Raw genomic sequence first — 130,533 nt, 5'->3', positions numbered from 1 at the left:
TGAGATCTTGCGTGGAGCCCCAGATCGAGGGAGATTATCAGTGGTCTTGTATGTCTTCCATTTCCTAATAATTGCTCCCACAGTTGATTTCTTCAAACCAAGCTGCTTACCTATTGCAGATTCAGTCTTCCCAGCCTGGTGCAGGTCTACAATTTTGTTTCTGGTGTCCTTTGACAGCTCTTTGGTCTTGGCCATAGTGGAGTTTGGAGTATGACTGTTTGAGGTTGTGGACAGGTGTCTTTTATACTGATAACAAGTTCAAACAGGTGCCATTAATACAGGTAGTGAGTGGAGAACAGAGGAGCCTCTTAAAGAAGTTACAGGTCTGTGAGAACTAGAAATCTTGCTAATTTGTAGGTGACCAAATACTTATTTTCCACCATAATTTGCAAATAAATTCATTAAAAATCCTACAATGTTTTTTCTCATTTTGTCTGTCATAGTTTAAGTGTACCTATGATGAAAATTACAGGCCTCTTATCTTTTTATGTGGGAGAACTTGCACAATTGGTGGCTGACTAAATACTTTTTTGCCCCACTGTATATCATCCTCGTCACACCCTGACCTAACCAAAATAATAAAGAAAACTAAGATCAGTAAGGTCAGGGCGTGACAGTACCCCCCCACACACCCCCCCAGAGGTGCGGACTCCCGGCTGCAAACCTAAACCTATATGGGAGGGTCTGGGTGGGCATCTAACTTTGGTGGCGGCTTAGGTTCTGGATGCCGCCCCCCTTCTTTACACTGAGGGCCGGGGACCCCGGGCTGGGGACCGTCGTGGAGGTTCCGGACTGTGGCCGTCGTTGGAGGTTCCGGTTTGTGGCCCGTCGTTGGAGGTTCCGTCCGGTCTGTGGCCCGTCGTTGGAGGTTCCGGTCTGTGGCCCGTCGCTGGACACTCTGGACTGGGTACTGTCGTCGGATGCTCTGGACTAGGTACTGTCGCCGGATGCTCTGGACTGGCGAGGCACACTGTAGGCCTGGTGCGTGGTGCCGGCACTGGTGGTACCGGGCTGGGGACATGCAACTCATGGAGGGTGCGAGGAGCAGGAACAGGGAGTACTGGACCCTGGAGGCGCACTGGAGGCCTGGTGTGTGGTGCCGGCACTGGTGTTCCCGGGCTGGGGACACGCACCTCAGGGCGAGTGCAGGGAGGAGGAACAGGGCGTACTGGGCTCTGGAGACACACAGGAAGCCTGGTGCGTGGTGTTGGCACTGGTGGTACTGGGCTGGGGCACGCACCTCAGGGCAAGTGCAGGGAGGAGGAACAGGGTGTACTGGGCTCTGGAGACACACAGGAAGCCTGGTGCGTGGTGTTGGCACTGGTGGTACTGGGCTGGGGCACGCACCTCAGGGCGAGTGCAGGGAGGAGGAACAGGGCGTACTGGGCTCTGGAGACACACAGGAAGCCTGGTGCGTGGTGTTGGCACTGGTGGTACTGGGCTGGGGCACGCACCTCAGGGCAAGTGCGGGGAGCAGGCACAGGATGTACTGGACTGTGGAGGCGCACTGGAGGTCTGGAGTGTAGAGCTGACACAACCCGTCCTGGCTGGATGTTTATTTTCGCCCTGCAGATGCATGGCACTGGCACAGGACGCACTGGGCTGTGCAGACTCACCGGAGACACAGTACGCAGAGCCGGCGCAGGATATCCTGGTCCAAGGAGGTATACTGGAGACCAGGAGCGCTAAGCCGGCACCCTCCTTCCTGGCTGGATGCCCATTCTAGCCCGGCCAATGCGAGGAGCTGGAATAGAACGCACCGGGCTAGAATAGCGCACTGGAGACACCATGCGCATCTCTGCATAACACTGTGCCTGACCAGTTTCACGCTCCCCAGGGTAAGCATGAGGAGTTGGCTCAGGTCTCCTACCTGACTCTGCTCCATCATACGCTGCTCCTCCTTTTCACGCTGCTTGGTCCTTTTTTGGTGGGTTATTCTGTCACGTTCGTTGTAACGAGGAGACCAAGGTGCAGCGTGATGAGAATACTCCTTATTAAAGGAAGAACACTTAAACTAACAAAACAACAAAACGAACGTGAAGCTATAAACACTGGTGCTGACATGCAACTATACATAGACAAAACAACAAAGACGCTATAAACACTGGTGCTGACACAGGCCCCTATACATAGACAATAACCCACGAAACACCCAAGGAATATGGCTACCTAAATAGGATCCCCAATCAGAGACAATGATAAACAGCTGCCTCTGATTGAGAACCAATCTAGGCAACCATAGACATAAAAACACCTAAACTAGATTCAACCCCATAAACATACAAAAACCCTAGACAGGAGAAAACACATATATCACCCTCGTCACACCCTGACCTAACCAAAACAATAAAGAAAAGTAAGAATACTAAGGTCAGGGCGTGACAGTGTATTTCGCATTTAACCCAACCCTTCTGAATCAGAGAGGTGCGATTACTCATAAAACGCTAAGGAGCACTAACAAGCAGCAGATCTCTCTGTTGCGTTTACAAGATGAAGAGGACCATCTTTGAAGTTTAGTGCATTATCAAATTGTACTGACATGTCAGGATACTGCTGAGCAAAGTGCTGCTCAGCACTTGCTGCTTTCTTCAGATGAGAAGGGATCACTCCTAAAGATTTATACCCTGGTCAATGTAGATCCCACATCATCCCTATACATGTCTGCCTGTACTGTGGCGCAAGGCACCAGCTCTTCCCCAGTCTATTAAGGACATCCTCATCCATACTCTGCCAAGTGATTGGGTATTCCTTTGCCTGCAAGATTGTGAGATGGTACACCAAAAAAGAAGCAATGTTAAGATAACTATTTGAAGTCAGCAAATTTAAGAGATAAAGAATATGGACAAATGACATATTTTTGTTCCAGATGTCACTAACACCTCATTTAACTAATTGTGGTTTAAATTGTAGGCCAAGAATAGTTGAACATGGTGTTTGTCCTGGGCAGCAATACAAATGTGCACAGAGTGCAGTTTCCTGGGACAGAAATCACCAACGTCTGTATTTTAGAATGAACTTCATATGTTACATTGAGCCGACAATTGTGCGTGATAGAGAATAACATGAGTGGACTGAAATGTATATATTTATACTGTATATATTAAAATGACAACAATATAATACAATGCAATATAAAGACAATACGAATGGCCACTCCACTGTGGGTGCTCTGGTCATTGGGTACGCTTGCCCCCACCCGCCCATAGACGCTGGCAGGGTGCCACCAGGACCAGCACACACAGTGCGAAACCAAAACACAAAACATAAATAACTAAACACAAAACATACAATAATCACATTCCCACCCTCACACCCGATTGGACGACCTCAAGCAGTTATACTGTGTATTTGTGGATGCATGTATTCCCACATTTATTCAATCAAACCTTCAGACAACCACTATCAACCCATATTTCCCAGTAAATCATCATTCTACCATTTCCCTCCAATATACTGTATCCCAATATATCCCTCCATTCTACCATTGTGTCTCACTAGGGACTTGAACCTCCCCATTTGCATTTCTGCTGCAATTGCCCCAAAAATAAACACTTTACCCAAGAGCACAATGATATTTCTTATTGAATGACTGTGGTCCTTCAAATCCCCCAACAATACAGTTTGCAGTCTCTCTCTCTCTCTCTCTCTCTCTCTCTCTCTCTCTCACAGAAGTTTACCGATATGCTCGTCTGTCCTATGAACCTTGTTTTGATGACCCCCCCCCACACACACACACACACTGTTGATTGCTTTTAATTATTTTCAACTGTGCTGAATTGTTTATGTCATATGTAAAATAAAGTTATAGATCTGTAAGCTGTCTAAAATGTTATGTTTTCAATGTTGCATGCTCTTCTCTTTGGTGTTTGTGTATGGAGGTGTATTACAGGTATATAAAATACATTCCATTACAAAAATAAAGAAAAATAAAACAGATCACTGCTAAAACGCGCAGCAGCACTAACTAGTAGCAGCTCTCTCTGTTGTGTTTACCAGATATCAGAGGGCATCATGAAGAGGACCATCTTTGTAGTTTAGTGCATTATCAAATAGTACTGACATGTACTGCTGAGCAATGTGCACTTGATCTGTTTAGTCAAATCAAATCAAATGTATTTATATAGTCCTTCGTACATCAGCTGATATCTCAAAGTGCTGTACAGAAACCCAGCCTAAAACACCAAACAGCACAAGCAATGCAGGTGTTGAAGCACGTTGGCGAGGAAAAACTCCCTTGAAAGGCAAAAACCTAGGAAGAAACCTAGAGAGGAACCAGGCTATGAGGGGTGGCCAGTCGTCTTCTGGCTGTGCCGGGTGGAGATTATAACAGAACATGGACAAGATGTTCAAATGTTCATAGATGACCAGCATGGTCAAATAATAGGTCTGGGACAGGTAGCACGTCCGGTGAACAGGTCAGGATTCCATAGCCGCAGGCAGAACAGTTGAAACTGGAGCAGCAGCACGGCCAGATGGACTGGGGACAGCAAGGAGTCATCATGCCAGGTAGTCCTGAGGCATGGTCCGAGGGCTCAGGTCCTACGAGAGAGAGAAAGAGAATTAGAGAGAGCATACTTAAATTCACACAGGACACCAGATAAGACAGGAGAAGTACTCCAGATATAACAAACTGACCCTAGCCCCCCGACACATAAACTATTGCAGCATAAATACTGTTTACTTCAGATGAGAAGGGATCGGTCCCAAAGATTGATACCCTGATCAACGTAGATCCCGCATCTTCCCTATACATGTCTGCCTGTACTGTGGCGCAATGCACCAACTCTTCCCCAGTCTTTTAAGGGCATCCTCATCCATACTCTGCCAAGTGATTGGATATTCCTTTGTCTGCAAGATTGTGAGATGGTACACCAAAAAAGAAGCAATGTTAAGATAACTATTTGAAGTCAGCAAATTTAAGAGATAAATGTAATTGTATTGTTCCAGCCATCACTAAAACCTCATTTAATTAACTAATTGTGGTTTAAATTGTAGGCCAAGAATAGTTGAACATGGTGTTTGTCCTGGGCAGCAATACAAATGTGCACAGAGTGCAGTTTCCTGGGAAGGAAATAACCTACTTCTGTATTTTAGAATGAACTTCATATGTTACAATGAGCTGACAATTATGTCATAGAGAATAACATGAGTGGATGGAAAATTATATATACTGTATATATATATATATATATATATATATATATATATATATATATATATATATATATATATATATATATATATATATATGTATATCATTTTAATTAAAACAACAATACAATACTAAGACAATACGAATGGCCGCTCCCCTCGGTGGGTGCTCTGGTCAGTGGGCGCCTTGTCCCCACCTGACCCATGATGCCGTCAGGGCGCCACCAGGACCAGCACACACAGTGCTCACAGCGTGAAACCAAAACACTAAATATAAATAACAAAACACAAAACATACAATAATCACATTCCCACCCTCACCCCTGATTGGAGGACCATATACTTTGTATATGCATTCATTCAGTCAAACCTTCAGACAGCCACATATCAACCCATCTTTCCCAGTAAATAATCATTCTACCGTTTCCTCTTAAAATACATCCCTCCATTCTATCATGTTGTCTCACTAGGGACTTGAACCTCCCAATCTGCAAGATTTCTGCCAAAATTGCCCCGCCAAAAAAACATGATATTTCCTATTGAAGGACTGTGGTCCCTCAAATCCCCCAACATTACAGTTTGCAGGTCTAAATGCGACCTGATATTATGACATAACAACCATTCCTGGACCTGACTCCAAAAACAAGCCACAGATTGACAGTACCATTCGAGATGCTCTTTTGATTCTGTTTCCGCGTGGTAGTCTGCACAGAGATGACAGTTGAATGCACCATATACTGAGCATTATTTTTGTAGTGCAAATGTTCTATAATATCTTAAATTGAAAAGCACTGATTGATGCGTCAAATGTTGTTTTGTATATCAGTTCATAAATCCTATGGGACGGTGTTGAGACTTCGACAATCTGTTCCCAACTATCTCGAATTTTATGCAAAATAGTTGTGAACCCTCTTGACAGTAGGTGACACTGATACATTCTACGATTTACATTGAGTGTACCAAACAGTAAGGGCACCTACTCTTTCCATGACATTGACTGACCAGGTGAATCCAGGTGAAAGCTATGATCCCTTACTGATGTCACATTTAATCTGTGTAGATGAAGGGGAGGAAACAAGTCAAATATTGATTTTTAAGCCTTGAGACAACTGAGACAGGGATTGTGAATGTGTGCCATTCAGATGGTGAATGGTCAAGACAAAATACTTAAGTGCCATTCAATGGGGTATGGTAGTAGGTGCCAGGTGCACCGGTTTGTGTGAAGAACTGGAACGCTGCTGATTTTTCCCACTCACAGTTTCCTGTGTGTAAAAAAAAATGATCCACCAACCGAAAGGACATTGAGACAATTTGACACAACTGTGGGAAGCAGTGGAGTCAACATGGGCCAGCATCCCTGTGGAATGCTTTCGGCTCCTAGAGTCCATGCCAAGACGAATTGAGGGTTTTCATAGGGCAAAAGGGTGTATGCAACTAAATATTAAGATGGTGTCCTTAATGTTTTGTACACTAAATTGGTCATTTTAAGCCATTATCATTTTTAATTGGTAACAGACAAACTAATTCATTGCTTTCTCTTTTCAGTCACCAGTTGAGTTGGTTATAATTTTGGAAAGAGCATACATTTCCTTCACCTTGATTAATTACTTGTGTGACAATTTCACCGTTTCATTTAAAAAGCAGGATACTTTAAACAGGGTTCCATTGTCAATCAACCAGAAATGGATAGTTTTAATCTGTATAACAGTAAAGAGCCCCCTTTTAAAAGTTGGATGTATTTAGATACAATTTCGGTATAATAGAAGCTTTAAGAGAGAGGTTTAATGTCTTAATATTTCATAGTTTTAGCCCTCCAAACTCGTATAAAAATATTCCCATATAACTTCATCTGGTTTGCCATTCCATATAAAATGAAATATTTTTTTGCTCACATTACTTGAAAAAAGAATGTCCTGGAGTCGGTAGAGCCATAAATAGATATGTAAACTGCAATATCACTAGACAATTAAGCAGGGTAATTTTCATATAGATGGACAGATTACATCAACTGCACCATCTGGACATTTAATCAGGAGACCACATAGCAATTGTGTGTCTCTACTTCTATTATACAGTAGTGATGTTGAACACTGCTGATCAAACTCCTGACTAAACTCCTGGGATAGGGTGATTTTCCTGCTGGACTGGAGGTGCCCAAGTTCTATATCTGTCTGGGTGATGGGTTGGGATGTGCTTCAACCTGAGAACTGAACAGAAACAAAAGGCCATATGGGGAGAAATAAAACTCACTGCTTCAATTTCAACTAAGCTATTGTTTTAAGAAGGTCATACCAAGGATCATTTTGCTATTTTATTTTATTTTGAATTTTTAAGACACCTTGAAGTATCTTGAAAAAATGTTTACATATTTTTTAAAGAAAAATGTAATTTGGCCTTACTGCTATTAGGCCATACAAACGCATTGAATAACAGATTCACTTCATGAAAAACAGATAGTCCTCCCCTAAAATGTAAAAGTTTTTTTCTGAAGTGTCTGTCTTATATCTGAGAGGTTTAAGAAACATCAACAAACATGAATATATATATATATATATATATATATATATATATATATATATATATATATATATATATATTTTACATGCATTTAACATCTTTTTTTTGGCACTAAACCGTCTCTATTTATCATTCCATAAATGTTTTCAACTGGTAGCGGGGGACATTCAGACAAGTCTTTTGGGGCCTGTGAGTATCTTAGAGCAAAACAACTGACACGTGCAGTACGTATACGTGGAAATCTCATCTTTCCACAGAGGGGTCATAATCGGGGTTGTACAGAAACTTTTGTGACAAGACCAATTCTCGGGATGTCTCTGGACTGACAAACATTGCTCTATCTCTGTCACCTGTCAGCTCAGATGCAGAAGTGCGACATGGGCAGATGCATCCAATGCAAAAAAAACATATCTAGCTTAATTAAACTGACATATTTTTATGGCGAATTGTTTATTGTGCTAATTAGATTTCAGCGGGGCGCGGACATCGACTTGTTTTTTATAGCGGATGTTGTTAAAATGTCTTACCTCCAAACCAGAAGGGCACAACGGTTTTGTCCTGCCAAGCCCAATGCAATGGAGTGAAATGAATGCACCAGTTGCCACCTGTCCCTGAAAAAAATATGCAGTACCAGTCAAAAATTTGGACACACCTATTCCATCCAGGATGTTTCTATATTTTCACTATTTACATCAAAACTATGTAATAACACATGCAGCAATCATGTAGTAACCAAAGAAGTGTCAAACAAATTAAAATACATTTTTATATTTGAGATTCTTCAAAATTAGCCATCCTTTGCCTTGATGACAGCTTTGCACAATCTTGGCATTCTCTCAACCAGCTTCACCTGAAATGCTTTTCTAACAGTCTTGAAGGAGTTCCCACATATCTTTTCTAGTCTGCATTTACAAAGGCAGTCCAATTTCGATATTTTTTTCAACTAAATGGTCTTTTGAAAAATCACATAAGATATTTTTAAATCAGATGTTTTTCAGATCTGATCTGATTTAGTGAACAACAATCAGAATTGGGCTGCCTATGTAAAGGCAGCTTATTTCGTCTACACCTGTCTGGAAATGTGGGCACAATCAGAATGTGGACAAGATCAGGACAAAGAATGTATGTTAGAGCCAGGTAGCCTATACACAGGGCATTTGTCTCCTTGGCGACCTAGGCAACTTTGACCTTCTACCCCAACAAAACAAACTTTTCTGTATTTATTTTGCTCTGGAGAAGAAATGCATCTTTCAAAACTGGATAAACAAAAATAACTCCATACAGCATTAGCACCAACTGATCATTGAATATATACACATGGAACAAATCACAATGTCAACAACCTTTCAAACACCGAGTACGTTCTGGAAAACATTACTAGCTAATCTGAATTTCATCGCCACCGAAACAATTCAACCCCTTCATGTAGGCTAATTTCACTCTCTCTCTCTCTCTCTCTCTCTCTCTCTCTCTCTCTCTCTCTCTCTCTCTCTCTCTCTCTCTCTCTCTCTCTCTCTCTCAGAAGTTTACCAATTTGCTCGTCTTTCCTAGGCAACTTGTTTTGATTACCCCCACCCCCCACTGTTGATTGCTTTTAATTATTTTCAACTGTGCTGAATTGTTTATGTCATATGTAAAATAAAGTTATAGATCTGTAAGCTGTCTAAAATGTTATGTTTTCAATGTCGCATGCTCTTCTCTTTGGTGTTTGTGTATGGAGGTGTATTACAGGTATATAAAATACATTCCAGAAAGAAAAAGAAAGAAAAAGAAAGAAAACAGATCACTTGTCACGTTCTGACCTTTATTTCCTTTGTTTTGTCTTTATTTAGTATGGTCAGGGCGTGAGTTGTGGTGGGCAGTCTATTTTTATGTTTCTATGTTTTTTCTATTTCTGTGTTCGGCCTGTTATGGTTCTCAATCAGGGGCAGCTGTTTATCGTTGTCCCTGATTGAGAACCATATTTAGGTAGCCTGGGTTTCACTGTTGGATTGTGGGTGTTTGTTTCCGTGTGTGTGTTTGTCGCCACACGGTACTGTTTCGGTTTGGTTTATTCCACGGTATCGTTTATTGATTTGTATTTCATAGTGTTCAGTGCTTTTCTTTTTAAAATCGTCATGAAAACTTGCCATCTTGGTCCGATCCTTACTCCTCTTCGGATGAGGAAATTTGCCGTTACATCACTGCTAAAACGCACAATGAAATCAAACACATCCGTATTTTAGAAAGAAATTCACACGTTACAATGAACTGACAATTCTGTGTGATGGAGAATAACATGAGTGGATGGAAAGTGACATATGTATATATATATATATATCATTTTAATTAGAACAACAGCAATACAATACGAAGACAATACGAATGGCCGCTCCCCTCGGTGGGTGCTCTGGTCAGTGGGTGCCTTGTCCCCACCTGACCCATGATGCCGTCAGGGCGCCACCAGGACCAGCACACACAGTGCTCACAGCGTGAAACCCAAACACAAAACATAAATAACTAAACACAAAACAAATCAATAATCACCACCCTCACCCCTGATTGGAGGACCATATACTTTGTATATGCATTCATTCAGTCAAACCTTCAGACAGCCACATATCAACCCATCTTTCCCAGTAAATAATCATTCTACCGTTTCCTCTTAAAATACATCCCTCCATTCTATCATGTTGTCTCACTAGGGACTTGAACCTCCCAATCTGCAACATTTATGCCGAAATTGCCCCACCAAAAAACATGATATTTCCTATTGAAGGACTGTGGTCCTTCAAATCCCCCAACATTATAGTTTGCAGGTCCAAGCGCGACCTGACATTATGACATAACAACCATTCCTGGACCTGACTCCAAAAACAAGCCACAGACTGACAGTACCAAAATAGATGCGCTTTTGATTCTGTTTCTGCATGGTAGTCTGCAAGAGATGGATGTCTATGTTTGGTTTCAAGTCAAGGCCAGTCAGGACTGGACTAAAAGTAAATCATAATCTAACTCAGTATGTGCTGTCCTTGAGTCATGGAAGAGTATATGATTAAAATGGAGAAGGAATGCATCCCAAATGGCTAGTTAAATAAAGGTTAAAATAAAATAAAAAGTGGATTTAACAAGTGACGTAAGTTAGGGGTCATAGCTTTAACCTGGATAGACCTGGTCAGTCTATATCAACTTTAAGGGTTCCTAATATTTTGTACACTCAGTGTAGATGTGGTGACACACAGCAATTCGTCATGCCTACGTTTTGCTTGACAAAATACATGGTCAGAGATAAGACGATCAGATAGAGTGGATATGGACACTGTGGCCCCATCTCATTGGCTGTCCAGGAATTATACTGTCTATTCATATCATATCACACAAAATCACATTAATGATGCTTTACCTTTGGGGCCATTGATACATTGTTAATGATATTCTCCAGACTTCTTGGCCAACATCTGAGTTGAATTTACAAAGCTGATCAAGAAGGGGAGTGGGACGATGAACTTTATTGACTTTGTGTACAAAAAAGTGTTTCACCAAATTATTCAGATATTAGTAATAACTATTAATTACTCACTATTAAATTGAAGATGCTGGTGCATTCCCAATTTACATAAAAGACAGCTGATTATAATAAAAGCCAACTCATGATTGACTGAGATTTCAGAGTGGAGGGATGCATTGTATGCTAAGGAGCGCTAATTAAGACTACACTTTGTGGTAATTTGATCAGTTTATGGTTAAACCCAAGAGGAGTGGCTAGAAGTTAGTGTCATATGGCTCAATGCAATGCAGTTAATCTGGGTGGAAGGGCAGAGGAAGGAAAAACAACACGTTGACCGCAGCACCTCTCTCTCTCTCTCTCTCTCTCTCTCTCTCTCTCTCTCTCTCTCTCTCTCTCTCTCTCTCTCTCTCTCTCTCTCTCTCTCTCTCTCTCTCTCACACACAATAGGATAATTGGATAATCAGGGAACAACAGGGGCCGAATGGACATATGTCTTCCTGTAATCCTTAGGTCAGAGGTCATGTGGAGTGTACTCAGTGGAGAGATGGAGTTGATGATGGGAGTCAGCTTGGGCAGGAAGCCCTGCTCATGAGGTACATGCTGCAGGCATTGGCGTCCATGGTGAAATCCCAGTCGGTATCCTCGGAGTCCAGTTTGGAGCCGAAATGGACGAACCTGGGAGAGGATGATGATGGGTGGTGGGCAATTTGATGATCCAAAATGGCAGTGTTCCAGGTTGTCATTTTTGCAGTTGCTCTGTGAATCTTAGATTGCTTTCATATTAATATGGTTCTTTAGGTGTGAAATATAACTGCATAGAAGGATGACATGGAGCCCCACCAAAGGCTTCTCATTCACCTTTTCCCATCTACCTGTTGACCTGTACCAGACATTGCACCACCAAATACTCATTCAAGTCAACCCTCTTCCACTTCCAGACCAGTATCAACGTTGAGGGAGACAAGAGTGGTTATTTACAGGGCCTGAGCAAGGTGCTGTGCAGATGAAAACATGTAAGCAGTTGTTGTTGCTGTAGGTTTACAATGATTAACACCAGTGCCATAGCTATTTAGGGACAGTGGGTGCAAATCAAATGCTGGAAATGAGCCCAAGCTAAAGTGTGGTGGCTCAATGCGTCTTGTTATTTCAATGTGTGAATTTTTTAAATTGCTTTAGTCCTTACACAAATAAATGAGTTGATGAGAGTGAAACAAGACCAGGAAAAAGCTCAACTTGAAACAACATTGAAGAATACCTCGACATGGTCAAACTCCACGGCCAGACCTTCCACTTGGCCCTTCTTGGTCACATCCTCCACTTTGGTCTCGATAGGCTATTTTAGATACACATCAGCCTGGTTAAACCAAACCAAACATGCTGGTGAGCACAGCGTTTAGTCTGGCTACATAAACATGTGATTAGCTTCAATAAGCCCAACCTAGTACAAGAAGATGTGTCGCAAGGGGATGTATTTGCAGGATTAACATTTGTGCCTAGATTAGTAGGTTTTGGGTAGAGGAGCGTGCACGGAAAAGAGCAGTAGGACCGTACTATCTGAGAGGAATATCTAGTCTATATATACGTTAGGCATGGTTATTGAATGACCATTGACCTATACGCTAGACAATCAGTATGGCTGTGGACTACAAACTACTATGATCATAGACCATGTCATAGACATACATCGAGCCAGAAATGTATGGTGGGAGGTTAGAAAGAGGTTAGCAAGAGATAAAGCCTTGAATTGTGTTTTTATGCAGCCTTTGAAAACACCAGTATTCTACTACCCCGAGAGGTAAGCATGAATCAGTTTAACTCTCTCAGTGTGTTAATGTGAGTCAATTGCTCTCAAATCATAGAATTGGTCAAGGTTAGAGATAGGTTAGGATTAGATTTAGTGTTAAGGGCCACGGTTAGGCATATAGTTAGTGGACCATCATTGGGAAGTTCTGGGAACCATTCAAATCGGTTTAATAAACATCATTTATATATGAACAAGGGGCACTCGTTCATTCTCAAGGTGCCCAGTAGATGGCAGTAGTAAACCATAAGAAACTACTGGGGAGGCTGTTGAGTTCCTTCAATCTACATGGATATCTGTTACTGTAGCTTGGGTTCACTATTTGACAAAGGCCTACAATGTATAAAGATAGACGATCATGATTTTCCACACAACATATCGGTAAAATGTTCAAATGAAAGCATATTATACCACACATCATGAATACGTGATGACGTAGATTGTACAACTCGTAGAGTGGATATCAAATGCACGATGACTGCATAAATGGTCCCTTTATCAAGACCAGAAAGAACAGTAAATACATCAACATTCAACCCTTTCTCATCCAAATCCATTCCCTTTTCAAATCCCTTCATCTCCTCGGCCTCAGCTGCATCATTAGCCATAAAGCAGACCATTTGAGAACAGTGTGTCCTGAAAAATACTTTACTTTTGTGTGATCTCTTCACTTTGTCAGTAGTAAGTGGCAGATGGAGACTGTACGTAGGTTTGTTCCTTCCCTCACTCTTCTCAGTGTGTTCAATGTAATGGCTTTTTACCTCTTCTGATCGGAAAGTGCTTGAATAGAGATCAGTGGCTCTTGCCCCACACACACACACACCACACACACACACACACACACACACACACACACACACACACACACACACACACACACACACACACACACACACACACACACACACACACACACACACACACACACACACACACACACACACACACACACACACACACACACACACACACACACACACACACACACACACACACCCCTCAAGAAGCATTGCTTCAAAGAACCCAATCAAGACATGGGCAATATGATCCAATCCCAGGAGTGATTACTAATTACCTATAAGCTAGGCCCTTCTTTTTTGGCAAGACATCGCACCACAGGAACTCTTGGATGAATGTAATTAATCATTAATGTGCAAGCAGAGTGTGGAGTCTGGAAAGAAGTGTTACAGGATATTATTTGGTAGCCAGATAATCTTTGTTCTGAAAATATACAGCTTTGTAGTTTGAGATCCCTGAAGAGGTAGCATGTCATGCTGCAAGGCCTTGGTTTCAATTGCCTTTATAATATTCCACAGAGGCTACAGCGCTACACTACGTGTGTTCAATAGCTGTAGGCTAAGTACCGGCTAAGCAAATTTTGGCTTTATTAGTCGTTGGGAACTTGACTCATTCCATAACTTTAGAAATAAGGACTTACATTTTTTTTGGACACTTCACTTTGCAGGACTATTGTAAACTCTAGTGCTTTGCATAACTTTGCTCATGTTTCTGGCTGATAGGAACCCTCACAAACAAACCTGTCGGTACTGGACACACAAACACACACACACACACTGCGGGGGCTTGGCGAGGGAGAGAGTGCACGTCAATGGAAAGAGAGTGCTCATCAATGGAAAAAGAGAGTGCACGTCAGGATAGTGGAGCCCATGTACAGAAATAATAATTCATTCACCAAAGTGACATATGCCTAACATTTATTTGAGTTAAGGCTGGTTTATAACTGTTCTAACAGTATGTCTGTAGACCACTAGAATATGTCTACAGGCAGTCGCTAGATCTAGTATACACCAGCCTTTACAACAGAAAGCTGTGTTGGTTCTACCATCCTGAACAAACCAGTTATCTATCTCCATATTTTCCCCGCGGAGAGGGTACAGTCATAGCAGGAATCAGCCTAAAGGGCCTAAATGTTCACAACAAGAACCAGGGAAGATGAATGAACATTATAAGCCAGAAAATATATCATCTATAAATAATTGTGTATGAAATGTGGTTGTGCAAATGGTAATACTGTGGATGAATAAAAACAACATTATTATTATTATTACTGTTAAAAAATCGCAGTCAGTATGGTGAAGTTGACGTTGTTGTTGTGGTAAAATAAAGGCTTGTTCTAAATTAACATGTAGCTTATTTTAACATAGTCTTCAGTCTAGACCTTGATTATATCAATCAGGTGTGTTCGTGCTGGGCTGGAACGAAAGCCTGAAAAGTAGCTCTCCAGGACCTTCCCTGTCATATGAGCAGATACTGGTAGATCTGCAAGCGATATAATACAGCCATCTGATCCTCTCCCTGTTGTAGTGTTATGCTTTATATGAAGAATCCGGAGGTGAACATCGCTTTGGTTGACTTCAATGAAACAATAAGTAGCATAACACAGGAGACTGTCTTCACTGGGCTTGTTACGATGGATGCACGCGGACCAACTTGCCCAATCATCTTTTACAGTATCTTTGGAAAGTATTCAGACCCATTGACTTTTTCCACATTCTGTTAGGTTCTACACACAATACCTCATCATGACAAAGCAAAAACAGTAAAAAAATTAATAAAAAAGTTTGCTAATTAAAAAAACAACTGATATATCACATTAACATAAGTATTCAGACCCTTTACACAGTACTTTGTTGAAGCGATTACAGCCTCGAGTCTTGCTGGGTATGACACTAAAAGCTTGGCCCACCTATATTTTGGGAGTTTATCCCATTCTTCTCTGCAGATCCTCTCAAGCTCTGTCAGGTTGGATGGGGAGCGATGCTACACAACTATTTTCAGGTCTCTCCAGAGATGTTCGATCGGGTTCAAGTCCGGGCTCTGGCTGGGCCACTCAAGGACATTCAGAGACTTGTCCCAAAGCCACTCCTGCTTTGTCTTGGCTGTGTGCTTAGGGTTGTTGTCCTGTTGGAAGGTGAACCTTCACCCCAGTCTGAAGTCCTGAGCAGGTTTTCATCAAGGATCTCTCTGTACTTTGCTGCATTCATCTTTCACTCAATGCTGACTATGCAACAGGCTGGCCACTGAAGTGCTATCATTCATGACAAAGTCACAACGAAGACATACCACATCAAAGTTCCATTTAATCTGTGAAGGGCTGGCTTACTGAATAAATGCTTTGACAACCCTTGAAGCCATATGTTTTCAGAAGCTCTCACCTCTTTTTACTCGCTAGCCTACCATGACATTTCCACACAGTTCTACTTCAAAACACTTTCAATTCTATTCACTTAAAAGTAAATAAGATCAAATGTTTTATTTCACTTATTCAGTTTGTCAAACTGTGACTGCAAGCAAAGGCATTATTTTGATCTGCAGTAAAGTGTGTGTAAGGAAGATAAATGGACATTTTCAATGAATGAATGTTTAACATTCATTTGCATGAATCATATACATCTAGACAGGCCTAAAATAACTTTGTAGGACTTGAAACAACTTACATAGGCTCTGCCAAGACACCAGACTTGACAAGTTTAATGTCAATGTCAGGATGTTGTAGGGTGAATTACGGCTAGATACTGATCTGGTGTCAGCTTACCCTGGGGAGAGGACGCTGATCCTAGATCTGTGCCTATGGAAGACTTCACCTATGAGCTGTCAGGTCAGGAGTTGCCTCAGAGGTAGTTGCCTGACCTGTTCCTTTTTCTACAATCCCATCAAATCCCTAGTTTGAAAACGATTGTTTTCTGGAATCTGTGTGGCACCATTTTCCCTACATTAACCCCTAGGTGGGCCAGCCCCCAGCAATTTGAGTTCCAGACAACGAGCTTCAGACCCTCGCTATCTGACTGAATGCAAGCATTTTCCCTACATTAACCCCTAGGTGGGCCAGCCCCCAGCAATTTGAGTTCCAGACAACGAGCTTCAGACCCTCGCTATCTGACTGAATGCAAGCAAGATGAAAACACGTCCGAGCGAAAGAAAGAGCACTGACGTGGTGCTCATATCTGCAAGTTTGGGATGTAGTACACAATTTTCAGGACCACTTTTGGCTTGTGGGGTTACTTTCAGAACTCCTGGTTAAAAGTATACAAAAGTGCCAGAGAATATCTTTAAAGAATTGAAAAGAATGGTGTTAATACAAATGGTGGTTTTCAACCTTCTCTGGTTTCAACATACTTTAACATTTTAAATGTCATATTATTCTTAAACAAACTCAAAATCACGTTAACAGATTAAACATGACAAACAGTTTAAACACATTTTTTTTTGTGATGAGGATATTTGGTGTATAGTTTGCTAGGACCAGACGTCATATCCACTTGTGTTATCATGGTCAAAATAGAGGAAGTACCAAAGTATATGCATTAAAAGGACAAAACTCCATCACAGAAGGAAATGGTTCATCTCCTGAACATGGTCAGTTACCTAAGTGCCCTCTTGAACTCAAGACTAAGTACACAAGACAGGCCTGTCATGCCTACGACGTCATAGGTGCACATTCATAGTCTTGAGCTCTGCAGAGCCCAATCAATTTTAGTGGCTCCCTAATAGGGGCCCTAATGAAACAGAGGCGCCAGTTGACATGCAACATCATTGGCCGTGACACAGGTGAATGACAGTGGTGAAAAACAGGGTATACCCTTCCGTTATCAAACCGATGAGTAGATGGCTTGACGCCATAGGCTACGGCCCTTGTCAAAAGTAGTGCACTATAAAGTGCCATTTGGGATGCATTCCCTTTTCATTCAAAGCAAGCTGACTGTCATGCCTTTCTACAAAGTAGATTGCTTGGATACAAACATGTTTTTACATTTATTCATTGCTGTTAGTGCAAGCCACAACATGCTGTGAGGTGGATGCAAAGAGAGAAGAAATTGAAAATCCATGGAGAACTGTTGGAGCAGCTGTTCCATCACGTCTGTAGAGAACTGTTGGAGCAGCTGTTCCATCACGTCTGTATAAGGGGACGGAGTATGAATTAATACGTGTCATTTTCATAATTGCTTCATTGAGAAAAAGCCCTGTGTTATTACTTGAGGGGGGCGGACCAAAAATCGATTACATTTCCGCAACAAAATGAATGTGTATTGCAACTGGTGTTTAAAAATGTTAAGGAAACACACACCCACACGTGCACACACCTATGTTTAACTTACAGAATACCCTCACCTTAACCAGCCACTACAGTTGAAACATCATTCCACACTGAGTGTCTGTTATCGGGGACATGAGTAAAAAGAAACACTTACTGTAATGACTTTGTTCTTCTTGCATTAATCACCCGTGCGTCAATCTAAGTAACATGATTTTTTTTAAATCCCTATAAAAACCCGTCGGTTTAAGCTAGAGTTATCAGGGGCTGTGTCTCAATCCACCGGATCCGCCGATGTCGGCCTTCCTGCATCTGCGGTGGACGGTGGACGAAGATCGGTCTTCTCACAAAAGCATTTGTATCGTCCGAACGATCGATGTGTCAACTTCTGGCTGTAGAAACAAGTCAAATCATCGCAACATTATCTCATAAAATCTGACCCATCACCACACGTCAACAAACTTAACAAATTGCTGTTGCAAAAGCAAGTATTTTTGCCCACAAATGTCACAAAAAATCCCTGTGAAATCCCAGAGGGACTGAATAGGCATTTCCGCCATTACATTTTTAAAAGGAAAAATAATCTATGTAATTAGCAGACAGGAGGTATAACAGCTTTATAGAAATGTCGATTGACGGAGAGAGGGCTTACAAAGCAATTCGGCGATTAGACCTTGTTATGTTCAATTATACAATGGATGGGTCTAATCCTGGATACTGATTGGTTAAAACCTCATTCCAGGCGGTGTGTATTCCACAAGTTACCACCGGTTAAATCTATGATGTTGAAAGGTCTATTTACTCTGTTCCATCTGACTGCGCAATCCCCTGTCTCATCAGCCCAGCCAGGCAATTTATAAACCAGACCCACACTGTAAAAAGCATCTAGACATTACATCCCATTTCTTTTAGGTTAGCATTTGTTTTTCAACAGTGGAGATTTGTAATAACCTTGCTGTCTGTCTCTCCGATATTTGCAACATTGTTTCAATATTGAAATTCAGTCTCCAGATGTCTTATGGTAATGAACATATCTGGAGTTGGAACAGAGAGATAGGCTGACAGCTTTTCTCCATTCAAAATCATGAATCAACATCATTTTTATGGATATATACAAAGAAATGTCAATAGAAAAACCCGAAATGCAGCTAGTTTGCTGTCATTCCAGCTTCAATTTGAAGGCATTGCGTTAGATGTGTAGTTTGCTATCTCTTCTGAACAGTGGCCTGGCGAGAGAGCAAATGTTTCATACAAGGCAAAAATCACACATAATTGGTTCATTGTTAGGGTTGTATCCAAAGAAAATCACTAGAAAACAGCTTAAACAAACGTAAATGCAACAACTTTGCTGTTATTATAGCTGCACTGTTTGACAAGACTGTTAATATATTAATATATTATATTAATATATTAATATATTATTAATATATTAATCAGAATAATGTTTTAAATGAAAATATATTAATCATTATTTGAATATGTCGGTAACCCGTTGTATAAAAGTGATAATGCCCTAGAAGCCGGTGTTTGGAGGATATATTGGCATGTCTCAGGCCTAACAACACTAGTGCCAATATATCCTCCAAATACCGGTTTCTTGGGCATTATCACATAAATAACTACTTGACATTGGAACAAATAGTGTCTATTCAAAGCCGCTGTCCATTAAATAATTCAGTGGGCATCTGGTCCCTTTTGTGTGACAATGTTTCAATTGCTGTTCAGAAGTTTCAATGCAGCTTTTAATCACAGAAAGAGCTCTGAACAGCAAGTTGGGATGGGGATGTTAAAGGTGTGTGTGTGCTCGCTTGTGTGTATGATGGTGTGGGTGTTATGATAGAATAGAAAGATGCATTGTCCGCCCTCTTTAATTAATCAGATCCCCTGCGATTGATTTAATTACACCTTGATTGGAACCCTGTGAGACATCTCTCATATTTCACAGGGACATAAGTAGCATGGATCACCCTCAAGTGCTATTATATTTATTTCTGCTATTATAACGATTTTCATTGGTGGAAGAAGGAGTAGACCAAAGCGCAGCGTGGTACGTGTTCATGATACCTTTAATAAACTGAACACGGAATACAAACGAACACGAGAATAAAGGACAACCGAAACAGTCCCGTATGGTGAAAACACTGAAACGGAAAATAACCACCCACAAACAAAAGTGGGAAAACAGGCTACCTATGTATGGTTCTCAATCAGAGACAACGATTGACAGCTGCCTCTGATTGGGAACCATACCAGGCCAAACACATAGAAATATAAACACAAGAACAAAACATAGAATGCCCACCCCAACTCACGCCTGACCAAACTTAAACAGAGACATAAACAAGAAACTAAGGTCAGGACGTGACACCCCTATTCATTGCATTCTAAACATGACACATTTTACTGAACTAGCATACAGTATCGAGATCGTAACACATGTCATCACTACACTCTTATAGTTGTATTGATTGATTCAGATGATAATAGGCTCAATTTAGTTCATTGTTCGTGTAAAAGTTAACTGTGAACAACAATAATGCGTTATATTGTATATTATTCCATCTCACAATTTGTATAAGAAGACGAGTGCTGGAGTTTAAATGATTCGAGTATTTCCTCCACTCAAACGGCAGTGTAGCTATAGACCTATCTTTTTAATGTTCTATTCCGAACCATATTTCAGAGGAGTTATTATGTACCCTGAGGGAGAGAAGCTCTAGTCCAGCTGGCCTCGGCCGAGCCTCTTAGTGTTGGCCCCTTGAACCACAGCCATGGAGATATGGTAAAGAGGGCTAGGTGGAATTCTAAGTTATGCTGTCATCTTTCCTTGTTGTGAGATAATTACATGGCTGTTGGGTCTTTATATATATATATATATACATATATATATATATATATATATATATATATATATATATATATATATATATATATATATATATATATAAAGGGAACACTACAATAATAACCCCCAATTTTCTCAATGGTGACAAGACTGGATAATGCTTTGAATTTGACCTAGAAAAGGTTTCAATGCCTAGGGACATTACTCGCCACACTGCAGTACAGTACGTTACCTTTACATTTTACGACGTTACAAAGTAATTGTATAATTAAGATATATTAAGATATTACGATGTTCCACTCAAAATGCATCCCAACTTACCTTGTCTGCAGTCGAGTGATAGAATCCTACACGTTCCATCCCTCAACTCCTCTGTCCCTGCTATCTATGTGCATTATGTGGCATGTCCTTTATGCTTTCACTGATACTGACAATATGTGGTGGAATAGCATGAACAAAATGCTGTATTCAACTGGATGGTTCGAGCCCTGATTGCTGATTAGCTGAAGCCGTGGTATATTTAAGAATTAATGCCCTAGAAGACAGTGTTTGTTGGATATATTAGCACGGCTGTTGTTAGGCAAACCGTGCCAATATATCCAACAAACACCGGCTTCAGGGGCATTATCACTTTTATACAACGGGTTACCAACATATTAAAATAATGATTGACATACACTACCGGTCAAAAGTTTGAGAACACCTACTCATTCCAGGTTTTTTATTTATTTTGGACTATTTTCTATGTTGTAGAATAATAGTGAAGACCTCAAAACTATGAAATAACACATATGGAATCATGTAGTAACCAAAAAAGTGTTAAACAAATCTAAATATATTTTATATTTGAGATTCTTTAAAGTATCCACCCTTTGCCTTGATGACAGCTTTGCACACTCTTGGCATTCTCTCAACCAGCTTCACCTGGAATGCTTTTCCAACCGAAGGAGTTCCCACATATGCTGAGCACTTGTTGGCTGCTTTCCTTCACTCTGTGGTCCGACTCATCCCAAACCATCTCAATTTGGTTGAGGTCGGGGGATTGTGGAGGCCAGGTCATCTGATGCAGCACTCCATCACTCTAATTCTTGGTCAAATAGCCCTTACACAGCCTGGAGGTGTGTTGGGTCATTGTCCTGTATAAAAACAAATGATAGTCCCACTAAGCCCAAACCAGATGGGATGGCATACCCCACACCATAACACCTCCTCCATGCTTTATGGTGGTAAATACACATGCGGAGATCATCCGTTCACCCACACAGCGTCTCACAAAGACTCAAACAAATGTTAACATATTTCCACTATTGTCCATTGTTCGTGATTCTTGGCCTAAGCAAGTTTCTTCTTATTATTGGTGTACAAGGGGGACCTGATCCTAGATCAGAACTCCTAGACCAGCCTGAGCTTAATACATTCTTCAGCCCAGACGCTGGCCATGTCCAGAGTTCACAAACACAAGCCAATGGGCACACCACATTTCAGCATAGATAATTGGGTAATATTTGGTTGATACATGAGATTGAGAGATTGTAGAGATTGTAACCTATATTCACCCACTCAAAAATACTTTACGCTATTTACTTTATTACAAAAGTACTATTGAATTGTGTTTGGTTGACAATGCAATGAAATATCAACATTTTATGTATCTACTGCTTGGATAGTTCCAGATGAGCCACTGACTTAATCCAATTTTTTTACTTGTATTTTTGGTTGAGTTGGAGACGTGAATCCAACATATAATTTCTTAACTTGTTGACAAGTTAGTAAGCCATTTATTGTATTTCAAAAGTGATATTGAATTGTGCTTGATTGTCACTGCAACCAAATATCAATATTCGAAGGAGATTTATCTTCTCAAATCAAATTAGAGTTTTCACATGGTTCGTAGACAACAGGTGTAGACTTACAGTGAAATGCTTACCTAGGGGTACATTTTCAACGATATAGAGTTAAAGATTTTTAAAAAGATAAAAGATCTAAATAGTGACACGAGGAAGAAATACACAGTGAATAACAAATAAACATAATGAGTAAAAATAACATGGCTGTATATATATATATATATATATATATATATATATATATAGGGAGTAAAAAATAACATGTCTACAGTATATACAGGGAGTGCAAGTACAGAGTTGATGTGTAGGGGTACGAAGTAATTGAGGTAGCTATGTACTGTACATACTCGATAGGTGCTTGTATAGTTCCAACTGTGCCACTGACTTAGTGAGTTTTCACACATAGTTTTGAGCTATAGTTTGAATCAGAGTTAGACTATTTCTTACATTGTATATATATATATATATATATATTTTATCTCTGGTTGGTTTCACATTGCCAAATGTCAAACAAACTAAAATTCCAAAACTAAACCATGTGTCCATGGAAGTCAATTATTTAGTGGACAAATATGCTCACGTTAAATCCATATCGTGAAGCATCACTCTGTGTCCCAATCTTCATGTTACTTTCGCTTTGGTCCTCCAATAACATGCAAGAGGAAACAGCTTTATTCACTAGCATATTTCCCCCGTCTCCCCTAATCTGCATTGGATGGGCTCATAAATGCCCTGCTACTCACAGTATGTTTCAAAGATCTCAAAATATTATGCTGCATGCATTTCATCAAATGCTCGCAGTCAAACTAGTTATTTTCTAGTTATTTTCCTGTGTTTCGTCCGGACTGCGAACCACAGTGCGTTGTTTAGTGCTCCCGAGTGCAGATAGTGTGTTCCCACCAGTCCAAACGAACCAAACTAAGGGGGTAAATGCACCAGATTTCGGGAAAAACCGCACCAAAACCACTTTGATGTGAAAGCCCCCTTAGTCTGGCTCTAATTCCAGTTTGTCTACAAATTAATAATTGATATGTTAGATTCACATCTCCACTGCAATCAAGAATCAAAGTGAAATTATATGACTAAATCAAATCAAACCTTACATGTCCACTAAATAAAGTTTGATTTGATTTAGTCCTATTCTTTAACCTTGATTTTTGGCTGAGAGGGAGACATGACTCCAACTTATCAAGTATTCATTTGTAGACGAACTGGAATTAAAGTCAGACTAAAGTCAGGGGCACAGATGGAGTTATCCAAGCAGAAGGCGCATCTCTTTCAAATGTTGATAATAAATTATATGCAGGCCTACATAGCATCATTGATGTTACATTTAATTTGCACTGTTAAACCTACTCTTTGGAATGACAACAGTGAATCTATTTCGTTTTTAAGTGGATCAATTCTCCAGTAGGAGGTGCTACCAAGCATTTTTTTTTCTTCTGATAGTGGATTTAATGTTGAAGATCTGACATTGTTTTAATTAAAGGTACAAATTCAACATATTTTATACCAGATTGGTCTATGTTGAAATGTGGCTACCATGATGACATAATCCTGTTGTTGAAATGTCACCCTCAACACGACAGTTTATCACTTTTTTTCAAGTCCAATGTATTTTCCATGTAGATTCCATGTCACAAAGCGTTGACAAATTACCTTGAAACAACGGGGATTCAACCAGTTTGTGCCCAGTAGGAAGGCTTTTTATGGATAACTACTTGAACATTGTGGAGAAAGAAACACACACATTACCCTCAAAACTAAAGTACAGTACATTACCATTACATTTTACTCCAAAGTTAGTAAATTAAAATCATTATGAAATGATTTGATAATTAAGATACTTGGAAAGAACAGTGGAGCTTTTTGGAATTAGGGGATAAGAGTAAGTGACTTATCTTGACCAAGACATTGAATTTAAATAAAGATCATGAGCTACGCATAATTGTGTACTTTAAAAAACTTGATGACTGACAGGGGACATTATTTTGGTCCTCTCCGGCTGCTCGGTTGCACATGCATGCTTTGCAACTCCTCTCGAGGGGTTGATAGAAAGATTGATCGTAGCCCTGGCTGTATAATAATGCATAACACATTGTCAATATCATGCTCTAACCACACGTTGCATTGTAAACAACTGGCTGATCAAGCACCTTATATACAGGTTTGACAATGGCCTGTTGCTGTTCTTATTGGAATACTAATAGGGACTGAGCACTGTTAGGTTAGTGAATTCATTCTAGGAAATAGGTGTTTGGAAGAAAAATTACTGTCAGGTTTCAGAAATCACAGTTGTGGGAGAGAAAGCAGCAATGCGGGAAGTTAAGTAGATTCATAACTTAGTTTGAAAGATTCTGTGTGTGTGTAAAAAACTTCATTCTGTTCCATTGTAATGGGACCTAGCCTAGTGTGTGTGAGTGAGTTAGTGAGAAACAAACAAACTAAATTAAAATGGATATTAGACTGTTGGCTAAAGATCAACAGTTCCATGACATCGCAGGCTTAATTCACATCTCTTTTTATTTGTATTTTTATTTAACTAGGCAAGTCAGTTAAGACCCAGAGTCTTATTTACCATGACAACCTATCCCAGACAACACTGGGCCTATTGGGCACCACCCTATGGGACTCCCAATCACAGCCAGGTGTGATACAGCCTGGATTTGAACCAGGGACTGTAGCAGCACCTCTTGCACTGAAATGCAGTGCCTTAGACTCGGGAGTCGAGTGGTATTTCACCCAAAAGAGGGAGTTTACCCAAAGGGCTTTGTAAATGAACACATACTAATGTAGCTTTCTGCACATATAAAGTGAGGTCCAACCTACCATTGGTACAAGGTGCAATGGTGGGTAAGTGACTTGGCATTTGTAATAAAGTGCAAGGATGCATGATAAACAGAGTCCAGTCTCTGTAAGACAGAGGAGGCTGCATGCATATACAACAAGTCACCATAATCAATTACAGAGAGAAAAGTGGCCCGAACAAGCTTTTTTCTAGCCATAAGAGGGAAGCAAGCCTTATTACGAAAATAAAAACCCAATTTCAATGTAAGTTTCCTCACAAGATTATCCATATGAACTTTAAAGGACAACTTTACCTAGGTATTTGTAGGATGACACTTTTTCAATGGATAAGCCACCAGATGTGACAATGCTAACCTTCTCTGGCAGAGTTTGAGCTCTGGTAAAGGTCATGAATTTTGTTTTTTTGTACATTCAAGACCAGTTTGAGACCATTAAGGGAGGCCTGCAGTGACTGAAAAGCAGTCTGGAACTCTTCAACAGCCTGAACCAGAGAAGGTATACATGAATATATGACTGTATCATCTGCATATAGATGTCTTTGCTGGTTGCATCCCATTTCCCAAGTCATTAATAGAAATTAAGAACAACACAGGAACTAAAATGGAACCCTGGGGCACACCTCTATTAATCTCAAGAAAGCTAGACTTGTGATTGTCAGTATATACACTATGTGTTCTGTCAGAAAGATAGTTTCTAAACCAATTTACTGCCCCTTCACTGAGACCAATGTTACTGAGTTTAGCGAGCAACAATTCATGGTCAACTGAATCAAAGGCCTTTGATAAATCCACAAACAGAGCAGCACAATGCTGCTCTGTTTTTATCAAGTGCATTAATGATGTAATTTGCCACGGCCATAGCTGCAGTTGTGGTGCTGTGCCCCGATCTTAAGCCAGACTGAACCCAGCTTAGTACGTTCTTTTCAATGAAGATGTTTTTTTAACTGTGGGTTCACTAGGGATTCATAGACTTTGGCCAGGATAGGGAGTTTAGAGATAGGACGATAGTTATTAGCATCTGAGGGATCTCCACCCTTTAGCAGTGGGAGGTCCGAAAATAAATAAGCAATATCATATAACATACCTGAACTCTGACAGAATTTTTATTTTACTTATTTATTTCACCTTTATTTAACCAGGTAGGCTAGTTTGAGAACAAGTTCTCATTTGCAACTGCGACCTGGCCAAGATAAAGCGTAGCAATTCGACACAGAGTTACACATGGAATAAACAAAACGTACAGTCAATAATACAGTAGAACAAAAGAAAACAAAAAGTCTATATACAGTGAGAGCAAATGAGGTAAGTTAAGGAAATAAATGGGCCATGGTGGCGAAGTAATTACAATATAGCAATTAAACACTGGAGTGGTAGATCGGCAGAAGATGAATGTGCAGGTAGAGATACTGGGGTGCAAAGGAGCAAAATAAATAAATAACAGTATGGTGATGAGGTAGGTAGATTGATGGGCTGTTTACAGATGGGCTATGTACAGGTGCAGTGATCTGTGAGCTGCTCTGACAGCTGGTGCTTAAAGCTAGTGAGGGAGATGTGAGTCTCCAGCTTCAGAAATTTTTGCAATTCGTTCCAGTCATGGGCAGCAGAGAACTGGAAGGAAAGACGACCAAAGGAGCAATTGGCTTAAGGGGGTGACCAGTGAGATATATTTGCTGGAGCGCGTGCTACGAGTGGGTGCTGCTATGGTGACAGTGAGCTGAGATAAGGCGGGGCTTTACCTAGCAGAGACTTGTAGATAACCTGTAGCCAGTGGGTTTGGCGACGAGTATGAAGCGAGGGCCAACCAACGAGAGCGTACAGGTCGCAATGATGGGTAGTGTATGGGGCTTTGGTGACAAAACGTATGGCACTGTGATAGACTGCATCCAGTTTGTTGAGTAGAGAATGCGATTAGTATTTCTTAACTGAAAACAAGCATCAGTCCACTAAAATCTCTTTGCTATCTCTCACTTAGAAAAACACATATAGATGTTGGATCTTCATTTCATTCCTGCTAAAGCAGGAAAAGAATCCTGCAGCAAAAGGAAATGTGAATTATTATGTGGATTAGAATGAATGGACATTTTTGTAGGGGTTCATACATTTTATGTTAGGGCAAAACAAATCTGACATTTTAAAGTGTAAATTACCAACTTTGGAAGCCTTTTAAAACCTTGAATACACTACTGCTGTGCAGGAAAATTCTAATCAACAAAAGAGTGATCAAATTAAGATCCTACATCTGTAGCATGTAGCCTACAGAAATGAGAAGGGAAGTGCACCCACTGAAGCAGAAGAGGGCACAGTAGTAGGCATGAAACAATGTGTACCCTATAAGTTGACATGTCATGCCATTTGACAACCTCAATCAAATTCAATTCATCAATGTTTGTACAGAGACACTCCATGAAAACACATACAAAATAAAGATAAAGATAGAAACAAGCTTTGCAAGCTGGATAATTCCATCAGGGAGGTCCAATCTCCCAATGTTTGATGGTATCTGTAGAATAGCCCATCTGTTTCCAGAAGATTGATTGTTTGCTTTCCCCTTGTTGCATCAGGCAGGTGGCTGCTTGTGGTGTACGGTCACATAGCAACAGATGATGGCACAAGACTAGGGCACATCACCCTGAGAGACATTTGGTGGCAGATTCCCTGAAATGCGAAAACATCCTAATCAAATGTTGATTCTTACCAAATGGATGCCACCTGGCCTGGAATGAAAAATGCACTGTAGGCTACTTCTTATGACGTAATATTTTGTTTTTTACATTTGTTCCATTCAAATATGCTTTCAATATAACTTCCTGGAATACATTTATTGAACTTCCTTTAATCTTGTACGTGCCATCCCTTAAAGGGATATTCCACTGAAAATACAACATAATTTACCTTGGCTGTAGTCAAATGCTATAGATAGAATAATCCTACATGTGCCATTCTTCAATTCCCATGTCCTTGCTATCTATATACTGTAGTAGCATGTCCAGTATGCTTTCACTGGTAGTGACACTATGTGGGGGAATAGGATGACCAAAATGTTGTTGTAGCCTGTTAGTTCTTCAACACATTCCCTTAATAGCCTACCTCAGTTGGACAGTTGAATTCCAACGCCAAGGGCACATTGGGTTGTTAGTGATGTGACACCTGCTAAGGACCAACACACTAAGATAATTCTTGTTTTTTTTACAGGGGGAAAGGCAAGCCGTTTCCATCCATCCAGTGTGCGTGTGTGTGTGTGTGTGTGTGTGTGTGTGTGTGTGTATGTGTGTGTGTGTGTGTATGTGTGTGTGTATGTGTGTGTGTGTGTGTGTGTGTGTGTGTGTGTGTGTGTGTGTGTGTGTGTGTGTGTGTGTGTGTGTGTGTGTGTGTGTGTGTGTGTGTCTGTGCCCCAGGGGGCACCGTTTTGCTAAGCACACTGCAAATTCCAGGGAGCACCATTTGAATATAGGTGAGAGAAAATGCACCTCCTCCTTGCTCCTTCACACTCCTCACTCACACATATCTGCAGTTGAGCTAGCTGGAATGATGCAGTCCTAATATGAAAACCAACAAAAAAACAATGTTACATGTTGTGGATAGATGTGGATGCAATGAACAGCATTGCATTTTACATTTACATTTTAGTAACTTAGCAAAATTATTGAAAGTACTACTTAAGTCGTTTTTTGGGGGTATCTGTACCTTACTTTGCTATTCATAATTTTGACAATTTTTACTTTTACTTCACTACATTCCTTAAGAAAATTATGTACTTTCTACTCAATACATTTTCCCTGACACCCAAAAGTATATTTTGAATGCTTAGCAGGACAGGAAAACGGTCTAATTCACACACTTATCAAGAGAACATTCCTGGTCATCCCTACTGCCTCTGATCTGACAGACTCACTAAACATATGCTTTGTTTGTAAATGATGTCTGAGTATTGGCGGTTGCCACTGGCTATCCATAACTTAAAAAATAAGAACATGGAGCCGTCTGGTTTGCTTAATATAAGGAATTTAAAAATGTATACACTACCAGTCAAAAGTTTTAGAACACCTACTCATTCAAGGGTTTTTCTTTATTTTTTTACTATTTTCTACATTGTAGAATAATAGTGAAGACATCAAAACTATGAAATATCACATATGGACTCATTTAGTAACCAAAAAAAGTGTTAAACATATGAAAATATATTTTATATTGGAGATTGTTCAAATAGCCACCCTTTGCCTTGATGACAGCTTTGCACACTCTTGGCATTCTCTCAACTAGATGCATGTGGTAGTTACCTGGAATGCATTTCAATAAACAGGTGTGCCTTCTTAAAAGTTAATTTGTGGAATTTCCTTCCTTCTTAATGCATTTACGCCAATCAGTTGTGTTGTGACAAGGTAGGGGAGGTATACAGAAGATAGCTGTCACGGATCCCGCCGGAACATTCATTACGCACACCTGTCCCCTATTCCCACTGATTATTACTTGTATAAGTGTGCCCTTTGGGTTCCATTGGGCTGTCGATTATTGTTACAATGTCTGTTGGTGCATGTGAGTACCTGTGCTGTGTATTTTGGCTTTCGTGCCATTGTGGATTGCGCAGATGATTACGGGTCTCATCCCGTGTATAAATCATCATGTGCTTGTGTTATTTATTTAAGGTACCCTTCGCTCTTTTGTTTGGGTTTCTACCCTGTGTTTTGTATAGTGTTTGTTTGGTCTTCGTCCCTGTGCCTTTACATGGCACGTTGTAATTTGGGTAAGAAATAAAATAAACTATTATGCATTCCTGTACCTGTCTCCCGAATCATTCATACCAGCGTGACAATAGCTCTATTTGGTAAAAGACCAAGTCCATATTATGGCAAGAACAGCTCAAATATGCAAAGAGAAACAGCAGTATATCATTACTTTAAGACATGAAGGTCAGTCAATACAAAACATTTCAAGAACTTTGAAAGTTTCTTCAAGTGCAGTCACAAAAATCTTCAAACTCTATGATGAAACTGGCTCTCGTGAGGACCGCCACAGGAATGGAAGATCCAGAGTTACCTTTGCTGCAGAGGATAAGTTAGAGTTACCAGCCTCAGAAATTGCAGCCCAAATAAATGCTTCACAGAGTTCAAGTAACAGACACATCTCAACATCAACTGTTTATAGTAGACTCTGTGAATCAAGCCTTCATGGTCGAATTGCTGCAAAGAAACCACTACTAAAGGACACTAATAAGAAGAAGGGAATTGCTTGGGCCAAGAAACACGAGCAATGGATACTAGACCGGTGGAAATTTGTTTGAGTCCAAATTTGAGATATTTGGTTCCAACCGCTGTGTCTTTGTGAGAAGCGGTGTGGGTGAACGGATGATCTCCGTTTGTGTAACGACGTACACTGAAAGTTGGGAAGCAAGTTCGGGGAGTGAATACATTTAATAAATAAAAGACCAAAACAAGAAACATGAACAGCGCACAGACATAGAACAGGAACCATGGCGACTGGGGAAGAAACCAAAGGGAGTGACATATAAAGGGCAGGTAATCAAGGAGGTGATGGAGTCCAGGTGAGTGTCAGTGACAGGTGGGCTCCATAACAAGCAGCCTGGTTACCTTTAATTTTACCTTTATTTAACTAGGCAAGTCAGTTAAGAACAAGTTCTTATTTTCAGGAACAGTGGGTTAACTGCCTGTTCAGGGGCAGAACAACAGATTTGTACCTTGTCAGCTCAGGGGTTTGAACTTGCAACCTTCCAGTTGCTAGGCCAATGCTCTAACCACTAGGCCACCCTGCCGCCCCAGAGGCTGGAGAGGGAGCACATGTGACAGCACCCCCTCCCCAACGTGCGGCTCCAGCCGCAGGACGCCGACCAAGATGACGATCCCATGGCTATTTGAAGAATATAAAATATATTTAGATTTGTTTAACAACTTTTTGGTTACTACATGACTTCATATGTGTTACTTCGTGGTTTTGATGTCTTCACTATTATTCTACAATGTAGAAAATAGTCAAATTGAAGAAAAACTCATGAATGAGTAGGTGTTCAAGATTTTATATTTTAGCAATTACATTGACTTTTGATACGTACGTATATTTAAAACCAAATACTTTTAGACTTACTTTTAGACTCAGGTAGGATTTCAGTGGGTGACTTTCACTTGGACTTTTTTTCATTTTCAATTAAGGTGTCTTTACTTCTACTCAAGTATGACAATTGGGTACTTATTCCACCACTGGTGAAGGCCCTTATACTCACTGGTATAACGCAGTTTCTCTGGACCCCCACAAGATCGGAGTTTGCCACACACACCCACACAGTTGTGAAGAAGGCGCAACAGCGATTGGGGGTAGAGGCTGTTAAGAAGCCTTTTGTACCTAGATTTGACGCTCCGGTACAGCTTGCCATGCGTAGCAGAAAGAACAGTCTATGACTAGGGTGGCTATAGTCTTTGACCATTTTTAGGGCCTTCCTCTGACACTACCTGGTATAGAGGTCCTGGATGACAGGAAGCCTGGTCCCAGTGATGTACTGGGCCGTACAAATTGCTCTCTGTGTAGTGCCTTGCGGTAGGAGGCCAAGCAGTTGCCATACCAGGCAGTGATGCAACCAGTCAGGATGCTCTTGATGGTGCAGCTGTAAATCAATTTGAGGATCTGAGGACCCATGACAAATCTTTTCAGTCTCCTGAGGGGGAATAGGCTTTACCGTGCCCTCTTAACAACTGTTTTGGTGGTTTTGGACCATGATAGTTTGTTGGTGATGTGGACACCAAGGAACTTGAAGCTCTCAACCTGCTGCACTACAGCCCCGTCGATGAGAATGGGGGCGTGCTCGGTCCTCCTTTTTCTGTAGTCCACAATCATCTCCTGAACACGCACCCCTGAGGGTCCACCGTGTTGAGGATCAGCGTGGCAGATGTGTTGTTACCTACGCTTAGCACCTGGGGGCGGCCCGTCAGGAAGTCCAGGATCCAGTTTCAGAGTGAGGTGTTTAGTCCCAGGGTCCTTAGCTTAGTGATGAGCTTTGAGGGCACTATGGTGTTGAACGCTGAGCTGTAGTCAATGAATACTGTTCTCACATAGGTGTTCCTTTTGTCCAAGAGTGAAAGGGCAGTGTAGAGTGCAATAAAGATTTCATCATTTGTGGATCTGTTGGGGCGGTATGCAAATTCAAATGGGTCTAGGGATTCTGGGATAATGGTGTTGATGTGAGCCATGACCAGCCTTTCAAAGCACTTCATGGCTACAGACGTGAGTGCTATGGGTTGGTAGTCATTTAGACAGGTTACCTTAGTGTTCTTGGGGACAGGGACTATGGTGGTCTGCTTGCAACAGGTTGGTATTACAAACTCAGTCAGGGACAGGTTGAAAATGTCAGTGAAGACACTTGCCACTTGCACATGCTCGCAGAACACGTCCTGGTAATCCGTGCGGCCTTGTGAATGTTGACCTGTTTAAAGGTCTTACATCAGCTACAGAGAGTGTAATCACACAGTTGTCTGGAACAGCTGATGCTCTAATGCATGCTTCAGTGTTGCTTGTGGTCTGGTTGGCTTGTGTCACTGGGCAGCTCGTGGATGTGCTTCACTTTACAGTCTGTAATAGTTTGCAAACCCTGCCACATCCGACGAGCGTCTGAGCCGGTGTAGTACGATTCGATCTTCGTCCTGTATTAACGTGTTGCCTGTTTGGTTTGTTGGAGGGTAGAGCGGGATTTCTTATAAGCGTCTGTGAAAGCTTCTTGAAAGCGGCAGCTCTACCCTTTAGCTCAGTGCAGATGTTGCCTGTAATCCATGGCTTCTGGTTGAGGTATGTACGTACAATCACTGTGGGGATGACGTCATCGATGCACTTATTGATGAAGCCAGTGACTGATGTGGTGTATGCCATTGCAAGAATCCCGGAACACATTCCAGTCTGTGCTAGCAAAACAGTCCTGTAGCTTAGCATCTGCGTCATGTGACCACTTCTTTATTGACCGAGTCACTGCTTTTTCCTGCTTTAGTTTTTGCTAGGAAGCAGGAATCAGGAGGATAGAATTATTGTCAGATTGGCCAAATGGAGGGCGAGTTAGAGCTTTGTATGCGTCTCTGTGTGTGGAGGTGATCTATAGTTTTTTTCCTTCTGGTTGCACATTTAACATGTTGGTAGAAATGAGGTAAAACAGATATAAGTTTCCATGCATTAAAGACCCACTAGGAGCGCCGCTTCTGGATGAGTGTTTTCCTGTTTGCTTTTTGCCTTATACAGCTCATTGAGTTCGGTCTTAGTGCCGCCCCTCATCACGACCACCCCTCATCACAGTCAAACGCTCCCTAAAACACTTCAGCGAACAAGCCTTTCTAATCGACCTGGCCCAAGTCTCCAGGAAGGATATTGATCTCATTCCGTCAGTAGAGGATGCCTGGTGATTCTTTAAAAGTGCTTACCTCACCATCTTAAATAAGCATGCCCAATTGAAAAAATGTAGAACCAGGAACAGATATAGCCCTTGGTTCACTCCAGACCCGACTGCCCTTGACCAGCACAAAAACATCCTGTGGCGTACTGCATTAGCATCGAATAGTCCCCACGATATGCAACTTTTCAGGGAAGTTAGGAACCAATATACACAGGCAGTTAGGAAAGCAAAGACTAGCTTTTTCAAACAGAAATTTGCATCCTGTAGCACAAACTCAAAAATGTTCTGGGACACTGTAAAGTCCATGGAGAAAAAGAGCACCTCCTCCCAGCTGCTCACTGCACTGAGGCTAGGAAACACTATCACCACCGATAAATCTACGATAATCGAGAATTTCAATAAGCATTTTTCTATGGCCGGCCATGCTTTCCACCTGGCTACCCCTACCCTGGTCAACAGCTCTGCACCCCCCACAGCAACTTGCCCAAGCCTCCGCATTTCTCCTTCATCCAAATCCATAGATAGCTGATGTTCTGAAAGAGCTGCAAAATCTGGACCCCTACAAATCAGCTGGGCTAGACAATCTGGACCCTCTGTTTCTAAAATTATCTGCCGCTGTTGTTGCAACCCCTATTACTAGCCTGTTCAACCTCTCTTTTGTATCGTCTGAGATCCCCAAAGATTGGAAAGCTGCCGCGGTCATCCCCCTCTTCAAAGGGGGAGACATTCTAGACCCAAACTGATGCAAACCTATATCTATCCTACCCTGCCTTTCTAAGGTCTTTGAAAGCCAAGGTAACAAACAGATCACCGACCATTTCAAATCCCACCGTACATTCTCCGCTATGCAATCTGGTGTCATGACGTTGGCCTCTTTGGGTATAGCAAGCCCCATTCCCCTCTCCCTGCCTCCCCCTTGCCTCCTTCAACTAGGTTGCTGTGGTCAGAGAGACATCGTAAATTCCTGAGGATCTCCTCATGGACACAGTATAGGCAGAGTACATTTTCATAGAGAACAAAGCAATTCCTTCCACCTCACAGAACTTGAGGTACGAACAAATTTCATGTTCCGGATAAAGTATAAAAGATCGGTGAAGAATCCAGCTACGAACTGGTCTGTTTGTCACAACTTGGGGAAGCTCATGGGAGACGGTGTGGCCACATTACCATAACGCTGTTTATATAATAGCCTCAGATATGAGGTTTACATCTAATTGTTGTATAAGATGAATGAGTGAGAATGATACTGTTTGTAAAATTGTGTAATGTGATTTTGGACTATTTAATGAAGGAAAACTCAAAAAGGGGATTGGAGTTAACTAAATCAGAGGACCGCCCCTGAGCCCAGTTAGGGTCAGGCGTCCTGGGACAACCCTTTTCTGCCTTCAGAATAAAACCCCCACCCGGGTTTTCGATCAGCAGACCGAGCTTTCCTCAATTACGAGATGGCTAAAGGTTGCAGACCATGTTTTTCTCCATTAGGGGAGACAAAGGTTGTAGACCATTGCTGAATCTTTTAACCATACCACGTGGTTAAACTCTTAGACTATCGATACCAATAGAATAAGAACAAGTCTTTCATATTATTTACTAGTCTGCAGCTAGGAATTCGGTGTCATTGAACGTGAAGAACGACAACCGCCGAAACATCCATTCTATAACGAAACGAATAAATGTCACTCTGAACTTTCCACTATAACCACGAGAGAGAGAGAGAGAGAGGGAGAGAGACGGACAATTCTACAAAAGAAACAAACTTTTCACCAGCGATCAAGACGACACACTGAGCGTAAATATATATATTGATTGCAATTGTTCCCAAATGAGTGAGTGTTCATGTGCAAAGGATTAGCATTTCAATTGTTATAATTATCACTCTGTAGTGACTTCTTAGTCGACCCCCACGTCCCCTTTTGTCTAACAAGCCGCCATGCTGGTTTAGCCCACTAGGGTACATTCTCCTATCATTTCATGTAACCACATTTACCTTGTTTGTTTGTTTGTTTATGCATTTCTATGAATTACTTAGTTAGTAATAAATAAATTATTTAAGACAATTGATGTATGGATGACTCATAGTGAAGACTGGGTTCGTGCAGATAACCAACAATTTACGAACTTTGGAATGAGACTAACGTGAGGTAAAGTAAATAATTAATTAATTCGAAGACTAATTGATCAGATAAAATATCTGAAAAGTTATTTTAGGAAATGATAACTTTGTAATCTGAATATTTTTCCTTGGTGCCCCGACTTCCTAGTAATTACGGTTACATGATTAATCAGTCTAATCGCGTATTAACTAATTACAGAGAATCTTTGATAAAACTATCAGTCTTCAATTATTGATAGTAAAGACACGACACTGGTTTCCGAGCTGGTCATGGGTGCACCTCAGCCACGCTCAAGGTCCTAAACGATATCATAACTGCCATCGACACAAGACAATACTGTGCAGCCATCTTCATCGACCTGGCCAAGACTTTTAACTCTGCCAATCACCTCATTCTTATCGGCAGACTCAACAGCCTTGGTTTCTCAAATGACTGCCTTGCCTGGTTCACCATACTGTGACCAGTATGCTCTCGTTGGCTGGCCCTCACTTCATTTTCATCGGCAAACCACTGGCTCCAGGTCATCTATAAGTCTTTGCTAGGTAGAGCCCAGCCTTATCTCAGCTCACTGGTTACCATAGCAGCACCCACATGTAGCACGTGCTCCGGCTTTCGAGCCATCGCCGCTCCATTTTTCATTTATCCATTTGTATTGTCTTGTTTTGCACACCTGGTTTACATTCCCCAATGACACTGCATGTATTTATTCCTCTGTTCCCCGTCATGTCTTTGTGTGATATTGTTTGTTTTACGTGTTTTGTAATGCGCCAGGCTGGCGTTCTTTATTTCCGTGTTACTTCACAACGCTTGTTTGAATTGTTAAACATTTATGTTTCGTGACTGTTTTTGCTCGCTTTACACCTTTGCCTTGTTGGCTGGAGGTTTTTGACGCAGCTGCGTCCGTCTGTAATCTTTCTCCTGCCGAAATAAAGTGTGCACCTGTTCACAATTCTCTGCTCTCCTGCACCTGACTTCACCACAAGTACGCACACACCTGACACACATACTTTACATTAGAGTGTCAAAACCCACAAAAGCTACCACAAAATACAAAACATTATGTTACACCATAGCCTAGGTATCAACAGTATGTCTTTGTTATATAATGTTTTGGAAAATTGACCATATAATATTATCATTGTTATTGTGCACACATTGATGTCAGACATGCTCCTACCCCAATGTTCTGTTGCTGATGACTGGGATGAATACAGGAGCAGATTTCAGGAGCAGGACAACTCTCTCTTTGACTGATGAATGATATAAGAGCAGGTACGTGATAGGCTTATCTGGCTTATATGATTATCATGGTCATAAGTGTCATAAAGTGTATTTTCCTAGTCCAAGAAAAGTGACACAGGGTGGTCATAATGCTTCTTGACAGTGTCATAAAGTGTATTTTCCTAGTCCAAGAAAAGTGACACAGGGTGGTCATAATGCTTCTTGACAGTGTCATAAAGTGTATTTTCCTAGTCCAAGAAAAGTGACACAGGGTGGTCATAATGCTTCTTGACAGTGTCATAAAGTGTTTTCTTAGTCCAAGTAAAGTGACACAGAATGGTCATAATGCTTCATGAAAGTGTATTTTCTACAAGTTATTTAATTCCTCTGAAATGTAAAGTCCCCATATTTGGGTACCCTATTAGATTTGTTAAAATTCAATTCAGACTGGTATTAGACCGGTAGCCCCTATCTGCAAAAGCAGTGTTTGCGGAAAGCTTAGTATCTTGGCTATTGATCTGGGCCTTAAAGTCTTTGGTGTGACATACTACCATATATGGGCATACGAATGTGTAAGGACAGGCCGAGCCGATGACCTCATCTCAAGGTGGCTGCCACCTACATTCCGGTTAGCTTTGTGAAGGATAAACAAAATGAACATGGATTACGTTGGTTCACACCGAAAGCCGGGACTCCACAGAGCATGAGGATATTTTATCTGTCTGCTTGTGACCTACCGTTATTCATCACCAGCCCCGAGAGTCTAAATGTTTATTTATACAACGTTTTCACCAAACCGCAAACATGTTACAAGGTAAGCTTCTATTTGGTCTGTGTTTGAGCTATAGCTACATGGTGGGTATCAAATTAATCCTTATGTTGGTATGAACAAATCTAGCATATTGGCAATGTTATCCGATGACGTATGATGTAATGGCAACATCGAATGTCCACGGAGTGACTATATCTTTGCGCATGAAAAATATGATGAAAACACTTGGATATCCCCTGTATGTCCCCCGACACCACCACAATGTTTGAAAGAGGTTGGTGTTGTAGACATGCCGTTTTTATAGTGAACAATAACGTTAGGAACTTTAGGAACATCCAGTGTGCAAAACCAGTGCAATTACCACATTTGGACACTTTGGAGGGGTTGTAAAGACACGTGAATGTACCCTGGATATCCCATAACACCACCACTATGTTTGAGTGAGGTTGAAATGGTGTTTTTATACTGAACAGATAGCATTTAGGGATTGCAAATATGTAATAGCACTAGAATGATCTAATTTCCAGACATATGCCACGTTGGAGAGGTTTAAGGACACTTGGAAATGTCTTGTAACACCTGACACCACTTACTAAAACAGCTGCCCATTTCTAGTTGTTAGGTCTATCAATCCCATTTTGTTTTCTGATATTGTCACATGTTGTGGAAGCCGTATGGTGTGTTTACAGCTCTGGGCATCAATGATTCACTTATAGCTTGTCAATGAAAGATGACTTTCTAAATAAATAAATAAATAAAACATTTATTTTGTGTGTGCTTGATCTTGTGTGTTCTGAACTAGTAACTCCTATCTATCTTCTGATCATTTCCTCATAATCTCTCAGATGTCTTTTTTTTCCAAACATACCAAGTTTTAGCATGTCAGAATCATGTAATTACACATGAATAGCAGTTACTTTTGGGTATGTCTACTTAGGTGGAAGTCTACGTTGATTAGGAAAAAACACGACTGAAGAATTCAGCAGGTGTCAATATATGGGTTATGACAGTGTTATGACCATGTTATGACAAGTTATATCAGCTGTTATGACATAGTATGACATGTTATGACACTAGGTGTCAAGTAAAGTGTTACTCATTTTTGTACTTTTTTGTAATGTTCCCCCGTGGGAATATGAACCCACAACCCTGGCATTGCAAGCGCCATGCTCTACCAACTGAGCCACATGGGACAAAGAGCGAAGAGCAAAGAGCTTGTGCTTTTTCATTTCCTTTGACTGATATCATTATTTTATTCAACCTTTATTTTGACAGGAAAGTCATACTGAGACTAGGGTCTCTTTTTTTTCAGATGAGCCCTGCAGAAATACATCAAACACATACAATATACTTAATGACAAAACATATTAAGAAAAACAGACACGTTCAACATAGAGGTCTGATTTCTCTGAACTGACCAAGGGGGACCAGAACATCTCATTTCAGAGATATCTGTAAGTTGTTCCACGTGAAGGGCGCAAAAAAAAAACTAAAAGCAGCTTAACCCAACTCTGTGGAGACCGACGGGGCCTCCAGTGTTATCCAAGCGTGTGAGCGGGTTTGGTCATTTGTACGTCTAAATTGAATTAATGATGATAGATACATAGGACATTTCTGCATGTGTGCTTTGTAAATAAACACAAGAGAATGCTGCTCTCTCCTTGCATACAGAGAGGCACAACCTGCTTTTTGGTAGAAAACACAATGGTGAGTTCTATAACCATCACCAGTAATAAACCTAAGGGCACAATGGAAAACAGCATCTAGAGGTTAAAGTGTAGATGATGCTGCATGTAGAGAATAGCACAATAATCTAAAATAGACATTAAAGTGGCCTGGTCAATTTACCTCCTATTAACAAAAGTCAGACATTCTTTGTTTCTTGAAAAGAAACCAACCTTCAAGTTCAATTTCTTCACCAACTCAGTGACAGGTTTTATAAATGGCAGTTTGTCATCATGCCAGATACCAAGATATTTGTAGGAAGGAACTCACCTTTCAAACTAGTCATTAAAAATTATTTTAAATTTGGGTTATGGGAGCTATTAAAATAAGCATGAATTTTGTTTTGTTTTCATTTAGCATTAACTTTACATCCAATGGTGACCTCTGCCGTACTAGAAAATCTGATTTCAGATGTGAAAAGGCTTGGCCAACCGATGGAGCATTGGAATACGACACTGCATGCATTTGCATACAAATAAATAAAAAACTTTTTTACAGCGTTACCACTGTTATTTATATAGATTGTAAACAGTAGTAGGCTGAGTATCAAATCTTGGGGTTTCTCTTTATGTAATTCAAGGAACTCAGATTTGACCACATCTACCTTGATGGCCCGAGTTCTGTCATTAAGATAATTATGAAACCATCGGCAAGCATTAGTACGGAACCCTATCGAGGACAGCTTATTCAACAAAATAACATGGGCTACAGTATCAGAAGCTTTTGACAAGTTTATACACAATTCTTTCTATTATCTAAGGGTTATCTAAGGGCTTGCAATATCATGTACAACAAGCATGGTAGCCGTAGTGGTACTATGTTCAGGTCTGAATCAGGATTGATTAACATTAAGAACACTGTGTACAGATAGAAAAGAACATAGCTGTTTGTTGACCAATGATTCTAGGATTTCCGCAAGACAAGGGAGCCTGGAAAGGTGTCCATAATTATCGAGATCACTACTATCCCCGTCCTTATGGAGTGGCAGCACAAAGCTGCTTTTCACACTTTTGGAATATTTTCTGACACTGAAGTTAATTTTTTTTAAATGTGCGTCACTGAGCCAGTAACAAGCGACGCTGCATACTTAAGCAAAGATGGGTCCAAATTGTCTTCTTGGTGTCAATAGCTAATAAGGCTAATAATAACTTCCGTTTCTGTGAGTTGCCTAAAAGGAAAACCCTGACTACCATTTCCTGAGTCACGTGAGATTGACCGATCATCCATCGAGCCAACTGGGGGCTGTATGTGGGAAGAACAGTCAACTGACTGGCCAAGACCAGTATGACCACCATTTCTTTCAAGTAGGAAACCAGCTGAGATAGAACGCTGATTAAAAGCATCATAAATATGAACTTTTTCAGTAATGTTGCAGGAGTCTAAAACTACTTGCTTCGGCAGGGAAGTAGAGGGATGAACCCGCTTCAGTGAATTAACGGTTTTCCAGAATTTAGACGGATCCCTAACAGTCTCCAGCTCAGCCCAGTCCATGCTCTTCTCTGTCCTGACACTCCAATGGTGGAACCAGCTTCCCCCTGAAGCTATGACAGCAGAGTCCCTGCCCATCTTCCCGAAAAGTCCCTGCCCATCTTCCCCATGTCAATCTTGGTGGGGCAAACAACCAAGTTTTTTTAGATGCATGCCAGTGAAGCCACTGAACAATACATTCAATTCACTATAACGGTGACAAACGGTGCCCACAAACTGTTAGGGTCTACATACAGCTGTCCCAACTGGGGATGTATGGCTGACTTGATTAAATAAATATGGTTTCTATTGACTCCTTGTGGATTTGTGTAATGTCGACATGAGTTTTGACTTTTGAACCACACACAAACATTATTACATGTATGTTCAGTAAATTCACATGTTTGTTGTACAACAAGTATAAGCAAGATCAAGCAAACGAGCTTGTGGTAGGCCTATTCGTTCAGCAATTTTGAAATGGACAGCGACAGAAATTCCGATAGACATTAGTTCAGGTAAATTCAGCAAGATGTTGAGGCCTTAACTTTACTCTTCTTTAAGTCACCACAAAGTCACCCAGACTCAGCGGTTAGCCTACCAACTGAAGTAGTAAATGTCTAAAAAGGAAGGACAATACAATCACGATGATCCACTTTTATGGACAATATACAGACGTGCTGACAGAGCATTGAACAAACAAAACAGCCCTCGTAATATGAACTGGAATTACGTGGGTCTATTACTGAACTTTTTGTTTAACAAAAATACTTGAATGGGAAGAGACTGTCGCTGACCAACGTGGTTACAAGGAGGGGTTACTATACTATCATGTTGTTGGATGTGTAAGTTATAGGCATAGTGTCCCCATGAGTGACAGAACACTGAGCCGATCATGGCGCAACTAGAGAACATTACCAACCCTTACGCTCTGTATTTTTCGCTGGCTGCCCCACCCCCACAGAAAGCGCTGAGCTAGGCTGAAACACCTGCATTTTGGAGCGTTATTTCCCCTTCCCCACTTTAAATTCATGTTTAAATTGATGTTGTTTTCAACTATAGTAGGTAGTCCATTAGTTGGCTGTACCGTATGAGTTATCACCCATTTATCAATTTTCAATTGTCATGATGTACTTTATAGAGGCACTCTTGTAGTCATACAAAATTAAACATTCTGCACACAGACACATAGAATATTTGTCTAATGGTAGTCACACATACAAAAATAACCATTAATCAGTCATGAACAGTGCAGTTGGCCCTGCAATCATACAAGCACTTCTCATTGGCCTTCCACCGGCACGGAGTTGCGCTCTGTCAAATTGCGATTAAGGACCTACAGAACGTTCCGGCTCCTTCACTGGGATGAAATGGGCATTCCCAGCTGGCTGCAGTGATCCACGGACATTCCACTTGATTCAAAGCGGTGCATTGGAGAAATAACCTGCACAACTCAACTGAGCCTTAGACACCGCACACGGTTGCTGCCTCCCCTGCTGCAAAACAATGATAAATTGCATCCCGATTTTCCAGACTGAGCTCAGGAGTTTTTTCCTCAGCTTCCTCTTGGGAGTTTTTAAAAGCAATGAACAATAGATTTAAAAAACAATTGTATTAATTTGAGAAGATTTACTCCGCATTTAATATCTAAAATATTGCTCTGGGGCAATAACCAAGCGCCTCGGAATCAATTCAAGTACTATCTTATCGTCTCGTTGTTGCCTATGTCTTATTTTGCTCCGGTCTTTTGAGATGAGCCGGTCCTTGAAAACAATGCTCAAAGCAATGCTGCTCCTACTCAAGGTCCTGATGGACCCCCAGGCCCCAAATTAAAGAGTGAGGCCTGCCAGGCACTCACAAAGCAATCACACCCCTATCTGTGCTGCCCCTCTGGCTCAGCAAGGCTAGATTGCTCAGAGAAAGAACATTGGATCGGGGGGGGGATTTAACTTCTCTATGCTATCTTGGAGTGGAGTGGCTCTTTAACAGAACAGCACATGGGGCGAATGCAGCAGAGCACAATTTCGACCCATGAGGGCCATCGTCAACGTCTGCTTGTTTTCGTTCTCTTCTGTTGATCATCAGCTACTGAGTTTTGACCAGGCCCAAAAAAATAGGTGTTTGATCTCCACGGGTGATCATGGAATGTTTGTCAAAAAGCAAGGAGCGAAAACCTGCAGGAGTGTGGAGCTTTGAAGATTGCTGTGGTGCATCCTTGGTTCTATGTGATTGTAGGGTGATGCGGTGCTGTCGTCCCCACCTCATGAGTCAGAGGATACCTGACGTAACACATCATGTATCCTCTTGTCCCCTTTGATTCCAGCTCTGATATCAGCAGCCATCCATGCTTTTGTGGGTTTGATTTTTTTTTCAAAACCTCAGTGTGAATAATCAGATTCGCTTTCCCAATTCATGTTAAATTTGATGTTGTTTTCAGAGGACACTGAGGAAGAGATCGCTTTTTGAAGATGTCGGTGGTAGTTATCAGTCTTTGGGCTGGTGTGCCCAGACAGTGAGGAAGAAAACCATGTTGATTTCTGAAGAAGGTCAATACTTCATGACATATCAATATGTCTATCCTCATTGATTGATCTTATTTGCACTGTTGGTTAGAGCCTGTAAGTAAGCATTTCACTGTAAGGTCTACTACACCTGTTGTATTCAGCTCACGTGACAAATAAACTTTGATTTGATTTGATATCCTGACTAACCATCCCCAAAAGTATTTGGCTAGTGTTGTTTTTACAAATGATATCAGTGACCACTGTCCTATTGCTTGCATTAGAGATATCAAATTGAAAAACTCTGCCCCTCATATTATTGTGAAGAGAAATTTTAAGAAATTCTCACCACAGGTGTTCTTTCATGATCTATATTTTTCAGAGCTTTTTTCTACTAGCAGCATACCAACCCCTGTTTTGGCACTTATGCTTCTCTCATCCATTTGTACCTCTCTGGATAATAAACATGCCCCTTTCAAACAACTCAGAGTCAAAAACTGAACTAATCCATGGTACCCTCCTGCACTCTCAGACCTCCTCTTTATAAGAAATCAAGTCTGGGCCAAGGCTTGTCAGACTGTTAGCTAATTGGCAGCTATTTAGGCGATTGAGAGATAGGTGCACTGCCTCGGTTAAACAGGCCAATCAAACTACTTTCTTAGCGTTATGGCAGACTCTGTTAATGAGCCCTCTAAATTCTGGAAAAACGTTAAATGTACAATATGTTGGCCTTTGTGCGTATCTAACTCGTCCGGAAATAGTTGACTTGAGTTGAACTTTTGTCGGACAAAAACGGACAATGATGAATGTGTATCCGTGAATGTGTTTCCTGTTAGGCCACAGCCTAACAAAGGCTCAATATTCTTGGCAACAGACAGCACTAAATGTAGCTAATCTCTTTCTAAAGGTTATCATACAGTGTGTAGACTGTATCATAGTAAGGTGCTGTTTGTGATATCGACAGGATGTTGTCCAGGGTGACGCCAAGGTTCTTTGTACTCTGGGAGGGCAACACTGTGGAGTTGTCAACTGTGATGGAGAGGTCTTTGTTCATTGCTTTTAAAGATTCCCAAGAGTAAGCTGAGAAAAAAACCTCCTGAGCTCAGTCTGGAAAAATCTCTCAATGTGATTGACCATTGTTTTGGGAGTCAGCAACCATTTTCACTGTCTAAGGCTCAGTCAGGCGGCACAGGTTATTGCTCCAATGCTCCGCTTCGACTTGAGTGGAACGTCCGTCGGTCACCAAAGCCAGCGGGAAAACCTATTTCATCCCAGTGAAGGAGCCAGAACGTTCTATAGGTCCTAATCACAGTTTGACAGAGCACCACTCTGTGTCTGTGGCAGGCCAATGAGAAGTGCTTGTATGATTGCAAAGCCTGTTGCACTGTTCATGACTGAGTAATCTGAGTAAACTGAGTGCTTGTGGAGAACATGATAGTCTGTCTCACTGACATCTTCCTGAGGAGGAAAGTTTGTGTGTGTGTGTGTGTGTGTGTTCTTGCATGCGTGTTTGTGTACTGTGTGTTCACGCTTGTGTGTAAGCCACTGCCATTCAGGGATAAATTGCGCTTTGAGGTGAGGTTGATGAAAGCAAAAGAAGAGAAGAGTTCATTAAAACACAACAACAGCCCAATGGGAATAGTGTTCTGTGTGACTATGTCGGTAGAGCATGGCACTTGCAACGTCATGGGTTCGATTCTCACTGGGGCCACCCACACGGAAAATGTATCTACGCATGAATGTATGTAGCTTTAGATATATTACATTGGATATATTGTTATTATAATGTAAGGCTGCCGGCAAACAGAAATTTTGTCTCCGAAAATGACGCATTAAGCCTAAATCAACGATGTAATCGCCGTACTTAAAGATAAAAAATTGCCATTAGAGCCAATATTGATGTTGCTTTGTGATGACTTGGACAGTGCAGTTGGCAGGAACCACAGCTGCTAAGAAAAATGGTTGTACAAAGGTGAATTCCACCTCAATTAGTTACCATTGCAACAATGGTTGCTCACATTTAAGGAAATGTGTGGCTCCACAGGGCCAAAGTGTCCACTCTGGACATATAACAAAAAGCCAACAGTGGACATTTCTGAACTCTTAACCAATGGGCATTTACATCCATTAATGTACACTACTGTTCAAAAGTTTGGGGTCAGATTTTTTAGGGAATATCTACATAGGCCTACAGAGGCCCATTATCAGCAACCATCACTCCTGTGTTCCAATGGTATGTTGTGTTAGCTAATCCAAGTTTATCATTTTAAAAGGCTAATTGATCATTAGAAAACCTTTTTTAGACTAGTTGAGTATCTGGAGCATCAGCATTTGTGGGATCGATTACAGGCTCAAAATGGCCAGAAACAAATAACTTTCTTCTGAAACTCGTCAGTCTATTCTTGTTCTGAGAAATGAAGGATATTCCATGCGAGAAATTGCCAAGAAACTGAAGATCTCGTACAACGCTGTGTACTACTCCCTTCACAGAACAGCGCAAACTGGCTATAAACTAGAATAGAAATAGGAGTGGGAGGCCCCGGTGCACAACTGAGCAAGAGGACAAGTACATTAGAGTGTCTCGTTTGAGAAACAGACGCCTCACAGGTCCTCAACTGGCAGCTTCAATCAATAGTACCCGCAAAACACCAGTCTCAACCTCAATAGTGAAGAAGCGACACTGGGATGCTGGCCTTCTAGGCAAGTTGGCCCTCCAGCTCATCCAAAAATAGTTGACTTGGGTTGAACTTTTGACGGACAAAAACTGACAATGATGAATATGTATATGTCTGGCCACAGCCTAACAAAGGCTCGATATTCTTGGCAACAGACAGCACTAAATGTAGCTTATCTTTGTCTAAAGTTTATCATACCTTCTGTAGACTGTATGATAGTAAGGTGCTGTTTGTGGTACCTCTCTGTACTGCTTAACAGAGGTACTGGAGATTATCTATCTATCCATCCATCCATCTGTGTTGAATGGATTGTGCGTTCTGTTTGATCAGGCCCCAAGCCTAGCCTCAGGTGATTCTCCAAATGGCAGCCATGATTAATGTAAGAATGCCAGCTCTCTTTAGGGGCTGGCAACGAGCACGGTTTTAAATGGCTGGTGCTGGCAATTGATTTATTTATACTGGTGGCATATCTGACTGACTGTAGACATATGATATGTGTTTGTGCATTGCATGGAATGTTTTATTTTGTATGTGTGACTAGCATTATAATCAGGAGTGGATATGTTCCATTCCACTTCCCAAGGACCTTAGAGACGCTTTCAATTTGCCACTCAGAAATCTCAAAATGGTGGTCTGAAAGGAAGGTGGAAAGTGGTGAAAATAACCGACAGCAATGCAGGAAAAGCTTCAGATTGTTAATTCAACACAGAACCACACTTAACTACCAGCTCTCACAGCTTTATGCTCACCCTTTTAAGTCCAGGAAGGTGCCGGTTCTTGTCTTCCCTGGTGACTCATTTATAAGGTGTGAGTGTGTGTGTAAGTAGTTTTCTTGATAAGCTTGACTCTCTTTTGTTTGTGTGTGTTCCTCTCCCCTATGGGAATGTACTATGTGAGGCTAGATACATTAACTGAGTGTCTATAGTCGATTGTTCAACTTGATTGTGAGATAAAATCTGCTGCAGAAAAATGGGATTCATTTAAGCCTTTAAATGGATTTATCGTGATGTCGGGCACTTTGCCAAGTGATACCCCCGTTTTCTGGTGAAAAGTAATTAGTCAATGTAAATGAGGCATTTCGATTTCAAAAGGTAACAACAGAAGGTAACAGATTACTTGATCGTTTTGAACAATTATCTCATAATTACATGTTGAGTTAATACAATACAATACCATAACACCTTGGGAAAGTCTCTGTCGATCACTTCTTTGCCCAAATGCCAGCCAAACCCCTACACTTCACATTCTTACGCCTGACTGGTCATTTCAAAATACATCTGGCTTGTCCTACCAAAACACAAATCCCTTTTTTCAATTTCATTGACCTTTCAAAAAAATATTGTTGGCCAATAGGCATTTGTCCACGGATAATTAAAACAGAAAAGTTCAACAGGCATTATGCGACATGCATATTCACATCATTGCATATTCATAGATACAGGCTCTTGTCAAGCTTACCAAAAAGTGATAGAGGGCGAGGGTGAACCCACTGGGCACACACTGGTTGAATCAACGTTGTTTCCACTTCATTTCAATGAAATGACATTGAACCAACATCCATGCACACTGGGGAATAGAGAGATGAAATAAACCAATGCATCTGCTCCACAAAACAAGTCTCCCTTCAACTTCTACATTGTGATCGACCTCATTGGTATCATTTATCAAACTAGAAAAAATACATTTCCTGAAGAAAATGTGTGTGCTTTGCTTCAACTTTTAGTTGTCTTAGATGTATAGTCTAGTTGGAAGTGTGGTTAATATAATTGGTTTAGATCGACAAGTCTAGTTGGTCTACATCGTCTCCATTAAAAGTAGTTACAAGCACTATACCAAACTGGCTGACATGGTCTGAGAGATCTTGTATATCTGTTGACACTTAACCCTGCATCTAATCCTACCAGCACCACCATACCCGTATCGCTATGCCTCTGAAACATGCTCTCCCAAGGGCTACTTTCAAGAAATCCTCCACCTACGTCAGGAAGTCCAACTGTGGGAGTAGTGGAGCACAAAGCACAGTGGGGAAGCTGCTATCTGTCCCCAAACAGCACACACACACACACACACACACACACACACACACACACACACACACACACACACACACACACACACACACACACACACACACACACACACACACACACACACACACACACACACACACAAACACAAATGCAGGAAGTGCAGCTTAAGGGCATCTTCTACTAGGTACACTCCTGTAGGAGCTAGAGGCACTTGTACTCATGTAGGAACATGCTGTGAACACATGGTGAGGCTTGTGGGGGAATATGAATGTCCCCAAGCATTTCATGCAGTAGACCAACATAAAGAACATCACTCTCCCACCACTTCACGCCAAGACTATATGGATTTAGTACTTAATACTTTAGGATTTAGTCGTTGTTTTTCCTTTGTTTTATATCATGTGGTACAACAGCTGATGAAACAAAAACATAAAAATGTGAAGAAACTGGATCCGTGTTATTTCCTGATAGTTGCTGATTGAAAATACAATCTACACAGGACCCTCTAATCAGTAGGTTTTCATGGGCGGGAGTTTCGGCATTCTATGGTGACATCACCATGTGGTAAATTGGTTAATAAATCAAAAACAAAGAGAGTTCCAATAACAGTGTCACGCCCTGGTCAAAGTATTTTGTGTTTATCTTTATGTATTTGGTCAGGCCAGGGTGTGGCATGGGGTTTTTGTAATTGTGGTGTGTTTGTCTTGGGGTTTTGGTGGTGGTATTGGGATTGTAGCTTAGTGGGTTGTCTAGCAAGGTCTATGGCTGTCTGGAGTGGTTCTCAATCAGAGGCAGGTGCTTATCGTTGTCTCTGATTGGGAACCATATTTAGGCAGCCATATTCTTTGAGTTTGTCGTGGGTGATTGTCCTTAGTGTCTTACTTGTACTCTCTGTTAGTTTGCACTAGATAGGCTGTTTTCGGTTTTCATTACGTTTATTGTTTTGTCGTGTTTAGTGTTTAGTCGTGTTTAGTGTTTAGTCGTGTTTACGTTTTTGTTTAATAAATATGGATCGCAATCGACACGCTGCAGTTTGGTCCGACTCTCCTTCATCACCACTAGAAAACCGTTACAGAATCACCCACCACCAACGGACCAAGCAGCGTGTTAACAGGCAGGAACCACAGGAGAGGCAACAGAGGCAGCAGCAGCAGGAGCAGCAGCAGCTGCAGTGGGAGAGGCTGCACCACCTGGAGAAATGGACATGGGAGGAAGAACTGGACGGTAAAGGACCCTGGGCTCAGCCTGGAGAATATCGCCGCCCCAAGGAAGAACTGGAGGCGGCGAAAGCTGAGAGGCGCAGATATGAGGAGGCAGCACGGCGTAGCGGATGGAAGCCTGAGAATCAGCCCCAAAAATTTCTTGGGGGGCTCAGGGAGAGTGTGGCAGAGTCAGGAGTCAGACCTGAGCCAACTCTCCCTGTTTATCGTGAGGAGCCAAGGAGGAGACCAGAACCAGAGACTGTGAAGGAGTTAATGGGGAAATTGGAGGAGAGAGAAATGAGGGAGTTGCTGTGTTGGTGCTTTTTGCATGGAATTCGCCCGACGGAACGTGTTGGGGATTTGATGGCACCTGGGTTAGCGCTCCATACTCGTCCTGAGGTGCGTGTTAGTCGGCTGGTGAAGTTGGTGCCAGCCTCACGCACCAGGCCTCCTGTGCACATCCCTAGCCTTGCACATCCTGTGCCAACACTGCTCTCAAGATCTCCAGTACGCCTTCACGGTCTAGCCCATCCTGTGCCACCTCCACACTCCAGTCCTCCGGTAGCAGCTCCCCGCTCCAGGCTTCCTGTGCGTGTCCTCGGTCCAGTACCACCAGTACCAGCACCACGCATCAGGCCTACAGTGCGCCTCGCCTCTCTAGCGCTGTTAGAGCTTTCCTCATCTCCAGCGCTGCCGGAGCCTCCCGCCTGTTCAGCGCAGCCAGAGCCTTCCTCCTCTACAGCGCTGCCGGAGCCTCCCGCCTGTTTAGCGCAGCCAGAGCCTTTCTCCTCTCCTGCGCTGCCGGAGTCTCCCGCCTATCTAGCGCTGTTAGAGCCTTCCTCATCTCCAGCGCTGCCAGAGTCTCCCGCCTGTTTAGCGCAGCCAGAGCCTTCCTCCTCTACAGCGCTGCCGGAGCCTCCCGCCTGTTTAGCGCAGCCAGAGCCTTTCTCCTCTCCTACGCTGCCGGAGTCTCCCGCCTGTTCAGCGCAGCCAGAGCCTTTCTCCTCTCCTACGCTGCCGGAGTCTCCCGCCTGTTCAGCGCAGCCAGAGCTGCCAGTCTACATGGAGCAGCCAGAGCTGCCAGTCTGCATGAAGCAGCCAGAGCTGTCAGTCTGCATGGAACAGTCAGAGCTGTCAGTCTGCATGGAGCAGCCAGAGCTGTCAGTCTACATGAAGCAGCCAGTCTACATGGAGCAGCCAGAGCTGCCAGTCTGCATGAAGCAGCCAGAGCTGTCAGTCTGCATGGAACAGTCAGAGCTGTCAGTCTGCATGGAGCAGCCAGAGCTGTCAGTCTACATGAAGCAGCCCGAGCTGTCAGTCTGCATGAAGCAGTCAGTCTACATGGAGCAGCCAGAGCTGTCAGTCCGCATGGAGCAGCCAGAGCTGTCAGTCTACATGAAGCAGCCCGAGCTGCCAGTCTGCATGAAGCAGCCAGTCTACATGGAGCAGCCAGAGATGTCAGTCTGCATGAAGCAGCCAGAGCTGTCAGTCTGCATAGAGCAGCCAGTCTGCATGGAGCTGCCAGTCTGCATGGAGCTGCCAGTCTGCATGGAGCTGCCAGTCTGCAAGGAGCTGTCAGTCTGCACGGAGCTGTCAGTCTGCACGGAGCTGCCAGTCTGTAAGGAGCTGCCAGTCTGCAAGGAGCTGCCAGTTAGCCCGGAGCCGCCAGAGCGGTCAGTCTGTAAGAAGCCGCCAGAGCTGTCAGCCTATATGGAGCAGCTAGTGCCGCCAGTCTGCCCAGCGCCGCCAGTGCCCCCAGTCTGCCCAGCGTCGCCAGTCTGCCCAGCGCCGTCAGTTTGCCCAGCATCGCCAGTCTGCCCAGCATCGCCAGTCTGCCCAGCGTCGCCAGTCTGCCCAGCGCCGTCAGTCTGCCCAGCATCGCCAGTCTGCCCAGCATCGCCAGTCTGCCCAGCGTCGTCAGTCTGCCCAGCGTCGTCAGTCTGCCCAGCGTCGTCAGTCTGCCCAGCGTCGTCAGTCTGCCCAGCACCGCCAGTATGCCCAGCGCCGCCAGTCTGCCCAGCGCCGCCAGTCTGCCCAGCAACGCCAGTCTGCCCAGCGCCGCCAGTCTGCCCAGCGCCGCCAGTCTGCCCAGCGCCGCCAGTCTGCCCAGCGCCGCCAGATCTACCAGTCAGCCAGACTCTTCCAGATCTGCCAGTCAACCAGACTCTTCCAGATCTGCCAGTCAGCCAGGATCTGCCAGTCAGCCAGGATCTGCCAGTCAGCCAGGATCTGCTGAAACCACCAGCCAGCCAGGAGCTGGTAGATCTATCTACCTGCCTGAGCTTCCTCTCACTCCTGAGCTTCCTCTCACTCCTGAGCTTCCTCTCACTCCTGAGCTTCCTCTCACTCCTGAGCTTCCTCTCACTCCTGAGCTTCCTCTCACTCCTGAGCTTCCTCTCACTCCTGAGCTTTCTCTCACTCCCGAGCTTCCCCTCAGTCCCGAGCTGCCTCGGTCCCGAGCTGTCCTTCAGTCCCGATCTGCTCCTCAGTCCAGTGGGATTCTGGGTGGGGACTACTAGGCCATGGTCGGCGGCGAGGGTGGACTATCCAGGGACGAAGGGAGAGGGGACTAAGACATTAAAGGAGTGGGGTCCACGTCCCGCGCCGGAGCCGCCACCATGGACAGACGCCCACCCGGACCCTCCCTATTGTTTTGAGGTGCGTTCGGGAGTCCGCACCTTAGGGGGGTTCTGTCACGCCCTGGTCAAAGTATTTTGTGTTTATCTTTATGTATTTGGTCAGGCCAGGGTGTGGCATGGGGTTTTTGTAATTGTGGTGTGTTTGTCTTGGGGTTTTGGTGGTGGTATTGGGATTGTAGCTTAGTGGGTTGTCTAGCAAGGTCTATGGCTGTCTGGAGTGGTTCTCAATCAGAGGCAGGTGCTTATCGTTGTCTCTGATTGGGAACCATATTTAGGCAGCCATATTCTTTGAGTTTGTCGTGGGTGATTGTCCTTAGTGTCTTACTTGTACTCTCTGTTAGTTTGCACTAGATAGGCTGTTTTCGGTTTTCATTACGTTTATTGTTTTGTCGTGTTTAGTGTTTAGTCGTGTTTAGTGTTTAGTCGTGTTTACGTTTTTGTTTAATAAATATGGATCGCAATCGACACGCTGCAGTTTGGTCCGACTCTCCTTCATCACCACTAGAAAACCGTTACAAACAGCTAGTTTTCAGTTTTCCTCTCCCCACTCAGACCACTCCCAGACAGTCCTAGCCAAATTATTGCTTGAGAAATAGTTTTTTGTTAAAAAGCCATTTTTGCCTATTTGAATGGAAATCTGTTACAGTAAGGTTAGCCAGAAGTGATTTGATACTGACATAAAAACTACTGCATTAAAGTAATACTCCCACCTGTGTATCAGCTATTCAGTGGTAAACAGACATGGGCTTCATTCTCTGTAATTTTGGGAGAAGCACTGCTGTTTCAAAACAGCACCAAAGAAAAAGACACCAAATGTACGCAAATCGCAACAGCCAATCAGACTCCAAAGAGAGAGTGATACGATTGAGCTACATTGCCAGAACTCAAATTTATGAAAATGAAGGCATAAATGCATATATAAACGTATATAAATCGCTGGGTAACCTTTCGATCAAAAAAAGGGGGAAATGACAGCCTAAATAATGTCTTTATCAAAGCCCATCAATACATCCTGTGACACAGACACACACCAGTGTAGGTTGAAAGATATGCAAATTAGAATAGATAGTTGGATAGCAGGCGAGGAAGATGAATGCAAATGATAGAAGTGCTGTTGTTGTATTGATGATCAAGGGTACGTTCTCAACGGAAAAAAACTACATCTATGAAATCTGTGTGTGTGTGTGTGTTGCGTGTGTATGTGTGGGGCGATCATTTCCATGGGCCTGTGAAAGTAAATGGTGGGAATTCTGTGTTATAGACTCCTCAATAATTCACAGGAAATATCATCAAAGTCATCAAGCACTTTCACCATTTCTTTTTATTTGAAAAAGAGAGTTTGTCACTTTATTGAGGTTGTGAGTCTCTGCCTTGATAAAAGTCAACAGAATGCATCTTACATAATCAAAATCCTTAGAGAAGAGGCTTGGCTCAATATCAATGTACACAAACTAGATATTGTGTCTCTAGTGTGAATCTCTGGGATTTTCCACCTCACACTCTATATTTCACGAGGGACATACTTTCAGGGGCCCAGAATGTTTAATCCACATCTTAAGGATTATGGGTTGTGTTGAATTCTATTCCTCCCTTCAGATGTGGTCCCTCATTGCTTTCGGATGAAATTGGGGGGGAAAAAAGGTACAAAATCATTATTAAACCGCATATACTGTGTTTATTCCCTTTGTTTCTTTTAAGAATGAACATAGGGGATTGGAATTAAGACAAAACAGGATCTTCTTGATCTAGATAAACATTCTGAAAAACGGACCCCTGAATATAGGATAAACAGGATAGTTGAGGGACTCAGGGAACTGTCTTTTAAAAGACAGGAAAGTGTTCATTCCATTGTCTGGGGGAAACTTCTAAAGAGTGAGGAGACTCCAGTGGTGAATGAAAGTGGATATTTCCAATACGTCTCTGCCAGCCCAACCCTTTCAAAGCGAAGAATCTCACCTGAGAAGAAGAAAAACACATTTTCTTACTTAAAAGGGACTTTAATTTCCACACCAGTGCTCCCCTCTGATTCTTGTTGCATGTCTCACGAAAATGGGTCTAATTTCGAAAAGGAAATTAGTTCCCTTTTTGAATTTCAAATTAAAAAATTAAAAAATGTCCAAGAAAGGCTGTTCATTATGAGTCAAACACGTGTACAGGCATTATTATCATGCTATGCTGCCTTGCTAGCAGCCATGGGACTGAATTGATAGGTATGTGACATTTTCCACAACTGCCTAAGGCAGTAAGGCCTGTCTGTGTACCTTAATACTTAACCTGACAAGAGCACAGACACAGAGCAGCCACAAGCTGTCGTGCGCACATGCACATGCTGCTCTGCCATGTAGTGCGTAGGTGGTAGGATATATTGCTAGGCTGTTACAGTAACAGTACCCTCCAAAGAGCCTATGCATGCCAATTGCCTTATTTAGTGGTGTGATTCCAACCATGACTTGTGTGAGTTTGAAAGAGCACTTCCATGGAATCACAGTAGCTGTTATCCAAGATGACATCAGGGCCCGTATACACAAAGCTGCTCAGTGTAGGCATGCTGATCTAGGATCAGTTCTGCCTTTTAGATCAAAATGAATCATTTTATAAAGACAGATGGGGGACCTGATCCTATATGGATAATCAAATCAAATCAAAGTTTATTTGTCACGTGCGCCGAATACAACCTTACAGTGAAATTCTTACTTACAGGCTCTAACCAACAGTGCAAAAAAGGTATTAGGTGAACAATAGGTAAGTAAAGAAATAAAAATAACTGTAAAAAAAAAGTGAAAAATAACAGTAGCAAGGCTATATACAGTAGTGAGGCTATATACAAGCACTGGTTCGTCGGGCTGATTGAGGTAGTATGTACATGTAGATATGGTTAAAGTGACTATGCATATATGATGAACGGAGAGTAGCAGTAGCGTAAAAGAGGGGTTGGCGGGTGGTGGGTGGGACACAATGCAGATAGCCCGGTTAGCCAACGTGCGGGAGCACTGGTTGGTCGGGCCAATTGAGGTAGTATGCACATGTGCATACAACTGCACATGTGTAGTTAAAGTGATTATGCATATATGATTAACAGAGAGTAGCAGCAGCGTAAAAGAGGGTTGGGGGGGGGGCACACAATGCAAATAGTCCAGGCAGCCATTTGATTACCTGTTCAGGAGTCTTATGGCTTGGAGGTAAAAACTGTTGAGAAAAACTGTTGAGTGCCATCCTATACTTGGCACTCCAGTACCGCTTGCCATGCGGTAGTAGAGAGAACAGTGTATGACTGGGGTGGCTGGGGTCTTTGACAATTTTTAGGGCCTTCATCTGACACCGCCTGGTGGATGGCAGGCAGCTTAGCACCAGTGATGTACTGGGCCGTACGCACTACCCTCTGTAGTGCCATGCGGTCGGAGGCCGAGCATTTGCCGTACCAGGCAGTGATGCAACCAGTTGATGGATGCTCTCAATGTTGCAGCTGTGGAACCTTTTGAATATCTGAGGACCCATGCCAAATCTTTTTAGTTTCCCGAGGGGGAAGGCTTTGTCGTGCCCTCTTCACGTCTGTTTTGGTGTGTTTGAACCATTCTAGTTTGTTGGTGATGTGGACACCAAGGAACTTGAAGCTCTCAACCTGCTCCACTCAGGGATACGATCCCAGATCTCTGAATTATGCATTCAATCAGTGGTGGAAAAAGTACCCAAACCTCATACTTGAGTAAAGGTAGCTTAATAGAAAATTACTCAATTAAAAGTGAGTCACCCAGTAAAATACTACTTGAGTAAAAGTCTAAAGGTATTTGGATTTAAATATTCTTAATTATCAAAAGTAAATGCAATTGCTAAAATATACTTAAGTATCAAAAGTAAAAGTATAAATAATTTCAAATTTCTTATATAAAGCAAACCAGATGGCATCATTTTATTGTTTTTTTAAATTACAGATAGCCAACACTCATACATAATTTACAAACAAAGCATGTGTTTAGTGATATCTCAAAAAACTACTTATGTAGTACTTTCAAGTATTTTTACTTAAGTACACCACTGCATTCAATTTAGAAGAAAATGTGTTTCTTATTTTTTCTTTTTATCTCGCTAACCAAGAAGACATCTAAACTTTGAAATACACATAACATTTTCAGTTTTTTTTTAAAAGAGTCTATCTAATATAATATTATGGAGTAAGTTTAGTGGCAAAAAATGACTTATCAAATCCATTAGAATTCATTCCACGTTGTAAAACAAGAAAATGGGGAAAAGTCCAAGGGGAGGGGGGGGCAATAATTCCTGGAGACACTGTAATGTAAAGGGATCAAATGAAACATTCATATGACCAAAAACATATTCCAGCTAGAGCAGATGCTGGGGGGTGAAGTGTGGGAAGATGAGAGCGAACGGAAGGACGGAGAAATAGCTTTATTGTGCTTCATTACTTCTGCAATAACAACAACAGCTTCAATGACAGCAAGAGATAAAACAAGATGGCCCTAGTACAATAAGTCTCTTCACTACATTAGTAACCATGTCACTTTAGACTGCGGTGATGATGAACCATGTCACTTTAGACTAATGTAATGAGTAACGCCATCAACCCTGCATCGTCCCGTGGCTTTCTTCTACCCTTTTCAAAATGTAATAATGTCGAGGGAAATTGTATGTAAGTCGGAAAAGTAAGTAGAACAACCATAGAGTATATCTTGTTCCAACCTTTTTTTGTGTAGTTATCTTTCTTTCAAAAAAGATTTCAACACCAACGCTTCCACCTCAGCTCGTGGTCATGAACAGTGAACACCCAGTTGATACCAAGTGAGGCATGCCTAAAAATTCAGTCTGTCAATTTACCTACTACGATGTACTAAAAGGAAAGGATGTAATAGCTTTACAGGGAGGTAATAGTACATGTCGATGCAAATATGTGGGCAATTAGCTTAAAGTCATGTCCGTCAGTCTGTCGGTCAAAGATCTTGTAAGCAGCTCTATAAGTAAAGACAATTGAATAAGGAAGCTCACATGAGGAAGAGGCCGAGTCTGAAATAGCATCCTATTCCCTATATAATGCATTACTTTTGACCAGAGCCCTATGGGTCCTGGTCATGAGTAGGGCACTTAATAGGTAATAGGGTGCCATTTGAGATACAGACAGGGTTTGAAGTGAGTGGCGATTACGACTGAGTTAGTTTTGGTTTCATTTGGAGTGCAGTCAAGTGAATAATCCGATTGTCGTGTGAGGGCTTCGAGGCAAGGCAAGTCATGGTGTTGGTTCTGCTTCTTGAATATCAATACACATTCACAAGTTCAACAGTAGCCTAAGCTCTGGCATTTCAAAACCAAAAAAACATGATATTTCAGCTTGACCATGTGGCAAAACCGACCAAAGGTTATCATTTTATTTTTTTTCAAATATTGTACTTTAATTAAGACTGTTTGCGGTGCCAGGTAGGTTGCATTTGCCTTTTTGGGACTATTTCATTGGTTCCACTGTGCCTGGCAAGCTCAATCGAGCAAACTGCAGCTAAATTATTTGGAAGAAATTAAAGACATGACAGTCAGAAAATGTATTCCACAGCTTGTCTTCTGTCCTTGCATAAAGTTGCATAAAGGATGCACATGGAAGATGCAAAGATGAGTCCTCTATCCAATTCTATGTCTCCTTGCAAATCCATAGAGGAATGCCCAGACAAGTTTCACATGGGAGTTGGAGGGTTAGTCACGTCTGACTGGGTTCCGATTGGACGAGCAATTGACTAATATTCCCTTCCACATGCACGACTGCTCCTAGTAGGTTATGCATCTGTTAGACTTTAGTTGAGGATAATTGGTTAGATATCATCTTTGTTTTGACAGTCCCCCACGCCGCTTTAACAATAGTTTAAGGTCAAGGGAAACCCCAATAGCTCAAATCTGCAACACCATGGTAATGTAAATACTGTGAAAATAAATGTAAATGTAAAATGTAAATACTGTACCACAGAATGTTGACAGAGCATCCTCAAGAGGTATTGGGGATGACAAAACGTGGTGAGGTATTGGGGATGACAAAACGTGGTGAGGTATTGGGGATGACAAAACGTGGTGAGGTATTGGGGATGACAAAACGTGGTGAGGTGTTGGGGATGACAAAACGTGGTGAGGTGTTGGGGATGACAAAACGTGGTGAGGTGTTGGGGATGACAAAACGTGGTGAGGTATTGGGGATGACAAAACGTGGTGAGGTATTGGGGATGACAAAACGTGGTGAGGTATTGGGGATGACAAAACGTGGTGAGGTATTGGGGATGACAAAACGTGGTGAGGTATTGGGGATGACAAAACGTGGTGAGGTATTGGGGATGACAAAACGTGGTGAGGTATTGGGGATGACAAAACGTGGTGAGGTATTGGGGATGACAAAACGTGGTGAGGTATTGGGGATGACAAAACGTGGTGAGGTATTGGGGATGACAAAACGTTGGGGATGACAAAACGTGGTGATTGGGGATGACAAAACGTGGTGAGGTATTGGGGATGACAAAACGTGGTGAGGTATTGGGGATGACAAAACGTGGTGAGGTATTGGGGATGACAAAACGTGGTGAGGTATTGGGGATGACAAAACGTGGTGAGGTATTGGGGATGACAAAACGTGGTGAGGTATTGGGGATGACAAAACGTGGTGAGGTATTGGGGATGACAAAACGTGGTGAGGTGTAGTGGGGTGAACACTTTGTTGTTGTTTGAATCCTAGACCCTTTTCTTTGTTGGAGAACTGCAGTAGCTAAATTCTGCTACACAATGGCAGTGTTGTAAATTACTCAAGTAAAAATACTTTAAAGAACTACTTAAGTCGTATTGGGAGCATCTGTTTTTTACTTTACTATTTACATTTTTGACTACTTTTACTTCACTACATTCCTAACGAAAATAATGTACTTTTTACTCCTTACATTTTCCCTGACACCAAAAAGTACTTGTCACATTTTGAACAGGAAAATGGTCCAATTCACACACTTATCAAGAGAACATTCCAGACACTTTAGTGTGGAGTCTTGGAGTGTACTCCTGGTTATTCTTAAATAAATAAACAAGAAAAATGTCAACTGGTTTGCTTGGGCTCCCGAGTGGCGCAGCGATCTAAGGCACTGCACCTCAGTGCTAGAGGCGTCACTACAGACACCCTGGTTTGCATCCAGGCTGCATCACAACCGGCCGTGATTGGGAGTCCCATAGGGCGGCGCACAATTGGCCCAGTGTCGTCCGGGTTTGGCCGGTGTAGGCCGTCATTGTAAATAAGAAGTTGTTCTTAATTGACTTGGATATTTTAGCAATTACATTTACATTTGATACTTAAGTATATTTAAAACCAAATGCTTTTAGACTTTTACTGAAGTAGTATTTTAGTGGGTGACTTTTACTTTTGCTTGACAAATTTCCGATGAAGATATTTTTACTTTTACTCAAGTATGACAATTGGGTACTTTTTCCACAACTGCATAATGATCATGTAAATACTACAGAATGTTGACACAGCATCAACAAGAAGAATTAGTAGGGACACCTAATAAAGAACATAAAACTATTTTATTTACAGGATCACTTTCCATTGACAATGACAAAGTCCATGTTGTGACGAAAGTCAACCAAAACTCCACCAGTTGGTCATAAACAACTAACACAAAACTGTTCACAATGTACAGAATTGACTGTATTGATTTATGATTACACGTTTTAAATTGGAAGGGCCTGTGCTACTGTTATCACTGTGAAACACTGCAAGTTATACATATGCTGCTTGTCACTGTTCATATGCCGCTTGTAAATGTACATGTAACTCATAAACACTTTTCAATCTAAGCAAACAGTATTTTCCAAGTGTATGTTTCTTCAATTTGGAATGCATTACAATAAAAGTGTTGTAAACTCGATATTTTTGGTTGTGTAGATGTAAACATTCACGATAAGACCATAGACAGACCCTTGACATTAAACTAAGACAGAATTTTGTACATTGATAGCAGAATAATACTGTTTAGTGCAGGCTGGGATCACATACCTAGATTAAGCCTATTCAAAGCACATTTTGAGTCCATTAATAAACTTAATCTGGGTACACGAAACTGGCCCATATAAAACTACCTTTAGAAGAGGTTGTGCAGAAATACTTTGTACCACATGCATAAGCATCACATTACAACTTGATAAGCACTACATGAACATTCATAATATCTTATGCCAATGTTAAGTCACTACGCAGCATTGGTCAACTGGGAGTTTGTTGTATACTGTATGCTGCCATTAGCACTGAGAAGGTGTGATTACCCTGTGGTATATCCTTATTCAGGGCCCTTTACATGTATCAAATCAGTTAAATCTGGACAACTGCAAAGCAAAAAGACCTACCATTTGATAGAGGCACCATTAGTTATACATTAAACCTAAAACATTGTCTTCAGCAACACAAATATACAAAGGACGACTGACATCACAACATTTTTTCCCCCCGTTGTTGCTGTATTTTGCTTCTTGTTGTATCAAACCATATCTTAATGAATACCGACACTGTATCAAAACAATTGGAGTATCGATGAAAAGCTTGATTTGCCATAAATACTGTAGCTCAAACACACTATGACAACACGTAATGAAATACACGACGCAAATACAGTATTTCTTTACATTCTTGAATCATAACGTCTCTAAAGTTTCTTTACATTCTTTCATAAAGGCTTAGAACATTCTATTGGCATTCCCCAGCAACACTACACCAGACATACCTCCATTAGAAATATGTCAGAATGTTGACGTTATAGAACATTAGGACAACCTGTCCCTAATCTCAGACAATGGCGTCTTTACAATGACATTAGAACAATAAGTGACCCACAAGTAATATATCAGATTAGGTAAGTCATGTCATTGTAAGTGATATTACAACTAATACAAAAGCTTAAGTGGCATATAACTACAATGGTTTAACGTCACTATCTTCACATATTCTGGTAAGACCGTGTTGACTTCACGTCTAGGGAAACGTTGGAAGGAATCCTCGCAGAGAAGATGAATGGCGATATTAAACTGAATCTAGCCTGATCTCACTGTAATATATGCATTCACATCCCTATCAAATCGAATGGTCACATTAGCTCATGTCAAAACAAGCACATGAAAGTGCGTGTCACGAAAAGAACATCTAGAAATGTCTTTGATCAAAGTTATAATGCTCTTAATATCGTTTGATTAACCTGCTCACTGCCATTACAACATCGTGCCAAATTCCTGCCTCTATATCACCATATCATTTTCTAGAATGACTCCAATCCTCACATTTTATTGCATAAATGCACTGCTTTAAAATTAGGTATCATGCTCAAGTACTAAACTAAATAACTACATTCCATCACTTGTGATGCAGCCTGTCACAGCGATGCAACGCCACTGATACTTGATAACGCTATTGAATGTGACTCGTTCTGCGTACAGTTTGTTACCTTTACTACCGGCTGTTTTTTTCTTCTTCATCCACACAGCTGTTATTTTCATGTTATCTTTAAGTCAAGCTGAGGGCCACAGGTGGGTAGTGTGTCATCTGGAGAAAAAAACCCATTACATTTCAATTCAAACTGTGACAAAATACAACACTTCACCGGCTACAAGGGCCTTGGGGGGCCAAGGTAACCGGTGCATCAGGTTTTGAATCATCTTTGCCCCATGAGGGAGTTGGCAAAAGACCCCCTAGAGACCCCCAATCAGACAGCCGTGGAACCTGAGCTATGGTATGTAATGTCTTTATACTGCGCTGGGCTATTGGGTAGAACACGCCTCGTTGGTCAGGGGAAGAAATACCCTAAACCAAACGTGGTTATTCTCTTGTTGGAGTGTCGAGCCAAACAAGACAAAGGCTGAAGAGACGCCTGGTGCTAGTGCCAGCACTTGATTTAAACCCAGAAGGATTACACACACATATATATAGTACATGCACGCAAGCACACACACACACACAGGGGAGAAATACCACCCCTCTAATTGATGGCCCAAGGGTTTACCTGACATCTAGATTCTAAACACTGTGGTCATATATAACCACTGTACTGTGGACGCACACACACACACACACACACACACACATACACACAGTGATCATCAAAACTGCTCCGTGGGCACATGCACGCACGCACAAGCACACACACACACACACACACACACACACACACACACACACACACACACACACACTGTGATCATGAAAACTCTGTTCCATGGGCACATGCACGCACAAGCACACACACACACACACACACACACACACACACACTGTGATCATGAAAACTCTGTTCCATGGGCACATGCACGCACAACACACACACACACACACACACACACACACACACACACACACTGTGATCATGAAAACTCTGCTCCGTGGGCACATGCACGCACAAGCACACACACACACACACACACACACACACTGTGATCATGAAAACTCTGCTCCGTGGGCACATGCACGCACAAGCACACACACACACACACACACACACACACACACACTGTGATCATGAAAACTCTGCTCCGTGGGCACATGCACGCACGCACAAGCACACATCTAAACACTGTGATCGTATAAAAACCTCATTGTGGCCATTTCTTTCAAAGCTACAGTACTATATGTACGTACAATGCAGGAGGTGATGTTATTCTCAATGGGAATATGAAGGCAAAATAAAAGTAGGTGGGCACCTAAAAAACAAAGACGAGCAATTGTCATCTGCTACTTTCATTCCATTCCACATCAGTTTTCCCTGCACGTGTTTTCCTATTTGAAAGCGTGTATCAACCACAAAGCTACCCAAACATAGAAAAACATGGACACTGCTTTAAAACATTAGCAGTAACAAATAGGCATCTATTTACGCTGTTCTAAGCATTCGGATTCAGATCAATGACGCCGCTTTAAATAAACAATTAGCTAGTTATTTATGTGCACATTTGTGTGGTCGTTAGTTTGCTTTGTTGCCAATGGTGGCCTAATGTTGACCATGTAGGACTATGGAGGAAAAACAATGTGCATACACACTAACACCTAACACGCACACACACACACAAACGTGCACTCTCACATGCACTCACACACAAGGACACGCACGGGACTATGGGAAAAAAAGTTGAGGGACCATTTGGTAATCAAACCAGATTCACTGCAGCGATGGCATGCCATCAAAACTCAATTAACAAAGATATTTCTTACTGGCGCGTTTAATCAACAGTTTTTTCCATTGGAAATCACTAAGTGGCTAAAGAGGTTACAACCGGGGCATAATGGAGGGATAGACGGATACTTTGGTCATTCTATACAGGATGTAACTACATGACATAAGACTTGACGGTCTCTGCCGTGCCGTAGAATCTGTGCCGTGCTTACGAAGACCGTATGTATGCCATATGAAGCCTTTATAAAAGTCGCAGTTTGTTTAAACTGGGACCAGTCATTCTATACATGACGTAAGACTACAGCTAAAAGCCACTGCCACAAATGGTAACTACGGACACACTAGCGTAAAGATATCGGTTGCTCCAGAAAATGTTCTCTCTCTGGTATCTAGCAAGCCTATATCTTAAACACAGGTCAATCAAATGTGCTGATGTTAGAGCGGCACATGAGGATCTGGCACACGGTAGTCTAGCCTATACAGTTTACAATAGCATGACCCAGAAACTAACACCGCAAGCCCAGTGTTTCAATCATAGCTCCGTAAGCAAAAGATCAAAGGAGGGAATGTTTAGGTGTACTCCGAGGTGTCCGTGTGTATTTTATGGGCCCCTCCATGGCATGTTAATTGTAAATCTCCCACCGTGCTGAGTGTTTGTGTGTGTGTGTGTGATGAGAAAGGATCATTCAGCTCAATGCGGACCGTGCATACAGAATAACCGTCGTCAGCGAGGCATGTATTCTGCCTGTTTCCCCCCAGCACATCATTGTAAAATGGAATACTAGCCAACATTATTGCGTAAACAATACGTTAATGACGTAGCATGCTGTCGCTCTTCACATGAACTCTGTACATTGTTTCAAATCTATACAGTATTTCATAGTATACAATATGTTATATACAGTGAGCTCCAAAAGTATTGGGACAGGGACACATTTGTTGCTGTTTTGGCTGTGTACGCCAGCACTTTGGATTTGAAATGATACAATGACAATGCCGTTAAGATTCAGTCTGTCAGCTTTAATTTGGGGGTATGTGCATCTATATCAGATGAATCGTTTAGAAATTACAGCACTTCTTGTACAGTACATACTCCTCCCATTTTAGGGGACCAAAAGCAGTGGGAAAAATGTACTAACAAGTTTAGTATTTGTAGTGCTGAGCAATTAACCGAAATGTAGATTATTTTTCAGTTTCTAAAACCACTAATTGACCAAAGTCAGTTAAATTATTTGAATTCCATTTATTTCTGAGGTTTTCTGTGAGCTCAATGTGCACATTGCACAACTGTGCAATATAGTAGGGAGTTGTAGTTTCCAACATGCCAATATTCTACATAGTTTAGTGCATAAAAGGTGGTGATTAACTACAATGTCCATAAGCCATTGCTCATCTACTTGTCCACTCTGTGTTTCTTTTAAGCCTGCTACTGAAGACAGAGAAGAATGTGCAATCATGAGGGGATATAGAGAGTAGCTGTTGCTTCGGAGGTATCTACCTGAAAATAGATGATCTAAGTGATTGATAGTTGGTATTCAGCAGTCATAAAAGTATGCCTCATTTACTTTGAAGAACTACAAAATAGTAATTTTGTCAGGCGGCACAGGCAGCAGCTCTATAGAGATGAGACTGTTTCGGTGGTATTTCAGATTGTTTTGTGCCCAATGTAATAATATTGTGTCCTTTTGGCGTCCCTTTTATCATCAATAAGAACACGTTTCTAAACACTTCACCGTGAATCTGGATAGTATGCTATATGAAGTCTTTGTAAGTTGTGGTTTGTTTAAAATGGGACCAGTCATTCTATACATTACATAAGACTACAGCTAAAACACACTGCTACAAATGGTAGCTATGGACACACTACCTAAGAATCTTAAAGTGCTGTAATGTCTCAACGGTTCACTCGATATGGATGAAAATACCCAACAAATTAAAGTTGACAATCTGCACGTTAACCTCATATCATTTAGAATCCAAAGTGCTGGTGTACAGAGCCAAAACAGCAAACACATTTTCACTGGCCAAATACTTTTGGAGCTGAGTGTACAAAACATCAAGAACACCTTCCTAATATTGAATTGCCTCAATTCATCGGGGCATGGAATCTAGGTGTCGAACGCATTCTACAGGGATGGTGGCCCATGTTGACTCCAATGCTTCCCACGGTTGCGTCAAGTTGGCTGGATGTCGTTTGGGCGGTGGACCATTCTTGATACACACGGGAAACTGTTGAGCGTGGAAAAACCCCCAGCAAAATCTTTCTTTGACCTTTCTCCTCCCCTTCATCTACACTGATTGAAGTGGATCAATAAGGGATCATATCTTTCACCTGGATTCACCTGGTCAGTCTGTCATGGAAAGAGCAGGTGTTCATCATGTTTTAAACACTCAGTAGCCATTGCATTCAGGATGTTACTTGGCCAGGCATTTTTTGTACATCTTTTTTTCTTATGGATGTTTTTATATACAGTACACTTCAGTGATATTCATAGTATTACAGACCGAACAACAATATGCTATCTGATGGTTATATTTGACAATTAATTCCTGCTTCTCATCTAAAATGTGTTTCCAGAGATGTTCTCTGAACTCTTTGAAAAGTGTGTGTTTGCATGTGTGTGTATTGACAGGGACAGCGTGTATGTATGTTTGCAATGTCTACCCAATGTCTACCCACACATGCCTGTGTGTTTGCTCATGCCTGACAGTGTGTGTCTGCATCCAGTATGCCCTCCTTTAGGAGAAGTCCTCAGCCTCAGCATTGGGGGCGCAGCCTGCCTTAGCCTTGGCCCCGTTCCCATTGCAACCAAGCCCATTTTCCATTCTCTGGTTGACGTAGCTCTTCTTCCTGGCCTGGTTCTGGTTGTTTGTTCCGTCTACAGGGTCATACACCACTACCACAGAGGTATCCATGCGGGACAGGGTGTACATGCTGCTCTGGCGGGCCGGGTGGAGACGGGTGGCCCTCAGCTCCAGCTCATCATAGCTGGACACCTGGACGAAGGGGCACCAGCGGAACGCCCGCTTGAAGCCAGCCCGGAACCTGGGGGGGAAAAGGGGCAAATAGAGAGAGGGGGGGGGTGAATGAGATTTGATTTTGCGAGGTCGTGTTCCAAGGCCACGCTGTTTGTAAAATGTTTTCCAACAGAAAAGGAGATTCTGTGTTCTTATTGGACGAGTTCAAGTAGCACAGCACCTGTGTCACTACGTTTCAGAACGTTTTCTACCTACTGAACACAATCCAGGTTTCATATAATGATCTGATTTTCATAAGGCAGCAGTAAACAAATTACATACTAATGTGTACAGTGCAGTGAGGTTGAAGAGAGAGTTGTATAATGACATTAAACATCAACCGAAAGCACACAGCAACAAATAAACAATTAGGAAACAGGAAACTAAACCTAATCGACTGCAACATACACAGCCCTTTGTTCTCCATCAATTTAAAGTCAACTAATGACCCAGATAATAAACAACAAAATACAGTACTTCAATAAACACATAAAATAAAACATTTGTAATATAGAGTTCTGTCCAGGGATATACTTCAAACTCTGGCTCGGACCAGATGTACTTATAATAGCCAAGAAATATTTACTTATGTTGTTTTTATATATTCACATCATGAAGCAACCACACAGCACATCCTTCCTGAATAACCTGATTGTGTTGATGGTAAGAGCGCTATGTGCTTTAGATAATTGCCTGTGTGAACCTAAGTGCACTGGGGAGCTTCATTCACAAGCTAGCGTTCATCAACACTCAGAGTCTGGATTCAGAGCACTGAAGCTTCTTCAAGGTCTTGCTCTGTGTTTAATATGGTTATGAGATTTCCGAGGCCAGGCAAAGGACAGACTAAGGCATAAAGCTCGTCAAGATGGATACACAATTTCTATGCTCTTTTCATGCCATTCGGACATAATTGACCATGGAAATACAGATACAGCACGTATGTGTAGATTTGTGGGAGTGTGGGTACACGAGGGTCTTATATGACTACACCCGACGTCATACCTCCAGGTTCTGTACCTGCATTGTTCCTGTTTGCAGAATGAATGAGTCACACAGGTACCGAACGACCCACCTTAAGCACTGAGTGGCTTAAAAGAACATGTTCCGAAAGCATGCAATGGTAACCAATTGAAATGATGCTTTGATTTCCAGGTCTCTTTCAGCATTTCTCAGTGATGTCCTTGGATTAGGTTTACTCTCAAGCCTCAGTCCTAAAATACCTAATGTGGTATTATTTTTTTTTCATTTTCAAGAGGGCATGAACATCACAAAAGGAACTGTTATCAGGGTTGCCATTGCCTGGACCTTTGTTGAAGCAAATCTCTCGTGTGCTCTGTTCAGAGGATTACAGGATATTCATATAGGAGATTCTAATGCACCTTAATTGTTTTTCAAGGATTGTTATGAACCTATACAGAGGCAGGCCAACAACATAAATATACTTTCCACACCCTTTTCAACCATCGACCATGAAAATATAGCTATGTGGTTATGTATGTGTGTGTATGTGCCTCCGCCCATGAATGCTCCCATTTCTGCTTGCCTAGCGGTCTCCCTGTGTGCACATGTGTGTATTCTCCTTACCTGCTGTTGAGGCAACAGTAGATGATGGGATTGTACATGGTGGAGCTCATGGCCAGCCACATCACTGACAGGTAGACCTGCTGGATGGACTTCCACCTCATCAGAGCCTTGTTGAGTCCCGTCACGATGAAGTAGACGTGGTACGGCAGCCAGCAGAGGGCGAAGGTCACCACCACAATGATCATCATCTTGACCACCTGGGGGTGAGGGAGGGAGGTGGTCAACATTAGTTCAATTCTCGTTCAACCCTGTGAGGCGAGCTGTCTGGACACTGTGTGGCGTCTGCTGATAAAGAGGCAAATTCTCCTGCCACTCGATCAGACAACTGAAGCTAATTAGGTTGTGAAGTGCGCTCTGCAGTTATTATTCAAGGGAGAGCAAAGAGAGCTGTCTCTCCTTCCTTTGGAGAAGATAAATGAAGCTTCAGCCTGTTTCCTTCTTCCACATCACCTAGCTGCATTGGCTTTAATGAGTGTGTGTGCTTTAGTGAGCCTGGTAAGAGCTGTATGTTACTGTAGATATACAGTGGCAAGAAAAAGTACGAACCCTTTGTAAATACATGAATTTCTGCATAAATTCACGATAAAATTTGATCTGATCTTCATCAAAGTCACAACAATATACAAACAGTCTGCTTAAACTAATAACACACTAACAATAAGTTTTCATGTCTTTCTTGAATCCACTGTGTAAACATTCACAGTGCAGGGTGGGAAAAGTATGTGAACCCTTGGATTTATTAACTGGTTGACCCTCCTTTGGCAGCAATAAACTCAACGAAACGTGTTCTGTAGTTGCGGATCAGATCTGCACAACGGTCAGGTGGAATATTGGACCATTCTTCTTTACAGAACTGTTTCAGTTCAGCAATATTCTTGGGTTGTCTGTTCAAATCAAATGTATTTATATAGCCCTTCGTACATCAGCTGATATCTCAAAGTGCTGTACAGAAACCCAGCCTAAAACCCCAAACAGCAAGCAATGCAGGTGTAGAAGCACGGTGGCTAGGAAAAACTCCCTAGAAAGGCCAAAACCTAGGAAGAAACCTAGAGAGGAACCAGGCTATGTGGGGTGGCCAGTCCTCTTCTGGCTGTGCCGGGTGGAGATTATAACAGAACATGGCCAAGATGTTCAAATGTTCATAAATGACCAGCATGGTCGAATAATAATAAGGCAGAACAGTTGAAACTGGAGCAGCAGCACAGTCAGGTGGAAGTTGAAACTGGAGCAGCAGCATGGCCAGGTGGACTGGGGACTGCAAGGAGTCATCATGTCAAGTCTTGGGGCAGTCCTGGGGCAGTTGAAATGGTCCAGGTGGACTGGGGACTGGCTCAGTAGTCCTGGGGCATGGTCCTAGGGCTCAGAGAGAGAAAGAAAGAGAGAAGGAGAGAATTAGAGAATGCCCACTTAGATTCACACAGGACACCGAATAGGACAGGAGAAGTACTCCAAATATAACAAACTGACCCTAGCCCCCGACACATAAACTACTGCAGCATAAATACTGGAGGCTGAGACAGGAGGGGTCAGGAGACACTGTGGCCCCATCCGAGGACACCCCGGACAGGGCCAAACAGGAAGGATATAACCCCACCCACTTTGCCAAAGCACAGCCCCCACACCACTAAAGGGATATCTTCAACCACCAACTTACCATCCTGAGACAAGGCTGAGTATAGCCCACAAAGATCTCCGCCACGGCACAACCCAGGGGGGCGCCAACCCTTGGGTTGTGAGTCTTCAGTAAAGACTTAAAGGTTGAGACCAAGTTTGCATCTCTGACATGCGTAGGCAGACCGTTCCATAAAAATGGAGCTCTATAGGAGAAAGCCCTGCCTCCAGCTGTTTGCTTAGAAATTCTAGGGACAATTAGGAGGCCTGCGTCTTGTGACCGTAGCGTACGTGTAGGTATGTACGGCAGGACCAAATCAGAGAGATAGGTAGGAGCAAGCCCATGTAATGCTTTGTAGGTTAGCAGTAAAACCTTGAAATCAGCCCTTGCTTTGACAGGAAGCCAGTGTAGAGAGGCTAGCACTGGAGTAATATGATCAAATTTTTTGGTTCTAGTCAGGATTCTAGCAGCCGTATTTAGCACTAACTGAAGTTTATTTAGTGCTTTATCCGGGTAGCCGGAAAGTAGAGCATTGCAGTAGTCTAACCTAGAAGTGACAAAAGCACGGATTAATTTTTCTGCATAATTTTTGGACAGAAAGTTTCTGATTTTTGCAATGTTACATAGATGGAAAAAAGCTGTCCTTGAAATGGTCTTGATATGTTCTTCAAAAGAGAGATCAGGGTCCAGAGTAACGCCAAGGTCCTTCACAGTTTTATTTGAGACGACTGTACAACCATTAAGATTAATTGTCAGATTCAACAGAAGATCTCTTTGTTTCTTGGGACCTAGAACAAGCATCTCTGTTTTGTCCGAGTTTAATAGTAGAAAGTTTGCAGCCATCCACTTCCTTATGTCTGAAACACATGCTTCTAGCGAGGGCAATTTTGGGGCTTCACCATGTTTCATTAAAATGTACAGCTGTGTGTCATCCGCATAGCAGTGAAAGTTAACATTATGTTTTCGAATAACATCCCCAAGAGGTAAAATATATAGTGAAAACAATAGTGGCCCTAAAACGGAACCTTGAGGAACACCAAAATTTACAGTTGATTTGTCAGAGGACAAACCATTCACAGAGACAAACCTTTCCGACAGATAAGATCTAAACCAGGCCAGAACTTGTCCGTGTAGACCAATTTGGGTTTCCAATCTCTCCAAAAGAATGTGGTGATCGATGGTATCAAAAGCAGCACTAAGGTCTAGGAGCACGAGGACAGATGCAGAGCCTCGGTCCGATGCCATTAAAATGTCATTTACCACCTTCACAAGTGCCGTCTCAGTGCTATGATGGGGTCTAAAACCTGTTGTGAATTGCTCTCGAGTTCATGCCACAGCATCTCAAATCGGGTTGAGGTCAGGACTGGGCCACTCCAGAAGGCGTATTTTCTTCTGTTGAAGCCATTCTGTTGTTGATTTTCTTCTGTGTTTTGGGTCGTTGTCCTGTTGCGTCACCCAACTTCTGTTCAGCTTCAATTGGCGGACAGATAGCCTAACACTCTCCTGCAAAATGTCTTGATAAACTTGGGAATTCATTTTTCAGTCGATGATAGCAAGCTGTCCAGGCCCTGAAGCAGCAAAGCAGCCCCAAACCATGATGCTCCCTCCACCATTCTTTACAGTTGGTATGAGGTTTTGATGTTTGTGTGCTGTGCTTTTTTCTCCACACAGTGTTGTGTGTTCCTTCCAAACAACTCAACTGTAGTTTCATCTGTCCACAGAATATTTTGCCAGTAGTGCTGTGGAACATCCAGATGCACTTTTGCAAACTTCAGACGTGCAGCAATGTTTTTTTGATAGCAGTGGCTTCTTCCGTGGTGTCCTCCCATGAACACGATTCTTGTTTGATGTTTTACGTATCGTAGACTCGTCAACAGAAATGTTAGCATGTTCCAGAGATTTCTGTATGTCTTAAGCTGACACTAGGATTCTTCTTAACCTTATTGAGCATTCTGCACTGTGCTCTTGCAGTCATCTTTGCAGGACAGCCACTCCTAGGGAGAGTAGCAACAGTGCTGAACTTTCTCCATTTATAGACAATTTGTCTTACCGTGGACTGATGGACATCAAGGCTTTTAGAGATACTTTTGTAACCCTTTCTAGCTTTATGCAAGTCAACCATTCTTAATCTTAGGTCTTCTGCGGTCTCTTTTGTTCGAGGCATGATTCACATCAGGCAATGCTTCTTGTGAATAGCAAACTCAAATTTGTGTTTTTATAGGGCAAGTCAGCTTTAACCAACATCTCCAATCCTGTCTCATTGATTGGACTCCAGGTTAGCTGATACCTGACTCCAATTAGCTTTTGGAGAAGTCATTAGCTTTGGGGTTCACATATACTTTTTCTAACCTACACTGTTGAATGTTGAAATGATGTATTCAATATAGACAAGAAAAACACAACAATTTGTGTGTTATTAGTTTAAGCAGACTGTGTTTGTCTATTGTTGTGATTCAAATGTCACCATCTTCCCTATACAGTAGTGCACTACTATATATGGGTTAGGTTAGGCTAACCCTATGGGTTAGGTTAAATAGGGAGCAATTTGGGATTAAGCCCTTAGCTTTGTGTAGGTAGGCTGCACAATGGCGTGGATGCTAGATGGTGGTAGGAGTTATCGCAAAAGCAAATATGGTCATGTTCAAGGTTGAACGGACTTATTCAAAAACGGAATAACAGCAAGGAAAATATACACCTAAAGACTTACTAGATCAGTGTTAATGCCAAATAGAAGGATGAGCATATGTATGTCAAATTAAAAATAATACTGAAAAGCATCTAGGTTAGGGTGGCCAGACGTCCCCGTTTTTGGTGGCCTGTCCCCGGAAATGTCCCCGTTTTTAACTGTGCGTTAAAAGCAGCCTGCAAAGTGAAAAAATATTTTACGTGGCAAGAAAGACCGGGCAGCAAAGCCTACCGGTTGACGTCTCAATCACGTTGTGATTGTTTTGTCCAGCAGAGGGGGCTGCTAGCTATAGCAGCTTCATTGTCTCTTCTACTGACTACTTGCTCGCGCTAGTTTTCGAGAAAACTGCTGTGGAGAACTCAGCCAGAAGCTAGAACGTGTCAAGTTTAGCCACATCACCACAAACGTCAGTTCAATCCAGGTACAACTGTTTGAGATACTAGCGGATGATGTTATAATGTCACAATTTATTATATAGATAGATTATCTGCTTTATAAGGTTTTAAATAGGTTTTGCTAGCTAACATTAGCTATGTCAACTAAGTTAACGTTATCTAGCTACTTTCATGGTAGCTAGGTTAAAAAACGTTCACATGGAAACATGCAGTGGACGGGCTATTTTGAAAATATGATTATATTAAATGAATGCATAATTCTGAGAATATTTATTTGTAGATTACACATTTGAATGGTTTGGCATTAGAAGTAGTGTGTGAAAATATATTTCGAAATCTTCATGGATAACATTAGCATAATGTTTTCTGTTAGAGTGGAGAGGAGGAAGACTGGATAGGAAGAAGAGTGAAAGAGAGAGGAGGAAAGGTAAAAGATATGATTGCAGAGCCTGCCAATTTATTATTCCAAACAATGTTTTTGAGATAAAATACAAAAATGAGGCAAGCAATGGGAATCTGTTAACCAAAGTCTTTGATCTAATAGTGTACTATTTATTATTAAAAGGTTGGAGAGGAAGGAGAAGGGAAAAATGGAGTAAAAAGAGTGAAGCGAGGAGAGTGTGGAAGAGTGAGGTGGAAAGGTAAAGAGAAGGAAAGGAAGAAAGACGGGTGAAGAAAAGAGGAGGAGAAAGATTGGAGGAGAAGAAAAAGTTAAGAGAGTAAGAAGAGTGACACAAAGAGAGTGAAGAAGAGCAGATAGATGGCTCTTTCCAAGAAACGGAAATACCATTTTAATGACAACATGAGAGGATTTCCATTTATACGCTCAGGTCAAGATGATAGAATGGTTCACTGCACCCGTTGTAATTGCTCTTTTTCAATTGGCAGCGGGGGAAGAACGGCAGTGGTAGAACATCAGCAGACGAAAAAGCATAAAGCCTCTCTGATTGGCCGTGTTTGTATGCCCTCTGTCACCACATTCTTCAATAAGGTAGAGCCTTCCCAAGAAGAATATGATTTAACTGTGCAGGAGGGTGTCTTTGCATACCCACACTATGCGACACAATCATAGTTACAGATCTATGGACTGCACGGCACAAATTACACGGAAGCTTTATGAGCCAAAGTTTACATGTGCTAGGACACAATGTGAAGCCATACTGAGTAACGTGTTAGCACCATGGGCAACTACTTTGGTAACACAGGACCTAGACCAGGTTGAATTTGTGTCCCTGTCCATTGATGCGTCCAATCTTGGACATGTAAAGCTGCTGCCAATAGTAGTCAGATATTGTAAGATATGATGGCAGCACATCTGTGGAAACAAAACTGATGGATTTTGTTGAATTGAAAGGAGAAACAGCAGAGGAAATTGCAGCTGAGGTCCTGGTGGTCATCCAAAAATGTAACCTGGAAAACAAAGTCGTGGCATTCTCTGCCGACAACACAAATACCAAAATGCTCTACAGCGGGAGGTGATTGGCTTAGGCTGTCCTGCCCACACCAGTCAATCACCATATTCTTATCGGCAGACTCAGTAGCCTCGGTTTTTCGGATGACTGCCTTGCCTGGTTCACCAATTACTTTGCAGACAGAGTTCAGTGTGTCAAATCGGAGGGCATGCTGTCCGGTCCTCTGGCAGTCTCTATGGGGGTGCCACAGGGTTCAATTCTCGGGCCGACTCTTTTCTCTGTATATATCAATGATGTTGCTCTTGCTGCGGATTCCGTGATCCACCTCTACGCAGACGACACCATTCTATATACTTTCGGCCCGTCATTGGACACTGTGCTATCTAACCTCCAAACAAGCTTCAATGCCATACAACACTCCTTCCGTGGCCTCCAACTGCTCTTAAACGCTAGTAAAACCAAATGCATGCTTTTCAACCGATCGCTGCCTGCACCCGCATGCCCGACTAGCATCACCACCCTGGAGGGTTCCGACCTTGAATATGTGGACATCTATAAGTACCTAGGTGTCTGGCTAGACTGCAAACTCTCCTTCCAGACTCATATCAAACATCTCCAATCGAAAATCAAATCAAGAGTCGGCTTTCTATTCCGCAACAAAGCCTCCTTCACTCACGTCGCCAAGCTTACCCTAGTAAAACTGACTATCCTACCGATCCTCGACTTCGGCGATGTCATCTACAAAATGGCTTCCAACACTCTACTCAGCAAACTGGATGCAGTCTATCACAGTGCCATCCGTTTTGTCACTAAAGCACCTTATACCACCCACCACTGCGACCTGTATGCTCTAGTCGGCTGGCCCTCGTTACATATTCGTCACCAGACCCACTGGCTCCAGGTCATCTACAAGTCCATGCTAGGTAAAGCTCCGCCTTATCTCAGTTCACTGATCACGATGGCAACACCCATCCGTAGCACGCGCTCCAGCAGGTGTATCTCACTGATCATCCCTAAAGCCAACACCTCATTTGGCCGCCTTTCGTTCCAGTACTCTGCTGCCTGTGACTGGAACGAATTGCAAAAATCGCTGAAGTTGGAGACTTTTATCTCCCTCACCAACTTCAAACATCAGCTATCTGAGCAGCTAACCGATCGCTGCAGCTGTACATAGTCTATTGGTAAATAGCCCACCCATTTTCACCTACCTCATCCCCATACTGTTTTTATTTATTTACTTTTCTGCTCTTTTGCACACCAATATCTCTACCTGTACATGACCATCTGATCATTTATCACTCCAGTGTTAATCTGCAAAATTGTAATTATTCTCCTCCCATGCCTTTTGCACACATTGTATATAGACTCCCCCCTTTGTTTTCTACTGTGTTATTGACTTGTTAATTGTTTATTCCATGTGTAACTCTGTTGTCTGCTCACACTGCTATGCTTTATCTTGGCCAGGTCGCAGTTGCAAATGAGAACTTGTTCTCAACTAGCCTACCTGGTTAAATAAAGGTGAAATAAAAAATTTAAAAAATTCATAACACGGCCAGAACAGCTTTGGATATGATTCCCCTTGATGTTGAGTATCTGCTCACAAAGATATTTGGATATTTTCACCGTCAGAGTAGAAAGACTGAAGAGCTTTGGTGATTTTGTTGGCCAGGAGTACCATAACATTTTAGGACACAGCAATGTTCGCTGGCTGTCCATGCTCCCTGCTCTAGAAAGAGTGTGATCAAGATGCTTGAAGGCCAGGACCGCTGTGCTGTGGAGTCCGCTGCAATTCTGAGAAACATTGAGGCAAAATTGACTGCAAGACGTGATGACAACTTCATTCCAGTTTTGGTCAGAGGACTTCTGAGAGAGCTGGAGACATGTCTAAAGAGAGCTTTCTCAAAACATCCCAATCATTCTTCATTACGGCTGTGAACTACTTGCAAGCATGGGGAAAGCACACAGATAACCTAAAAGATTTACATTGTCTCATTTTAAAAAGGCAACCTCAGCGTGAAGAGATCCAGAAGGTAGCAGGCACACTGCAGGAAAAATGCCCCCATGTGACCATCAATGAGGATGCATTGTGTGATGAGGATACTGGCCTGCAAGAGTTCCTAAAAGGGGGAATCGCTTGAAGAATGGAAAACATCTGAGACACCTTTTAGTCAGAGATGGAGCACGGTGGTTACCCACTTCAAAGAGAACGACATCTCACACACTAACCTGGTTAGATTAGCGTCCGTTGTCATGTGCTTACCTGGAAGTAATGCACCAGTCGAGTGAGTGTTCTCCCAAATGAATGATCTATGGAGAGCAGCAAGAAATAGGTTCACTGTTCCTACCATCAAGGCCATGCTTATTGTGAAGACAAACTTCAACCTCCCCTGCCAGGAGTTCATGGAGTAGCTGGCCAAAGACAGCGCAATCCTGAAGAAAATACATTCTTCTGAGAAATATACAGATTAGGTTGGTATCAGTATAAAATGTAGGTACCGACCTCATCATCGTCTTATTTCTTTATTATGTTGTTAAGTATTTCACACATACTATTGTCTGTTTTTTCAATTTTGCTCATGTTCTATTCTGCTTTTATTCTACCCAGACTACAGGACCACTGAAAGGCTGTTCAGATCGGACAGTTCTGTCTTGTCTGTAGTGTTTCTGTAATATAGGTGTTTTCTCTATCACAATGTGCCTGTTAGACTAAATACATGAAACCGGAATTGTCCCCCTTTTTTATTTAATAGATAATACCATTGGATATTTTAATGATATATTGACCGCCGAGCTGGAAATGCCCCGGTTTTCATTTCAGAAATCTGGTCACCTTAATCTAGGTAGAAAGATTTCTTTATCCTGGAAATATACCCATCTTCCCCATCCTGTTGCATTGTGGATACAGGTAGCCTCTCTCTCAGCAACAAGTGGACCTGTGGACGAGCATGGGAAAAGAGTCGGCTGTCTTCTCACAGTGGGTGATTCAACAGAAAGGATTTTCATAAAAGCTCAGAGGCTCAGAAGAGCAAAGTTCAGAGCACACCACACGACTGAGCCCAGACAGGCAGAGAGCAAAAGAGCAAAAAGAAGTGAAGGAAAACAACCCGGAGAGAAAACGAAAATAAAATGTTCCTCATCTCTATTTCTGGCAGCCAATATGGAGTGACAGAAAAGTTCACGGATGCCTGCGCAATAATTGAAACAAGGCAAGACGATCTTATATTTCGCATGTCCATGACGTACTACTTGTTTTCTTTCTGTCCTTGATTGAGCTTGTGTGGCTTGATGGAGCCATTGGAACCAATGGCATAATTCCAAAAGTGCAAACCCTAACCTACTTGGCACTCCTGGCAATGCCCAATCAAGCTCTCAAAGTACTTCAGTGAAAACAAATGCTACTTAAACCCAGGTCTGGCTGGCATATCGACGGTAATTGTACAAAAGGACAGTACATGGAATATGTTGTTTTCAGTGTTTCTTGGGAGGATAAGGAAGCCATACTAGCATACCTAGTAAAATGCCAGTCATTGCCTGTGGCTACATGAGGTCATGTCCTATAATAACCAATAGAAACAATGGTCAGGTAGTCATCATGTCACAGACAAATGTGGTGTACCAAATGGCACCCTATTCCCTTTAAAGTCGACTACTTCTGTCCAGTTGAGGACAGCAGTAACAAGTGCACTGAGGGAGTGAGCGGTTTAATAAATAAAAGTAACAATCCAAAACAAGAAACCACAAACAACACACAGCAATGACACAAAAACAATAACGCCTGGGGAAGGAACCAAAGGGAGTGACATATATAGGGAAGGTAATCAGGGAAGTGATGGGTCCAGGTGAGTCTGATGACGCGCAGGTGCGCGTAACGATGGTGACAGGTGAGCGCCATAACGAGCAGCCTGGTGACCTAGAGGCCGGAGAGGGAGCACACGTGACAACAGCAGATGATAAGTCAGGGTTTTTAAGTTTTAGTAAGATAAGTGGACAACTGCTATTTTCAATCACTTATCTCAGGTTTTTCAAGGACAATCTGTATTTGTAATCTGAAAGAAATGTATTAACATTAAGAAATGTTACTCCTAGCAAATAACAGCAACACATGCCTTAAAGAAGCATTTACACTTTAAATCAGGAAATATAGATAAAAACAGACTCAATTATTTTCTCCTTTTCCATGTCAGTAAGTGAAGATAAAAATGGAGGGTGGTTGTTCTCTGACAAGGAGAAAAGACATGTCCTTGCTAGAGGACACTTGTTGCTAAAATGAATGGACAGCTCAACAAAACAAAAGCCTGTGGGTGGGAGAAAACTAGAGAGGTCGCAGAATGTGTTAGTAACACTACTGCTGGCCTGGTCAGCTAAGGCCATATGGATTCTGTTGTAGTATTAATTGGGAGGGGGGGGGAGGGGACTAGAGCGGTCACACAATGTGTTAGTAACACTACTGCTGGCCTGGTCAGCTAAGGCCATATGGATTCTGTCAGTCTGCGTTAAGTGGGTTGGTTCCCTGTTATTGATCTGTACGCCATGAAAATAAAGAGCTAGGGGATCTATTGACCACTGGGTAAAAGAGACACAGACACAGTCACAGCAACAAACACATGCGAGCGCACACACACACACATGAGAATGCATACAAATGTGCATGCACGCAGACACACACACACACACACTGCAGCTCAAAACTAAATGGAAAGGACAGTATAACCCCAAACCAGCTGAATGAACCACGAATTAACCATCATTCATCCCAATGACCATCCTAGTAAAAAGCAAATGAACTGGCATCTCGCTCAACACTCGAGCACACACATTGAAGAGCAGGGGAGGTAGAGACTCAAAAACAAGCAAGAATAAATACAACCTAAAAGCCTGCGGAGCTATCAAGAATGGATCAGGTATGCATTCATTCACAGGGAGAGCAGTGGGATGTATTTACTCATAAGTGTCACTCGCCGTAGGGTGGCAGGGAAGGAGCGATGAGTTCCACAGAAAGAGTAACTGTCTGATTAGGTAGGTGATGAGGTGGGTTGATTACGCCCAATTTGCCAATTTTTTTGCCCTCCCCATTTACGCAATCTGAAGCAACCGCCTGCTGTCAGCAATCATTAGTGATGGTGGTGACTCAGTTATCTGGACCGTATGACCCCTTGCAGGCAGGCACACACACCCCATACAGGGTTTTCACGACCTGGCGGTTCTGTTTCTTCTCCCTGCTAGACCTGGGTTCAAATAGTATGTGTTAACTTTCAAATAGAGCACTTCAGGTGCACTTGTTTGAGCTTGAGCCTTGTACAATGGAACAGTCCCAAACACCGCCCATCTCATGGCACTCCAACTATGATTCAACCAGTGTTTGCCCAGTGGGTTTCTTCTAATGGCCTCTATCGATGCCTCCGGAACTCTGATGGAAATGTTCGGAAATAGTGTTTTCCACGCAATCCTCTCTGAAAGGAAGAGATTTTGTTGTTATAGGGTTCACTGATTGCGAGGTAAAACACAACACCAACCTCATCACTCTAAGCTGGGTAAGTTAAAGGGTGTTTTCAAACCTCAAAATGAGTCTTCTGATAAGCACTTTCCAGGCCATCTGTTTTGTAGAGTTTAGAAAACTCTTAAGAGAGGAATGTTCAATGCAGTCCATTTTCATGTTTTTCTTTCCTTCTCACATAAGAGAACTAAGAGAATGGTTATTAAATTAAATTAGGAAAATAAATGGCCAACTCTCATTCCCTGAGGCCTTCAATAGCAAGTGACCAATTTTGTATTTTTGGTTTCAAAGGCTCATTTGTTCAAAGAAAAAAAAATGTACTGAGAAATGCTCTTTCAAAAACATCAATGCAACTAATGTGAAAGACTGTACAGTACTTACTGCTCGTTGAGTGACATTGTGACAGACATTTATGAACGTCACATGCTGATTACAGGTTCAAGAAAATAGACAAAAATAGTTTAAAAATACTGTATGTCAACCAAATGTACTGTTTAATGTGGGATCAATTCATTACCAAGACAAGTCCTGGTAAGGACATGAAATCCTTCAAAAGCCCAAAACAAATACAGCATATTTAATTCACCCTGGCTCAATCCAAAGAAGCTACAAATCCTTTGAATTCAGTCCTACAGGACACCTACTGATTTGAATATACAGTCTACTCAAATAACCAGAGAATATATATTTACACACCCAGAAGCTACAATAAATAAACTGTCTATCCTTTCTTTCTTTCATATTATTGTCAATATTACCATATTATGCCCTCAAGACCTCACAATAACCACTTGGAAGCAAATAGAAAACGAACATCAGTTGATTTAAACTAACACCGGGGGAGAAACCTTGTGTTATAAATACTGAATGTTAATGATCATTTAAATTTGGATAATGGATCTTGAATTATTCAGTAAGAGAGCTGAACGGTCTTGGGGCATGTCGTCCCCGACATAAGATTGATATTGCATGGTAATGTTGGTAAGTGACTAACAATAAGTTACACTAGAGGAAAACCAGAGGATGCTACTAACAATGAGAGAGAGAAATAGTGAGAGAAAAAGAGAGAGATACAGAAAGAGCATTGTAAAGTTTTGTGGTAGAAGTATCATGTTATGGGTATGCTTGTCACCGGCAAAGCGAGTTTCAGGATCAAAAGAAAAATGAAAGGAGTGACTTAAATCTGCCTAAAAATCGGAGACAAGGCTAGAATATTGCTGTCCGACAATGATTCCCAACCAAATATACTGAGCAATGTTGACAAAAAACAATGGATAGATGATGTCCTAAGAGTTGTGCCAAGCTGATAGAAAGGCAGCAGCATGTGAAGACTATGCCACGGATTGTATAGACTTTCGCTGGGCACATTATATAGGGAATAGGGTGCCATTTGGAATGCATGAACAGTCAGACTGGGAGGATTACTCCTGCCCTCCTATCTGCCCAGCTCGTGTATCACATATGTGTGTACCGTGGGGATTACCAAACAGTCTTATTGGATTTTTTAAAAGGCAAAAATTCAGGTCTCCCCAGGTAATCCATCTATCCACCACCCACACGTCAACATCAAAATGCATCCAACTGCTTTCAAATCCTGCTTCACTGCCAGACACTCTGAATCGATGATTCTTCGAGCGACTTCACTCTTTACCCAGATGGGATAATGGATTCTCAGGTGTCATTACAAGGCATTGGTCAAAAGCCTTATGTCATTTTCCCCCAGAGATAGAGCTTTTGTGTACGCCAACAGACTGGGACCAAATATGACCTGGACTACCAGGTCTGGTCTGCATGGTGGAGGGTTCAAGCATCAAAAGGAGATGCAAGCCTCCTCCGACTTCATAATGATGGGAATTATGGCTTTTATAGCTAGTCAATGCTTCCTGACACACTTCCAACCTAACCTGTGCTCATGTTAATAATAACATGTCCATCTCACCTGGCTGAGAAAGCGAGAAAGATCAATTAGGCTGCTGGTGACCCGAGATTAGTATTTAATTCACTGTATATACTGTTCACCTTTCTCATGGCCTCGTGATGGAATGCCCCTAAAAATACATCAGAAGAAATGATCTAACTTCAAAGCCTTTCAAACAAAGGCCCACAACAAAATGGTAGCCCAGCCACTTGGTTTGCTATGTAACTGAGGGATGATAAACGAAAATATGACAGAGTGGGCAAGTCAAAAGATTCAGGGACCCCATTGGAAGATCTTAAACTCTTGCGCCCATTATCTGTACTATATGTATTATATGTACCACTCCACTTCAATGGTAGAATGCAAACAGCCTCTGGTGTCTGCTGAGGTAAAAGTAGGCTTCCACTTTTAACAAAATATATTGGAGGATATTGCTTTTTCTCTGTTCTAATTATTGACAGCTGCTGCTAACCATTTAAAAATTAGAGGACATACTATGGAGAGAAAAAGTAATGGCGTCTTTTTGTAAGCACTAACTCCGCCATGGACAAAGCAAATGTCCAAAATGAATGGCGATTTTGGGCGTTATTTGGATAACGGCAAAGATCATTTAAGAATGTATGTACACGGAACAAAAATATAAATGCAACATGCAACAATTTCAAAGATTTTACTGAGTTACAGTTCATATAAGGAAATCAGTCAATTGAAACATTCATTAGGCCCTAATCTATAGATTTTACATGACTGGGAATACAGATATGCTTCTGTGTCACGTTCTGACCTTAGTTCTTTTGTTATGTCTTTGTTTTAGTATGGTCAGGGCGTGACTTGGGTGGGTTGTCTATGTTCGTTTTTCTATGATTTGCTATGTCTGTGTTTGGCCTGGTATGGTTCTCAATCAGAGGCAGCTGTCAATCATTGTCCCTGATTGAGAACCATATTTAGGGAGCCTGTTTTCTATTGTGTTTCGTGGGTGATTGTTTTCTGTTTTGTGTCTACACCAGACAGGACTGTTTCGTTTCGCTCATGCTTCGTTGTTATTTTGTTTAGTGTTCTTATGATGATAAATTATCAATATGGACACTTACCACGCTGCATTTTGGTCCTCCTCTTCTCCTTCATACGACGACCGTTACAATCTGTTGGTAACAGATACATTTTTAAAAAATAAGGTAGGGGCGTGGATCAGTCAGTATCTGGTGTGACCACCATTTTCCTCACGCAACGCATCTACTTTGCATAGAGGTGTTGACCACCTTCTCTCCAATGGCTGTGCGAAGTTGCTGGACATTGGCGGGAATTGGAACACGCTGTCGTACACATTGATCCAGAGCATCCCAAACATGCTCAATGGGTGACATGTCTGGTGAGTATGCAGGCCATGGAAGAACTGGGACATTTTCAGCTTTTAGGAATTGTGTACAGATCCTTGCAACATGGGGCTGTGTATTATCATGCTGATAATCATGCGGTCATGACGGTGGATGAATGGCACAACAATGGGCCTCTGGATCTCGTCACAGTATCTCTGTGCATTGAAATTGACATTGATAAAATGCAATTGTGTTTATTGTCCGTGGCTTATACCTGCCCATACCATAACCCCACCACCACGAGGAACTCTGTTCACAACGTTGACATCAGCAAACTGCTCGTCCACATGATGCCATACACATCGTCTGCCATCTGCCCCGGTACAGTTGAAACCAGGATTCATCTGTGAAGAGCACACATCTCCAGCATGCCAGTCGCCATTGAAGGTGAGCATTTGCCCACTGAAGTCGGTTATGGCAAAAAAACTGCAGACCGGTCAAGACCCTGGTGAATACGATGAGCATACAGATGAGCTTCCCAGTGATGGTTTCTGACAGTTTGTGCAGAAATTCTTAGGTTATGCAAACCCACAGTTTCATCAGCTGTCCGGGTGGCTGGTCTCAGACGATCCCACAGGTGAAGAAGCCAGATGTGGAGGACCTGAGCTGGCTTGGTTACACGTGTTCTGCGGTTGTGAAGCCAGTTGGACGTACTGCCAAATTCACTAAAACGACATTGGAGGCTGTTCACAGTAGAGAAATTAACATTTTATTGTCCCCAGCACAAGGTGCACCTGTGTAATGATCATGCTGTTTTATCAGTTTCTTCATATGCCAGACCTGTCGGGTGGCTGGATTATCTTGGCAAAGGAGAAATGTTCACTAACAGGGATATAATCTAACATTTGAGAAAAAAATACGCTTTTTGTGCATATGAACAATTTCTGGGATATTTTATTTCAGCTCATGAAACATGGGACCATCACTTTACATGTTGTGTTTATATTTTTGTTCATTATAATAAAATAAAACAAAGCACATGAAGCCTTCATAATTCATAAAGGTGATGTTAACTGACTGATATTACCTCAAAGAAGAAAATGTATAAGATCTCCTCAAAGAAGAAAATGTATAAGATCTCCTAAGCTTGTGTTAACCTCAGACCTTATTTTTGGCATTTATCCCAAATCCCTATTCTTTCCCCCTTAATTTTCACTATAGGATTGGCTGAATGACCCAGAGGTAAGTCATTTCTGAGTTTTAAGACTACAAGCTGGTGAACTCTATAGAGAAAGAGGTATTTGTTCAGCTAAAGGTTTATGATTGGGCTCTTTCTAGCCTGTATAAAACCACAGAGCAATGTCATGATATTGGTGTAGCCTACTCCTACTTTTTTTTATTCGATTGCAATTGATGTAATCCATTAAATACAACTGTTTTTTAACTGAAAATAATTCTGGTATGGTAATTTCATATCAAGATTGGGGGTAAAATATCCCTTGACTGTCCATATTTGAAATGTGTAACTAAATCATGTCAACCGTGATTGAGTTATACAGCCTTTACTTTATCAAATGAAAATGTAAGCTAACAAAGTTATTTCAAATGGCATATATTATTTTACCATTTAAGATGAAACGTTTGAATGAAATATAGGCCTATTATAATCCAATAAGTGTTGTTACATTTAGCATCCTTACAGTTTCTGATGCTCCTAATAGGTCGACATTTCTTCGGGGGCGGGAGTAGTGAACCTCGATGCAGCTGTATCATAATCATTTGACACGGTAACAACGAGAGATCAACTTTTTTTCCTGGCTTATTCTTGTGAGTTTTTGGTTGCAAGAAAGTTTGCTTTAACACACAGGTGTATGTAATCTCCCGTTTCGTAGCATTTTAAGAAACGCAGGGCCAGTGGTATTGCTTAGCACAGTTCTGCATACTGCCTGTTGGCTGCAATGCACCCCCCTGGTTTAGATGTTTCTGCTTGAATAAAAAGTAGTGTTGGAGCTTGATTGATAACTTCAGCACTGCTGAAGTAAATGTGCATAATATTAAGCTGCAATACTTTGTATAAACATGGGGTATGTGGATCGGGATGAAGTGCGAGGGGGGGGGGGTGCTGTGGGATTATTTAAGTTACTCTTTGAAGAGGTAGGGTTTCAGATGTTTTTGGAAGATGGGCAGGGACTCTGCTGTCCTAGCTTCAGGGGGAAGCTGGTTCCACTATTGGGGTGCCAGGACAGAGAAGAGCTTGGACTGGGCTGAGCGGGAACTGCCCTCCCGTAGGGGTGGAGGGGTCAAGAGACCAGAGGTGGCAGAATGGAGTGCTCGGGTTGGGGTGTTGGGTTTGAGCATAGACTGATGGTAGGAAGGTGCAGTTCCTCTTGTTGCTTCATAGGCAAGTACAATGGTCTTGTAGTGGATGTGAGTTTCGACTGGAAGCCAATGGAGAGTGCTGGGGAGTAGGGCGAAATGGGAGAACTTCGGAAGGTTGAACACCAGGCAGGCTGCAGTGTTCTGGATACGTTGCAGGTGTTTGATGGCACAAGCGGGGAGCCCAGACAACAGCAAGTCACAGTAGTCCAGACGGGAGATGAGAAGCACCTGGATTAGGACCGTGGAGTTGTCAATCGTGATGGAGAAGTGTTGGAGTGGACAGGCCTTCCCCGGGAGGAAGAGCAGCTTCACCTTGTCGAGGTTGAGGGCCAACATCCAAGCTGATATACAGTGCATTTGGAACGTTTTTAGGCCCCACATTTTGTTACATTACAGCCTTGTTCTAAAATGTGTGTAGATTGATGTCATTTCTTATTTAACCCAACACCCAATTATGACAAAGAGAAAAAAGGTTGAAACATTTTGTTGTTGAAATAACAGAAATGCCTTAGTTACATAAGAATTCAGACCCTTTGCTATGAGACTAGAAATTGAGCTCAGGTTTATCCTGTTTCCATTGATATTCCTTGACGTTTCTACAACTTGATTTTTTAAGAACAAATGTTTATTTTCAATGACTGCCTGAGAACAGTGGGTTAACTGCCTGTTCAGGGGCAGAACGACAGATTTGTACCTTTTCAGCTCTGGGGTTTGAACTTGCAACCTTCCGGTTACTAGTCCAACGCTCTAACCACTAGGCTACCTTGCCACCCCTGGTAAATTCAATTGATTGGACATTATTTGGAAAGGCACACACCTGTATACATAAGGTCCCACAGCTGACTGTGCATGTCAGAGCAAAAAACCAAGCCATGAGGTCGAAGGAATTGTCCGTAGAGCTCAGAGACAGGGTTGTGTCGAGTCACAGATCTGTGAAAGGGTACCAAAAAATGTCAGCAGCATTCAAAGTCCCCAAGAATACAGTGGCCTCCCTCCATCATTCTTAAAATGCAAGAAGTTTGGAACCACCAAGACTCTTCCTAGAGCTGAGTAATCGGGTGAGAAGGGCCTTGATCAGGGAGGTGACCAAGTAGATAGTAAATAGTTTCCTAGGGTTAGAGGCAGAAGCTTGACATTTGGAGTGATATAATGTGGCTTTAGCAGTGGATACAGAGGAAGAGGTAGAGAGGAGGGAGTGAAAGGTTGATAGGTCCTCTGGAAGATTTGTTTTTCCTCCATTTTCGCTCAACTGCCCGCAGCCTTGTTCTGTAAGCTCACAATTATTCACTCAGCCACGAAGCAGGAAGGAAGGGCCGAACAGCCTCTAGTAAAGATGAGGTCAAGCGTATTAACTGCCTTGTGATTGGGAGGGGACTAGGAAAGGGTGAGGTCAGAATAGGCAAGGAGGGTAAAGAAAGAGTAAGAAATAAATTAATTGAAGGCAGACGTCGGGAGGTTGAAGTCGCCAAGTACAAAGAGCTGTGAGCCATTGTTAGGAAATTAGTTTATCAAGGTGTCAAGCTCATTGATGATGTAAGATGACAAAATTGTCAATCTTGAGTGCACAAGTAAGTGACAGCATGGCATTCAAATGAGTAGATGGACAGATGAGCGAGGAAGAAAAGAAAAAACCTCCACTTACGAGAAATGAGTAGCCCTGTGCCACCACCAGAAGCTCTGACTATGAGAGAAAATGTAGTCAGATGAAGAGAGCAGCTGGAGTAGCACTATTCTCTGTGGGGATCCATGTCTCCGTCAGGGCCAAAAAGTCAAGGGACTGAAGGGCACAATAGGCTGAGATGAACTCCGCATTTTTGACAGCAGATCGGCAGAGACCAGGAATCCCACATGAGTTGTGCACACAGGGTACACTAAATTAGAAGGGTTGCAGCCAAGGGGTGGGGAGGATCTGAACAGCTTTCAGTGAGATGAGTGAACAGGTATAAAAAAACACACATCTGAAAATATCTAGGTAAGATACTCAAGTGAGAGAGTGGTGTGGGGCCTTCCTCTCTTTCCTACCTCAAACAACTCTGCACAACAGTCTTTGTTTCGGTGACGGTCTTAGTTTTGCAACGAGATCATCGGTTTCAGCTGCCGCTGAGAAAACAGGGGAGTCTAAAGAACTAATACTAATTGCTAATTGCCTTGCAAAGGTGAAGAGCATACCTCCTGGTCGGTACGAATTGCTTAGGAGAGGAGAAACCACTCCCCCTCTAATACATCCACTGATTACCAAAACAACAACAGTCACAAATTGCCCTGCCCCTTAATCCTGGTTGATGTGTCAACAATAATCTGCACGTTAACCACCAAGTACGCTGCTGGGAACACAGGCAGCACTTAAAGCAGAAAGACATTTTTAAAAAGACCAGTACCAGACAACAAAATATAAAGACAATAATTATACTTATCAATCCTGGAGATATCAGGAGTCCTCTAGCTAGAGAATGACCCAGAATAGAGGAATAGAGGAAACCTTTAGACCGCGCCAGTTCAATTCAAGATATGTTTCATGCCAAAGAACATCCACAGTCCCTATTGATCAGCACCATGATCAGCACTTGATCAGCACCATGGGTACACAATTTTCCATTATTCAGGCATTCGTCTAACTGTACCTTTGGCTTGTAAAGATAATACAGTCTGTACGCATCAAATGGATCCAGATTATGACAATACAGTGCTCTCTACTCCTCAAGCAAATTTTGATTTCATTTTTGGAAAACAGGATAATAAGAAACTTAGAGGAAAACAGCTAGGCTCAGTGTGGCCTAACAGAGCAGAACAGTACCCGAGGCCACTAACGCCCTACTCAGACTGTCTCTGTGCACCTAACCTTATCTGAACCCCATTCACCTGGGCCCATATTTATAAAGTGCTTCAGAGTAGGAGTGCTGATCTTATACTTTTTAAATAAACAAAATATATTTTATACTTTTTAACCTTTTCACACGTACCAAGAAACAGTTGTGATCATTCTACAGTGGTCCCTGTAGCGTACGCTCAAACCAGTGTGATTAGAATGCTTAGTTAGAAGTGGTCTGTAGATTTGGTCAGTAGTTGTGTGGTTATGGTCAGTAGTTGTGTGGTTCAATAGTTGTGTGGTGTGTAGTTTTGGTCAGTAGTTGTGGTGTTCTGTAGTTGTGGTCAGCAGTTGATGTTGTGGTCCATAGTTGTTGTCAGAGGTGGTGTGTTGTGTTCAGTAGTTATGGTCAGTGGTTGTGGTCAGTCGTTTTGTGGTTGTGGTTATTATTTGTTTGGTTCAGTAGTTGTGTGTTTCGATTGATGCAACAGTCAGCATTTGAGCTGGCCACACTGTTTTTTCACAGAAAAGTTTTGCACAAACACAGTCCTTACAAAGTTATGTCCTGAATGTGACCCGTTTATTTTTGGATGTCATGTTCAGACATTCAGAGAAGTACAATCCTCCAAACCGCAAAATGTAGGCTACATTTGTCCTAGCGCTAACTGAGAAAAGATTAACACAACATTAACACAAGCAGTCATATTTAGATAACTCTCGGCTGACAGAAACCACAATATGAATTAGGCAATAGCAATGACTATTTATAATTCATCACATCATGGGTGAGCTCACCATTGATCGAAATAATTGAGTAAAACACTTTCTAGTTATCTAAAGTTATCCGACGATGGGTAGTTTGTGCACGCCGCCATGTTTGTTTTTTACTTGAAAGATGAGAGAACCAATTCCTTAACTCAATTTAACATCTTTGGTCTGACAGACGTTTACGTGACACCCACTTTCCCAACAAGTTCGACAAAAAGTTAGAGCATATGAAATCGTACACTACTTCTCTACTATTCAAATCGGAACAAAAATATCTGCTAACAATCAAAAGTTACAGCAGTTTGTCGGAGTTTAAAGTGATGTAAAGTAGCTAGCTAACGTCAGCTAACAGCTCTCTCATGTCTCTTCACTGAGGTCCCAAACAGAACCGTTGCTATTAATAATCACACACACAGAGGAGCCCATGGGACAGCGAAGGCAAAAACCATGAGGAGGGTGATTGAATTTAGAACAATAGTGTAATGATGATGAAGAATTGTGAACACCAAGAAAGAAGCTACAAGGAGGCAGCCAAGCCAAGAGCGTGTCGTCTTCCTTCTCAGTATCATACACCATGCTCTAAATAACTCAACTGGCTAGTTTTCCTGTCTGTAAGTAGAAGAGTGCTACCCTGATTGGATAGATGGAAGCCGTCTCCGTTCACTCGCTTCATATTTCACCTAATCACTTCTGAGCGCATGTTTCGGTCTAATCATATAAATTACTGCGGCCTCCTGTCAGCCTGCTACTATGATAAATCAATAGGCGAGGACGTTTGCTAGCAGCTATCAATGTGAATTATATCTAACAAGCGAAGTGAGAGTAGGGAAAGAAGAAGAAACGCTGATCTGCATCCTGACTGAGTGACAGCAAACTTGTCTGCCAGCTTGCCCTCCAAGTTTGGAGGACAAGACACACAGACACAGTCACACACATCCGCATGCTGTTCCTAATCTGCAGCTGTTTTGTCCTATAAACCTGCAGATAGATATTTTTCCAACATATATTTAGGCATAATAAAACACTTTTCCGTTCACGAATATCAACTGTCAATTTATGAATAAGAGTATAGCCAGGTTGCCACAGCCTACGTATCAGATTCTAGGGTAACGGGGAAAACTTTTTCCCGTTGTTTTTTATTGCGTGTGAAAACTTCTTTCAATTTTTACACGGGTCAACATAGGCATTTTAAATGAAGGAGAGTTGTGTAGTCTATTCGATTCAGTCAGTCAGCATCAGTCATGTGTATTTTCCTGCAGCTTTCTGAAACAGCACAGGAACGTGTGTGTCTACACTTTGTGTAGCCAATAGTGATGATGCTAATGATAAACTACTTCTGGTGGAAATGAAAAACATTCTCAATTAAATGTTAACTACGAAGTGGCCTATGCATACTGTACCTGGTAGAATGATATCAATCCAAAGGCCATTTGTTTTGCAAACTCTTGCAAAACACACCCAAAATCTAAATGTATATTTTTTCCAGACCTCAAAAGCAGCCCTTGATGTGGTTTACGCATTGTTATGGACTTAGAACATCCAATGGTGCTGTTTTTCTGTTTTTCTTTACAAAGTGTGGTTTTGAGAACAAAAACTTTTTTTTAAATGGGGAGGGAAAGGAAACATGAAAAAACGAATTGGAGGAAACGGAATATGGGAAGAAACAAGACGAATCAGGCAAAAAATAAAATAGATTTTATAGGGCCCTATGTATACTATGCTCAGTTAACATGTGTGTCCCCCTTGGGTTTAAAGGTGCTCAGAGGGAAGGGGTTCCCCTTTTCCAGCCAGTGGGTCTCTCTTCCCACTGATCTCCCTCCAGTCCAGAGAGGACTCTCATCCAAATACATAGTGATTTTGGGGGGGTTTATTTGTATAAAACTTAAGCAATGCCTCATTGTCTTCTGTGTTCTATTATTACAGTTTGCATATAGTGTCGTGTTCTAGTAGCAGTGTATACAAGTGTAGTAGTCCTAGTATAGATATTTCTGATTAAATGTGTGATCTAACTGCCGAAACAGTCCAAAGTAATACGATTGATATATAGTAGTATATCAAAGTAATCAGACCAATTATTTTTCTACATTTAACTTTGACTATATGTGCAGTAACTGCTTTGCTTTAAATAGTCAAGTAAAACTTCTTCCACTACCACAAAAATACTTTTAAAGAGCTAAATCAAGCCCAACTACTTTACTTCATGTAAAGTTACCATCTAGTTCATGGTGATCTTACAGGCAAAACTTATACTAGATCAGCACTCCAACTCCGAGATGCTTTATGAATATGGGCCTGGGGGTGGAGGTGACCTTCTCACGGTTGAAAGTCTATGGTTTATCCAGAGGTATTGTTCTGATACATAGAAAGGTCTCTTCACATACAATAGCCTCGCCTGGTCCGTTTGTGTTTTAGCCAACTTCACACTCCATCTCTCTTGTCTCTGTGGTCTGTAGAGTGTGGACACTCTAGTGCCTCCAGTCCAATCCTTATCACTCATATTAATTCCCAGTGGAGGTGCATCTCCCATATTTCCTGTCGGCCTAATGCCATTTGCCCAGCAGGGCTCTCAGTTTAAAGGGACAATCTGGAATTAGTACAAACATGTTTTAACTCAAATGGATGGCCAGTTCTTGCATCCATATCTTCATCTATGAATTTGAGAGTGGTTACATTTATCCAGCCCCATACCGTAGCTGTTTAGCAAAAAAGTGGTAGGGTGACAGCTTTGTTGTTGTTTGAATCCCAGATTGCCCCTTTAAGGAGCCTCTTAGTCTTACTGCCAGGATGGACAGGGCCTTACCCACCCACTGTGGTCGATACTGAATCCCATTGACACAAATTTCTAAGAGACAAAATGGGTCAAAATCCCAAACAAAATGTAATCTGTTTATTGGAGTGTGCACCAAAAATCTGGGACAGTTTCCAATGAATTTTTCCGGTTTCTGTTTAACACCACTTTCTTAGGAAGCACATTTTATTCTCAAAAACAGAAAACAACACTGACAAGTCAACTGTTCTCACTGTCTGAGTTTTCCTGTGACTCACAGAGTAGACAGTCCGGAGAGTATATCCAAGTGTTGACTTTTGACATCAGTACGAGATGGAGGGCCAAGCTCACAGTGCCTCAGGAGTCCATTAGCATTCAAAGCTAGCGCTGCATGTCAAAAAGCAACTACGTCAAAAAAACAAGGTCGATGGAGGAACGGCGACCACGAGTCAGAAAAAACTAACGTCTCAAATTCGTTTTTCATAGACTTAAAGGTCTGTGCTGTGTTGCAGCGATCAGGTTGTGTTGCTAGGTTTTCGTCTGCGGAGATTGACCAATGTGATGGATTAGGTGACCCAGACTGTAACGTAATAGTTATTGTGAATGAAGAAACACATAAAGATACAGTAAATCCTCCATTATCTTGTTATAAACACACTCTGAGTTTGTCCCCCTAGTACAGTATGTGTGTAGTATGTGTGTTGTGATGTATTGTATGTCGCCCTAGTACACTAACCCTTTGCCAACTCACTAGAGTGATTTTTTTTGGAACTTTGAAGATACAGTCAAAAACTCATTACACAACAATTAATCTCTCTGTCTGTGAAAATCCTTGTGGATGGCATATATAGCATTGCTACTGCCTTAAAGTTCCTGAGACCTGAATTGCTGTCACCCCAGAACCAGAGATGCCTTTTCTGGGTCAGTGGTACTGACAGAGCATCGTTAAATACATTGTGTTTGTTGTGTCGTGGGTTATTATCCTGGGTCTGTTCTGGATTTACCTTCCTCTTGGCCCGGAGCTGGCCGTGGTAGTTGTCAGATGAATCCCCCGGGATCTCTCCCCCCCACAGTGTCACCCCGACGATGGTGTAGGTGATGCCCATTACCATTAGGGGCAGTAGGTAGACCAGTAGCATCACAAGGATATGAAACCTGGGCACGACAGGGAGGAGAAGAAAACCAGAATGTAAACAAAGATGATTGATTAGAAACAACAACGATGGCTCTGGCCCATTTTTAAAGAGGATATGTGGGCAGAGAAGTAAGGGATGAGAGGAGGGAGGAAAATATGGGTAAGGTAAACTAGACATGATAAAAAGAGCAGTTCAAATCTGAGAGAGAGAGAGAGAGAGAGAGAAGACCAGTGTGTACTTCCAGAGAGGAGAAAAGCAGAAGGTGAGAGAGAGAGAGAAGCCAACTGTAGGTGCTAATAGGATGACGCGTTTATACTGTAACACAGCAAAAGGGATGAGGTGAGATAACACATTGACATGTAGAGAGAAGATTAAAAAGAAGGGCTATGCTAAGCTAACCTAGAGAGGGCAAGCTAATCATCTCTATCTCAACTGGTACAGTCACGTCTTTCCATTGTCACAGCCAATGTGTGATGAGCGCTCCGGCACAATATGGCTGTCATAATGCACCATAATGCTGCCATCATGCAACCCTGAAGAAGGCCACGAGGTGAAATAACAATAAATACGCTTTTCTATCAACTTCCACTGTCCTGCAAGAGTTGCTGAATATCCTCCTCACTTCAGTTTGATCCTCAATTCATGAACCTTGGTTTGAGAGCGAGGTAGCAGCAGTGTTCCCATAATGCATAAGCTACCATAATGTGTAACCATGTAAAACTGAGTGAAATGAAGACACTTCTGATGATGAAAGAGGGTGTTAAACGCGTCTCATATGAAGTAGTCGTATAGACGTCTAGAATGAGGTGGCCTGGTACGATGTACCGCGGCCAGTATGAGTTCAAATCTGACCTACTGTGTTTTCAGCACTCTCTCTCCTACCTTTCACCTCTATCTCTCTCTATCCAATAAACAAAGAAACTTTAAAGATACAGTTGAAGTCGGAGGTTTACATACACTTAGGTTGGAGTCATTAAAACTCAATTACACCAGCTCTGTCAGGAGGAATGGGACAAAATGCAGCCAACTTATTGTGGGAAGCTTGTGGAAGGCTCCCCGAAACGTTTGACCCCAGTTAAACAATTTAGAGGCAATGCTACTAAATACTAATTGAGTGTATGTAAACTTCTGACCCACTGGGAATGTGATGAAAGAAATAAATGCTGAAATAAATCATTCTCTCCACTATTATTCTGACATTTCACATTCTTAAAATAAAGTGGTGATCCTAACTGACCTAAAACAGGGTATTCTTACTTGGATTAAATGTCAGGAATTGTGAAAAACTGAGTTTAAATGTATTTGGCTAAGGTGTATCTAACCTTCTGACCTCAACTGTATATACTGTATATTTTTTATAAGGCTTGAAGGAGGCTAGTCTACAAAGGAGGCTACTGGGCTAAAGGTGCCGTTACTCACATGAAGGGGTCGTCCTCCTTGCGGGGCCAGGCCACATAGCAGATGGTCCGGCGGGGCAGGATGCGGATGGTGGAGTAGAAGCAGAGGGGGAAGGCCAGCACCACAGCCAGCGCCCAGATACACATGATCACCACCTTGGTGGCTGTGGCCGACAGCCGTGGCTTCAGAGGGTGGATGATGGCCATGTACCTGCAGGGGTCAAGATGTCGAAATGGGGTTGAAGGGCAAACATAAGGAAAGGGGAAGGGGGATACCTAGTCAGTTGTACAACTGAGTGCATTCAACTGAAATGGGTCTTCGCATTTTACCCAACCCCTCTGAATCAGAGGAAGTCCTCTCATTAATTGAATTTAATCTATTGAAGATAGTGGGATATTGGTCATGTTGCACTTCCTAAGGCTTCCACTAGATGTCAACCGTCTTTAGAAACTTATTTGAGGCATCTACTGTAAAGGAGGGGCTCATAAGGGCTGTTTGAGTCAGTGGTCTGGCAGAGTGCCACAGGCTCGTGACGCGCGGTCATGAGAGAGTTAGCTCTCGTTCCATTGCTTTTCTACAGACAAAGGAATTCTCCGGTTGGAACAATATTGAAGATTTATGTTAGCATCCTAAAGATTGATTCTATACATCGTTTGACATGTTTCTACGGACTGTAACGGAACTTTTTGACATTTTGTCTGGTCCTAGTGAACGCGGTTCGTGAGTTTCAATTTGTTTAGCAAACGCGCTAACAAAAGGATCTATTTGGACAGAAATGATGGACATTATCGAACAAATCAAACATTTATTGTGGAATTGGGATTCCTGGGAATGCATTCTGATGAAGATCATCAAAGGTAAGTGAATATTTATAATGCTATTTCTGACTAATGTTGACTACCCAACATGGCGGATATTTCTCTGACTGGTTTGGGCTCTGAGCGCCGTACTCAGATTATTGCATGGTATGCTTTTTCCGTAAAGTTAAAAAAAAAATCTGACACAGTGGTTACATTAAGGAGAAGTTTATCTAAAGTTCCATGAACAAAACATACATCTATTGTGTAACATGAAGTCCTATGAGTGTCATCTGATGAAGATCATCAAAGGTTAGTGATTAATTTGATCTATATTTCTGCTTATTGTGACACCACTCTTTGGCTGGAAAAATGACTGTGTTTTTCTGTGACTTGGTGGTGACCTAACATAATCGTTTGTGGTGCTTTCGCTGTAAAGCCTTTTTGAAATTGGACACTGTGGCTGAATTAACGACAATTTTAACTTTAAAATGGTGTAAAATACTTGTATGCTTGAGGAATTTTAATTATGAGATTTTTGTTGTTTTGAATTTGGCGCCCTGCACTTTCACTGGCTGTTGGCAGTGTGAGACGCTACCGTCCCAGGTATCCCAGAGAGGTTAATTTAGTTTTAGTAGTGGCAAATAACTTAAATGAATGGGTGAAGATTATATAACATGTTTGACATGCAATTTGAATGATTTAATTCAATTCCTGTACTGAATTGAGAAGGAATTGACTGCAACCTTGCTCCTGTCTTGGTCTCCTGTGTTTCCAAAACACAAAGATGTTCCACTTGAGGTCTGGCGGTCTCTATTGTAACATGGATTCATTCACATCAAACCAGAGGCTTTAGAACAAAGCCACGGACAAAGCTGAAACAATGGATCGCCAAATTAGTGGGAGATTACTCTAAACACGCTGTAAGCCTGGGGACACACTTTATTATCCTGCTGTGTCCTCTGATTTGCCTCAATTTATGACTGTCCATTACTGAGAGCCATGGCTCGTTGATGCTAATACTAATTATCGTCTCCTTTCCTTGAATGAAGCGCCTCGCTAACAGACAAGTTCCCTTCCGGACTCTGTTTCTGATAACTTTCAGAGCCCTGGCTGCCACCTCAATGACAGACGGAAATCCCCCAAAGGGAAGACACTAGAGAGCAGTCCGTGCAGTCCCTTAACTCGTCTGTAATCACTTGGCATTTAGTCTGAGTGGCACTTGGGCCCTGGTATTGAGATGAGAGGAATTAGTCAATTTAACTTCAGTAGCAGTCCAGGTGAATGAAGTGTGTGTGTGTGGGGGGGGCTGCTCTTTCAGGGCTTCATTGTATTTCATCACAGACATCTCATTGTGGTGTTTTCCTGACGTCCTTTTCTTAGGCGAAAGCAATACCCAAAGGCAGCTTCGACCAAAATTGATACTTACAATGAAGCATTTTGTCATTTCTTTAGGCATAAAAGGGATAAAGGGTGGAAGTAATGCATGAAAAGGGTAGAGGGTGAAAATCCTGCAGTAGCCTACACATCAGTCTTCTAAAATGTCTTTACTCTCCCTTTGCGTCACAAAATTAGCAATGAAAGAATTTGAGCATTTCATTCATTAAAGGTCCAGTGCAGTCAAAAACTGGATTTATCTGTGTTCTATATATATTTCCACACTATGAGGTTGGAATAATACTGTAAAATTCGGAATATTATGATAATGACCTTTAAGTGTAAGAGCTGTTTGAAAAGACCACCTAAATTCAGCCTATTTTGTTGGGATGGAGTTTTATCCTGCCTGGTGACACCACCTCCGCCAATAACAGCTAACTTACTTGAGAAATTGCTTTCTGCTAAGATGCTATTCTTGTTTCTTTTTGACTATTTTAATTGAAAACAATCACAGTAAGGTACTTCATTTTTATGCAGAAATGATTTGATATTGAGATAAAAAAAAACATCTGCATTGGATCTTTAATGATTCTGTAACTTGCATAGTCTCAGCCGGTAACATCAGTTATGGGCTGCTGTGCCTAACATGAGCGTCTAAGAACAACAAAGAATAATGAAGTGAGAAACTTGCTTGAAGAGTGTCAACTACCAACAATGGTAAATCTAATCAGTCCCATCTCAAAGAATACACTTGCTGACAGACTGGCACCTCGTCACACTCTTCCCGCTAAACGTGAGTGGGATAGGGATGGAGGGGTGGAATGGGGGCACATTCTGCCCTTAATAGAAGGGGGGGCACATTTGCGGTTGGCCACCACATTGCAACCCTGTGCCATTTCCAATGCGACAGACTGTCTGGATTGCGCTGCACATCAGTTCAGCCATGCAACAAGTAGGACTGGAGGTTATGTGTTTCAATCTGGGTCAAATCTATGTTCTCTTGTCCTCTTGTTCTCCTCATCTCTGGCATGGGGTGATCAAATTGAAGGGACACTTAAAAATATGGAATTTGTCTGCCTCGGCTGCAGGAAGGTCATGGAGAGCAGAGCTAAAGGGTGCTCCTTTTGTGTTGTCGCAGCGTTGCAGGAGATACCAGTGGCTCACACTCACTGCTTCTCCTCCATTATCACACCATAGCTCTACAGTATATGATGTAACATGGGGATATTGATCAATATCAAATCAGCCAGAGTCCCATTTGAAATGATAATCTCATTAAGTGACAAGAGAGTCATTGGGGGTTTTGTGTTTGTGTGTGTGTGTGTGTGTGTGTGTGTGTGTGTGTGTATGTGTGTGCAAGCCACTTGTGTTTGATGCAAGGGTGTGTGTGTGTACATGCATGCCTTTTATGGAAGTGTGTGTGTGTGTGTGTATGTGTGTGCGTGTGTGCATGTGTGCGTGCGTTATTTTTACAAACCAAGTCTGGCATCTGGCTTTGGCTAGGGTATAAACAACCCTTCAGGCCTGTTGTGTCGGGAAACAATTCACTTTGAGGTCAAAACAACAAGTCCTGTCTTCTCTGTCTCATCTCTTTAGCAGACTATCGGAGAATGGTGTCAACAGTAGGACAGCAACTCATAGTGTTTGAATGACACCCCGTTGAGTGAATACTACTCAGCTAAAACGCCAATTCCAATCAATCTGCTGTCAAATGAGTGAATCATTTAAATTCACTGCAACCAATCAACCAATCAATTTCTTATAGAAATAAGAGGAGAGCCGAGATGACTCTCTGTGTATATAGTGCATACACTGTATATCAATGCACTTCATAATTAACACCAGATCCGTTTGTGCTATAGCCAGCTCCTATGATCATAATCAAGCCATGTATTGGCATGACAAGGCATAATAATGACCATAGGAGTTGGCAAGGCAGCGCAGATCCAAGCATACTATCAATATTTAACTACACATTTATCTAAGGGTTAGCGTTTCTCTGAATGGTCAACTGATGTGAAGTGGACGCACACTAACACAACCCTCAGAGGCACCTCCATCACCGGAATGGATGTGTGTAGGCTTCCCCAGTGACACCCCCTGAAGACGCCATTAATAAAATATTAGCATCTGACAATGTCCAATAACAGTGCGGGCTTGTGCCAATTTGTCAAACGACTGTAATTAGGGGCGTTGTCCAAACGTAGGTTTTGCTTTCCTCGAGTGTCAGTAAAGGCTAGTGAAGAGTGGTTACTGGCGTTTCTGTATTTATTTTTGGTCATATGAGTGTATACCTACACACACAAACACGTGCACGCACTCACACGCTACACTGCCACCCCCTACGCAGATGCAAGAATATGATCGCCCATGCACGCACACACACACACACACACAATACTCTGCCACCCCACATGCAAGCAGGCCATCAGTCAATGTGACATCGTGTCAATGTGACATTCTACCTGCTACACAGAGCGTGTTGTTTTGAGAGCAGAGGAGCAGAGGGGAAGAGCGTCCTTATTCTATTTTTCCCTACCGTACCATATTCATTGATTATGCATAAGTGCAATTGCTTTAGTCCAGTTTCTCACAAGTACTCATTAAATTGTTGCTAGTGGTTGTACTAAATGATCCTCTGATTACACATGTTGCTTTTGTATACAATGTGAAAATAATCAATGTAGCTAGCTAGAGTTTCTTCTCGCCAGTATCTTCTTGGCTTCATAGGTCTTGGTAAAATAACCAATGGTGTCTAGTGTAGGCCATATGACACCAAAATCAACTCTATTTCTGATTATTTAAATTCACAAGATGGAATTAACACGTGTGTCAGCCACCGAGAACTGAACCTCAGAGATTCTTGAGCTCGCAACGCTGCCATTGGACGTGACACAACGCGAGCACAACATGGACAGTATAGCAGCTTTCAGTGATTTCAAAGGAAGCATTCCCCCAATGGGCTGATGACTGACGGCAATACCAGATGCCCGTCGGCTATAGCGTAGCAAGGCCATAATGATGACAAACCTGCAGTTACTGATATGCCAAAACACACTACAGAAACCTGACACCAGCTCCGTCTAGATTTACAGTTTGAATAACAAGGACATTTCCAACATAGAGCCTGTTATACAGCTGTGCTCTGATGGTCTGGACAGATGGCAGTAGTCTGGATAATCCATGTCTCTTGATATGACTGCCAAGGTAAGTTAAGAAATATTTTTCACCTGCCCTGACCTCCATCAAGAAGATGAAAAGCATTGCTAATTTCACAGTTACTAATCTTTAAAAAATAAATAAATCATTATCCTCTGTGGTCGGTGCTGCTTTGAACCTCTCCACTGACTCCGAAGGCATAAATGTACACACATGCTTGTACGCAGGCATCCACATACACAGACACACAGGCACGCATCATGCACACTCGCAAACTCATGATTACACATGCAATAGACTGCCCTCCCCAGCATAGACACACGTAGGCACGCACACACACACAAATGAACATTCATGCATGCATGCACAGACACACGCTCACACACAATATATACCCTACACACATACACAGGCATGCACACACACACACACACTAACTCACACAACACACTGTCATCACATGCAGGTATGCACACACACACACACACACACACACACACACACACACACACACACACACACACACACACACACACACACACACACACACACACACACACACACACACACACATAGCCTACTGCCTAGATAGAATAAACAATGAAACGTACATTTCCTTAAACAGAAAAAAAATGCAGCCATGGTGTGTGATCTCCATTCAATAACAACTTGAGGGGGATGGGGGAGGGGGGGGTATACCAGTCCCCTACAACCTCATCAGCATCACCATGAAGAGTGAATCCTATGTTTTTTTTACTGGTGGAAAATGCTTGTAAAGAATCATGAGAAGTGCTGAATAAAAAAGTGTATATATCACCATCATAATCATAATAATTCATAGTTAATCATAATACATAAATACCATTATTGATTTAAAAAGTAGGCATGATCAGCATCAGTTGCCTACCTATCAACGGCAATTGCAGTCATCGAATAGATGCTTGCGAACACGGAGGTGACGGGGAAAAAGTTGTGAAACCTGCAATAAGCCTCTCCGAAGTACCAGTCTCCGTGGGCAGCATATATGAAATTAATTAACGTGTTGAAGGCGGCCATGGATGCGTCCGAAAATGCCAAGTTCAAAAGGAAATAGTTGGTGACTGTCCGCATTCGTTTGTGGGCGAGAATTATCCATATGACGATGAGGTTTCCGAACACAGCCACCGCCAAAACGGAGCTGTAGGCGACCGACCACAGGGCAACTTGCCAAGGCGGCTGAACAAACTGATTCGTAAAGTTCCCCGTTGTTATGTTCGATCCATTGAGTGCCACAGCTGCCATTGTGACTTCAATTGTCACTTCCTACTGTGGAATAAGTATTTTTTTCAGGCTGTGTCCTTGAAATCTTTAGAGAAACAGAGTAGTTAGCTGCACCACCGCGCGCAACGCACCTATCCGCAATACGCCAGTAAAAATTATCTCAACTTTGAATAAAAAGACCTGTCAGCTTCGACTCCACCGCAGTCGCCTGAACGCATCCAATTTAAAATTGTAGCTTTGAGTGCATGCCTCTACTTTGGTGAAGATGGCAAATACGAAGTATAAGTTTCCATCCGCATCCACCACTTGCCTCCTGTTGAATGTGAGCGCGATGGCACCGCGGGGCCCCCAAGCATATGCAGTATAAACTGTGCGCGCAAATAATGACGTACCACCAGTAGAAGCTGGCACAGGCACAAATAGGCTAGAAAACTCGATTGATTCTGGCACTCCTAATTTTAAACTCTGTGCGGGACAAATCGGTCGGATCAGGCGTCTGCCAACACTCAGTAAACCTAAAAAACACAATCCCTAGTGACAACATGATGTTTGAATATTTGGAAATCCCCAGCATGCATTCAAATATCAGACATCATATCCATATTTGATCTTCTTAACCACATTTGATCAATTCTGTCAAACAATTAGGGCTTTGATTTGTTACTGATATCTATGCAAATATTTACTTTTAGGAGATATGTTTCATGTTTAAGTGTAAACAGTAGCCTGTTAGTCATATACCTTAAATGTTTCCACCATGGCATGATGGCATGCATCTCATGTTAGGTTGATGCAGCCCAAGCCTTACAAAAATAAAGTCAACAAGATCACCTGCAAAAATATACATGTGGTTTTCAGATACAGGTATGAAGACATATTGTTTGAATGAATCACGTGAAAAATGTCACCAATCAGACACACCGTTTTTGGACACCTGTGAACTTTCACATGACTCAGAGGTTGTTTCCCAACACTTCACATGTGATATTCTACATTTGACATACTGTATGTGCTTTGCCAATGGCAGGATTAGCACCCAGGTCTCCGACTGGAGTAGCCAATGTCTTGACCATTAGACCAAGAGGGCCAACAATGGGTTTCTCTCCCAGTGTACTGTTAATTCCAAATTCAGAATTTGCTCGAATTGAGCTGCAATTTACGATTTTTTATATCAAAAGCATTACAATAATATGTTTTGACTTTGTGTAAAGTATCTGTTAGCAAATTTTGGTAAATTGATAAAGCACACTTTCTTTAGACTCATTTTCTTTCCATTGCATCATTGTTTTTTGCTGTATAGATGATGTATTTTGGATGTTTTCAGTGTATTTTAAATGCTTTCAGACCATGCGATTAATCACAATAAAAAAAAGAGTGCACTAAAATTGAGTGCTGAGCAATTACCCAAAATGTTGGTTCTTTTTTGTTTTTTAAACAACTAATGGACCGATGTCGGTTCTATTATTTTAATTCCATTTCGCTCATTTTTTTTGTGATGCAATACGCAGTTTCTCAAGAGAGAAATCAGATCAAGCCCGAACTTTGCCGATGTAGTAGGGAGTTGTGGTTTCCAAAAGGCCAATATTCTACATGGTTTAGCCCTGAAAACATGGTAAGTAATTACAATGACCATAATCCATTGCGCCCCTACTTGTCGAGTCTGAAGCAGAGAGAAGAAGCCGAAGAATGCTCGATCGAGAGGGGTAGAATAGTTGATTCATGAGGTATGTTTACCTGAAATGACTTGATCTAAAAATGATGGTTGGTATTCAGCAGTCATAAAAGTATGCCTTATTTACTTTAAAGACAGCATAGGAAGCAGCTCTATAGAGATGAGATGATGAATTAGAATTAAATAATAACGTCATCAAACAGGCCTAAATCAAATGTAATTTACACAACTGACATTTTTTATTAAAGTAAGGTCATCTGAATAAATGATGGTTGATAAGCAGACAGTATTGTGCAGTCACTACCATCATGGGTGCAACGGTGGGTGAGTGATGGGTGTGGAGTCAGACGCAGAGAGCAAAAGTAAATGGGAAAAAAAGCTTTCATGTCCTCTACAAAGTAACAGGTCCAAACATGGGTGAAGCCCTAAACACAGGTGCAAACAAACCCAAAACCTTAGTTACAAAACCCGGACAGCGAAAACCCAAAAGACAACGATACACCATAAACGTAACAATAACAACAAGCCCGCACAAACACCAGCGGGCAAAATGAACTTAAATAACACCCATCCCAAAACCCCAACAAGGAACAGGTGAAAACAGTTAGACAAAAACAAACGAAAAGGAAAAAGGGACCGGTGGCAGCTAGTAAACCGGCGCCACCCGAACAGGAAGGGGAGCCACCTTCAGTGGTATTCGTGACAATGGGACTGTTAATAATAGTTTGATTCTGTGGTGTTGCAGCATTCAACCTATGTAATGCATAGTGCATTTAATGTAAAATATAAAATAAAATTGCGAATACTGTGTAAAAAAAAAAAAATAGAACCAAAACTGGGCCGACTTCAAAAAGCACGTATCGCTTAGCACTAACTAACTTGAATTAACTGATTTAATTCTGACAGACATAATTCAAAAGGATTTATTTGTTGAAAAGTATCTGTTCACATTAATTCCAGTAGCAAAACACACATTTTCAAATACATTCAAATCCATTTTATGCCTGAATATTAAATAAAACATAAACCAATGGAAAGCTAACAATAACAGAAGCTAAAAATAGCTAGCTAGGACGAAATGGAAGACTAGCCGTCGCCTATCACAAAGCTAGCTAGCAGTTAGCAATTAGCATGCGACAACTAGATACAAATTTCTTCAAAAGTAACCTTCTAAAATACACATCATTAGCGTGGTTCATATGTGCACATGTAAATACAATCATACAAAAGTGAGCTAGCTACTTAGCGTAGCTACACTCAAGTACAGTGCTTTCAAAAAGCATTCAGACCACTTGACGTTTTCCACATTTAGTTACGTTACAGCCTTATTAAAAAATTTATTAAATACTTTTTTCTCTCAATCTACACACAACACCACATAACGACAAAGTGAAAACAGGTTTTTAGAATACCTTATGTATATATGCTACTGGTCAAAAGTTTTAGAACACCGACTCATTCAAGGGTTTTTCTTTATTTGTACTATTTCCGACATTGTGGAATAATAGTGAAGACATCAAAACTAGAAAATAACACATATGAATCATGTAGTAACCAAAAAAGTGTTATTCCACAAATTAACTTTCAAGAAAAATGCATTCCAGGTGACTACCTCATGAAGCTGGTTGAGAGAATGCCAAAAGTGTTCAAAGCTGTCATCAAGGCAAAGGGTGGCTATTTGAAGAATCTCCAATTCAAAATATATTTTGTTTTGTTTAACACTTTTCTGGTTACTACATGATTTCATATGTGTTATTTCATAGTTTTGATTTTCTACAATGTAGAAAATAGCAAAAATAAAGAAAAACTTTTGACCGGTAGTGTAAGTATTCACACCCTTTGCAATGAGAATCGAAGTTGAGCTCAGGTGCGTCCTGTTTCCATTGATCATCCACCTATGGTAAATTAAATTGATTGGACAGGACTTGGAAAGGCACACAACAGTTTATATAAGGTCCCACAGTTGACAGTGCATTTCAGAGCAAAAACCAAGCCATGAGGTCAAAGGAACTGTACGTAGAGCTCCAAGACAGGTGAAGTGTAGCAAAACATTTCTGCAGCATTGAAGGTCCCCAAGAACACAGTGGCCTTCATCATTCTTAAATGGAAGAAGTTTTTCAACCACGAGACTCTTCCTAGAGCTGGCCGCTCGTCCAAACTGAGCAATCATGGGAGAAGGGCCTTGGTCAGGGAGGTGACCAAGAACCAGATGGTCACTCTGACAGAGCTCCAGAGTTCCTCTGTGGTGATGGAAAAACCTTCCAGAAGGACAACCATCTCTGCAGCACTCCACCAATCAGTGCTTTATGTTAGAGTGGCCGGACGGGAGCCACTCCTCAGTAAAAGGCACGACAGCCCACTTGGAGTTTGCCAAGAGGCACCTAAAGGAATCAGACCATGAGAAACAAGATTCTCTGGTCTGATGAAACCAAGATTGAACTCTTTGGCCTGAATGCCAAGCGTCACGTCTGGAGGAAACCAGGCACCATCCCTACGATGAAATATGGTGGTGGTAGCATCATGTTGTGGGGATGTTTTTCAGAGGCAGGGACTTGGAGACCTGAAATAGCTGTGAAGCAACGCTCCCCATCCAATCTGACAGAGTTTGAGATGATCTGTGAATGGGAATGGGAGAAACTCCCCAAATACAGGTATGCCAAATTTGTAGTGTCATATCCAAGAAGACTCGAGGCTGTAATCGCTGCCAAAGTTGCTTCAACGAAGTACTAAGTAAAGGATCTGAATATGTAAATGTTATATTTCAGTTTTACATTTTTAATACATTTGCAAAAATGTTTAAAAACCTGTTTTTGCTTTGTCATTATGGGTTATTGTGTGTAGATTGATGAGTAAAAAATACAATTGAATCAATTTTACAATAAGGCTGTAACGTAACAAAGTGTGTAAAAAGTCAAGAGGTCTGAATATTTTCTGAATGCACTGCAAATGGGAAAATCTGACAATTTCTTCACCCTGTGGAAACAAATAAGTTATACACCAAAATGACTAGGAAACTCAACACAGGTTAGTTAAACATGCTATATATAGATTTTTTAAACGTAACCATGCACACAAACCGGAAAACAGGATAAAAAATAAGGATAACATGTGAACGTGATGTTTCACTTATGGAGTTTTCTTACATGTGAAACGGCAAATGTGATTTTCACGACATTGTTTTACACACGTGAACTTGCAATTTCACATGTGAAACTGCACTTCACATGTGAGGTAAAAACATGTGATTATCTCACATAAGAAAAGGTGATGTTAACATTTTGAACTCTAAATGTGGAAATATGGTTGTTTTTGTAAGCGAACCCTTGTCTCTAATCTTCTGCAACCGAAAATAAACTGAGGTAGCACAAGCCTGGAATCCACCCCGAAGTTTCCCTTCATTCGCTGATTCAGGCCGGAGCTATCATGGATCTAAACCAGACACTAGTTTCCAAAAGGAAGCTGATTTGGTAGTTTATTTTCTGATCAGTCCCTAGGCACTCTCTACTGAAACAGGTTCACTGGATGAGTTTCAGAACATTCCATTGATTCTGTGACGTGAAATCTCCTCCCACTCCGGGGAGCCGGCGAGATTAAATGACTCCAGCCTGCCAGTGAACGGACGTAAAACAATAGGGAAACAGAGCGACATCCAACGTGGAAACCAGTCTATAGTATTGCAACTCCCACAGAGAGTAAGCATCCTCCTCCATCTCTTGTTAGCTTTACCCTCTACAACCGGACTCCAGACTGAATCAGTGAATGACATAAAACAATAGTGCAACAGTGCGGTGATATTCAGGATGGAAACCAGGCTATCGTACTGCACCTCCCTGAGAGAGTAAGAATTCTGTCAGCTCCAACTAGGGCTGTGCCGACATGCCCATATTCGTACACGTAAATTGACAGTTGATAGTCGAGTCGGATCAGATGATACTCGTGATCAGAAAAAGCGGAAGTGTTTTAATATGTCTGAATATGTTTACATATCTTGCATTACTCATCTCATATGTATATAGTGTATTCTATACTATTCTACGCCATCTCATTTACTTAATGTTTACATATCTTGCATTACTCATCTCATATGTATATACTGTTTTCTATACTATTCTACTGTATCTTAGTCCGTTCTGCTCTGACATCGCTCGTCCGTATGTATACTACTTAGATTTGTGTGTATTGGGTATACTGTATGTTGTGTAATTTGTTAGATATTACTTGTTAGATATTACTGCACTATCGGAACTAGAAGCACAAGAATTTCGCTACACCCGCAATAACATCTGCTAATCACGTGTATGTGACCAATTAAATTTGATTTGGTTTGAATAGATTTGGGAAAAATACCTCCCTGCGTGTTCTCACTGCAAAAAAAGTTGCATATTATGAGCAGCGCGCCAACAAATGTGTGTCTGTGTCCTCAATTTGCAGCAGGTAGGCAAATTCGCTGTCACACAGTCAGATTGCGCATAAGCGTTTCGTATTTTTCTCTACCCTTGTCCCACTTGTTAGTTATTATGTACTTTGATAGCCTGATAGCAAACATCCTTGCCATGTGATTTATTATGGTAGCAGGCAGCAGCAAACTGAATGATCAGACCGAAAACGTGCAGGGAATAATGATCTTGTGAAATTATGAAGCGAGTGGATAGAGAAATACAGCCTCACTCTATCCATCTGACTAGGTATCCCCCTTTCATTTCCTTTCCAATCAGAGCAGCAGCATCAACGTACAGCCAGCCCTTCTGTTTACAGACAGGAAAACTAGCCAGTTGAGTTATTTAGATCACGTAGAACCTCGCACATGACTGCCTGGCATGAGAAAGCTACGTGCTTTCACCCAGAAATAAGTGTTTTTCTCCATCATGGATAATTACAAAAAATATTCAGATAATAATCAAATCCAGAAAATTGCCCACATCCGTTACGATACTACTCGGCACACCCCTAGCTCCAACCTGTACAACCTGACTCCAGATTGAATCAGTCAATGAAGTAAAACAATAGTAAAACGTGATATTCAAGGTGGAAACCAGGCCATAATACTGCACCTTCCTGAGAGAGCAAGGATTCTGAAAGCTCCAACCTGCACAACCTACTCCAGACTCAATCAGAAAATGAAGTGAAACAGTAGTTAAACAGAGCAATATTCGGGGTGGAAACTAAGCTGTAGTACTGCACCTCCATGAGAGAGGAAGCATCATGTCAGCGCCAACCGGTACAACCTGACAGAGTCCCCTCTAGACACATCAACCTTTCACACCAGCTCAGTCTCACTCAACCACCTATGTGCCCTTTGGTACTACCAACATCACAGCAACAGCTGGAACTGAATATAATTTGCATATAAACTAAGTGTACAAAACATTAAGAACACCTGCTCCTTCCATGACATAGACTGACCAATGGAATCCAGGTGAAAGGTATGATCCCTTAGTGATGTCACTTGTTAAATCCACTTCAATAAAACCATGCAACTGGATGCTCCGAAAGACCTATGCTTGACAATCTCTGCCTCAGTATAGCATGATCAACTGTATCAAAATCAATACAAAGTGAGACACAGTGCTGTTTTTTGTCAAGAGCATCAGTGATATCATTTAAATCCTTCATGGCTGCTGTAATTGTGCTATGCTTCTTCCTGAAGCCGGATTGGTACATTGATAAATAGAGTTACTATATAAAAACTATTTTAGCTGTTCACTAACAAGGGTTTCCACATGAACTAATGTTTGGTATATTCATTGTATCTCTCATGTCGCCTTTTCCCCAGGCAAAGGATCCATCAAATCCAATATCTGTCAGGCAAATGAAACAATTAACATATAAAGCAAAAGGACATGGGCATGGCATAAAGAAAATATAGTTTGTGGTGTAAAGGTAAGGTAATAATTGGCCTATGAGCCGATCTGGTTATGCATCCACCGTAGTTGCTGAAACCGCGCTGAAAAACTTAATGTAGCCTATAATCAAAAGTAAACCATCACAATCTCCCAAAGGGTTAGTGCAACCAGCGAGTATAGATTTACAAAGCTCTTTGTTTCTTTTTGATTTGTAAATGTTTTAATGCAGGGGTATAGCATACACAGACGTTTCGGCTAACAAGTCTCTTCAGTGTGTAGGTTCAGTAGTAGTTTGGTAAAAACAACACATTTGATATAGACTACTAGTGAACAACAGGTGAGCAACATGTGCTTCAGTTAGCTGATTTAATTAGGATTAGGTCCTGTATGACACACAGTATTACAGATAAAACACAAAATACAACAAAAGGATACTGTGAAAAGAAATTACCCAGGCCAGCACAGTTTGGTTCAGGTTGTCACAATGGTTTAGAAAGGGTATGATTAGAATTATTAAAATCATGGAAATAATGGGGGATATTATTATGAATATGATAATCAAGGCAATGATTAGGGCTGTGATTATACATTTTGAAACGTGTTTCTCAGGGCTCAATTCCGGGTAGGTTTGAATATTATGGAATCACTAAGTCTCGTGGGAAAGTGCTACCAATCATTTTTTACCATTGGAACAGATCATCTTTAGTAGTCAGGATTCGTAACCTCACTATCCAGCTTGAAATGTCTCCACCTGTGCTATGGAATTGCTATCGTTTTGGTGGCGCAGCTGGCTAGTGGCTAAGATGTTGTGAAGTGGGCAGTCACGTGTTTGCAAGACGGAGGATGTGAGATCAAGGACAAGTGCGGGCATCGCCAAACTATCACACTAACACCAGCATGCTTGACCGTTGGTATCTGTTTTTTTAATAGATTTTTTTGGTACATTTTACCCCTTTTTCTCCTCAATTCCGTGATATCAAATTAGTAGTTACAGTCTTGTCACATGCTGCAACTCCCGTATGGACTCGGGAGAGGCAAAGGTTGAGAGCCATGCCTCCTTCTTGACACACTGCTCGCTTAACCCGGAAGCCAGCCGCACCAATGTGTCAGAGGAAACATCGTACAGCTGCCCCCTGAAGTCAGCATTCATGCACCCAGCCGCCACAAGGAGTCACTAGAGCGCGATGGGACATCCTAGCCGGCAAAACCCTCCCCTGACCCGGATGAGGCTGGACCTGTGTCGTGGCCGGCAGCAACACAGCCCTGGGATCGAACCCGGATCTGTAGTTATGCCTCTAGCGCTGTGATGCAGTGCCTTAGACTGCTACACCACTTTTCGCCAGGCATAATGGGACCCATGTCATCCAAAAAGTTATACTTTTTACTCATCTGTCCATAGAACGTTCTTCCAAGAGTCTTGATGATCATCCAGATGCTTTTTGTCAAACTTGAGTCAACTTTTTGGATGAAATGGGTCCCAGTATGTCTGCCAAAATCAAACATTGCATTCCACAGTAAGAACCTCATATCAATGTTCAAGCATGGTGGTGGTAGTGTGATGGTTTGGGGATGTTTTTCTAACTCATGACCTGGACGACTTGCCTTAATAGAAGGAACCATGAAATCTACTCTGTATCAGAGAATTCTACAGGAGAATTTCAAGCGCAGCTGGGTCGTGCAGCAAGACAAACGATCCAAAACACACAATTAAGTCTACATGAAAATGGTTCAAAACTAACCAATTTGAAGATTTGCAATGGCCTACTCAAAGTCCAGACCTAATCCCAATTGAGATGTTGTGGCAGGACTTGAAACGAGCAGTTCATGCTTGAAAATGTCGCTGAGTTAAAGCAGTTCTGAATGCAAGAGTGGGCCAAAATTCCTCCACAGCGATGTGAGAGACAGATCAACAACTACAGGAAGCATTTGGTTGCAGTCATTGCAGCTAAAGGTGGCACAACCAGTTATTAAATGTAAGGGGGCAATTACTTTTTCCCACAGAGAAATTGGGTGTTACTATAACTTTGTTAATTAAATAAATAAAATAAGTATCCATTTTTGTTTTGTTATTTGTATACTCAGGTTCCCTTTATCTAATATTAGGTTTTGGTTGAAGATTGGATAAGCAGAAAATATGCAAAAATAAAGAAAATCAGAAAGGGGGCAATGCTTTTATACACGGCATATTTCATATATTAGTTAAATTATATGAATATGTTTTATGTTTGATACACACCCTTACATTTGTTTTAGGTATCTGTGACCAACAGATGCATATCTGTATTCTAAGTCATGTGAAATCAATAGATTAGGGCCGAATGAAGGTATTTAAATGTACTGATTTCCTTATATGAATTGTAACTCGGTAAAATCTCTGAAATTGTTGCATGTTGCTTTTACATTTTTCAGTGTATATATATATTGTAAACAGAACAAATCTAATGGGTGTACGTGCCCCTGTGCCCCTTGGGGCATGACACCTCTGCCTTGGCCATTATGCCAATAGATCTGAACCTCATGACGATGTTACTAGGTGTTGGGTTAAGGTTGCAACAATATCCAAACCTCTTGATCAGTGTTGCCCCTCACCTTGTTATGTATATTTTTGTTTTAGAAACAAACAAGAAATACACAGAATTAATGCAAAGAACTGTATTTTGGCATCTGGGCCCCTTCACATCTTTTGGCGCATGACGCCACTGGGTTTAACGTTCCTAAAGGAACAATTACGTACTCACAAAGTTAACTGCTCTAGTTAATTGCAGAAATTTCATAGATTTTCGTGAAAAGATTTTCGTGAAACTAATGTGAAGTTCTAGAGAAACTTAGAGAAATTAGAGAAACTTCATACTCGAATGTGGAGGACACACCAACTCATTCAAGGGTTTTTCTTCATTTTTACTATTTTATACATTGTAGAATAATAGTGAAGACATCAAAACTATGAAATAACACATATGAAATCAAGTAGTGACCAAAAAAGTGTTAAACAAATCAAAATATATTTTATATTTGAGATTCTTCAAGGTAACCACCCTTTGCCTTGATGACAGCTTTGCACACTGTTTTTATCAGGTTTTTCAGGGGGTGATGCAGCTTTGCTAGTAGATTGGGAGGCAGTTTTATATCAGAAAGCCAGTCAGTATCTGGTGTGACCACCATTTGCCTCATGCAGCATGATACATCTCCTTCACATAGAGTTGATCAGGCTTTTGATTGTGGCCTGTTGTCCCAATCCTCTTCAATGGCTGTGCAACGTTGTTGGATATTGGCAGAGACTGAAACACACTGTCGTACATGTCGACCCAGAACATCCCAAAAAACATACTCAATGGGTGACATGTCTGGTGAGTATGCAGTCCTTGAAAGAACTGGGACAATTTCAGCTTCCAGGAATTGTGTACAGATCCTTGCAACATGGGGCTGTGTATTATCATGCTGAAACATGAGGATGGCGGCAGATGAATGGGCCTCAGGATCTCATCACAGTATCTCTGTGCATTCAAATTGCCATCGATAAAATGCAATTGTGTTCGTTGTCCGTAGCTTATGCCTGCCCATACCATAACCCCATTGCCACTATGGGGCACTCTGTTCACAATGTTGACATTAGCAAACCGCTCGCCCACAGGACACCATACACGGTCTGACATCTGCCCACCACAGTTGAAACTGGGATTCATCAGTGAGGAGCACACTTCTCCAGCATGCCAGTCGCCACCATCGAAGGTGAGCATTTGCCCACTGTAGTCGGTTACAACGGCAAACTGCAGTCAGGTCAAGACCCTGGTGAGACCCTGGTGAGGACGACGAGCATACATATGAACTTCCCGGAGATGCTTTCAGTTTGTGCAGAAATTCTTCAGTTGTGCAAACCCACATTTTCATCAGCTGGTCTCAGACAATCCTGCAAGTGAAGAAGCCGGATGTGGAGGACCTAGGCTGGCATAGTTACACGTGCTCTGCCGTTGTGAGGCCGGTTGGACGTACTGTCAAATTCTCTAAAACGACATTGGAGGTGGCTTCTTGATATGCCACAAGTGTCATGTGGATTGTCTTGGCAAAGGAGAAAGGCTCACTAACAGGGATGTAAACAAATTTGTGCACAAAATGGTAGATATAGGCTTTTTGTGCGGAAGGAAAATTTGTAAGATCTTTTATTTCAGCTCATGAAACACTTTACATGTTCATATTTTTGTTCAGGATGTACAGTACATCACAAAAGTGAGTACACCCCTCACATTTTTGTAAATATTTGAGTATATCTTTTCATGTGACAACACTGAAGAAATGACACTTTGCTATAATGTAAAGTAGTGAGTGTACAGCTTGTATAACAGTGTAAATTTGCTGTCCCCTCAAAATAACTCAACACACAGCCATTAATGTCTAAACCGCTGGCAACAAAAGTGAGTACACCCCTAAGTGAAAATGTCCAGAATACTTATTTTACAAGAGACCTGGCCAAGAAGGGAGCTCAATAAAAAACACATAGATCAAACAGATTTCAGTGCATGCACAACACCCAACACATATTAAACTCAAACTATGAATTGAGTTGACAGTCCACTTGTCTGTCAAGTGTCTACATCCCATTTGGCATTCGAATGGCCCCTCAGCACAACCAAGGCCACTCTGCTGCTTAGCTACAGGAAGCTAATTAAGGTTGAGAAAAACGGAAATGTTTGTGTATCACAGGAATGCATTTCCTTCACTGTCTGCCTGGCTGCATGCCTCCGGTCAAACCCGCTGGGTTGTGGGTCAATTACTCAGGATTATTCCAACATCATCAAGAGGTCCAACAGAGCAGATATGGAGGGGGTTGACTGCACGTGATGAATATGATCTGGGTTCAAGTAGTTATTTGTTTTCTTTAAAATACATAGAGAGAGTTTCAATGAGCCTGCCTGTAGAGCCAGATGGGAGGGGTTTGCACTTTTGGGAGGATTCAACTGGTTCAACTGTCGGAGGCATGCTCAACCAAATGCAGATATAGTGTTTGAAAGATAACCAGAACGATTTGAACCTAAATCCCAAACCCGAGAAGCGTACGGAACATAGCCAAAACCAATACTGCCTGATGACTGGATGGTGATAAAGTCCAGGTGTTCTTAACGATGGTGAGCAGGTGTGGGCAATGATGGTTGCCAGACCCTTTGGTTAGTAGACCGGCAACATCAAGCGCCAGAGGGAGGGAGCAGGAGTAGGCTTGACACCACCCGGCATCCCACTGCTTAACAGGTTTGATCCTGCTTGGTTCTTGCATGGGAGACCAGATGGTGTTGGAATTATAGTGTGGTGTACAATGCACTGCTGAAATGAATTTCAAGCGGAGAGACAGGCTATACTGCATCAGATGACATGTGGAAATGGTGATATTGCACTATGTTGCACAGGGCAGAACTGGCATACAGCACTGTGTTATGTTTTTACAGTAGTCAACTGCTTTACAATACTCCTATTTCTGATGATTTGTCCTACATTCAGTGTGTATTGTTGGGTTCTGAGAATATGAAATATACGTTTTCATGTCACTGAGGGAGAGAGGGTAATGTATAACGTTTACATTATGTCAGGATATGTTATTGTTAGCCATCAGGGATCCTATGGGAGGGATCCACTGGGAGGACACAGTCTGGTGCCAGGCACCATTAGAGCCGTGAGTTGGGGAGGAGTGAGCACTTTGGGGTAGAAGTTAGGTCGGATGAAGTGAGGAAGAACAGATATCACTAAGGTTCTGTCTAGCAACAGAGACGCGTTGGCTGTTCAGATGTGTAGGAGGAGACTCAGGAGGAAGGGATAAATATCAGTGCTTGTGTGAAATGTCGTTGTCTAATGCAGCTGTATTGATCTTCTGGGAATAATAACAGTATTGTATAAGGATAATAAAACTGTAAAGAATGACATATTTCTCAAAATGCTCACAACCTGCCATTGGATACAAATTATTGAAAGAAAATTGCAATAATATTAATTGTAAAAATGTAGAATAAAAAAGGCAACACTGATCAGGAGGCTAAGGGATTATTGTATTATAGCAACCTTAGCCCAATTCACTAGTGACCTTGTCACTAGGTTCGGCTCTCTTGACGTAATGGCTGAGGTGTTGGGTTGACAGTCGTTAGGCCCGGGTTCTTCCCACCCAAATTCGATATACAATATATAAAGGGAGGAGGGAACAAGGGATGTTGTGGCTCTGTTCTAATATCCACACTAGCATACCACTAAGTATGAAGCAATGTATGTATAGGTCTGCATAGGCATGCATACTGAGTTCCACTGAGGTCAGAAGACCTCTTTTATGAGGAAGAGCTGGCTAAGAGGGCATCTCAATAAGAACACATACTGTAGATCAAACATACTACAGTGTATACACAGCACCCCACCCTTACGATAATTTTGTTTGCTGATTCACATGTCAAAATCCCATTTACATGACAGAAACTTTCAAATGTGAAAATCTAACATTCACATGTGGAATTCCTAGTTCACGTGTGAAAAACAAACATATGTGTTTGAAAATCTAACTTCCACATGTGAAATTGCAAGTTTACATGTGGGGGTGAAATAGTGTTGAATTGAATTTGAATTGAAGTAGTAAACAGGATACTGAATTGCAATTCAAAATTAAATGAAATGAAATATAATTAAAATTCAGTGAAATTCAATGAATTTCAAATGCCTCTTCTATTGTATTTTAGGTGTAGTCTATACAGATATGCATCTTGTACATAAAACATATATGTTATAGAAAATATTCGTTATATACGTTATAGAAAATATTTCCCAGAATGCATTAGTTTAACCCTCAAGTTGACCCTGAGGCCTTCAAAAAGAAGCCAAACTAATTAAACGGTTAAATGGCTATTCTAAGAACTAAAGTTTAAAAAATCTATATGAATATTGTTTCCAAAGAATAGTGACATATTCTTTGGTATCTGGAAGTGTGACCTGTCAGATTCAATAAATGTTCTATGAGTGAAATTTATTTAAATTGCACTAAATAAAATTCTACTTCCTGTCACTCAAACTCAAATTCTTATTATAGAATTCCAAAATTATGAATTGAGCCCAACCCTGGTAGCAATCTTTCCACATTCTGCAAATTCTGTAATGCCCTTCTGTTAAAAGGGAGGCTGTTCTGAGGGCAAGAGAGTGGGGTGAGTTTGCAACTCAATGTTAAGAAGGTGTTCCTGATGTTTGGCGTACTTAGCGTTACGACTAGGTGGAGGCATTTGGAATGTTACTGCTGCGGGCGCACGCCTCTCTTCATCATATGTTAGTCCGTGACCATTGGAAGAAGCGCATTGAAAAGAACAGAGAAGATGGCTCTTTTTAAAATTTTAAAATTTATTTTTATTTCACCTTTATTTAACCAGGTAGGCTAGTTGCGAACAAGTTCTCATTTGCAACTGCGACCTGGCCAAGATAAAGCATAGCAGTGTGAACAGACAACACAGAGTTACACATGGAGTAAACAATTAAAAATAGTGATATTTTCCCCTTTGCATGTGTAGCCAAGCTAAGTAGCTTGCTAGCTAGCTCACTTTTGTATGCAAGCGAATGAAAACTATATGGCGTCTCGGATGATTTTTTACATTTCCGTTATAAATGTTTTGGCTCATCAATGGTTTTATTTTTTACCAACAAGGGCTCATAGTGAGTGTATTTATTTGCATTTACACTCTTATATTTATTTTCGAAGGTTCATTTGATGGAATTTTTATCTAATGGTTGAATGCTAATTGCTAACCACTAGCTAGCCTGCCATGTTGTCGTAGCTAGCTTTTTTACCTTTTGATATTGTTAGCTGTCCATTGGTTTTAATGCACAGGCCTATTTTAATGTATTTTAAAATGTATGAATGTGTTTTCTATTGGAATTAATTTCTATTGGAATTAATGTAAACAAATACTTTCTACAAGAAGATTAACTTGAATTGAACAGTCAATATTCTGAGCGAAATTGATATGTAATTTTTATTTGAAAGAAATATTCTGAGATTGAGCGAAATTGATATGTAATTTTTATTTGAATGATACATGTGAAAACCACACATTTTATTTATTTTTTAAATCTGGAGATATTTTTTTTAAAGTTTCACATGTGATGTTTTGTGTAAGGGCAAACACATTAAGCTCAAACTATGTGTTGGGTTGACAGTCCACCTGTCTGTCAAGTGTCAATATCCCAGTTGGCCTTCTATTGGCCCCTCAACACAACACAACCAAGGTGACTCTGCTGCTTAGCTACTGGAGGCTAATTAAGGTTGAGAGTTAAAACACTGTATATAGACACATGACATTTCAAATGTCTTTATTCTTTTGGAACTTCTGTGAGTGTAATGTTTACTGATCATTTTTATTGTTTATTTCACTTTTGTTTTATCTACTTCACTTGCTTTGGCAATGTTAACATATGCTTCCCAAAGCCAATAAAACCCTTGAATTGACTTGAAACTGAAATGTTTGTGTATCACAGGAATGCATTTCCTTCACTGTCTGCCTGGCTCCATGCCTCCGGTCAAACCCACTGGGATGTGGGTAAATTATTCAGCCTTACTCCAACATCATCATTAAGTCCAACAGAGCAGGGGGTTACTGATTTTTATGAATACACGGTCTGAGTGCACGTGATGAATATGATCTGGGTTCAAGTAGTTATTTGTTTTCTTTTAAATACTTTGGGAGAGTTTCATTGAGCCTGCCTATAAAGCCAGATGGGTGGGGTTTGCACTTTTGGGATGATTGCATTGGTTCCATTGCACCAGGCAAACTCAATCAAGCACAGATAAAGTGTTCGAAAGAACAAGAACTATCTGAACCCAGGTTTAGACATAGTAATAGTTGATGCCAGAAGATTTGCTCATGATGTACTGACTCAAATGAGGTTTTGCTATTAAATTGCCTGATAATGAAACCCAAAATAACGTTTGATGGTGTGTGAATACTGAATACAAACTCAACCAAGAGTAATCCTTAGAAGAGTAGTGCAACTATGCCAGGTGAGGAATGTGTGCATGCATGTGCGAGTGTGCATGTGTGCATGAGTGTGCATGTGCATACGAGTGTGCATGTGCGCATATGAGTGTGCATGTGCATACGAGTGCGTGCGTGCGTACATATGAGTGTGCATGTGAAGTTTCTGTAATCTGGTTTTGAAAGAGCAGAATCTTCTCTTATTGTGGATTTCAGTCACACTTCACATTAGTGTTCCAAAAACCTGTGGGCCTATGCAATTACTGCAATTAACTGGTGCAGTTAACTGAATTACATAATTGTTCCCTCTGAAAACAGATAATGCATTTGTACTTTAGAATTACATAAGATGTACACCAGTCCAGACACAGTATACGCGCTTCTCCACTAAGTGAGTGTTATCTGTTCCTATAGACAAGAAAGTTTATTACAGTAACCATGCTGTGACTTTGAGGTACATTTACAATGAAAGTAATACTATTCCCTGTTCATACCTGAAATTTAATTTAATTTTTATTTCACCTTTATTTAACCAGGTAGGCTAGTTGAGAACGAGTTCTCATTTACAACTGCGACCTGGCCAAGATAAAGCATAGCAGTGTGAACAGACAACAACACAGAGTTACACATGGAGTAAACAATAAACAAGTCAATAACACAGTAGAGAAAAAAAGGGGGAAAAAGAGTCTATATACATTGTGCGCAAAAGGCATGAGGTAGGCGAATAATTACAGTTAGATTAATACTGGAGTGATAAATGATCAGATGGTCATGTACAGGTAGAGATACTGGTGTGCAAAAGAGCAGACAAGTAAATAAATATAAACAGTATGGGGATGAGGTAGGTAAATTGGGTGGGCTATTTACCGATGGACTATGTACAGCTGCAGCAATCGGTTAGCTGCTCAGATAGCAGATGTTTAAAGTTGGTGAGGGAGATAAAAGTCTCCAACTTCAATGATTTTTGCAATTCATTCCAGTCGCAGGCAGCAGAGAACTGGAAGGAAAGGCGGCCAAATGAGGTGTTGGCTTTGGGGATGATCAGTGAGATACACCTGCTGGAGCGCGTGCTAAGGGTGGGTAATGCCATCATGACCAGTGAACTGAGATAAGGCAGAGCTTTACCTAGCATGGACTTGTAGATGACCTGGAGCCAGTGGGTCTGGCAACGAATATGTAGCGAGGGCCAGCCGACTAGAGCATACAGGTCGCAGTAGTGGGTGGTATAAGGTGCTTTAGGAACAAAATGGATGGCACTATGATAAACTGCATCCAGTTTGCTGAGTAGAGTATTGGAAGCTATTTTGTAGATGACATCGCCGAAGTCGAGGATCGGTAGGATAGTCAGATTTACGAGGGTAAGTTTGGCGGCGTGAGTGAAGAAGGCTTTGTTGCGAAATAGAAAACCGATTCTAGATTTGATTTTGGATTGGAGATGTTTGATATGAGTCTGGAAGGAGAGTTTACAGTCTAGCCAGACACCTAGGTACTTATAGATGTCCACATATTCTAGGTCGGAACCATCCAGGGTGGTGATGCTAGTCGGACGTGCGGGGGTGCAGGCAGCAAATGGTTGAAAAGCATGCATTTGGTTTTACTAGCGTTTAAGAGCAGTTGGAGGCCACGGAAGGAGTGCTGTACATGTGAAAACCACACATTGTAATCTCCTGCTTCTCTGTCCTGCTTTTTGTACGACTTACTGTGACATTAAGGAGCATACCCCAGCAGCCTGAGAACAATAAAATATACCAATTCAAAAGTACTACCAGCATACATATTCAAATGGCTTTCTCACTAACAGAAGAGGTACTAATCCAGAATTCCTTCAATGTGTGCGCAATTACAATGATAATTTAATTTGGTATATTTCTGAAAATGTGATATAACATAAACATAGTGTTGACAAGTAGGCTATGGTGTTATAAAATGATTTGCCTTGTGTGCTAGGTTTAGTTGGTTTTTACACTCTTATGTAGGTGTCAGTACCAGCCATAAAACAATGGAATATATGTCACAACAGGCCAAAATATACAGTTGGAGTCGGAAGTTTACATACACCTAAGCCAACTACATTTAAACTCAGTTTTTCACAATTCCTGACTTTTAATCCTAGTAAAAATGTCCTTTCTTAGGTCAGTTAGGATCACCACTTTATTTTAAGAATGTCAAATGTCAGAATAATAGTAGAGAGTGATTTATTTCAGCTTGTATTTATTTCATCACATTCCCAGTGGGTCAGAAGTCTACATACTGTACACTCTATTAGTATTTGGTAGTATTGCCTTTAAATTGTTTAACTTCGGTCAAACGTTTCAGGCAGCTTTCCACAAGCTTCCCACAATAAGTTGGGTGAATTTTGGCCCATTCCTCCTGACAGAGCTGGTGTAACTGAGTCAGGTTTGTAGGCCTCCTTGCTCGCACATGTTTTTTCAGTTCTGCCCACATATTTTCGATGGGATTGAGGTCAGGGCTTTGTAATGGCCACTCCAATACCTTGACTTTGTTGTCCTTAAGCCATTTTGCCACAACTTTGGAAGTATGCTTGTGGTCATTGTCCATTTGGAAGATCCATTTGCAACCAAGCTTTAACTTCCTGACTGATGTCTTGAGATATATCTTTAATATATCCACATCATTTTCCTGCCTCATGATGCCATCTATTTTGTGAAGTGCACCAGTCCCTCCTGCAGCAAAGCACCCCCACAACATGATACTGCCACCCCGCCATGCTTCACGGTTGGGATGGTGTTCTTCGGCTTGCAAGCCTCCCCTTTTTCCTGCAAACATAATGATGGTCATTATGGCAAAACATTTCTTTTTTTGTTTCATCAGACCAGAGGACATTTTTCTAAAGTACGATCTTTTTCCCCATGTGCAGTTGTAAACCATAGTCTGGATTTTTTTATCGCGGTTTGGAGCAGTGGCTTCTTCTTTGCTGAGCGGCCTCTCAGGTTATGTTGATATAGGGCTCGTTTTACTATGGATATAGATACTTTTGTACCTGTTTCCTCCAGCATCTTCACAAGATCCTTTGCTGTTGTTCTGGGATTGATTTGCACTTTTCGCATCAAAGTACGTTCATCTCTAGGAGACAGAACGCGTCTCCTTCCTGAGCTGTATGGCGGCTGCGTGCTCCCATGGTGTTTATACTTGCATACTATTGTTTGTACAGATGAACGTGGTATCTTCAGGCATTTGGAAATTGCTCCCAAGGATGAACCAGACTTGTGGAGGTCTACCATTTTTTTCTGAGTTCTTGGCTGATTTCTTTTGATTTCCCATGATGTCAAGCAAAGAGGCACTGAGTTTGAAGGTAGGCCTTGAACTACATCCACAGGTACACCTCCAATTGAATCAAATGATGTCAATTGGCCTAACAGAAGCTTCTAAAGCCATGACATCATTTTCTGGAATTTTCCAAGCTGTTTAAAGGCACAGTCAACTTAGTGTATGTAAACATCTGACCCACTGGAATTGTGATTAAGTGAAATAATCTGTAAACAATTGTTGGAAAAATTACTTGTGTAATTACTTGGACAAAGTAGATGTCCTAACCAACTTGCCAAAACTATAGTTTGTTAATTAACAAGAAGTTTGTGGAGTGGTTAAAAAACAGGTTTTAATGACTCCAACCTGAGTGTATGTAAACTTCCGACTTCAACTGAATGTGCCATGACAGTGTGATGACCAAAATATGACATGTTATGACCAGTTATGTCAGCTGTTATGACATATTAAGACATGGTTATGGCCGTGTCTTAACATGTTATGACACTGGGTGTCAAGTAAAGTATCACCGAAAAGACAATTTGAAGAAAGTTGGTGAGCTAAGAATAATAATAATAAGAAGAAGCATAAGATGAGTTACAACAACACCTTTGGGGCTCCATTATCTAGGCAGTGGTAGGGGCTGTCTAATCAAAACATAAACCGGTTATGCATACACTACAGGCATATAGTGGTGAGATGTTTTACTCCGCCCAAAATCTGTCCACCAAAATAAGCCCACGAAGTGAGCAATTTTTGTATGGAGGTCAATGAGAGAGTTGTCACGTTCTGACCATAGTTCTGTTATTTTATTCTTTGTTTTAGTATGGTCAGGGCGTGAGTTGGGGTGAGCAGTCTATGTTTGTTTTTCTATGTTGGTTTTTGTGTTCGGCCTAGTATGGTTCTCAATCAGAGGCAGGTGTCGTTAGTTGTCTCTGATTGAGAATCATACTTAGGTAGCCTGGGTTTCACTTTCGGTTTGTGGGTGTTTGTTTCCGTGTGAGTGTTTGGGCCACACGGTACTGTTTCGGTTTTGTAAATTCACGTCATCGTTTATTGTTTTGATTCAGTGTTCAGTGCTTTCTTTAATTAAAATCATCATGAACACTTACCACGCTACGCTTTGGTCCTCCTCTCTTTCTCCCGACGACAACCCTTACAAGAGTGTCGAATTTGGTCAACAAAATGTTTTATTGCTAATTTGCTACGTGAGGCTCTTTTGTGGGATTCTCTGCCTCTAACCCTATTACAGGGGCTGGGTCACTGGCTTACTGGGGCTCTCTCATGCCGTCCCTGGAGGGGGTGCGTCACCTGAGTGGGTTGATTCACTGTTGTGGTCATCCTGTCTGGGTTGGCGCCCCCCTTGGGTTGTGCCGTGGCGGAGATCTTTGTGGGCTATACTCAGCCTTGTCTCAGGATGGTAAGTTGGTGGTTGAAGATATCCTCTAGTGGTGTGGGGCTGTGCTTTGGCAAAGTGGGTGGGGTTATATCCTTCCTGTTTGGCCCTGTCCGGGGTGTCCTCAGATGGGGCCACAGTGTCTCCTGACCCCTCCTGTCTCAGCCTCCAGTATTTATGCTGCAGTAGTTTATGTGTCGGGGGCTGGGGTCAGTTTGTTATATCTGGAGTACTTCTCCTGTCCTATTCGGTGTCCTGTGTGAATCTAAGTGTGCGTTCTCTAATTCTCTCCTTTCTCTTTCTTTCTCTCTCTCGGAGGACCTGAGCCCTAGGACCATGCCCCAGGACTACCTGACATGATGACTCCTTGCTGTCCCCAGTCCACCTGGCCATGCTGCTGTTCCAGTTTCAACTGACCTGAGCCCTAGGACCATGCCCCAGGACTACCTGACATGATGACTCCTTGCTGTCCCCAGTCCACCTAGCCATGCTGCTGCTCCAGTTTCAACTTCCACCTGACTGTGCTGCTGCTCCAGTTTCAACTGTTCTGCCTTATTATTATTCGACCATGCTGGTCATTTATGAACATTTGAACATCTTGGCCATGTTCTGTTATAATCTCCACCCGGCACAGCCAGAAGAGGACTGGCCACCCCACATAGCCTGGTTCCTCTCTAGGTTTCTTCCTAGGTTTTGGCCTTTCTAGGGAGTTTTTCCTAGCCACCGTGCTTCTACACCTGCATTGCTTGCTGTTTGGGGTTTTAGGCTGGGTTTCTGTACAGCACTTTGAGATATCAGCTGATGTACGAAGGGCTATATAAATACATTTGATTTGATTTGATTTGATATAAGTGGACTCACGTGGCATTTTGGCAACTTTGAAAAAATGGACTTCATTTTGGGGTTGTGCCTGTTGTCATAGAGATAGAGGACTCATCATGCATATAACTTATGTATCTTTATGACAACAGGCACACCCATTTTTTTTGCATGGACATTGCCATTGAGGGCTTTCACCATTTTAAAGTAGTCAACTGGGTGGGGATTCTTATGAGTTGGGAGCAATGGGCCAATGAAGAAGAACACTGAATACTTTAAAATGAGATTGCCTCAATAGCGCTGCCCATGCTGTCACAGTATTTTCATCTCTTATCAAAATGAAAAGAAACCAATAAATACATGTAATGAATAAAATGTCATATTTTTTATATTTTGGCTACTGCAGTTCCCCCACGACCCCAACTTTGAATACCACTGCCCTGGAGTGAAGCAATGTTTTGGACCCTGCATTCTATGTGGTAGGTCTATGCAGGTATGGACATTATATTGTAGCCTGGAGGGCATCGGGTTTGGTAGGGAGTGAACATATCATATTGCCTATGTATCCCTATCTGTATCTGAAGTCGAGCATATTAAGTTTTCCGTTACTTCCATGTCTTCTTCCCGCCTGCTCTCTCACCACCAATCAATCAGTCAATCAAATGTATTTATAAAGCCATTTTTACATCAGCAGTTGTCACAAAGTGCTTCCACAGAGACCGAGCCTAAAACCCCAGAGAGCAAGCAATGCAAATGTTGAAGCTCAGTGGTTAAGAAAAACTCCCTAGAAAGGCTGGAACCTAGAAAGAAACCTAGAGAGGAACCAGGCTCTGAGGGGTGGCAAGTCCTCTTCTGACTGTGCTGGTTGGAGATTACAAGAGTACATGGTCATTAAGTACATGGTCATTAAATAAAGGTTAAATAAAAAAAATAAAAGGCTAGATTGCTCTTCAAGATGTTCAAACATTAATAGATGACCCGCAGGGTTAAATAATAATCACAGTAGTTGTAGAGGGTGCAACAGGTCAGAACCAATAAATTGATGAACAGAATAGGGTCTACCCACTTCACCTAAATCAGACTTAATGAATTCATAAAAAATGCATCAGCTGTTTTCTAATGCAATTACTGAGTAGCCTACCCTAATTACAATCTCACATTTAGCATACCAGGAGTGATGCTCACATAAATTGAATGATTACACAAGAGGGATCAATGTTTCATTGGCTCAAATGTCTTTTCGACCAGTTCGATGGTAATGATTTGAACAATAAGCTGTAAGAGGAAAACCAATCATCAAACACTTTAGTAAAGCAGCGCACCTGCGCTGGCTGGGACTCGTTGGGTGGAAGGTTTAACACCATGACGACCTGTGAGCAAAGGCTTATGCCGAGCAGGGCGCGGCGGGAACTTCCCCTCCTTTCAGAAACGCTCTGGTAAATGCAAGTGACAGGGGCATTGGCAGAGATTTCATGGCTGTCACTCGGGTTCTGATGAGGCGAAGAGTTTTCTCCCTCCCTGTCTCGTTCGTTACGCACTGACTGCCCAAAATGGATATTGCCAAAGTGGAGGGGAGTTAGGAGAATAATTGCTTAAATCCCCCTGATCTAATATCCACTTTGCTGCAGTGGCGCAGGCGGGTTTAAACCCATGCCTTCTGGGTCAATGTGTAGTCCATAAAGGACCAGGTCCCTTGGAAGAAGCCATGCTGTACTTGCTTATAGCAGGGACAATACAATAATCTGATAAGAATCTGTTATTTTTTTCTGCAGTCTGAACAGCCAAAAAGCACATGGAATTAGATATTTCAAGCCACATTTCAAACCAACTCCGTAGTCCATGGCAGGCATTGTTGTCACCTTAGCTTGCTACATAACTTCTGCGTGATAGGAAGCATGAGCACCACCACCAATCAGCCTACACCACTGCGCAAACACCCGTTGTTACTATGACAACTAGCGTAGCCATGTCGGCAATGACTACTGTCTGAACACAGATTAATCTGATTTGGTCACTTGTAACATGCTGTTTGGACAGTCAGTATTCCAAAATGTTTTTGAAAAACAAAACTTATTTGAGGCCTGCAGTGTGAAAAAGGCTTAAGTGGTCTTGAGATACCATCAAAACTACAGGTCATGCACCCCACTACAAAAGTCCGATTTTCAGTCCACTTCCCAAATGCTAAGGCCATATTATATTCATTCAATACATTTAAGACTCCTAAGGCCATATTGTGCAGTGGTGTGTGTTAACTCTGGTTTTCTCACAGATATTTCAATAGTGTGGTACTGCTCTAGACCCAACACCCAATCATATCCATACTGTAGGAGAACACAATTAGGTCTCCTTTGGGAAATCACTTTGTGATTTTATTTTGCATACCATTTATCCTATCCACACTCTAGAGAGGCCATGATTCTCTCACCATGTGTTGAATACATTTGTGTCTACAGGGGCATTTCTCAATATTACCTTTATTTAACCAGGCAAGTCAGTTAAGAACAAGTTATTATTTACAATGACGGCCTAGGAACAGTGGGTTAACTGCCTTGTTCAGAGAAAGAACACCAGATTTTTGCTTTGTCAGCTCAGGGATTCAATCTAGCAACCCTTCGGTTACTGGCCCAACGCTCTAATCACTAGGCTACCTGCCTTCCCTATTACCAACACAAAGGCTACTGTTCCTTTCCACAAGGAGTGTGCGAACGAAACAATGTTAGCTAACTAACCAACACACAAAATTATTTAAATGGTTTGGGTCCTTTACACCAAGGCAGAATTATAGGGCTGAAAAAAGGTAGTTTATCGTGATGAGAGTAAGGGCCGAAGAATGGGCTAGAACAGAGCCAACTAATTACCTCTTTCTATATTGTGTGTACTTTATGTGGGTGTGTATACTGTATAGCACAGTTGTAAGCCTACATACAGTATCTATGAGAGCCTTGGTTCTATATTGAAGTGGTAGTCAAGCATAACTGTTGTGTTCCTCAGGCACCAAACAGAAGAAAGCGGACTGAAATAGGGAGGGACTACCTGGACTAAGAAATTGTTTTTGTTCTTTGCTATGGTGTGCTTTACTGAACACCACAATGTCTTCTTAACTGACATGCCTGGTTAAATAAAAAAATGAAGTGGAGGCATATGGGTCTTCCAGGAACCACATACACTCAATATAAAGGTGGCCTCTAGATGAACTCTTTTTCAAGGGATAATATGAATGTTAATGTTGAGCTTGAAAGGGAAAAAGACAAATAAGGAGGTCTGCATAACTTATACGTAAACTAACAATTTACGAGGAGATAGGAGCAGGTCAGGTCTTCCTAATGCAAAGAATGAAAAGAATTAGGATAATGACACTGGCATCCAATCCATCCAGATAGATATGGTTGAAATGTTCTTTCAATGTATTTTATTGTTAACTAAAATATAATGTGGACACAAAAGAAAAGACAGATGAAGAATTAGCCTAGTCCGAGATAATAACTCTCTTCGAAATACAATTAATTCACATAACAAGCTACTGCAATCCACATCGATATGGCACCTCGGGGAACCACGTGAACCGCACTTGGCCCCAAATGAAACGTGCGTCTGATCTTAAGACTCCCTTCTAGGCTGCTTTTCGTTTCGGGCTTCTGTGGTTATTACTGTGTCTCAAACGACCCCAAAACGATACATTGGTGTAGTGGAGATTGTTGTATGCTCCCTCAGAGTCTGTCTCCTGTCTGTATCATTACGGGAACATGAGATATTTCAAAGCAAGAGCTAAAATGGTAGTTTCAAACTACCTGTTTGACGTCACTATCACCAGTCGGATTGCCGCAGAGGGACTCTGTCGGTGGAGTCTCACTTTGAGCCACCGAGGAATCAGGGATGAATGTCCAAATAGGCTGTTAAATAGAATAGGCGTTCTTTCTCTCATAGTCAATGCTCGGCTGCACTCACATCGGCCACCGTTATCTGTAATGAACAAAATTATGAACGCAACATGCAACAATTTCAAAGATTTTACAGTTCATATAAGGAAATCAGTCAATTTAAATCAAGTCATTAAGCCCTAATCTATGGATTTCACATGACTGGGAATACAGATATGCGTCTGTTGGATATTAACGGGAACTGGAACAGGCTGTCGTACACGTTGATCCAGAGCATCCCAAACATGCTCAATGGGTGACATGTCTGGTGAGTATGCAGGCCATGGAAGAACTGGGACATTTTCAGTTTCCAGGAATTGTGTACAGATCCTTGCAACATGGGGCCGTGCCTTATCATGAAATATAAGGTGATGGCGGCGGAGGAAGGGCACGACAATAGGCCTCAGGATCTCGTCACGGTTTCCCTGTGCAGTCAAATAACCATAGATAAAATGCAATTATGTTTATTGTCAATTTATGCTCTGTCTCCATCTGGTTTAGTTTTTCAGGTCCCATGGCTTGGATCTCCTGGGTAGACCCCCTGGCAGTGCAGCAGAGGTGCGATACCATCACTGATAAATTGTGTTTTTACCACAGTGGTGGTGGGAGATGTAATCACTCTTTCTTGCTGTTTTCTTTCATAGTCTTTGTCCTGAAGTTACCTACACATGTCTGTAACAAACTCAGTGTTGAAAATGCATTTTCCTACACTTGTCTAATGACAAAAGCAATGTACACATCTGCACAAATCTGCACAGATAACATATACCCACACTGAAATCAAACACGCACACACACATTTGGCCTACACCAAGGCTAGAATAAACAATCAAATGTTTCCTTGAACATGATAGAATGCAGCCAGGGTGTCACCATGTAAAGCAATGTACTTGTACATGTTTTTTTGCTGGGGAAAATGGTTTTAAACATTCATGTGAAGTGCAAAATAATATACACGTACAGACACACAAACACGCACGCACACACCAGTTTTTCTCTTTCTTCAATACTATGTAAACTTTAACAAGACAATTATTTGAACCAAAGGGCTTTCTCTGGTTTCTATGAATAATGACAAGGCAATTGAGGAAGAATATAGATTAATTAATGAGATTCATACTGGGGCTACCCACGAGATGTGAGACAGGACCTAATGCCCTGTGTTACGTCTGTCATCATGGGTAATTGTTTAACTCCTCTCTTCTCTCCCACCTATCAGTTCTTGCCTCTAAACACATTAAAGTTAATGGCCAAATACAGCACGGCAGTAATAGGATGTGGAGCTGAGGATAGTTACACTAACAATGGAAGCATTACCATAAGGTAGAGGTCATTATACTATGTGATTTACAGTCAAATGTGAGGCTACTCGAGCAGCATATACAGTGCCTTCGGAAAGTATTCAGACGCCTTGACTTTTTCCACATTTTGTTGTTACAGCCTTATTCTAAAATGGATTAAATCAAATAAAATCCTCAGCCATCTACACAAAATAACCCACAATTACAAAGTGAAAACCGTATTTTTTAAATGTTACCAAATGTATTAAAAATAATTAACAGAAATACATTACTTACATAAGTATTCAGACCCTTTGCTTTGAGACTCGAAATTCAACTCAGGTGCATCCTGTTTCCATTGATCATCCTTTAGATGTTTCTACAACTTGATTGGAGTCCACCTGTGGTCAATTAAATTGATTGGACATGATTTGGAAAAGCACACACCTGTCTATATAAGGTTCCACAGTTGACAGTACATATCAGAGCAAAATCCAAGCCATGAGGTCAAAGGAATTGTATGTAGAGCTCCAAGAAAGGATTGTGTCGAGGCACAGATCTGGGGAAGGGTAACAAAACATTTATGCAGCATTGATGGTCCCCAAGAACACAGTGGTCTCCATCATTAAATGGAAAAAGTTTGGAACCACCAAGGCTCTTCCTAGAGCTGTCCAGTCAGCCAAACTGAGCAATCGGGGGAGAAGGGCCTTAATCAGGCAGGTGACCAAGAACCCGATGGTCACTCTGACAGAGCTCTAGAGTTCCTTTGTGGAGATGGGAGAAACTTCCAGAAGGGCAACCATCTCTGCAGCACTCACCAATCAGGCCTTTATAGTAGAATGGCCAGACGGAAGCAACTCCTCCTAAAAGGCACATGACATCCCGCCAAAAGGCACCTAAAGGACTCACAGACCATGAGAAACAAGATTCTCTGGTGTGATGAAACCAAGACTGAACTCTTTGGCCTGAATGCCAATCATCACGTCTGGAGGAAACCTGGCACCATCCCCACGGTGAGCCATGGTGGTGGCAGCACCATGCTGTGGGGATGTTTTCAGTGGCAGGGACTAGAAGACTAGTCAGGGTCGAGGCAAAGATGAACGGAGCAACGTACAGTGAGATCCTTTATGAAAACCTGCTCCAGAGCGCTCAGGACAACGACCCTAAGAACACAGCCAAGACAATGAAGGAGTGGCTTCGGTACAAGCTTGTTGCATCATACCCAAGAAGACTTGATTCTGTAATTGCTGCCAAAGGTGCATCAACAAAGTACTGAGTAAAGGGTCTGAATACTTATGTAAATGTGATATTTCCATTTTTGTAATAAATTTGCAAAAATTTGGAAAAAACATATTTTTGCTGTGTCATTGTGGGGTATTGTGTGTAGATTGATGAGGGAAATAGCGATTGAATCCATTTTAGAATACAGCTGTAACGAAGTCAAGGGGTCTGAATACTTTCCAAAGGCACTGTATATTATATTCAATAACATCAGCCCAGTTCACAATTATAAAAGGAAACAATTGGGAGGGGTTGAGATTAAAATCAGATTGAAAATGTGAGTTGAGGAGTTGTAGGAGGTCGTTCGATCTAACACGCACACACAATAAGAATTGACTGGAAAACGCTTCAATATTAGCAAAATGAGCAACTTAATTCTTAATTCTTATCAAAACATCATTAGACATGTAAATAATGTCATCTAAAATAAAAATACCAAAATACACAGTTATTTTTGGAAAATTCTGTCAAATGAATTCTGCCATATTAAAAATATAGATTTTTAAGTACTATAAAGTACTATAAAGAAGATTTACCATCATTTCAATGTTGTATCATTTAGTTTTTAGAATTTTGTTTTTATTTTGTTATATTTACAGTGGGGCAAAAAAGTATTTAGTCAGCCACCAATTGTGCAAGTTCACCCACTTAAAAAGATGAGAGAGGCCTGTAATTTTCATCATAGGTACACTTCAACTATGACGGACAAAATGAGAAACAAAATTCCAGAAAATCACATTGTAGGATTTTTAATGAATTTATTTGCAAATTATGGTGGAAAATAAGTATTTGGTCAATAACAAAAGTTTATCTCAATACTTTGTTAAATACCCTCTGTTGGCAATGACAGAGGTCAAATGGTGGAAAATAAGTATTTGGTCACCTACAAACAAGCAAGATTTCTGGCTCTCACAGACCTGTAACTTCTTATTTAAGATGAATACACACCAGTTCAGCACAGTTCACAGTTCTACCAAGTATTTATGCCATTGACAGACATTTATGAGCTGTTTTTACTGCAACTAAGCATATATCTAAGGCAATTTAGATTTTTTTATGCGATCATACTTAACCAAAGGTGAGTACATAACATGCTCCATCTTTGCAGGTGATCTGTCTATCAGGTAGAGATCACTCCAACAGACCGTACATTCTTAGATGAGGACATGGGGAGCTACATCACTGCAGATGATTTGTCTATCTGTTAAAAATCACTGATACAGGTCCCCCTCCAACCTTTGGTGTTATTGATAACTTGTTATTATATCTATAGATAAACCTAGATTCCAAACAAGGTCCTATCTATCAAATTACTATAGGTGGAATTAGTTGTTTTTGGCTGGGGTCGAAATTACCCCAAAATACTTACCTTTTTTTAAAGTCCATAGTGATACAGAAA

General features: G+C 41.7%; 1 protein-coding gene across 1 annotated transcript; it reads right to left on the bottom strand.

Moving 5' to 3' along the window:
* Positions 1 to 59,754: 59,754 nt before the first annotated feature.
* Positions 59,755 to 101,019, bottom strand: LOC112231707 (neuromedin-K receptor). Its single transcript, XM_042311988.1, has 5 exons — positions 100,329 to 101,019; positions 94,110 to 94,298; positions 92,559 to 92,709; positions 68,002 to 68,198; positions 59,755 to 66,445 (listed from the first exon to the last, which is right to left on the bottom strand). The coding sequence occupies exons 1-5, from the start codon at positions 100,700 to 100,702 to the stop codon at positions 66,139 to 66,141; spliced, it is 1,218 nt and encodes a 405-aa protein (XP_042167922.1). The 5' UTR covers positions 100,703 to 101,019; the 3' UTR covers positions 59,755 to 66,138.
* Between the last annotated feature and the right edge of the window lie 29,514 nt (positions 101,020 to 130,533).

This window comes from Oncorhynchus tshawytscha, linkage group LG34 (assembly GCF_018296145.1).
Source record: "Oncorhynchus tshawytscha isolate Ot180627B linkage group LG34, Otsh_v2.0, whole genome shotgun sequence".
Lineage (NCBI taxonomy): Eukaryota > Metazoa > Chordata > Actinopteri > Salmoniformes > Salmonidae > Oncorhynchus > Oncorhynchus tshawytscha.
This window is presented reverse-complemented; position numbering and strand designations above follow the sequence as displayed.

Excerpts from the sequence above, each read along its gene's own strand:
- LOC112231707 (XM_042311988.1), bottom strand. The coding sequence starts at position 100,702 with ATGGCAGCTGTGGCACTCAATGGATCGAACATAACAACGGGGAACTTT. Across the intron at positions 92,710-94,109 it reads AAGGAGGACGACCCCTTCAT|GTTTCATATCCTTGTGATGC; the intron begins GTGAGTAACGGC and ends TGTCGTGCCCAG. Across the intron at positions 66,446-68,001 it reads TACTGTTGCCTCAACAGCAG|GTTCCGGGCTGGCTTCAAGC; the intron begins GTAAGGAGAATA and ends TTTCCCCCCCAG.